The following is a 139072-nucleotide window of genomic DNA, read 5'->3' as shown; positions in this document are numbered from 1 at the left end:
ATAATAGATTTGATAGAAGAGTAGAAACTCTTCTGAGAATCAATCTATAAGCTCTCTTATTACAAGACAGAGATCTTGCAGATCTATGTGAAGAAGAATCTGAAGAATAACTTTATTCAATTTTCACAGACCTTTATCAGAGTCTCTGTGATGTTTATGAAGAAGAAGAATGAAGATCTTAGATTATGTATAGACTACTGTAATCTGAACTTTAAGATAATAAAGAGCTGCTACTCTCTATCTCTGATTGAGAATATAATCAACTGTCTCATAAGAGCTGTTATATTCATACAACTGAATGTGATTAATATATATACACAGCTGTGAATACAGTCTGAAAATGAATAAAAGACTGTCTTTAGAACTGCACTGAAATTGTTTAAATATCTAGTGATGTCTTTTAATCTGACTAATATCTCTACAGTATTTCAGTCTTTCATCAATAAAACACTTTATATATATCTGAATATCTTTATAATAATATATCTGAATAATATGATGATGTACTCTGTGAAGAAGAAAGAACACACTGAGTATATACAAAGTGTGTTAAAGATCTTAGATGAGACAGAACTGTATATTAAGCTTATAAAGTATAACTTCAGTATCTGCTGAATTAATTTCCTAGAATATGTAATCACTACAGATGATATTCAGATGAAATCTTCATAGATTGAGACTATTCTATTATAACTGAAGTTAACTAGTATTCATGAGATTCAGATCTTTCTGAGCTTTGTGAATTTCTATAGACAGTTTATCTTTACATTTATAAGAATCTTCTTGACTCTTACAGACATGCTGAAGAGTGAAAATAAGAAGAAGTTATTCTATGAATAGAGAATGAAAAGATTATTAAGAAGAGAGAACTGTAAGAACTTTCTTATCTCAGAAGCTTACAGAGTCTTTATAAGATTGAAATAGATATTCACAGACATAGTGATACTGTTTCACTTTGATTTCTTACTCTTAATTAGATTGAAGATAGATATCTTCTTCTTTACAATTGCAGAAATAGTCTTATAACTATAGTTAAATGAGAACTGAGTTTCAGTGATCTTTTTCTCATAGAAGATACAACCTGTAGAGATCAACTATAATATTTATAATCAGAAGCTTCTTATAATAGTGAAATTCTTCTATTACTAATATCACTACTTTGAAAACCTTGTAACAGTGATTACTGTTAGAACTGATTATAACAGCTTATAATAGTTTACTTCAATCAAGAAACTCTCACAGTAGCAGATTCACTGAGCTCAGAGACTGAGTGAGTTCTAGTTCAAGATAGAACATATTAAGAGAACTAAGAACTCAGTAGACAGACTCTCTTATAAGTCAGACTATATTAAGAAGACTAGACTGACAGATACAGAGAGACTAGAGAAGACAGAAAAGCTTTATAAGATGCTCAGACTGAGTGTTATAAAGAGATTGACTGAAGAGTCTCTTAATTCTCTGTGAGAGAAGAGAGAAAAGAAAGAAGAGAAGTCTGTGTAACTACTTTCTATAACACTGAGAGTTAACACTCTGAGAATCTCTGCAAGAATTCTTAGAGAGAATATCTATAATCTGAAGAGTTTACAGACTTTGAGAAGCACTGCAGAAGATCTGATGTAAGAGAAAACAGAGTATAAGTCTTTATAAGATCTTCTATTCAGATTGTCTGAACTGCAACTGAAGAATGAATATATTCAGTATATTTAAAAACTGCTTATAACAGAAATCAATTCTGCAGAAATAAAGAATTGAAGAGATTTAAATAGTCTCTTATAAAGAGAGAGCTGAATTTATATATTTATGAATATGTTTCTATATATAGAACTTATTAAAAGATATTATAACTCTTCTCTAGCAGGTCATTTTACAGATACTAGAACTCATGAGTTACTTACAAGAAAATACTTCTGATCAAAGATATAAGAACTTATGAAGAAGATAGTGAATTCTTATACTGTTTATCAGAGTTCATGAGTAGTACAGTTCAGATTATATAAAGAACTTACTTCTCTACTCATCTCACAGAAATCTTGAGAATAGCTAGAAATGAATTCTCTTATAAGTCTCTCTGAAAGTAAGAATATATATAATACCTGCTTTGACAGTGTGCTGATGATAGTGAATTACTTTATTAAGATAACATACTTTATACTTATCTATAAGAACTTAAAGTTAAAGAATTTAACTTATATCTTCATCTATAATATGATTCAGTTGTATAAATTATCTGTGAATATTATCTCAGATAGAGAATTAATCTTTGTAGAAGAGTTCTGATCTGACCTGATAATTATACTGAAGATCTCATAAGATCTAAGCACAGCTTTTTATCAATAGACAGATAATCAGATAGAATATCTGATAAGTATATTGAAACAGTATCTGCAGTGCTTTGTTAATTATAATCAGAATAACTGAATATATTGATTATTACTTACAGAGTTTGTATACAACAACTTAAAACATGTCAGTATAGATAAAACTCTTTTTGAGATACTTACTGAGACTTATCTACAGATAATCTTGATGAATCTGTGAGAGTATACTATAGAGTGTGATGATATCTGTAAATAGACTGAGAGAATTCAGAAGATCTGAGAGAAAGTCTGTGAATTCTTAAGAAAGACTTAAGAGTATCAGAAGAGATACTATAACTTCAAGCATATTATAAAGAGTTTTAAGAAAGATGATAGAGTCTAACTGAGTCTAAAAAATATTATTATATAAAGATCTAGTAAGAAGCTGAATCTCTTACAGACAGAGTCTTATAAGATTATAAAGAAAATTAGCTTATAATTTTATAGATTAAAACTGTTATCTAAATTGTAGATATATAATATTTTTTATATCTCTTTACTCTGTGAATATAAGAAATTCTTAGAAGAGAACTCTGTGACTCATCACTCTATCTGTAAAGTACTAGAGAGTAAAAGAGAATATCAGATTAAAGAAATTATTAACTCAGAGAAGTGAGATTATAAGCTCTGATTCAAGATTCAGTGATAAGAGTATTCTGATAAGATGAATAAGTTCACTTAAGAATTATTCAGCCAGATAAGATATCTGCAGAAGCTGAGATATGACTTTCATACTATAAATTCTGATAAGTCAGAATGACACAGTCTTTACTAAGAATCTGATTATAATAAAGATATTAACACTATCATTTGTAAGTTCTAGTCTATAAAATGATGAGTTTCTACTGAGATGAACAGTTCACAGTGTATACAAGAGAAGAAGAAATCATATTCTTATTAAAAGTTAAAAAACAGAAAACAACAGAACTGCAAACACAATTTAGAGACTAATAAAGAAAAAATAAAGAAAACTCATATTCACACTCTCAATATCTGTAACACTCAATCTTCTCACAACTATCAATTTTTCTCTTTAAAGAAGTAGAGAGTATTATATCTGCAGTACAGACAATTGTTGCATTTGATATAAAAACTGTCAGAAATACACAGACTTCAGAGAAGCTGAATATCAGAGTATATATAGTTGTAGCAGAGTCTTGAGAGCTGATTATCTATGCATGTGATCAGATATCTCTTACAAAGCTATGTCTGCTTTCTCAGCTATGCTGAAGTATTCAGCTCTGAAACAATTGAGATACAGAGAGAGAGCTCATCTATTCAGATTAACTCTCATTGTGAATTCATAGCATTTATATTATCTTGATTATTCAGATTCTGTGAATACCTGAGAACTCATCTCTCATTGACAATGAGATTGTGAAAATGTGCTGCAGTGTGAGGACTATTGATGAGAAACCTAGACATATTCACATATACCTGGTCAGAGATTGTACAGGCAGAGAGAGAGTGATTGTAGGCCTGTGAGACTGCAGAAGACACTGACAATATAGAGAGCTTTATAAGAACTGTCAGCTAGAATCTGTAAGAAATTACTTATAAGAAGACTTACAGCAAAGAAGAGAACTGCACTGCTTAGAGTCAAAAGCTGGCCTGAGAGAGACAGAGAGTTAATCACTGACCTGAAGATTGAGTGTGATGACAGAGCTGAGAGAGATGAAGATATGATTGTGAGTGACAGCATTTCTGCTTCATCAGTCAGTAAAAAGCAATCAGAGAAGTCACAGAGACATTTATAAGAAGCTCAGCAGTGATCAGACATTATTTATAAAGATATTAAAATCAAAAAAATTTTTATTCTTGAGAAGTTCTTGAATTAATATGTGAATATTGTTAGAAATACTCTCTCTCTGTTATCTGAGTGAAAACACTTTATAAATGAATAAGAATACTCACAGTTTATAAGAATGAGAGCTATTATAGAAAAAGAGAAAAGAAGATGAGATTCTGCAGACAGATCTGAAGTATTTATACTACTCTAGAGAGATTTACTTACACTGTGAGTGATTCTGCAGAACAGTCAGATCACTCTAGTAAATAAGAGTAATTATGAATCACAGACCTGAATCTTTCTATATGACTATAAAGAGTGATTGCAGACTGTAGACATCTTGATTCTACAATTCTACAGAGTTAATAAAAGAATGAAAAATTCCTCACAATTCTACAGTGTCAAAGAACAATGATTTATAAGAATAAGTGAAAGATCAACTCATAAATACTTCTCTTTGATGAGAAGTAATCTCACAGAGAGTGATTCATCTGTGAGATGAATCTGTGTGATGATTACACAAGAATCTTGTAAAAATAATTGAGAGTTAACTGAAACTCTTCTATATAAAAGATGTGATATAAATCTGTGTAATAGTCAGAGAAGAATCTGTAGATTACAAAGAATCTCACAGAATAAGAAACTGAGTAACAGACTCTTTTCTCTTCATAGGAATAAGAGATTTTTTCTCACTAAGGTTTTTTATAGATGCGAAGAATTTTTAGTGAGTATCACTGCAGTGCTGAGCTGATTCTATGAAGTTACTTAGTGAAAGGCTTCACAGACAAAGCCTTAGAGAGAGAGAAGTATGTAAGAAATCTCACTTCTTATAGATTCTTTATTTCTATTTCTATCTCTTGTGTAATCATTAGAGCTAGCAGCCCTTGACTACACACAACTATATAGACTGAAGTTTGTGAATACTATTCATAACACAGCTTGAATGCTATTATATATTTAATCTTTACATTTTATCTTTCTACTGTGAATACTTCTAGTAGTTAACAGTACATATCACACCAAGCTGCAAACACCCGAATAATCGCCTGTGAGCACTTATTCTTACATCTTCAGTTCTAGATTGACTTTGAGCTTCATCTTTTCTTCAGTTCTTTTGAGTTCTAGAAGTAAATATATATTCTTTTGAGCTAGATGCATGTTTTTCTTTGTAATTAGAGCACTTAAGCAGAGTATATTAATATATTTCATCTCTTTTTGAGCATGTTTCACATTTATGCTCACTAGTTTTGTGATCTCTGGCACAGAATGTACATTTTGAGTCTCTAAAACATGAGATTGCAAAGTATTCATATCTTTGACAGTTTAAACACTGTGTTTGAGCTTTGAGATTCATTCTTGAGTCTTTGTATTCATAAACTCTTATTTTCAAACCTGCTACTCTTACTTCAGAGATCTTTGACTGTTCAAGTGTTTTTATATATACTAGAACAGAGGCATTTCTTCTGTTTTATCTGAACTTAATTGAATTTAGTTATACAGACTTCTTTCTCAGTTGAATAGAGGTGTATTCTTTCAATTCATTTTTAAGAAGTAGCATTTCTTCTTCACAGTTCAAAATTTCAACTGAAATATCATGAAGAATGAATTTGTCTCACTTTTCATCTCTTTTAGATAGAATTATTATATTTAGTAAAGATTCTACTGCTGACTTTCAGAGATTCTCATTCTGAATAAGGAATTCAGCACTGAATTCAGACATTGTAGTCAGAATGATGAAGTTTTCAAAGAATGATGACTCAATTGAAGCTATAACTGATTTTTGAACTTCAATATCAGTCATCAACTGAGAAAAGAACTGCTGATTAATTTCATTTCTGATTCTGAAAATGATATTTAAGTTTAGCTTATTTCTTTGTAGAATATTCTGATTTGAGACTTTGAGAATAAGTCTTCTATTTCTAAAGATTTGAAAGTTTTTCTCTTTTTACATTTTCTTTTTCACTTTTCTATGAATAGAGATATAAGCAGTATTCTTCTCAGTTTTCTCAGGATTTTAAGCAGATTTTGAGATAGCAGATTTAGAGACAGCAGATTCAGCTGCTTGAGTATATGTTTTCTTCTAATTTAAAGAAGAAGAAGAAGTAGGAAAAAAAGAAGAAGAAGAGTAAGATGAAGAGTCAGTGATTATACTAGGAATTTTCAATGTTTTTTGAACTATATTTGAGATTTCAAGTTTGAACTTAATCATCTTCTATAGTTATCTAGTCTGAGTATGAAGAATTAACAGAACTTCTTTATTCATCTCACTCAGACACTGCTTTTCAAGAATCTTACTTACTTTTTCAAGTTTCTGTATTTCAAGAACTTGTTAATTCTCTATTTCTTCTTTCTTTCTTCTCTTCAGAATTTCAATCTCAGAAATAGCATTTGAGAAAGCATTTTTTTTCACATGAACTGAGTGTATTTTTGAACTTATTTTTCTCACTCAATGAAAAGTTGATCAGACTGTTTCAATTGAGATATTTCTAAGTCTGTTTTCAATTGAAAAGTTGATCAGATTGTTTCAAAAGAAGAATAAAAGACTTTTGTGTATAAAATACCTGATTTTTTTCACACTAGTTCAGTAACTAGATTAGATTTTTGAAGAGAATCTAATAAACTAAAATTGATTTTTAAGATAAATTAATAAAATCTTTATAATCTCTTTCTTGAAATACAGTGAGAAAGAGTATGATATCAATTGATAATAAATCAGATAATATGACAGTTTTTGAGAGAAAATCTGACAAAAAATAAATTAATGTTTTACAGAGAAATTGATTAAAACTATTCAATTTTATTCTAAATTATTCAATTCTCCTCATATAACAAGTGTGCAACTCAAATCAGTTAATAAAGAGTATAAAAAAGAATTAAGTATTAATAAAAGCTCTTCAGTCACTGAAAAAGTAATTCTTACTTAAAAGAATATGAAATTATGATAGAAAACAGCTCTGTTTTTTATTCTTTATAAGAATATTGTATAAAACTCAGAGAAAAACATCTTACTTTTTCAAGAGAAGTAAAAAACTATTTCTAAGATCTTTTTTTTACATTAACTGCCGCAGAAGAATGAGATAGAAACTGCTAAGATATACACTACTATATATCTTCTATCAAGACTTTTCCTCTTCAGAGTCTTGATATTATAGAGAATATAAGTCTGTTTCTATATAATAATATAAATATTATCAGTGAGATGTAGAGAAACTGATTATTTATATCTTAAACTAGAAGACTTTATCAATGATTATATTAATATAGAGTTAATTCTCAAATTCAATAGAAATCTAGTGTTGCTGTTCTCAATCTCTTACAGAATCTATTGAATATTGAGATATTAAAACTAGATTTAATATATCTTACTATACAGAGATCAAAGACTCAGTCAGATCTTGAGATATACTGATTTTATAGTTGTTGATGTACTGTTGACTTGTTATTCACTGATTATATATTAAATGCTGTTACTGAGGTATCTTTTTGTATTATTCTGTCAGAGATAAGTCAGATTAAGAGAGATAGTACAAGAGTGAGACTTGATGTTGAAGTTTAGATACACTGATAACAGACTGTGAAGATTGCACTTCAGAAGTGTCTGTTGATTATATACTTAATATTATTACTGAGATATCTTTTTGTATTTTTCTGCTGAGAATGAGTCAGATTGAGAAGAGTGGTACAAGAGTGAGACTTAATGTTGATGTTTTGAAATATCAAAGATGAACAGGATTTTTACAGAGATTGCTTCTCAGATATCTTCACAATTACAGATTAAGAATCTTTCAAAATCAAGAAGATTGATGTATATGACTATGTCTCTTCATCTTATAATTTGTATGACACTTTGGCCCGGAATTGTGATGTGATAGAGGTGAACAGGGGATAATCCCACATGGGAGTTTTGAACAACATCTAGTTCACATTTGGCTGGATATCTTCACCACCACACGGAGTATGCGGTCGGCGATGGGGTTCAAATGCTTGTATGATTGAGGGCTTTTCGATGGATCTATTGGCGGGTTCTTATTCGAAAAATCGAGTGAGTTTGTGATGAGGCGGTCTGTTAAGTCGCACGATCAAATGCATCTTTTATATCGGATATGAGCTCTTCAATCACTCTGTCATCACTGCAGTCTCTACACACCTACATCTATTATGAAGATAGAGAGATTAAGATTGAAGATTCTCTGAGATATAAGAAAAAAACACATTGTCTGAATTTGACAGCTTTACTCATACTCTTAAACAGAAATTTCATCTTAATCTAAGTCAGTATAATACTCATGAGATATAAGTAATATATATTATCAACTTTCTTAAAGACATCTCTGCAACTACTTGAGTTATTAAGAAGAGAGAGCTTGAGCATACTGATACTGTAATAACTTGAAAAGAATTCAAGAACTTTCTACTGAATTAAATCAAAGATTACTATAACTGTGACTTCACAGCAGTATAGCAGTTCAACTCATTATATTAATAAGTTAATAAGAATTCTTTCAATTTCAATATAAGATTTGAAGAATATTGAGAGAAATTGACTGATAATTTGAATCAATTAAAAACACAGCTTTATCTTGCAAAGCTAACTTGTAAGATACAGATAATAATATCACAGTATCAAAGTTTATTAATTCAACACAACCGCTTCACCACGAACTCGCTCGATTTTTCGAATAAGAACCCGTCAATAGATTCATTGAAAAGCCCTCGATCATATGAGCATTTTGACCCCATCACTGACTGCATACCCCGTGTGATGGTGAAGTTATTCAGTCAAATGTGTACCAGATATCATTCAGAACTCCTGCATGAGATTATTCCTCATTCTTTCCTATCACATCACAATTCTGGGCCAAATTGTCATACAAATTGTAAGATGTAGATACCTAGTCATATGCATCAATCTTCTTGATTTTGAAAGATTCTTAATCTGTAGTTGTGAAGATATCTGAGAAGTAATCTCTATGAAAACCCTGTTCATCTTTGATGTTTCAAAACACTAATGTCAAGTCTCACCCTTGTACTGCCCTTTCTAATCTGGCTCATTCTCAGCAGAAAAATACAAAAAGATATCTTGATGATAATATTAAGCATATAATCAACAGTCACTTCTAAAGTGCAATCTTCACAGTCTGTCTTCAGTGTATCTAGACATCAATGTCAAGTCTCACTCTCATATTATCTCTCTCAATCTGACTCATCTCTGATAGAAAAGTACAAAAAGATATCTCAGCAACTGTACTCAATACATAATTGACAGATATATTAACTATAAAATCAGTATATCTCAAGATCTGACTGAGTCTTTGATCTCTGCACAGTGAGATATATTAAATCTAGTTTTAATATCTCAATATTTAATAGATTCTGTAAGAGATTGAGAACAGCAATACTAGATTTCTATTGAATTTAAGAATTAACTCTATATTAATATAATCATTGACAAAGTCTTCTATTTTAAGATATAAATAATCAGTTCCTCTACATCTCACTGACAATATTTATATTATTATATAGAAACAGACTTATATTCTCTATAATATCAAGACTCTGAAGAGAGAAAGTCTTGATAGAGAGTATATAGTAGTGTATATCTTAGCAGTTTCTATCTCATTCTTCTGCAGCAGTTAATGCAAAAAAAAGATTTCAGAAATAGTTTTTTACTTCACTTGAAAAAGTAAGATGTTTTTCTCTGAATTTTATATAATATTCTTACAAAGAATTAAAAACAGAGTTGTTTTCTGTCATAATTTCATATTCTTTTAAGTAAGAATTACTTTTTCAGTGACTGAAGAGCTTTCATTAATACTTAATTCTTTTTTACACTCTTTATTAGCTGATTTGAGTTGTACACTTGTTATATGAGAAGAATTGAATAATTTAGAATAAAATTGAATAGTTTAATTAATTTCTCTGCAAAAAATTGATCTATTTTTTATCAGTTTTTCTCTTAAAAACTGTTATATTATCTGATTTACTATCAATTGATATTATACTTTTCCTCACTGTAGTTCAAGAAAGAGATTGTAAAGATTTTATTAATTTATCTTAAAAATCAATTTTAGTTTATTAGATTCTCTTCAAAAATCTAACCTAGTTACTGAACTAGTGTGAAAAAAATCAGGTGTTTTATACATAAAAGTCTGTTATTCTTCTTTTGAAATAGTCTGATCAATCTTTCAATTGAAAACAGACTTAGAAATCTCTTAATTGAAACAGTCTAATCAACTTTTCAATTCAAAAGAGTTTAATAAATATCTTAAGTGAATTAGTCTGATTAACTTTTCATTGAGTAAGAATAATGAGTTTGAAAGTACACTCAGTTGATGTGGAAAAAGATGCTTTCTCAAATGCTATTTCTGAGATTGAAATTCTGAAGAGAAGAAAGAAAGAAGAAATAGAGAAACAATAAGTTCTTGAAATACAGAAACTTGAAAAAGCAAGCAAGATTCTTGAAAAGCAGTATCTGAGTGAGATGAATGAAGAAGTTCTGTTAATTCTTCATACTCAGGCTAGACAACTACAGAAGATAATCAAGTTCAAACTTGGAATCTCAAACACAGTTTAAAAAACATTGAAAATTTCTAATATAATCACTGACTCTTCATCTTACTCTTCTTCTTTCTTTTTTTCTACTTCTTCTTCTTCTTTGAATCAGAAGAAAACATATACTCAAGCAGCTGAATCTGCTATCTTTAAATCTGCTGTCTCAAAATCTGCTCAAAATTCTGAGAAAGCTGAGAAGAATACTGCTCATGCCTCTATTCATAGAAAAGTGGAAAAGAAACTGCAAAAAGAGAAAAACTTTCAAATCTTCAGAAATAGAAGACTTATTTTCAAAGTCTCAAACTAGAACATTCTGCAAAGAAACAAGCTAAACTTAAATCTCATTTTCAGAATCAGAAATAAAATTAATCAGCAGTTGTTTTCTCAGTTGATGACTGATATTGAAGTTCAAAAATCAGTTATAGCTTCAATTGAGTCATCATTCTTTGAAAACTTCATCATTCTGACTACAATGCCTAAATTCAGTGCTGAATTACTCATTCAGAATGAGAATCTTTGGAAGTCAGTAGTAGAATCTAGACTGGCCGCTGAGATCATGAATTTCACGTTTGATTTCATTTGATCTGATCTCATACATTTCTTGAGGTGAATTCCGCTGGGACTGGCTATCAAAAAAACATATAAAGTGACTATATATCAGATCTTAAAATGAAACCATGACTTGAAAAAAATGAGAAAGTGGTCTCATTTGGTTCCATTTAGTCTCATTCTTGACATAAAGTTACTATTTTTAGACATTTTAAGGTTTTTTTTAGACTATTTTTAATTTTTTAAAAAGTAACGCTTTTTGGTAACACTCAAATGAGATTTAAAGTCATTTAAAGCAATAAAAATAATTTAAATTGAGAAGTGAAAATCATGATCTCATTTGAAAAATGTGACAAGAGTAGACAGTAAGTTTCACTGAGACAGTATAAGACTACTATCTAATGTTAAAACCGTGTAATGGGATCAGTCGAATTGGTAATGAGACTATCAAAAAATCTGGTCCTGGTTTCAGACACAGTCACACGGTCAGTCTAGTAGAATCTTTGCTAAACACAACAATTCTATCTGAAAGAGATAAAAAGTGGGGTAAATTCATTCTTCATGATATTTCAGTTGAAATTTTTGACTGTGAAGAAGGAATGCTACTTCTCAAAAATGAATTAGAAGAATACAACTCTATTCAACTGAGAAAGAAGCCTGTATGACTAAATTCAATTGAGTTCAGACAAAGCAGGAGAAATGCCTCTGTTCTAGTATATATAAAAACACTTGAACAGTCAAAGATCTCTGAAGTAAGAGTAGCAGGTTTGAAAATGAGAGTTCATGAATACAAAGACTCAAGAATGAATCTCAAAGCTCAAACACAGTGTTCAAACTGTCAAATATATGAACACTTTGCAATCTCATGTTTTAGAGACTTAAAATGTGCATTCTGTGCCAGAGATCATAAAACTAGTGAGCATAAATGTGAAACATGCTCAAAAAGAGATGAAATTTGTCAACATAATCTGCTTAAGTGCTCTAATTGCAAAGAAAAACATGCATCTAGCTCAAAAGAATGTATATTTACTTGTAGAACTCAAAAGAACTGAAGAAAAGATGAAGGTCAAAGTCAATCTAGAACTGAAGAGAAGAGTCAAGTCAGTAGACTTACAACTGCAAGCTTATAAAGAAGAAACTCTTAACTATCTAGATCTTCAAACTTCAATTCTTCAGCTAAATGTAAACAGAATTTGAATTCTCAAACTTCTGTTAAGATTAGAGAATTGAGAAATGACTCTGATGATAAACTAGATATAATGCAAGTAGTTGAGATTTCTACTTTTCAAAATAGTTATATTCTACTATCTGATAATAGTGATTAGATTCTACTCTATCTCTACTCTCTTTTACTATGAATATACAACAAAAATAATAAAAAAAGTTTAAAAAATTTTCAAAAATCACATTTATTCAAAATAATGTAAATAGAAACTCAAATTGTATTTATTCTTATCTTCAAATTGCATTTGAATAAAAAGTTGATTTTGTACTACTTCAGAAACTGAATTTTAATACTGAGTAAAATTACATCATTTCTCATTCAAGCTACTACTGCTTTCTATCTCAAATCTGAGATAAAGTTAAGAGTAGTGATCTATGAAAGAAAGAGATCAAGATATCAATTTAATCTAAGATTTAATATCATGTCTGACTCTGATATTCTGATGAATGATATTATAGATAAAGAAAATGAGTTTAATACTATACAGCTCATAAATATCTATAATGAAAAGTCATTGAAGAAAAATAATAATATCTGAATAATTGATAGAGAATTTCTGAACATAACTTCATTAAGAAACTCTATAATTGCAGGAGATTTCAATACACATCATCTCTGATGAAATTCAGAATGTAAGAGAGCAGTTAGAGCTGATAATCTAGTTGAATGAATCTTTAAGCATTCAATAGATTTAATTAATAAGTCTGATTAACAAACATTCTTTAGAAAAGGCATGAAACAGAAATCTAGTATAGATCTAATCTTTATGTTATAAAATCTAATAGAAAGAAGACTTATAAACTGATCTATTAATTCAAATGAGACATTAGAATCAGATCATGAGATTATTCAATTTAAGATTGAACTGAGTGAAAAACAAATGAGTGAAAATTCTCTTCTCTTTAATCAGTTTAACTTTGAAAAAGCTGATTGAAAAGCAGTTGAAGAAAGTATAAAACTGTTAAAATCTGAAAGACAGAATGAGCTATATTGAAATTCTGATCAAGATATCTCAAATGAAATGCTTGAGAATAGAGTGATGCTTATTACATCTATTATTCTAACAAGTGTTAGAGATAATATTTCAAAGAGAAAATCTTCTGAGTATTCAAAATCTTGATGAAATGAGAATATCTCATCTAAAAGAAAAGAATTAGCTACTGCTAGAAGAGATTGAAAGATTGATATAATATCTGATAAAGTGTGGCGGGCTGCGCCCGATCAATCATATAGACTATTCCATTACACTCCATAGATTCTTCCATTCCCGATCGCCGATCCGCGGCCGCTACGAACGCGTACACTCCGATTCTCGGCCATTCCCGATCGCCGATCCGCGGCCGCTACGAACGCGCGTATATTCTTCTGCCCCGAAGCTCCACCACATACACCACCACATACACGTATAAATATCCACCTCGATCGCTGATTCTCGCACTTTCTCTTTCTTTCCTTCTCTAACATTTTTATCTTTGTTATATAAGACCTATCTATTATACCGATCTATTCAGCGTAGGCCCCTTACACTATAAAAACATTCATCGTCTTCTTATTAGAAATGATTATCCATCAAGAGATATTCAAACACATGACAACACATAAGAAATAGAGAAACAGTCAAACAGTTAAGCAGACACCGAGTTCTCAGATAGTTCTCAGATAGAAGCTTACTCATCAGTCACCCTGGCCCTGCAACAAGATCTTATGAAGAGAGTAAGATCTTATAAAAGAGAATGTCAGTGAAAGACCTGAGAGTTCTGACACTCAGATATATGAGAATACAATTACACTTCTTCAGATTCCACAGATATCATATATTCAACAACTGATATAACCATGTCTAACAATAATATGAAACCCTCAAACATGAGCATAGATGCAGTGCCACAGTGACTCTGAGCAATGTTGAAACTACAATAATAATAAATAACTGATATGCATGCAACTCAACAACATCAACATGAAGAGATTCAACAATTATCACAATAAGAAACTTATGCAATCTCAACATCTACAGAATCAAATACAAAAGCACTGAAAGAACACTTAGATACTTTCACATATTTCAATGCTTTCAATCTCACTCTCTACTCATCATGAAGAATGGAAATGCTCATGAAACTGAGTATAGATGAAGATTTCATCAGTTCATTAATCAATCAAGATTGATATATCAATGAATAATTGAAGAATCATGTGAAACAGAAGTTTTATTCATGAATGAAAGCATGTGAATCAGTGTTGTAAACACCTGACAATATCATGAAACATCTTGATGTTCTGTTCTAAGACACTGTCATATAACAGAAAGTATTAGATTGATTACAGAGCATCTGACAGAGGAACACTTCTCTTACAACATTTATCTCTGACTTTAACATCAAGATTCTAGAAGCAGGTAATCAATCTTGAAAAGATCAAATGAAGATTAGCATGCTTAAGAAGATATTAACTTTTGAACTCTTACAGACTCTTGTAAGTGCAGATAAAGACCAGACTTATGAAGACTTCTGTACACAGCTCCGGACAATGAATGACCATCTTATCAAGCTCAAGAATATACAGAACAGTGATAGAAGATGTTACATCTCAGTGACTCATACACTCACACTGAAGAACAATGATGCAGATGTCATGAACTGAATAGATTCAAATGTCTATACATAAGCAAGAGTTTTCACTGTTCAAACAGGCTTTCAAGTCCCAGGAATCACTTCTGAAGAAATCACTGATCAATGTCAATGTAAAGTGTGTATCAACTGTAACTGATCAGAATACATTGCTTTCAACTACTAATCAATCTATATACCTTCTTGTTCAAAGAATGAATCAGCGCCTGTCCATGTCAATCACATTGCATTAGAGGAAGATTCAGAGAATAACTATGAGAATATCTCAGTGAAACAGAAAAAAGATTAGCTTCTGTTCAAATTCATAAACAGAAGCTTGAAGAGATCAGATGATAATAATTTGAAGAGAAGATGACAATGAATACAATTCTTGTATTCACTGTGATTAATAACATGTATAATATGAAGACTATGATAGACAGTGATCTATGCTACTATGCAATGATAAAATCTTCAGTTGTAAGATATCATAATCTTCAGTGTATCTCTCTATTAAAACTCTGACTTCTCACAGAATTTGATGATTCAAAAGACATTTGTACCTGTTACATGATGAAGCTGATCATAGATGTAGAAGAACATCAACATGAAGATGTCTATATATATGAAGTTGATAATCTCAATTATAATCTTATGTTAGAACTTGTCTGACTATCTGAACAAGGCATCTTATTGAATGCTTAAAATAGAAGCTTGATATTCTCTAACAATGATAGAGTTTACAAAGATGATATTCACAAGATCATGAATCTGATACAGATCTCTGTCAACACATATGAAATACTCTGAAAAAGAAGTCATCATCAAAATCACTGACAGAGTCACTGACAGTAAGATCATGTGTCAATCTATTCTGTCAGTCTGACTAATATCAAAAAGGCTCTAGAAAAGTTATCCCATATTATAACAACAGATTCTTGTATGAAACTCTCTTAATAATATCATGAATATCTAGATGTCTTCTGACAAGATAATATTACAAATATACTTCTCTTATAAGATTCTGAAGTGAATCACAGTATTAAGTTAGAGAAAAAGAATGATAAGAATTCTGAACTATTATGAGACTCTCTTTATAATATATTCTGAGATGAACTTCTTCTCCTTTGAAAGACACTCAATGATCTATTGAATAAAGAATTCATACATGTTAGCAACTCTTCTGCTGCAGCCTCTATTCTCTTTGTAAAGAAATCAGGTGAAGAACTCTGATTCTGTGTGAACTACTGAGGTCTGAACAGATTGATAAAGAAAGATTGATATCTCTTATCTCTCATCAATGAAACTCTAGCACAGATCAGATGAGCTCAATGATTTATAAAACTAGATGTCATCACTGTGTTTCATAAGATTTATATCACTGAAGAAGATGAATGACTTACAGCATTCTGAACACATTATGACCTCTTTGAATAAATAGTCATACTCTTTGAACTGGCTAATGCTCTCAGTACATTTCAGAAGTATATCAACTGAGCACTCTGAGATTTCCTTGATGAGTTTGCATCTGCTTATCTAGATGACATTCTCATCTTCACTAATGAATTCAGAAAAGAATATTAAGAACATGTGTAAAAGATATTACAACAGCTACAAGAAGCAGAACTACTGATAAATATTGATAAGTATGATTTTAAAGTCAAGAGTATCAAGTATCTGAGTTTTATTATAGAAGCTGACAAGAGGATTTGAATGAATTCTGAGAAAGTCTCTGCTATTCTTGAATGAGAAGCTTCATATACTGTGAAAGATGTATAAAGCTTCATTGAATTTACTAACTTCTATCAGTGATTTATATGAAACTTCTCAGATATCATGAGATCACTTACAGATCTCACTAAGAAAGACTTAGTATTTCAATAGTCAGTGAACACTGAAGCTGCATTTACACAGATGAAGAAGATATTCATTAATGTCTCTCTACTGATAATATTTGATTCTGATCATGAGATAGTTGTTGAAGCTGATTTCTCTGACTATGTGATAGAAGAAGTGATATTGCAATATGATGATGAAGATGTTCTATGATTATATATCTTCATGTCTAAGAAACTGAGTTCTGCTGAATGCAATTATGAGATCTATGACAAGGAACTTCTTGCAATTATATACTGTTTGAAAGAATGAGACTCTGAACTCTGAAGTATCTCTGAATTTGAGATAGTCACAGATTATAAAAACCTCAAATACTTCACAACTATCTGTAAACTTACTGAATAACAGATGTGATGATCTGAGTTTCTAAGCTGCTTTCATTTTATGATACACTACCATCCTGGCAGTCAGAACTCAATGGCAGATGCTCTCTTATGATAAGAGCAAGATATGCCATCTGATATAACAGATACTCACTGAATGAACTGAGAGCATCAGCTCTTGAATCTGAAGATATTAATTGATCAAGATAGAATGACTCACAGCATCATACATGCTTCTTCAATTAGAACTGACATCAATATCTTCACTTTCTCTACACTGAATGAACTATGGCATACAGCAGCTCAGGTGAATGAACTTCTTCAGACCCTCACTGAAGCAGTACATCAAAGAGCACTCTGATTTCCCTCAGAACTACATATCAGAACTGATATCTCAGAATGCTCAATTAATGACAATAACACTCTACAATTCTGTGAATGATGCTGAGTCTCTCACTCTGAACTCTTACACACTCAGATAATGCAAGAGATGCATGATTCATGTATAATCAGTTATTCAGGCCATGAACAACTGTATAGAATGATCTTCTGAGAATTCTACTGATCTGAGATATCAAACAGCATCAGATACTTCATCTGAAACTGCAATCACTGTTCTTCTGTTATCTCATAAAAGAACTGTAGAAAAGATCTACTAAAATCACTTAATGTCTCTGATAGAATCTAGTGAGATGTAGTGATTGACTTCACTGTCAATCTATCTGAGAGTAAGAGTTGTAGAAACATTCTGATTATCATGAATTGATTGAGCAAAGATGTAATATTGAAATCTTGTAACAAGATGAATGCTGAACAAGTCACTGAAGCCTTTCTATGAAGCTCATTCTATCAGATGCATGAATTGCTGAGATTCATAGTATCAGATCAGAGCTGTCAATTTGTGAGCACTCTATGAACTAGAATCTGTCAAGTTCTCAAGATTACATACTGTCTGTCAACTGTCTATCACTCTGAGACTGATAATGCATCAGAATGAACAATTCAGACTGTAAAGAATTATCTTCATAAGTTCTACAATCACTTATAAGATGATTAGCATGATCTTCTTCTACACACAGAGATCACTATCAACAGTTGAGATGCTGTTTCAACAGGTGTAAGCCTGTTCTTTCTTACACATGATTATCACATGAAAGTGTTGAATCTTCTAGAGATTACACAGTTCATATCAAACCTCTGCAGTTCAATTCAGATCACTGATAATATAGTAATAAAGCTCTGAGATGCCTGCAATTGAGCAGAGATCTCTATAACAACTGCAAAACAAGATTAAGAAGATTAAATCAATATTCAATGAGATTCTGCAGAGCAGTATAAGATAGAAGACCTTGTGTGATTGAATCTCAAGAACATATGAATCACATGTTCATCTTATACACTAGACTACTGCCATGCCAGGTATAAGGTGATAGAAGTCCTAGATAGTCACAACTATCATCTTGATACATCATCAGAGATTCATGATGTATTTCACACAAGCTTGCTCTGCTGCACTGTCACTGATCTGTTCTCTTCTCAGCTGACTTCTGACTGACAGTCACCAGGCATCATAGAAGAAGATAATGAGCTTAAGTGAGAGATTGAAGATATTCTCAATAAGAGATCCCACAGTCACAGCTGACAATATCTGATGAAATGAGTCAGCTATAATCAACTGACCTGAACTCTGAGTTCTGTGTTATCTGAAACAGCAGCTCTTGACCAATGGAAACTGCTTCTGAAAAGAGAGGACTAATGTGATGAGCTGCACCTGATCAATCATATAGACTATTTCATTACACTTCATAGATTCTTTCATTCCTAATCACTGTTCTGTGACCGCTATGAACATGTATGCTCTGATTCTCAGCCATTCCCAATCACTGATCCGCGGCTACTATGAACACGCGTATATTCTTCCGCCCTGAAGCTCCACCACATACACCACCACATACATGTATAAATATCCATCTCAATTACTGATTCTCATACTTTCTCTTTCTTTTCTTCTCTAACATTTTTATCTTTATTATATAAGATCTATCTATTATACTGATCTATTCAGTGTAGGCCTCTTACATAAAGAGTTCAAAGCTGTCAGAAATAAATATTTTTCAGATATTAAAAAAGCTAAAACAGACTGCTGAAATAAATTTCTTGAAGAAGCATAAGAGAAGAAAGTTTTTAAAGCTTTTAACTATACTAAAACAAGAAGTGTAGCCAAACTTTCAGTCTTAGAATATGAGTTTCAGAATAAATTATATACAGCAAACTCTTTTAAGAAAAAATGTCAAGCTTTTATAAGAATTCTCTTGCAGAACTCATCAGATTCAGATTCAGAGAAAGAGAAAGAGAATATATCACTTCTTAACTACGTTGATGAAAATGACTGAGAATGACCTGATCTTATATAAGATGAATTAGAGTCAGCTATCTTCTCAAGTTCTGTTAAAACTGCTGCAGAGCCTGATTCAATTAATCACTTAATTATTCAAAATATATATTCCTACTTAAAGAATGAATATTTTGAGCTTTTTTTCAATCTCTTGAAAAATGAATATCATTCTGAATGCTGAAGAGAAGTCACTGAAGTGATTCTTACAAAATCTAATAGAAAAACTTCAATTTCTAAGTTATATAGAGTAATATCTCTATTAATCTGTCTAGAAAAGATTTTGAAAAAGATAATAGCTACTCAACTATCTTTTATAAGCTCTATTAATAACTCTCTTTTATTCAGTGAATAAATAAGAGATAGAAAACAATATTCTATAATTAATACTATTCTCTCAGTTATTCATAATATTTAAATAGCAAAGAATGAAAATCTGATCTCAACTGCAGTTTTTATTGACATAAAAGAAGCATTTAATCATATTTCAAAGTCAAAGTTAATTCAGACTTTGAAGATATTAAAACTGTTACTTTCTCTAATAAAATGAGTTAACTGTTTTATATCTAAAAGAATCATATAACTTTTCTTTGATGAAATGAAATAAGATAAGACTGAGATAAAAATAGAAGTATTATAAGAATCTTCAATCTCATCTATTTTATTTACAATATACACTGTATATCTATTCAAAAATAGAAATATGAGAATAGTGTGATCTCTGAGTTATATGAATAATATTGATCTAGTCTACAGCTCAAAAACTATCAAAGAGAATTTAAAAGTGATTGAAGAAGCTGTAAAGAAAATCTTTGTTAAAGCAGATATTAATCAAATTCAATTTAATATAAATAAAACTGAGTTAATTCATTTCTTTTCTAGATTCAATAAGAAAGAACTATCTCTAACTCTTTTAAATAGAGAGATTAAACTCAGTGTAAATGTCAAATAATTGAAAGTATGATTAAACTTCAAGTTGAATTTTAAATATTACATTCAACAAAGAACTGTCAAGACAGAAAGACTATTGAACAATATAATCAGACTATCAAATACAGAGAGAGATCTATTCTTTCAGACTATGAGACAATTATATATAGTCTGTATTATATCAGTAGCTGATTATAAAGTTTAAGTTTAATGAAATAATCAAGAAAACTTCACTGAACTCTTTCAAAGTCTGTAAAACAGAGTCTTGAGAAGAATTCTAGAAGCATTCAAATTATCTTCTATTAAAGCAATGAAAATTGAAGCTTCAATTCTCTCTTCTACTATTAAATTTGAAAAGGCCTGTATGAACTATGCACTGAAAGTTATAAAGATGAGCTTAAATTATATAATCAGAGAAAGAGTCTCTTCTTCATTTTTATTAATTAACTCTGAAAATGAACTGGATTAAAATAGATTTCTTGATTGAAATGAAAATAATTCTTCAAAGAAAATGTCTTCTCAACTTTACAGACTATACTCTCTGATTAAAAATCAATTTTCTTCTTTAAATATTGAAAAAGTGAATCATGAGAAGTTATCTCTCTGAAGAGAAAAGCTTGAATCTCTTATAAACTTACAAATCAGTGATCTATTAAAAGAGAAAGAATATGAACAGTATTTGAAGAGAATTTCTACAATCAATATAAAAGACTCTATTCTGATTTATTCAGATGACTTAAAAAATGAGAATCTGAATAGATTAGATGCAGGCATTGCTTATACTGAAGATAATATCAATTTTATCTCAGATTTCTGAAATCTAGACTGTGAATCTGAAGTCTTTGATACTGAACTATTTGTAATAGTGAAAGCTTTCAAACTCATAGAAATAAAATCTTATAAAAGAGAAAATAGTTTAAAAGAGATATGAATATTCTCTGATAGTCAAGCTGCTTTAAAAAGACTTAGAAATAGTCAGATTTATAATGATTAAATGAATCTTGAACTGATTCTAAACTCTGTTTTGAAAATTTGAAAGAGAAGAATATCAAAGCTGATAATACATCTACACTGAGTTCCTGCTTATATGAATATTCATGGCAATGAATTGACTGATTCAGCTGTAAAAAAGAGTGCAGAATTAAGCAGATCTATTCAAAAAATTGTGTTCTAATCTTTTATAAAGAGAAAAATAAAAGAATCTTGCTTAGATAAGTGAAATGAAAGCTGGCAGAAACAAAAGAAGAGTATACATTATTCAAGATTTGAAATAAAACTCAAGTGAAAATCTTGTTTAATTAAATGTAAAAAGAAAATATTCTCATCTATAATACAGCTGAAACTAGAATATGACTATTTCAAATCTTATATACAAAGATTTGATAATAGATTTGACTCAATAGAATGCTCATTCTACAATATAAATGAGAATTCTGAGTATATTGTAATGCACTGTGTATTATACAATAGTCTCAGAGTCAGATTGAAAGAGAAGTATAATCTAAATCAATTAAATATGAGATTCTTATTCTCAACTGAGACAGGAATTAAATACTTAATAGGCTTTCTATCAGAAACTCAAGCAGCTACAAGAAAATGACTAAATTCAGAATTATCTGTATATGAAGAGAAGAAAATCAATCAGATATAGTCTGTTGAAACAGCTATATACTCTTTTTTAATAATTTGTTTTGTTATAGTCTCTCTTTACTTTATCTTTTTTTTTATCTTTTTCTTTCAATTTCTTTTTATCTATCTATTTAATGTGTCTATCTTTGAGACTGTGTTCTTTTTCTCTTTTCCTTTGTCATGATATTATCAAATGATTTCAAAGTATCAAAAGATGTTAAAACACTGCAATTTGTAAACAGTTTTTGTATTCTGAGCTGAAATTTTCTGATTTTGCATATCTGAAATTGATGAATGTATAATAGTTAACTTTACAGACATAGGAAAAACCCTGAGAACTAAAAGTTCTCAGGTAGATGTCATAGTCTCTGACTGCATATATCTATAATTGAAGAATAATAATAATAATAATAATGTGGCGGGCTGCGCCCGATCAATCATATAGACTATTTCATTACACTTCATAGATTCTTTCATTTCCAATTGCTGATTCACAGCTGCTACGAACACGCGTAGCATACACTTCAATTCTCAGCCATTTTCAATCACTGATCCTCAGCTGCTATGAACACATGTATATTCTTCCACTCTGAAGCTCCACCACATACACCATCACATACATGTATAAATATTCATCTCAATCACTGATTCTCACACTTCCTCTTTCTTTCCTTCTCTAACATTTTTATCTTTGTTATATAAGACCTATAATATTATACTGATCTATTCAGTGCAGGCCTCTTATACTATAAAAATATTCATCATCTTCTTATTAGAAATGATTATTCATTGAGAGATATCTGAACATGTAACAACACATAAGAAATAGAGAAACAGTTGAACAGTTAAGTGAACACTGAGTTTTCAGATAGTTTCTAGATAGAAGCTTGCTTACCAGTCACTCTGACCTTACAACAAGATCTTATGAAGAGAATAAGATCTTACAAGAGAATATCAGTGAAAGACTCAAGAGTTCTGATACTCAGATATATAAAAATATGATTACACTTCTTCAGATCTCACAGATATCATACATTCAATAATCAATATAATCATGTCTAATGATAATATGAAACTCTCAAACATGAGCATAGATGCAGTGTCACAGTGACTCTGAGCAATGTTGAAACTACAACAACAACAAATAGCTGATATACATGCAACTCAACAATGCTAATATGAAGAGATTCAATGATTATCATAACAAGAAACTCATGCAATCTCAACATCTACAGAATTGAATATAAAAGTGCTGAAAGAATGCTTAGATGTCTCTGTATATTTCAATGCTTCTGATCTCACTCTCTACTCATCATGAAGAATGAAAATGCTCACAAAACTGAGTATAGATGAAGATTTCATTGATTCATTAATCAATCAAGATTGATATATCAATGAATAATTGAAGAATCATATGAAACAGAAGTTTCATTCATGAATGAAAGTATGTGAATCAGCATTGTGAACACCTGACAATATTATAAAATATCTTGATATTCTGTTCTGAGACACTGTCATGCAACAGAAAGTATTAGATTGATTACAGAGTGTCTGACAGAGGAACACTTCTCTTACAATATTCATTTTCAACTTCAATATCAAGATTCTAGAAGCAGATGATCAGTCTTGAAAGAATTGAATAAAGATTAGCATGCTCAAGAAGACATTGACTTTCAAACTCTTACAGGCTCTTGTAAGTACAGATGAAGACTCAACTTATGAAGGCTTCTGCACATAGCTTCAGATAATGAATGATCATCTTATCAAGCTCAAGAATATACAGAACAGTGATAGAAGACATTACATCTCAGTAACTCATACACCTGCGCTGAGGAATAACAATAATGCAGATGTCATGAATTGAGTAGACTTGAATATCTACACATAAGCAAGGATCTTCACTGTCTGAACAGGCTTCTGAGTCCCTGAGATCACTCTCAAAGAAGTCACTGATCAATGTCAATATAGAGTATGCATTAACTGTAACTGATCAGAACACATTGCTTTCAACTGCTGATCAATCTTTGTGCCTTCTCATTCAAAGAATGGATCAGCACCTGTTCACATCAACCACATTACATTAGAGGAAGATTTAGAGAATAACTATGAGAATACTCTGATAAAACAGGAAAAAGATTAGCTTCTGTTCAAATTTGTAAACAGAAGCTTGAAGAGATTGAACAACAATGATTTGAAGAGAAGATGACAATGAATGCAATTCTTGTATTCACTGTGATTAATAACATATATAATATGAAGACCATGATAGACAGTGATCTATATCACTATACAATGATAAAATCTTCAGTCATAAGACATCATAATCTTCAGTGTATTCCTCTATCAAAACTCTGACTTCTCACAGAATTTGATGATTCAAAAGACATTTGTATCTGTTACATAGTGAAGCTGATCATAGATGTAGAAGAACATCAATGTGAAGATGTCTATGTATATAAAGTTGATAATCTTGATTATAATCTTATATTAGAACTTGTCTGACTATCTGAACAAGGCATCTTGTTGAATGCTTGAAATAGAAGCTTGATATTCTCTAACAATGATAGAGTTCACAAAGATGATATTCACAAGACTATGAATCTGACACAGATCTCTGTCAACACATATGAATTACTCTGAAAAAGAAGTCATCATCAAAATCACTGACAGAGTCACTGATAGCAAGATTATGTGTCAATCTATTTCATCAGTCTGACTGATATCAGAAAGACTCTAGAAAAGTTATTCTGTGTTACAATAACAGATTCTCATACAAAACTTTCTTAATAATATTATGAATATCTAGATGTCTTCTGATAAGATAATATTATGAATATACCTCTCTTATGAGATTCTGAAGTGAATCACAGTATCAAGTTAGAGAAAAAAGATGATAAGAACTCTGAACTGTTATAAGACTCTCTTTATAATATGTTCTGAGATGAACTTCTTCTTCTTCAAAAGACACTCAATGATCTATTGAATAAAGAATTCATACATGTTAGCAACTCTTTCACTGCAGTCTCTATTCTCTTTGTAAAGAAACCAGGTGAAGAACTCTGATTCTGCATGAACTACTGAGATCTGAACAGATTGACAAAGAAAGATCAATATTTCTTATCTCTCATCAATAAAACCCTAGCATAGATCAGGTGAGCTCCATGATTTATAAAACTAGATGTTATCACTGTGTTTTATAAGATTTATATCACTGAAGAAGATGAATGACTTACAGCATTCTGAACATATTATGACCTCTTTGAATGAATAGTCACACTCTTTGAACTGACTAATGCTCTCAGTATATTTCAGAAGTATATTAACTGAGTGCTCTGAGATTTTCTTGATAAGTTTGTATCTGCTTATCTAGATAATATTCTCATCTTCACTGATGAATTCAGAAAAGAATATCAAGAACATATGCAAAAGATATTACAACAGCTACAAGAAGCAGAACTATTAATAGATATTGATAAGTGTGATTTTGAAGTCAAGAGTATCAAGTATCTAAGTTTTATTATAGAAGCTGACAAGAAGATTTAAATGAATTCTGAGAAAGTCTTTATCATTCTTAAATGAGAAGCTCTGTGTACTGTGAAAGATGTATGAAGCTTCATCAGATTTGCTAACTTCTATCAGTGATTTATACAAAACTTCTCAGATATTATAAGATCACTTACAGATCTTACTAAGAAAGACTCAGTATTTCAATAGTCAGCAGACATCAAAGCTGTGTTTATACAGATGAAGAAGATGTTCATTAATACTTCTCTGCTGATAATCTTTGATTCTGATTGTAAGATAGTTATTGAAGCTGATTTCTCTGACTACATGACAGAAGAAGTGATATTGTAATATAATAATAAAGATGTTCTACAATCATGTGTCTTCATATCTAAGAAACTGAGTCCTGCTGAATGCAATTATAAGATCTATGATAAGAAACTTCTCACAATTATACACTGTTTAGAAGAATAAGACTCTGAACTCTGAAGTATCTCTGAGTTTGAGATAGTCACAGATCATAAGAATCTCAAATACTTCACAATTATCTGTAAACTTACTGAATGACAGATGTGATGATCTGAGTTCTTAAGCTGCTTTCATTTTACAATACACTACTGCTCTGACAGCCAGAACTCAATGACAGATGCTCTCTTGTGACAAGAGCAAGATATGTCATCTGATATAATAGATACTCACTGAATGAACTGAGAGCACTGACTCTTGAATTCAAAGATACTAGTTGATTAAGATGAAACAGCTCACAGCACTATACATGCTTCTCTGATTAGAACTGTCACTGATATCTTAACTTCTTCTGAACCTATATTAGATAAGCTATAGCATACAGCAGCTTAAACTAATGAACTTCTTCAAGCACTTACTGAAGTAGTATAACAAGAAGTACTCTGATTTCTCTCAGAATTATAAGTAAGAACTGACATCTCAGAATGTTCAATCAATGATAATAATACTCTACAATTCTGTGAATGATGCTGAGTCTCTCACTCTGAACTCTTACACACCTGAATAATGCAAGAGATGCATGATTCATGTATGACTGATCATTCAGACTGTGAACAACTGTATAAAATGATCTCTCAAGAATTCTATTGATCTGAGATATTAAACAGTATCAGACACTTTGTCTGAAACTGTAACTACTGTTCTTCTGTTATCTTATAAAAGAACTGTAGAAAAGATCTACTGAAATCACTTAATATTTCTAATAGAATCTGATGAGATGTGATAATTGACTTCACTGTCAATCTATCTGAGAGTAAGAATTGTAGGAACATTCTGATCATCATGAATCAATTAAGTAAAGATATAATATTGAAATCTTGTAATAAGATAAATACTGAATAAGTCACTAAAGTCTTTCTACAGAGCTCATTCTATCAGATGCATGAATTGCTGAGATTTATAGTATTGAATTAAGATTATTAATTCATGAGCACTCTATGAACTAGAATCTGTCAAGTTCTCAGAATTATACACTGTCTGTCAACTGTCTATCATCTCAAGACTGATGATGCATCAGAATAAATAATTCAGACTGTAAAGAATTATCTTTGTAAGTTCTGCAATTACTTATAAGATGATTGACATGACCTTCTTCTACATGCAGAGATTGTTATCAATGATTGAGATACTGTTTCAACAGATATAAGCCTGTTCTTTCTTACACATGAATATCACATGAAAGTGTTGAATCTTCTAGAGATTACACAGTTCACACTGAACTCTTACAGTTCAATTCAGATCACTGATAATATAGTAATAAAGCTCTGAGATGTCTGTAATTGAATAGAGGTCTTCATGATAACTGTGAAACAAGATCAAGAAGATTAAATTAATATCTGACAAGATTTCACAGAGCAGTATAAGATAGAAGACCTTGTGTGATTGAATCTCAAGAATATATAAATCACACATTCATCTTGTACACTAGACTACTGCTATGCCAGGTATAAAGTAATAGAAGTTCTAGATAGCTACAACTACTGTCTTGACACATCATCAGAGATTTATAATGTATTTCATACAAGCTTACTCTGCTGCACTGTCACTGATTCATTTTCTTCTCAGCTGACTTCTGACTGACAGCTGCCAGGCATCATAGAAGAAGATAATGACCTTGAGTGAGAGATTGAAGATATTCTTGATAAGAGATTCTACAGCTATGACTGACAATATCTGATGAAATGAGTCAGCTATGATCAATCAACCTGGACTCTGAGTTCCGCATTATTCAAAACAGTGGCTCTTGACTGATGAGAACTGCTTCTGGAAAGAGGGGGCTAATGTGGCGGGCTGCGCCTGATCAATCATATAGACTATTTCATTACACTCCATAGATTCTTCCATTCCTGATCACCGATTCGCGGCCGCTACAAACGCGCGTAGTGTACACTCTGATTCTCAGCCATTCCCGATCACTGATTCTCAGCTGCTACAAACGCGTGTATATTCTTCCGCTCTGAAGCTCCACCACATACACCATCACATACATGTATAAATATTCACCTCAATCACTGATTCTTGTACTTTCTCTTCCTTTCCTTCTCTAACATTTTTATCTTTGTTATATAAGACCTATAATCTTATACCGATCTATTCGGTGCAGGCCCCTTACAATAATAAGAGTTTATCAATTAATTATACTGAGCTTGTCAACCTGACTTTCTGAATCTATTTGAATAATTAATTCTTTAAGAAAAAGACTAATAAGATCTCTTCTAAGTAATTAATAATAGAATCTAAACAGTGCTGTGACAGCTCTAGTATGAAGAAAGTAAAGAAGAATTTCAAGTATTCTGATTCTTCACTCACTGTAAAGAAATATTTAAAAAGATTTGATAAAGATCTCTATTTTAACTGCAGAGCTGATGATCACTATACTAGTAATTATAAGAAGTTGAAGAAGAAAAGAAACTGAGAAGATATCTTCTTAAACTTAACTTCTCTTCTGATAAATGTATAAATGTATCTGTGAAAGAGAAAGAAATAAAGAATTGATAATTCTTATATCTTTAAGTTTATGTTACAATTACAATGAATATCTCAAATAAGAAGATATTAGTGAGATGCCTACTTAACTCTGAGATAAATATTAACTTTATATTCTATTTCTTTTCTTTGATGAAGAATTGAAAGAAGATAGACTTGTCAGATTATGTAAAATTTACTGATGAAATGAAATATCATTATTTTAACATAATTCAAGTAAAGTGTGTGATCACAGACTTAGAAGAAATCTTTAAGAAAAGTAGTCTGCTTCTTCACACTGTCAATATTATAGATAAGAACATTATTCTAGATCTCTCATAATTGAGAGAAAACAATTCTCTCATTGACTGAGTTACTTAGATGTGATGATATTATCTCACTAATGAAAAGATAGTAATAGAGAAATCTGAAGAGTTTCATCAGAAGAATCTTGAGAAAAAGATAGAGTTAATATACTGTATAGCAGATGACTGAGACTTGAAAACAGATGAAGAAGCTATCACTCTCACTGTAAGATTAGCAGCAGTATTCATTATTAAAGTTGAATGAACACAATATCTCTGTAACACTTCAGACATCTTTTATATCTATATAAATGAGATGCTGCAGGGCCTTGTCAATGTCTTCTGCATAGTATACTTAGACAACATTCTAATCTTCTCAAAAACAGAGAAAGAATATAATACTTATGTTTAAGAAGTGTTGAGTTGCTTGAGACAGTATCAACTCTATATAAACACTGAAAAATGCTCATTCTACATGCAGAAGATTGATTTCTTAGATTATATTATTAAAGTGAACAGTATTTCAATGAACAGAAGCTGAGTCTCCGTTATCAAGAACTGACTGATACTGTAGATATACTGTGAGATGCAGATGTTTTTAAAATTTATAAACTTCTACAGATGATTCATCTATATATATTCACAGATTACTGTCTCTCTTACAGATCTGTTAAAGAGAAGTGTGAAAGATAGAAAAACAGAATCATTTATTCTCACTCAAGACACTGTGCAGATATTTGTAGAATTGAAACAAGCTTTTACAGATATTATAATACTGAATCACTTTAACTCTAACTTATTCAGTCAGTGTGAGACTGATGCATCTAAGAATAAGATCTGTGAAATCTTTTCACAGTTCATATCAGAGATCTTTCAACATTAAAAGAATCAGAGAATAATTATCTCTAAGAATACAGACAATAAAATGTCTGTGAGAGAAGACTTTTTCACAGAGTCTATAGAATACTATGAATAAAGATCAGTGATCTTCTTCTTCAAGAAGTTATTACTCACACAGAGAAGATATAATATTTATAATTAAGAGATATTAGTAATTGTCAAATTCTTTAAGATTTAGCAACATTATCTTCAGAGTAGTAAGTATTCAGTATAAGTTCTTACTGATTATGTAAATCTGTGTTACTTCTTGACAATAAAGAGCTTGATAGAATATCAAGTCAGATGAGCAGAGCTGCTTTCAGAGTATGATTTCTATATTCAATATTATTCAGATCAGATTAATTCTGTTAATACACTGTCTAAATAATCTGATTATAATATTATTAATACAGAGAAGAATTCTATAAAAGAATCTCTGTCATTACTGTAGAAGAAGCTGACTGCAGAGAATTAAGATTCTCTGAAGCTTGAGAACAGCACTGATAAGACAGCTGTGTAACTCAGTATAGAAGGTGAAAGAAAACTCAGGTCTCTGTAGAGAACTAACACTGAAGATTATAAGCTTCTCATATTATATCTTACTATCATTGAATTGATAAAGAATAAAACAGTCTATAATCTTCTAACTTAACTACTTTTGAAATTTATTAATAAGTTACAGAAGAGAGATATCTCTACTACAGCTTAAATTTAGAAGTTAAAGAAGAAAGAATTCAGTTTAAACTTGAAAGAGACAGACTCTGAGCAGAGCAGTGTCACTAAGAAATTAAGTCACTGATAACTAGAAGAATATAAACTTCTACTGCTGAATAATTCAGTCTTTATTTCTTATAGTAGAATGATGTATCAGAAGTTATTAAGAATTCATTATAATAATCTTTATACAGAGTACTTCAGATTAGAGAAGACTGAGAAGCTTCTAAAATATAAATCTATTTAAGACAAGCTCTGAACAGATGTCAAAGAGTATATTAAGACTTATAATATCTATCAAAGAATAAAGATCTCACAGTATAAGTAATACAGTAAGTTGATATTACTGTCTGTCTTAAAGAGTTTATAACAGAATCTATCAATGAATTTCATAGTTAATCTGTCAAAGTTAACAAGAGTTAAAGAATATAACTCAATTTTAGTCATTATTAATCATTTCATAAAGATGATAAAATATATTTCTATTTATAAAAAGATTAAAGTCTCTGAATTGACTGATCTGTTTTTAAATATCATCATTTATAATCACAGTGCTCTGAAATCATTGATAACAGATCAAGAATTCCTCTTCATCAGTAAATACTGATCAGCTTTTTACTATTATTTTATAATAAGACATCTTCTCAGTATCATATTTTATTCACAGACAGATGATTAGACTGAATATCAGAATCAGATATTAGAACAGTATCTTTAAGTATTCTATTTATATTATCAGAATAATTAGCTTAAACATCTTCTAATCACTGAATTCATATATAATAATATAAAGAATGTAATCTTAAAAGTATCTTCTTTCTATGCTTATTATGAATATAATTCTTCATTACTCAGTGACATCACAGATGATGTTTCAAAGAGAGAGATAAATAGTCAGAATGTTAAATAGATATAGAGAATAAAGTATCTCTCAGTATTGAAAGTAAAAGTGAGATTGAAACTTTTGAATAAAATTTATAAGAAGATAGTAAAAAGTATTCATCATACTCAGAAGTGATAGATAGAATACTATAATTAAAAACATCTTTCAATGAAGTTCTTAATAGAGAATCAAGTACTACTTTCAGCAAAGAATATTAAGATAATAAGACTGTGTAAGAAGCTCAGTGAGTGATAACTAGAATCTTTTCTAATAATAAGAGTAATAAGTAAGCAGATATACAAGTTAAAATTATTTACAGAATTGAAATCAATTTATTCTATTTTTCATATTTTCTATTTAAAGCTCTATAAGTAATACTCTGAGACAGAGCTGCCTCAGCTGAATAATATTAAGATTAAGAATGATATTAAATATCTTATAAAAGAAATATTGAATAAGTAAACATATTATAGTGAGCTTTAATATCTTGTTAAATAAGAAGATTATTCATTATCAGAGAATTTATAAGAATCACTTGAGTATTTGAAAAATGCTGAGAAAGAGATTATAAGCTATGAGACAGTTAGTAGAGACTATCTCATGACATATCAGAGACATTGAATAAGAAATATTACTTAAAACTTCTCATTTTTTCTCAAAGAATTTTTTTAGAGATGATTTTATATAATAAGTCAGTATTTTATAAACTCTGTAACACTCTTCTTCTATTTTCTCTCAAAGAATTTTTTAGAAGTTTAATGAGACTATATAAGTGTAAAATTCCTGAAGCAATTAGAGAAAGGAAATATTTAAAATTAATAAAAAGAAATTGATATTATTAATCTACTGACTGCTGCTATTCTAATAAGATCACAGCTTATTAAAAAAGTAAAAAGAGAGAATCTCAGAGTCTACTCATTAATAATTACACTTTTATTAAACTTATTCTTCACTGTTAAAGTCTCTGATACTAGTATCTTTATCTGTTGAGAAGTTAGCACTGCAGTACTGCAGAAGAGTATACTGTGAAAGAGTATAAGAGATACTGAAAGTATTAACTTATTAACTTATAAAGTATCTCAGTCATCTGTTTCAACTGAAGTGAGATTCTCTTTAATTAGTAATTAATCTCTGTGATACTTTCAACAGTGATACTGATTAATCTCTTCTTAAAATCAGTCATTCTGAGATGTTTTTTCATCTCAGAGATTCACACTTTCATCTTCTTTTACAGATAGATAAGAAGAATCTCTTCAGTCTTGATAGAATTCATTAATACTTAAGGCTCTGAGACTCTTACTCTGTACTGCTTAGATATCTGAGCTTCTTATTAGAGCTGATATGATATCATTCTGTGAGATAATACTTACAGAAAGACAGAAGTTGTTATTACAGATATAACAGAAATAATGAGAGTAAGAGAAGAAGTAAATATATAAGATCTTCTCTTTCTTCAGCTGTTTAGTATAGTATAGATAAGTGACAGTACTGATCAGAGACTGCACTGAAGCCTTCTCACAGAGAGAAGATAAAGAAACTGTAAAACTCTATGAACTTAACTCAGTGATATCTTAAGCAGGACTCAGATATGCTGCAGAAGAGAAACTACAGATTAAGCTTCTCAGAGCTACTATTTCTGAAATCAAGCTCTTTCTGAGATTCTCTCTGAATGATCACACAGAGTCATATATTACTATGTTAACTGAGAGAGAAGATGATGTTGTAATGATAGTGAAGAGAGCAGAGAAAGAATCAGATACAGATGAACTGACTAGTAGAAGAAATGATATCTCACTGCAAGATATGACTGCTACTGCTATGACTGTAAGAGATATAGAAGAAGAAGAAGATGTGATAATAAGAGCAGTGCTCTCACAGCTCATTGATACTACTGTCTTCATCTTCAATTAAGCTTTCTTAACAGCTACAGAGGCTGCAGCTGCATCACAAAGACATTTATTATTTATTAGAAAATATCAGAATAAGTTTCTTATTATCTCTCAAGAATGATACTCTCATGCACTCACTATTACAGATAAGAGAGAGAGAAAGAAAAATATTTCACAGAGAGAGAGAATCTTTTTAAAAAATTCTATTACTACTGTTAACTTTGTTCTTAAAATACATTACTTTTGTAGAGAATTTTATACATAGAATGAAATATGATAAGAGATCTGTAAGTCACTTATTAACTACATTTTTCATATTTCAAATTAATATATAAGAAACTCACTTATCATGTGTTTAATTTGAACAGAGATGAGAAAGAAAGATCTACATAGTCAGCAGAAAAACTCACTCATTTCTTTATATCATATACAGTATATATACTGTTAAATCAATTAATAACTGTTACTATATAATAAAGATAATTTCTAATCTGATAATCTTGAGAATATCAGAACTATATTCTGAAAGAGAAGAGTATTATTACACTCTCAGCTGTATCAAGACTCTGTTGCAGTTTCACACAGCTTATTACTTTTATATGAATGATTTCATTCATCTCACAGACTGTTTGAACTGGTTTTCAATCACTCTATAACATTATTCAGATATATTATAGAAAGATTTAATTAATAAATATAAGAATTCTGCTTCTATACAAGATCAGTAGATTACTCTTTCTTAATAGTAAGATACTGCTGAGATATTACTTCAGCTATTCTCACTTATAAAATGAGAGAAAAGTATTCACTCATTGTTTATATAGAATAACTAGATACTGACTTCTTATTAAAGAAGTCAGTGATTTGTTTTTCTTCTACTAAAATATATACAAGAGTTACTGCAATTCTCATATAATCTTCTTAGTATACTAAGTATTATATCTGTGATATTCTTGTAATAACTCTGTAGTCTATAAGCTCACTATTTAAGTAAGATAGTTAAGCTTATTTATACAGCTTTTTAATAACTATCTCTACATGATGCTGCTGACTAGTCACTGCTTCAATTCTGTCACATTACACTTAATAAGAGATTTCACAGTTATAACTGATAATATCTTATAAAATGAGAAGGTTATAATTATTTAATCTGAATCTTAAGCTTTATAATATCTGAAACAGTGACTCATAATCAATGAGAACTATGCATAATCTCACTTCTGAAAAGAAGAGACTAATGTGATAAGCTATACTTAATTAATTATATAGACTATTTTATTACACTTCACAGATTTCTACTACTTCAATTCTCAGTTGCTAATTCTCAGCTGAAAATCTACAGAATTTCTATTCTTTCACTCTGAAGCTTCACTGCATATATCACTTACTATATATATATATAAATATTTATTCTAATTACTGATTTCTACACTTTCTCTCTTTTCTTTTCTTCTTTAACATTTTTTACTTATTATTATTATTATTATTCTTCAATTATAGATGTATGCAGTCAGAGACTATGACATCTACCTGAGAACTTTAGTTCTCAGGGTTTTTTCTATGTCTGTAAAGTTAACTATTATACATTCATCAATTTCAGATATGTAAAATCAGAAAATTCCAGCTCAGAATATAAAAACTGTTTACAAATTGCAGTGTTTTAACATCTTTTGATACTTTGAAATCATTTAACAATATCATGATAAAAGAAAAGAGAAAAAGAACACAGTCTCAAAGATAGACACATTAAATAGATAGATAGAAAGAAATTGAAAGAAAAAGATAAAGAAAAAGATAAAGTAAAGAGAGACTATAACAAAATAAATTATTAAAAGAGAGTGTATAGCTGTTTTAACAGACTATATCTGATTGATTTCCTTCTCTTCATATTCAGATAATTCTGAATTTAGTCATTTTCTTGTAGCTGCTTGAGTTTCTGATAGAAAGTCTATTAAGTATTTAATTCCTGTCTCAGTTGAGAATAAGAATCTCATATTTAATTGATTTAGATCATACTTCTCTTTCAATCTGGCTCTGAGACTATTGTATAATGCACAGTGCATTATAATATACTCAGAATTCTCATTTGTATTGCAGAATGAGCATTCTATTGAGTCAAATCTATCATTAAATCTTTGTATATAAGATTTGAAATAGTCATGTTCTAGTTTCAGCTGTATTATAGATGAGAATATTTTCTTTTTACATTTAATTGAACAAGATTTCCACTTGGGTTTTGTTTCAAATCTTGAATAATGTATACTCTTCTTTTATTTCTGCCAGCTTTCATTTCACTTATTTAAACAAGATTCTTTTATTTTTCTCTTTATAAAAGGTCAGGACATAATTTTTTGAATAGATCTGCTTAATTCTGCACTCTTTTTTACAGCTGAATCAGTCAATTCATTGTCATGAATATTCATATAAGCAGGAACTCAGTGCAGATGAATTCTCAGCTTTGATATTCTTCTCTTTTGAATTTTTAAAACAGAGTTTAAGATCAGTTTAAGATTCATTTGATCATTATAAATCTGACTATTTCTAAGTCTTTTTAAAGCAGCTTGACTATCAGAGAATATTCATATCTCTTTCAAACAATTTCCTCTTTTATGAGATTTTATTTCAATGAGTTTGAAAGCTTTCACTATTGTAAATAGTTCAGCATCAAAGACTTCACATTCAGAGTCTAGATTTCAGAAATCTGAGATAAAATTAATATTATCTTCAGTATAAGCAATGCCTGTGTCTAATCTATTCAAGTTCTCATTTTTTGAGTCATCTGAATAAATCAGAATAGAGTCTTTTATATTAATTGTAGAAATTCTCTTCAAATACTGTTCATATTCTTTCTCTTTTAATAGTTCATTTATTTGTAAGTCTATAAGAGATTCAAGCTTTTTTCTTCAGAGAGATAACTTCTCATAATCAACTTTTTCAATATTTAAAGAAGAAAATTGATTTTTAATCAGAGAGTATAGTCTGTACAGTTGAGAAGACATTTTCTTTGAAGAATTATTTTCATTTCAATTAAGAAATCTATTTCAATTCAGTTCATTTTCAGAGTTAATTGATGAAAATGAAGAAGAGACTCTTTCTCTGATTATATAATTTAAGCTTATCTTTACAACTCTCAGAGTATAGTTTATACAGGCCTTTTCAAATCTAATAGCAGAAGAAGGAATTGAAGCTTCAATTTCCATTGCTTTAATAGAAGATGATTTGAATACTTTCAGAATTCTTCTCAAGACTCTGTTTTACAGACTTTGAAAGAGTTCAGTGAAATTCTCTTGATTATTTCATCAAACTTGAACTTCATAATCAGCTACTGATGTAATACAGACTATATATAACTGTCTCATAGTCTGGAAGAATAGATCTCTCTCTGTATTTGATAGTCTGATTATATTGTTCAATAGTCTTTCTGCCTTGACAGTTCTTTATTGAATGTGATATTTAAAATTCAACTTGAAGTTTAATCATACTTCTAATTATTTGATATTTACACTGAGTTTAATCTCTCTATTTAAAAGAGTTAGAGATAGTTCTTTCTCATTGAATCTAGAAAAGAAATGAATTAACTCAGTTTTATTCATATTAAATTAAATTTGATTAATATCTGCTTTAACAAAGATTTTCTTTACAGCTTCTTCAATTACTTTTAAATTCTCTTTGATAGTTTTTAAGCTGTAGACTAGATCAATATCATTCATATAACTTGAAGATTATACTATTCTCATATTTCTATTTTTGAATAGATATGCAGTGTATATTACAAATAAAATGAGTGAGATTGAAGATTTCTGTGATACTTCTATTTTTATCTCAGTCTTGTCTTATTTCATTTCATCAAAGAAGAGTTGTATAATTCTTTTAGATATAAAACAGTTAACTCATTTTATTAGAGAAAGTGACAGTTTTAATATCTTTAATATCTGAATTAACTTTGACTTTGAAACATGATCAAATGCTTCTTTTATATCAATAAAAACTGCAGTTGAGACCAGACTCTCATGCTTTGCTATTTAAATATCATGAACAACTGAGAGAACAGTGTTAATTGTAGAACACTGTTTTCTATCTTTCATTTATTCACTGAATAAAAAAGAATTATCTATAGAGCTTATAAAAGATAGTTAAGTAGCTATTATCTTTTCTAAAACCTTTTCTAGACAGTTCAATAGAGATATTACTCTATATGACTTAGAAATAGAAGTTTTTCTATTAGATTTTATAAGAATCACTTCAGTGACTTCTCTTCAGTATTCAGAATAATATCTGTTTTTCAAGAGATTGAAAAAGAGCTCAAAATATTCATTCTTTAAGTAGAAATATGTATTTTGAATAATCAAGTGATTAATTGAATCAGGATCTGTAGCAGTTTTAACAGAACTTGAGAAGATAGCTGACTCTAATTCATCTTGTGTAAGATCAGGTCATTCTCAGTCATTTTCATCAATGTAGTTGAGAAGTGATATATTCTCTTTCTCTGAATCTGAATCTGAATCTGATGAGTTCTGAAAGAGAATTCTTATAAAAGCTTGATATTTTTTCTCAAAAGAGTTTGCTGTATATAATTCATTCTGAAACTCATATTCTAAGACTGAAAGTTTTGCTACACTTCTTGTTTTAGTATAGTTAAAAGCTTTAAAAACTTCTTTCTCTTGTACTTCTTTAAGAAATTTATTTCAGCAGTCTGTTTTAGCTCTTTTAATATCTGAAAAATATTCATTTCTGACAGCTTTGAACTCTTCATCAGATATTACATCATTCTTTTAATCTCTTCTAGCAGTAGCTAATTCTTTTCTTTTAGATGAGATATTCTCATTTCATCAAGATTTTGAATACTCAGAAGATTTTCTTTTTGAAATATTATCTTTAATACTTATTAGAATAATAGATATAATAAGCTTCACTCTATTCTCAAGCATTTCATTTGAGATATCTTGATCAGAATTTCAATATAGCTTATTCTATCTTTCAGATTTTAACAGTTTTATACTTTCTTTAACTGCTTTTCAATCAGCTTTTTCAAAGTTATACTGATTAGAGAGAAGAGGATTTTCACTCATTTATTTTTCACTCAGTTAAATATCAAATTGAATAATCTCATGATCTGATTTTAATATCTTATTTAAATCAATAAACTAGTTTACAAGTCTTCTTTTCATTAAATTTTGTGACATGAATGTTAGATCTATAATAGACTTCTATTTCATGCCTTTTCTAAAGAATGTTTGTTGATCAGACTTATTAATCAAATCTATTAAATACTCAAAGATTCATTCAATCAGATTATCAGCTCTCAGTACTCTCTTCCATTCTGAATTTCATCAGAGATAATGTTCATTGAAATCTCCTATAATTATAAAGTTTCTTGATGAAGTTATATTCAGAAATTCTCTATCAATTATTCAGATATTGTTATTTTTCTTCAATGACTTTTCATTATAGATATTTATGAGCTGTATAGTATTAAACTCATTTTCTTTATCTATAATATCACTCATCAGAATATCAGAGTCAGACATGATATTAAATCTTAGATTAAATTAATATCTTGATCTCTTTCTTTCATAGATTACTACTCTTGACTTTATCTCAGACTTTTGAGGTAAAAAGTAGTAGTAGCTTGAATGAGAAATGATATATTTTTACTCAGCATTAAAATTCAGCTCCTGAAGCAGTATAAAATCAACTTTTTACTTAAATATAATTTGAAGACAAGAATAAATACAATTTGAGTTTCTATTCACATTATTTTGAATAAATGTGATTTTTGAAGAGTTTTTAAACTTTTTTTATTATTTTTGTTGTATATTCATACTAAAAGAGAGTAGAGTAGAATCTAATCACTATTATCAGATAGCAGATTATAACTGTTCTGAAAAGTAGAAATCTCAACTGCTTATATTATATCTAGTTTATTATCAGAGTCATTTCTCAATTCTCTAATCTTAATAGAAGTTTGAGAATTCAAATTCTGTTTATATTTAGCTGAAGAATTGAAGTTTAAAGACTTAGATAGTTGAGAGTTTCTTCTTTTTAAGCTTGCAGTTATAAGTCTACTGACTTGACTCTTCTCTTCAGTTCTAGATTGACTTTGAGCTTCATCTTTTCTTCAGTTCTTTTGAGTTCTAGAAGTAAATATACATTCTTTTAAGCTAGATGCATGTTTTTCTTTACAATTAGAGTACTTAAGCAGAGTATATTGATAAATTTCATCTCTTTTTGAGCATGTTTCACATTTATACTCACTAGTTTTATGATCTCTAGCACAGAATGCACATTTTAAGTCTCTAAAATATGAGATTGCAAAGTGTTCATATCTTTGACAGTTTGAACACTGTGTTTGAGCTTTGAGATTCATTCTTGAGTCTTTGTATTCATGAACTCTCATTTTCAAACCTGCTACTCTTACTTCAGAGATCTTTGACTGTTCAAGTGTTTTTATATATACTAGAACAGAGGCATTTCTCCTGCTTTATTTAAACTTAATTGAATTTAGTCATACAGACTTCTTTCTCAGTTGAATGAAGTTATATTCTTTCAATTCATTTTTAAGAAGTAGTATTTCTTCTTCACAGTCAAAAATTTCAACTGAAATATTATAATGAATGAATTTGTCTCACTTTTCATCTCTTTCAGATAGAATTATTATGTTTAGCAAAGATTCTACTGCTAACTTTCAGAGATTCTCATTCTGAATAAGGAATTCAGCACTGAATTCAGGCATTGTAGTCAGAATGATGAAGTTTTCAAAGAATGATGACTCAATTAAAGCTATAACTGATTTTTGAACTTCAATATCAGTTATCAACTGAGAAAAGAACTGCTGATTAATTTTATTTCTAATTCTGAAAATAAGATTTGAGTTTAACTTGTTTCTTTACAGAATATTCTGATTTGAGACTTTGAGAATAAGTCTTCTATTTCTGAAGATTTGAAAGTTTTTCTCTTTTTACATTTTCTTTTTTACTTTTCTATGAATAGAGACATGAGCAGTATTCTTCTCAGTTTTCTCAGAATTTTGCGCAGGTTTTGAGATAGCAGATTTAGAGATAGCAGATTCAGCTGCTTAAGCATATATTTTCATCTGATTCAAAGAAGAAGAAGAAGTAGAAAAAAAGAAAGAAGAAGAGTAAGATAAAGAGTCAGTGATTATACTAGGAATTTTCAAGGTTTTTTGAACTGTGTTTGAGATTTCAAGTTTGAACTTGATTATCTTCTGTAGTTGTCTAGTCTGAGTATGAAGAATTAACAGAACTTCTTCATTCATCTCACTCAGACACTGCTTTTCAAGAATCTTGCTTACTTTTTCAAGTTTCTGTATTTCAAGAACTTGTTATTTCTCTATTTCTTCTTTCTTTCTTCTCTTCAGAATTTCAATCTCAGAAATAGTATTTGAGAAAGCATCTTTTTTCACATCAACTGAGTGTATTTTTGAACTCATTATTTTCACTCAATGAAAAGTTGATCAGACTGTTTCAATTGAGATATTTCTAAGTCTGTTTTCAATTGAAAAGTTGGTCAGACTATTTCAAAAGAAGAATAAAAGACTTTTATGTATAAAACACCTGATTTTTTTCACACTAGTTCAGTAACTAGATTAGATTTTTGAAGAGAATCTAATAAACTAAAATTAATTTTTAAGATAAATCAATAAAATCTTTACAATCTCTTTCTTAAGATACAGTGAGAAAAAGTATGATATCAATTGATAATAAATCAGATAATATGACAGTTTTTGAGAAAAAAACTGATAAAAAATAAATTAATTTTTTGCAGAGAAATTGATTAAAACTATTCAATTTTATTCTAAATTATTCAATTCTTCTCATATAACAAGTGTACAACTCAAATCAGTTAAAAAAGAGTGTAAAAAAGAATTAAGTATTAATAAAAGCTCTTCAGTCACTGAAAAAGTAATTCTTACTTAAAAGAATATAAAATTATAATAGAAAATAACTCTGTTTTTAATTCTTTGTAAGAATATTATATAAAATTTAGAGAAAAACATCTTACTTTTTCAAGAGAAGTAAAAAACTATTTCTAAGATTTTTTTTTTTACATTAACTGCTGCAGAAGAATGAGATAGAAACTGCTAAGATATATACTACTATATACTCTCTATCAAGACTTTTCCTCTTCAGAGTCTTGATATTATAGAGAATATAAGTCTGTTTCTATATAATAATATAAATATTATCAGTGAGATGTAGAGAAACTGGTTATTTATATCTCAAAATAGAAGACTTTATCAATGATTATATCAATATAGAGTTAATTCTCAAATTTAATAGAAATCTAGTATTACTATTCTCAATCTCTTACAGAATCTATTGAATATTGAGATATTAAAACTAGATTTAATATATCTCACTGTGCAGAGATCAAAGACTCAGTCAGATCTTGAGATATACTGATTTTATAGTTATTGTGTCTGCTGATTATGTATTGAGTACAGTTACTGAGGTATCTTTTTGTACTTTTCTGTTGAGAATGAGCCAGATTGAGAGAGGTGATATGAGAGTGAGACTTGGTATTGATGTCTAGATACACTGAAGACAGACTGTGAAGATTACACTTCAGAAGTGACTGTTGATTATATACTTGATATTATCACTGAGATATCTTTTTGTATTTTTCTGCTGGGGATGGGCCAGATTGAGAAGGGCGGTACGAGGTTGGGACTTGGTGTTGATGTTTTGAAACATCAAAGATGGACAGGGTTTTCGCGGAGATCACTCCTCAGATATCTCCACAACTACAGATTGAGGATCTTCCAAAATTGAGAAGATTGATGCATATGGCTAGGTCTCTTCATCTTACAATTTGTATGGCAATTTGGCCCGGGGTTGTGGTGTGGTAGGGGAGAATGAGGGATAATCTCATGCAGGAGTTCTGAACAACATCTGGTTCACATTTGGCTGGATAACTCCACCACCACGCGGGGTATGCGGTCAGCGATGGGGTCAAAATGCCTGTATGATCGAGGGCTTTTCAATGAATCTATCGGCGGGTTCTTATTCGAAAAATCGAGCGAGTTCGTGGTGGAGCGGTGACTTTTTGAACATTTTTTTACTTTATTATATAAGATCTATATATTATACTGATCTATTCAGTGTAGGTCTCTTTACACTATATATTTATTAATATACTCTATTTATTATAGAAAACTCAACTTTTTCATGTAAAAAACACTGTAATATGACATTATATATATTCTATTAAAAATATTTAAATGCTCTGACTTATACAGCTTAAATTAATCTTCAAATCTTTATTCTTTTTTTTTATTTTACTTCTTTTATATATTCTCTACAGTATTTACATTTCTTATACTTGATTTATAGCTGTGAATATGAATCTCATTATTCTATACTACTTACTTTCTCTCAAGTCTTTCAAGTCTTTTCTCATCAGACTCTCTATTTATAAATACTATCTTTCTCAGCTTACTTCTATACTCTCAGCACAATTTATTATCTCTGAATCACTATTTACTTATTTATCTCTTTGATCTTCTCTTTTCTTCTGTAGAGATACTCTCAGTAATCTTAATAGTCAGATCAGAGTTTGAGTATTGAACACTCTGTTGAATAAGTTTAATACTGAGCTGAAACATTTGAATATTGTGAAGATAATTAATATAAGTAGTCACAGTTTTACTAACTGTGATAATATAGAGTTGTTCAGTACTCATGTTATCAGTGTAATTCAAAATAGATACTCTTTATTCAAGTGAAGATCTGCTGAGAGATCTGCTGATTGAAGATATAATATTTTCTTCAGACTTAATTATGTCAGACATTATATCAGGTCTCACTGAGAAGTCTCAAGTGATAGATCTTCAGAGAAGGCTGATTAATCATTATCTTAGAAAATTACCTCTTCTCTCTCTGATAGCAATCACAATTCAGCACTGAATGAGTGTGAACTGAAAGTCTTGTACTCTCTGTCTGACTTGATAAGTTTCTCTGATCAACATCACATCTGTGCAGCTTTGTGAAGTTACTGAGGTCAGAAGATCATCAGAGTAAGTCAGCTCTCTCTTTCTTTTAATTTGTCTCTGAAGCTCTGCCTTCTGACTGTCTTCAGCAGAGCAACTGATCATCATGGCCTTGAAGAGTGATGGAGAGAATCCTCTGAACAATGATGAATTCAGAAGAACTATTGTTCTTGATGTGTACGCTGATGCCACAGGTGAAGGGATCATGGGTACATTTTCCAGCCCGGGAGCCAAACTGGAGCCTGGAACACCTGCCAGTCCTGGAAAATGCGCTGGGGAAGAGCACAGACTGATGGGGCAGCGATGCATGCGATGCACAGATATTCATGTTGAGATTCTTTCCCTGCCAGATGTTCTCCGGGAGAGGGAGGGTCGAGGTGACAGAAGCAATCCCAGCAACCTCAGTGACAACAGTGACTTCAATAACTCCGGCAACTGCAGCAGCAGTGGCAGTGATGATGAGGTGTATCAGGAAAGTGATGATGATGACCATGTCACTAGGCAGCCGCGCAAGCGGCGAAAACTCTGGACATGGCAGTCATCCAGGTCTGTTGTCACTTCTGACACTTGCACAGGAGATCCCTCTCCGACTGCTGTGGTAAACAATAAGCCAAGGAAATGGAATCCGACAATGAAGTATGATAAAAACCCAGTCAGTGATTCCTCCAGTGTGTCCACTGTCCCACTAGATGATGCAGTGATGAATCAATCAGGCGACAGCATACCGGTCTCCGGTTTTCTTTCAAGCTATGTGGCTAGGTCCAAAGTGTGCTACACTATAACATTCTATCACAAGGAGACCGGCCGGCTCCTGTCAGCAAATGCAAACAGTATGTCAAGCCCCGGCTGAGAAGGGCGGCCGTCTGTCATGACCGGTATATGTGTATGTACCATTTACGTCAGAGGACGACGCGCTGCTGAAAGAACTCAAGGAGGGAGGTGAGCCATGGGATGAGATCACCAAGCACTTCCCAGGCAGATCCAAGGCGACTCTGCAGGTGCAGTACTCCACCAAGCTGAAGCTTCGCACCCCGCTGCCAACTCGCAAGTTGAAGTCAAAGTTGAGGCTGAGAAAACATGGATGCCTTTGAGCGAGAATATCCCAACAGCTGCTACAAAGAAACTGCCACAGCGATGCACGTACCCTCTACTTACAGAAATCTCCATTTACCATGAATGAAGTGACCACTTCTGGCGTGTCCCACGCCAATGTCTCTCCATGGAGTAGGGAGTAGTGGTGGCTGGTTGAAAATGTACGGAGTAGTGGATCCCGGGATCCGCGCGCGAGGGGACAAGTCAATGGGAGATCGCACAGTGGGGGTGGACGCAGGATTGTAAAGCCGATTGGTTAGGGATCTTCATCTGTGTATGTATCGATATCAATTTACTATGCCTGTCTTGATTGTTTTCTTGTTTGCTTCTTTTCCCTTCATTTGATCTTATTTCACTTCTCATATTTCATTCCAGCTCAGGAGCCCTATTGATATTGCCTATCACATTCCCACCCAAGGTCTACCTTGCCTACACCCATGGTATGGTATTTTCTTTGTGTGTGTTCCTTTGTTTGTGTCTTTATTTGTTTTCTCTTCCCTTCCTTTTCTTTGTCTCTCACTTTGGTTTTTCTTTGAACCATTTCAGTTCGTCTATTTTGTCTAGCCCTGGAGAATATAAAAACCTCCCCGATTCTGGATATCCATTGTCTATATTCTTAAACCGCAATAAATAATCGACTGGAAATTTGTATCTCAACAGAAACCCCGTCGCTCTTCTCACTTGCAGTAGGATGTTTTAAAACATTCCCCTCCATGCCGAATGCCAACCCATGGCATGCGAAGACTTTTGTCAACCTCCTCAGACATAAGGGCGGCGACAATATATCTCAGCAAGACGAAATCATGGAGATCCATAGGCAGGTGCTCAAAATGATTGAAATACTTGGGCAAATGTCCGCGATACTCGAGACAATAGAAACACAGAGTAAAGAACAATATGATGCCGACCTGCAGGCCTCTGCGAAAGAAATCGGGAGGTAGCATGTAACATTTGAGTGCCGGTAAGGATTATTTCCATGTCCAGTGGGCTTTATTGCTGACCCGGAAGACAATGTGACTTTTCTGAAACTCAATTGTCATTGCTGGTTGATGTGTAATTCAGTACGAGTTGCTGTTACTGGATTCTAGACCTAAACATTCGGGTCTTTCCACGCTTGCTATGTAGCTTAGTTGTAAAAATTAAAAATATGTGATAGGAATATTGGAAGGGAAAAAGCTGTACGAATAAAGAACATATTGTATTATATTTATGTGGATTTAAAAAGGCCCACACCCTGGTGAGAAGTTCCAGAGTTATGCAAAGAAACTCCGATCATTATTATGGTATTCTCGTGACTATGATCAACCCAAGGGAGGCTGCCCTGGTGCAGGTTATGACTTCCCCGTGTGCATGACGAGCCCTATTTATCATCAGTTCGGGCATCTATCTAGTAGTCTTATTACCCGCTGTATTACCTTCAACAATGGAGCCAACTCTCGGCTTCTTGGCATGTCTACTAAGAATCTGAGACTCTCCTCCTTCTTCAGTTGTATTTGCGAAGCTCCATTGCGTGTCTTGATACTCCGTTTGGTCGGACAATGTCGATAGATCAGAGGTGTCCAAGGTGAGAGCTGCCTCGGAAGCTGTCTGGCACTGAGAGGTTGAATGAAGCTGAGATTGGGCCTTTGCATGCGTTTCATTTGCTGCCCTAATAAATTCATCCCTCTTTTTCTTTGCCCAGTCCCGAGCATTTCGGTATGCAGATGCTCCATGTCGAAAGGTTTCTGGGTCACTGGTCATTGACCAGCCTTTGAGCTGGGTCATAATATACTCAGGGTGACGGCCTAGGCCTTCGGGCTCAGTGAGATGAGTTGTGTATAGCTTGAGTTGACCGCCATGATAAGTTGATGTAAGAGTGTAAGCATTGTTGTCGTAAATTGATCTATCTTGTTGGTATGACTGGAGAGTGTGCATGCCACGAGCTCCTAGAGCGCCATCATAACAGGCTTGCCGTGTAGCTACAGCCAAGGATCCATCAGGCCCTTTTGCTTCCAAAAAGAAATTTGGTACCATCGGAAGATCATCCTGTGTTGATGGGATGATATAATTGCAGAGTTCATTGCGGATCTGGCGATTGAGCTGTTCAGGACGCGCACTGTAGAAGTGATCTGGCTTAGCCTGAGCCAGTGTGCCATCAGTTAAGGGGGCAAGATTTCCAAGTGAGTATCCCCCTCCAGCGCATTTGGGATCATCAATGTCACCTTCAATGATAGGAATCACTGATGTTGTGACTGGTTGTTCTTTAGATGCATGTGTATCTGCTCGTTTGAATTTCCGGAAATGTTCATCAGAGAAGTTTGATGGGGAAAGAGAGGATCGGGATTGAGCTAGTGTTTTATTGATCTCCTCCCAGTTTTTTGGCATTGCTGGTATTCGACCATCTGGATATTCCTATCCATCAGGGTAAACACCATGATCAATTAGATTCTGCTGGAAGTTACGATTATAGGGTGTGGTGCTTGTGGACTTGGTGGTACTCTTCATATCTGCACTAGGAGAACCTGCGCGTCGCTTTCTACCCCGGGACCTTGAGCTCATTGCTTTTTCAAGGAAGATTTCCTGTTTAGAATACTGGGCAATATTATCAGCAATGGTGTATTTGCATGGATTTGTAGTTACATACATTTCTAAGGTCAGTTAGGTCAGGTCCTCCCAATCTGGAAACCCTTTTTATCTGCTTTGAACAAGCAGGTGCACAATCACGGAGAAAGGCTGGAGCAAACTGAAACAGCTCAGTGTGAAATTGTTGAGTGAGAGGTTGATGATGGTTCTGGGGTGGTTTCAGGCAGCTGTTTCTTCGATCCAACTCCTCTAACGCATCTTTGGTCAACCAAATCTTTGACAGGTTATCCCAATATGCTGGTGCCGGTGCGTCGAGCTTCTTCCTTTTCCGATATTGTGACCTGTCGGATGGATGGGGCTTAGGATACTGATGCTTGAGAGACGGGTTGGACGCCACTGAACTAGGCATATGGTCATAATCATAAATTTTTGGCTCTTTTAACTTGCGAGTATGCATCGAGGTCAGAAGGGGGCAGAGGTTCTTATAATTAACTTTTGTGCAGGATCCCAGAATGCATTTCAGGTGCTTATCCGGAGATTATTGTTGAGTGCCGAATAAGGTGCTATACTATGGCAATCACGTGATACAGCATACTTTTTTTTAGCAGGCGGTGGGTTGTGACTAAAATTAGCAATGCGGACTGGAGTGGTCGCCTGTCCACTCAATATGCCATTAATATTATTATCCTTGTCTCCGTTAACTTCTTCTCACCCTTCACACTTCCGCATTTAACGGGATATATCAGAACGTTTACGTAAATCCATCCCACTCTCGCTGACCAACAACAGAGCAAAGCCCGGGAGGAGGGGGAAGTGTGTGTAGCCATCTAGTGGGTGTATACAGAAAACTTGACCTCGCTAATGATCTAGTGGTTAAAAGCAAGCAGCCAAGCGCCCGACAAGGTGAACGAAAACACTGCCAGCAGGTGTGCAGTGCAAGTACCCATGTCCCCTTGATACAGGGACGGAGAGCGAACTTGATTTGCTCAGCATTATCAAGGCATATTGCCAAGGTGCCAGGCAACAGCGCATGCTGCATGAAACTTATTATGCGCAGCGAACCAAGATCGAGTCAGGATTGAGCACCACGTAAAAGACGAGCGCGATTGAGATGGGAGGGCGTCGCAACGCTTGGGTAACAGCTTGGCGCAGAGTCATCGTCACATGGAACCTTCGGGCGGATTACCTAGTGCCAGATATGCCCCATCTTCTTTTAAAACGACTCGACGGAGAGAGAGGAAAAATGCATATTGGCTTCTAATGCTCTGCTGAGGCAGTTCACCATACATAATTACTTGCTTAGGCTATTTTGAGCGCTCTCTCGTAAGAGCAACTACTCTGGCTCAAAGTGTACGTTAAAAATGCCAAAAAGGAGGCCACAACCACCAACTCCCCACACCTCCCGCAGATTTATACTTCTGTCGCAGGGGTGGTATGCTTTGTTGTCTCTATCTATTTATCTACTGAGCTGATCTGGCAGCCAGAGAGAGCCAGTGGCGTACCAGTACAATTGATAATGAGACATCCAGCACCCAACTTCATATTGTATGTTTGTCCTATAAAAAGTTCAAATTATCGAATTACCAACAAGTGAAACTGCCAGGTAAAAGATGATGTAACTGGGCAGGCTGAGAACATCAATGCTGAGTATATTTGAGAAAGGCAATAGCTCAACATCACACAAGACCGGCCTGGTTCAGTGACTCCAAGACTCATTTCCACAACTTGTCATCAGCAACAAAGTTATTTCCATTTCATCATATTCCTTTGAGATCATGCTTTCAATATCAGCATGTCCATTCAGAAACTAGTGTCAATTTTTGTGATACTGTTAAGCCGACTATGTCTCGTAAAAGTCTTTCTGAAAAAGATGAACTACTCTTATCAAAATATTAATACAATATTTTAAAAAGCAAAACATGTCATTCAAATTATAATCTGTAGAATAGTTGAAGATTGTATTAATAGAGCTATTTACAAAGAGCTTAATATAGTGGTTGATCACATACCTTCCACATTATGTTCTGGAAGAAGCTAAGGGCCATGTAGCCATCCAATCCTTGGCTCTTGTTCTGAGATCGCCACGACAACGGCCGCAGCCGGCCAACACAAGCATTCAGCGATTAACTTATGTCAGTGGAGAAACGTCGCTGCCTGGAATTTTTTTTTTTTTTTTTTTTTTTTTTTTTTTTTTTTCTCGCAGAGCAGAACAGCAAGCCCGATGATGGTAGGTAACCGAGATAAGGACTGCGTTAGCCGTAGAACTCTGTGTGTGTTGTGTTGCGACGACGCCAAAGCCCAGGAAGCAAGAGGACGATCAGGCTCTAATATTTCTCTCATCAGCCTGCATACACGGTGGAAGGGCGGGGGAGGGGATTGGAGCTACCGTCGGGGACCAAAAATCTTTCTTGAGAATAGAAGTACATCCATAGAACTTTGTCATTTTATACGCGACACAGCCCGGGCGAAACCGCCCAAACAGCGAGAAAGGAAAGGGGATGAATGATACCAGACCAAGCTCAAATCAAGCGGTGAGAAACGTAGAGGGACAAATAAACCTTTCATACTAGGAATAAATCGCAGGAAGCCCCGTGCATATAAGTGAGAAGTAGTAGAAGACGAAGAGGAAGAATATAGGCATCGAGATAGATAATGGGTTTGTTCGCAAGGATTTCAAGTCAATAACGTAAATATTCGCAAAACATAATAACGAAGGTGAAGGGAAAGAGGAGGATGGGAATGAAGAAAGAAGGTAAACAGATTTCAAACAAAATAGATGTGTACTCCGTATATATGTATATAAATTACCGCTTGGGGGCCAGCTGAGCGGAAGCAGTTTTAAGTGAAAAAAATAAAATAAAAGGAGCTGCAGCTTAGCCCAGCAAGCGATCAGTATTAAAACCATCGCCTTCCCCCTCTCACACACATATCACCATCACCCACCCCTATACACCATGACTCAAAAGTACATATCCACTCCTCGATATGCCGGCCTTCCCTTCTCTTCTCCGCCCTTCCTGGTATATGTTCAAATTATCGAATTGCGTTGTCGTTCTTTAAACCTGCTCAGATCCCCACGTGCTATCCGCCTCGCGCATGGTAGGTGGGGGTTCTATCGACGGCACAAATTCCAAGGCAACGTATCCGAGGCCGACGACGCCAACGATGGTGCCGGCAATGATTCGTAGGACTTTCCCCTCGATAAGGATGCAGCCGACGAAAATGTAGACTGAGAAAAAGTTGACCCGGGTTAGATTATTGTGGTGTCTTTGGATACTAACGGTTACTTTACGAGATTTTTTTGGAAGTAATAACTTACAGATACCCCGTCCAATGAAGGAGAAAAGGAAGGATGCATGTCGCGAGAGATATGATGGGGGATGTGGGACGAATTCAAGGGCACCGACGGCTACATATGTGGAAAGTGGAGTTGAGGTCCGCCGTCAGCGATGCTTAATCCAAGTTTTAATCATGGAGAGATAAAAAGGTCTAAGAGAAACTCACCCAAACCGAACAGAATCACATAAACACCGACGACAACGCTGCTTCTATATCACCGAATAAAATTTGACAGGATCTCCATTAGCCAAACGTTTTCCGCGGTGCTCAATTCGCAATAGACCGCGAAGCCGCAAGCTCGCATATCAACTGCCTCCTCTTCTCCGAAACAACATCACCTCTCAATCCCAGATCCACAACGCGCAAAAGTACCAATTGCGAGAAATGGGAATTCATTTCCAATCATTCGGCCTGGGATAAGTGATAGGGATTGGGAGGAAGTAGCTCGTACTTACATGCTTGGTGGGAAGAACTGGCTGACGCCGCCCAGGACCATGATGGCCCCGATGCCCAGGTTGATCAAGCGGCTGTAACAAATGAAGTAGAAAGAACCGTCAGTGAAATTTGTCCAAGTTCTCATTACGCGTCTTATTTCCGCGACGGTCACCCCTACGTAGAGATTGCGGAAATATAACAGCGCAACAGGGGATAAGTTTTCTTTTAATTTTCTCCACAGAATCCGCATCCCCGGAATCGGAGGTGGAAAATTGAAGGCAATTAAAGACGGGAAATATCACATACAAGATATTGGAGAAGTCCATCCTTTCTTCGTATCAATCAATCAAAATTCCCTAATAATATAAAGAAGAGCTCCGGCGTTTGCGCTTTTTGTCCCCTTTCGCGATGGCTTCTTCCTTTTCAGGCGCGGACGGAGGTAGAGGAAGCAGTCCCGGCGCAAAAGCTTTTATTCAAGAAAAAGGTTTTACCGAAATGTCACAGCCTAAGAAGCTGTCGAGCTGTTTCTGCGGCTGGCGTAGGTAGCAGCGACAAAGTTTAAATCATCACTTTCATTCGAAACGTACGTAATATGTGGCTGGAGAAGGAGAGCGGAGCTTGGGTGTTTGCTTTTGGGTTTCTGTAACTATGTGGCGCGCACGGTAAGGAGTAACTTATAAGGGAGCCGAATGTCGTAAGGAGAGCAAAGGCGATGACGGTATGAGGACCCCGTTACAATATCGGTTGACAACTGCAATAATAACTAATGCGCCGAGTAAAAAATAACAGCATGTTCCCAGAGATCCTATACGGATGTTGTTGTTGTTGGGGATCAAAACAGGCTAAGGGCATCGCGCCTTGGCGCTTGTTCTTGGCGCGGGATCAGATAGATAATAGGGGATTTTTGTTTGATCAAACTGGGATAGTAATTATGTGAATAATATATTTTATAAAACTACATTTTTAAGCTTGGATTGCATGCTTTCAAAAGAGACACATATCTATATTTACGAAAATCGAAAAAGGAATCCTCGACGGCAGGGGGATCCACGGCACGAATATTTACGACCCTCATTCACATCTTGAACCCTCCCGTCCGATCACGGAATAAGCCTTGGGGATCATATATGTCCCTTATCCTCTTCGCATACTCCAACGTCTCAGGCCGCAGCCGACCAAAATAATCCTGCGCATGGTTTGCATCATTCATAAAAAGGGGCAGATACGCATCGGGCAGCGTCCCCTCTCTAATCCGATCTAGGGTATCCTTGCGGACAGCGTCCGTGATAGCCTTCAGCGCACGCTCGATCTGAGGCACATATGATGGGCAAGTATACGAATAGTTAAGCTCTATCAACAGCCTATCGACAGAGTCGTCGAGATCGAGTAGGTCGCCTCCATTCTCCTTGGCATGGCGGGCCAGACGCTTAGGGATTGGTTGTAGGGATAAAGTGCCCATTAGACCGGGGACTAGTTTATTCTTCTTTGTGACAGTTTCAAAGTGGTTGTTGATGGACTGCATGATTTCCGGGTTGGCGGCGCAAGGGAGTGGAGAGTGTTCGACTGCCATGTCGACTATCTTGCCGTTGATGACAAGTTCGTCTTGGGCACTCACTAAAGCTGAATATTTTTGGGTTTTGGCCGTGTTGAGGGTTGGACCAATGTCGGTGAAGTTGTCGAATGTTCCGGGAGGGGGAGTCTCGCCATCGTAGAAGAGTAGTATCAACCAGACATCCAACAGATCTGCGACACCGATGTTGTGGGTAGCAATTATGGCAGCCTTGTCATCTGGATAGTACTCTGTGAAATCTCGCACGGCAGCCAGGACTTCATTTGTCTTATCAAAACCGATTATCAGGTTCCCACCCCAAACCTATATGCGGTTTCTGTTAGTTACCGAAACCCTTTTTATACGGCAACTTCAACTTACTTTTCCAATTTTATGTGCTTTTAGGGTATATGTCGTGACAATTCCGTATGCATTTCCACCACCACGGAGGACGTTGAAAAGGTCAACATTCTCAGAGCTTGTTGCCTTGACAATTTCACCGTTTGCGAGAACAACATCGAACTCAACAACAGTGTTCATAGTCCAACCAGTTTGCGTGCTCAGGTAGCTCAATCCGCCTAAATAAGTAAATAGCCTCAGTTTCGAAATTCACTCAAATTCTGCGTTCAAACACACTAAGATATGAAAATACCTACCTCCCAAAATATACCCACCCACGCCGACATGTCCGACACGACCTCCGACGGCAGTTACACCATTGGGTTCAAGGACCTTGACAACATCAGTCCAGCGGTTACCAGCACCAACTCTCACCGTACCCGACGCTTCATCGTAGTTGATCTCGTTGAAACCCTTCAGGCTAATAAGAGGGCCGCCAACAACGCTCGAGAAGTTGCGATTAGGGTTGTGGCCGCCACTCTTTACAGCAAAGGTCTCATTATTCTCCCCGAGCGTTTTCACAATCATCGATAGCTCCTCTGGCGATTCAGGCACCAGTATGCACGAAGGTTTGAGTCTCCCGCACTCTGCCGACCTGGGAACAATTAGATTGGTTGTTAAGTCGTAGAGTACAAATACATGTGGAGCATCGAACAGCCAGGTTCACGTCAACCATACCAGTATTCCCGTTGTTCTTCTGCATACGGTATCGTCAATTTCTTCTTGATCTCGACATTTGATATCAGCGAAAGCTTCTCACACGTAGAGAGTGCGATTGAGGTACTGGCATAGTATGCCAGTACCGCGGCAAGGGAGAGAATGTGTATCATCGTTCAATTGAAAGGGGCATTGAACACAGTAATAAATAGAAAAGATCCAGGAAAACGAACATAAAAGGACCACCAACGCCCATATTTCCTTTCCCAGCGTTGCAGCTTTACCATAATATATAACAACCACTTATTAAACGGAGCATATCCTACCCCTATTGTCTCCAGTATAGGGCCGTAGAGCTAGGATGAAAAGCGCAATTAAATCCGCCGCCCAATGGCCAGCGGCTGCAGGCTCAGGGGATTTAGCTTGAACTGTCCCTCACATAGCATAGGCAGTAGCGCGCGCCGAAAAACCCGTAACCTCTCATTGCAGGAAGCTTAGTGCTGATTTTCACACATCTTCGTCTGTAGAGTAAAACTATGTATGGGCTGATTCGGGAACAATGGTATCAGCCAGCTCGAGCTCGGATGCTAACACTCAGCGGGCTTATAGGCTCAACGCAACGAGCCGAGGAAAAGTTCCTAAAGGGCGTTTGGCGCATGATATAATAATGCTACCATTCGGCTTTCATTGAGATCGTTGGTGAGCCGATGGTAATTCAGGATGAAGAGGTAACTTAGGACTTAGGATGAAGAGCGCACTGTGGTAACTATTTAGTAATGCGGGGACTAGCCTCAACCGGCATTTACCCCGAGCTCTGGGCAACCCGTAGAGCCTTTCTAGCACGGCTTTGTTATCGCATAAGTATACGAAGTAATAATTAAGTTGAAGGTAGAAGCAGTTTTGAACGTCTCTCATGTCTCGAGGTTTGAAGGAACGAGGTTGTTTTGCACCAAGGGGCCAAGCCAAACGGGTGGGAGCCTCGACTTCAGGCTCTCGCTGCTCAACAAAAGAATGGCTACTTGACACCCAATTGCCTAGGCGTTATATTTGCCTGGATCTGACTCAATGTATCAGATTCTTTGTTTCTATCACTACCAATTTTCGCTCCCTTGTCATATTTTGCTGAAACTGCTCATCCTCCACCTACGAGGTCCACGAATATGGGCTGTGAGTGGGTGCGAAATGACAACCTAGTATAGTACAAGAAAACAGAGTAGTAGATGCCGTTGCCTTCACATCTATAAAATATATCCCAAGAAGAACGGGTAACAGAGCGAGAAAGCAAGTATATATCATCCAAAAAACACATTCACCCAACTCAAACACAATAAATAAACCCTACAACTTCGCCCTCCCCATCCCCATCCCCATCCCCTTCTTCCCCAACGCCTCCCTAACCATCTCTACCGCTGCCGCCGAACAACCCCAGGAAGCCTGATACCCAAACCCACCATGCCCATAGTTATGGACAACAGTAACACCCCCAATCGTTTCCGTCTCCATCCTCACCCCTCCGTCCCGCAACGGCCGCAAACCAACGCCGTGCCGGATGATATCTAATCCTTCGATACCGCGATCCTTGCCGTTTTCGTCTTTACCAACAAGGTCCGGGCAGAGCTCCACGCATCTCTTCATGATGCGCACGGCTGTGGATGGGTCTGGTTGGGATTCCCAGTTGCCCTTTTGATAGGTGCCGCCGAGGATTGTGCCGCCGCCTGTAAGAAGAAAACGCAGGTAAGTCAAGGGTACGTAGATGTAGATATATATAGTTCAGGAAAAGATAAAAGAAGGGGAAGAATCCCAGATTAAGAAAGAAAAAACAAGGGGGGGGAAGGAAAGGAATCCACTAACCAGCAGCCCTCTTCATAATATAACAAACCTCATCATCACCATCATCCGACCCCGAAATCGACGTCATGATCCCCGGGTCATTCCTGACAACAACAATCTGGCCGCGGGCGGGCAGTAACTTCATATCCTCAACCCCGCCCAGGTTCCGCGACGCGAGGCCTGTGCAGTTCACGACAAGATCCGCCTTCTTGCCCGAGTGGTGCACGGATGCCGCATCGGCGATATGCTTGAAGACAGCGCGCTTGAACACGACGCCATTCTTGAGGCATTGGGAGACTAGCCAAGGGAGGTAGACGCCCGTGTTGATGCAGACAGAGGTGAATGAGGTAGCGTAGTCGACGCCGGGGCCTAGTTCTTCCTTAGGGAGGAGATAGAACTATTATATAGTTCAGTATTATTCTTCCTGTCAATATACATGTAAATGTATGTAATGTACAACCGCAAGCTTTCCAAGGATTTCACACAAAGGGGATTTACGAGGGTAACCTGGTCAGAAAGAAAAAGGAACTGGCTAGTACATACATCCGGGACGACGTCTTTGAACCACGGGTTTGATCTTGACAGTTCAGAGAACCACTGGCCGGTAGTGGACTTTGCGTCCTTATCACGAGTGTTTATTACCGTCCCTACATCGACCCGTTATTTCTAAAGAGTTAGTTTCTGTGAGCAGAAAGAAAATAACAACCTACCCAGTCACCAAAAAACAAACAATCATTCTCTACAAGAGGAATTCTAAAATAAAAAATAAAAATGAAAACCCACGTTGGAAATGAATGCCGGCACTCGGGTCATTTTTCGCCAAATCCGCCAAAACAGGCCATGTATTCTTCTCCCATTCGGCATGGGTAGTACCGGGCAGCCCGACCCTATATAGAGAGATATATATATATATATATCAATTAACGAAAATAAATCAAGAAGTGGTTCTCATTGGACACGACATTGAATGGAAAACAGGCCAAAAAGCATAAAAAATATATAAAACGTACGGGAGGTAGTTTGCGCCAGCCCATGGCGAACAGTACTCGATATCATAATCCCCCGGCATATGTTTTGCGGCAACGGTGATCTGATTGGAGGCATCTCGGGAGAGCAAGAGGGCGGTAGTAAGACCCGTCACGCCAGCCCTGGATGGAGGATATAAATAAAAAAAAGCAGAACAGATAGGTCAGCGGTTGTAATCAGGGCGTGCGTTTCGGGGGGAAGATGGAAGGGCGTGTTCAAACAACTAACCCAAGCACCACGATCTTGTGTGATGCCATGTCGCACTTGTATGTACCGTACACTAACCACTACGTACTGCTAGGTGAAAACTGTGAGGAAGTGAATGCTCAGTTGTCCTTAGGCCAATGGGAGGTTACAGGAACAGAATCGTAGAGTCGATGTAATAATAGTAATAAAATAATATATCGGATATGGCGTGGACTGGGCTGTTACGGAGAGCCGTGTTTCGGCCGTTCTACTGGCACCGAGTGGGGTCGCGCATATTCGCTGCAACGCTCGGCAATTCTTGAATTAATTCCAAAAATAAAATAAAAAAAGGGGTCCAAGGATATATTGAAGCAACTGGTCTTGCCAGTCTAGGAATAGGTTATTTAACCATGGAGCCGGTCTGGTTGCTAATTCTATATCCCCTGGTATTCATCCGAAGTAGTTACAGTAACTACAGCAGAGCCGAACTGCACAATCAGTAACTAACTCCCTGCGCTCTACGCTACGTAATTCGGCACTTCCTCACACAAGGAAGCTACATAACAGCTACCGCAATAGCTACATTTCTATCTAGATTGCAAATATTCGACCTTCGCTGGTCATATTTTATACATCCACTTCTCTTGAAGAAGGTGTCATGTTCCTTCATACCAGTACTTCTCAGGCCCACCCCTTAACCAACCCTAACCCGGCCCCAATTTCGCCCTATCGGGTGCTAATGTGCACTGACGAGACAGATTCGAAAGCTTTAGCAAGCTCATTTCCTCTTATAGTATATATGGGGAATGCATGTTTTTACTCTTGGACATTCTTTTACTCCTTGGACCACCAGAATTGGTCGTGGAACCCCATTTGTACTGTTCAATAGCATAAAAATCACATGGCCCTTCACCCTCCGGTGAAAATAGCTCCCTGTCGAACAAACGAAAGGGGAGCGGGGCAATTACCTGCATTTCAGATGCATGATGACGGGAGGCTGTTCGTCCTAACTCCTAGTGAGCTATCAGATCCCTCCGGCAAGGGGAAGCCAGACATTCATTCTATCAAACCCAATCATCCTTTGAAGCGGTCACTAATCGACATGGATGGGCTTATCAAGCTTTGGGCACACAAGCTAATGAATAGCCTAAAGGGGCCTTCAGAGGCCGAATGCTAGCTTGAACGGGCCCGGGCGAAACTCACGGGAAGTTATGTTAGATGAGACTGTTCTTCAACAGAAGGGCTTCTTCTAATCGAGGGCTGTTTGAGAAGGATATCTCGGGCAAAACTCGAATCAAACTCTTGAAGTAAGGAAGATAAAAGAGATGGGAATCATTCGAGTCATTGCTTCTTTGATGATTTTCTTCTGCTGAGGCTGCGATATGCCGATGCTTGAGTTAAAGTGTCAACGACGCATGGTATAGGTCGCTTTCTCTTGATGAGGTTCAACATTTGCCACGAAAATTTCACATAGGTATCAAGGCTTCAACTCTCACCAATGTCCAGTTTTGATTACGTTGGCCACAGCCGGACTCTATGCTACGGAGCAGCAGCACTGAATATAACCTTGTCATCAGAATTTGCCTGGCACAGCTCTCTTGAAGAGAGGATGTCACTAAACTTTTCAGACTTGTGAAGCACGGATGTGATGGAGCTACATGAAGAAGTCATGGTGTATGAACTTTCACAATAGCCCTTTGAGAGTCAAGATCTATGGTTATCACCTCATAAGCAATGTATTGCCACTCTTTTGTTCCACGAGTTTAGCTTCTTGGAGCTAGATGGTACGGAGAAAACGAACAACATACAAATCTGTGCTAGATGAATACATAGCCTTTTCGCTGCGAATCATCAAACCCTCATGGGGCTCATTCTAGGTTTTCTCTTGTTCCTCAGCAGAACTCAACCACCCACAAAACTTTATCTTGAGTGAAGTTTGCCAGGTGCTTTTGATGAGAAGCGTTGAGCTCGCCAACGGTGGGACCAGAAAGAGACAGGTATGGCAGGTATCAAGAAACTCTGTCATGGCTTAGAGCCTGTCAGGCTCCGGGCTCCTAACTACTGGGCCAAAAAAGACCATAAGACGGTTGGCTCCTTGCGCACCGTTACAAACTCAAAAATTTAATAGCTGGCCGGCCGGTTTGATCTGTATATCTGTATGGTAGTTTGCAGGCCTAAAATAATGCTCAATATCTTCATGCATTTCCTGCCTTCTTCCCGAAGCCTACCTTCTTCCTGAAGCAGGCGAATGATTTCAGCTTCTTGAGACATTCTAGATCCAGCGGGCAAACTCTACTAGGCGGGGTGGTTGAAGTGCCGTATCCGTTGCAACGCAGTTTTAGGGCGCATGGAGATGAAAGCTTGAAGCGAGCGGCAAGAGGCAAGAGTGCCTTTCTCGTGCATCATGTTGAAATTGTCTCTGTGCACGAGCTTTGCCAATCCGAGGGATCCGCCGTAGATAGCATTTGCAGTAATCGCCATCCTTATCCAGAGTAGTTTCAGTACTGGCAGCGTCTTGTGAGTTAGTTCAGGTGATACTTTCATGTTTAAGTTGGGCATGGTTAGAAAATGGGAAACGCAGGGCATTTTTGCCCCGTCATATATCGTTCTACAATAGCGTTAAGAGCGTTGAATGTATCTTTTCCCGACGAACTTGGAACTGCCGCAGTATATATGGTTTTCAGCAAGGTTTCAAGTCTCGACGTTAAGGTTCGGTACTCCGAAGCTTCATAGGCCAGCGCGTGTTGATTTAAAGTGTGCAGAGCAAACTCTGGATTGTGCCTGGATTGACGTCATAAAAATAGGAGAAATCCACGTGACTTGGCATCTTGGCGCCCCGAGCCCACGGCCGGCGATGATGTCGCGGCTTTAGATAGAGAGAAGCGAGGACTAACTCCATAGCTACATATCTATCACCACCACCTTTCGCTCGACATCTGCACCACTGATCTCGCTCTAACTCGCTATAAATCTCTATTGCCCTTGATTTGTTGCTCTTCTGCCTCCATTGAACTCCCGTGGTCTTTATCTGCGGGTTTTGAAGCGGTGGTGGGACTGTAACTTGACACCCCCGATCTCGTTAAGGAACTACTAAAGCTTCCGCTTCCACCATCACCTATATTATTCACGAGTCTTTATCTGCGTTGCCAACAACCCAACCACCACACTCAGCTCTACATATATGAAAACTCATTATTCACTTATCTCCACTATTCCTACTCTTGTCTATATCTCTACCCCCCACCAGCCACTTTGATCCTCCGAAATACTTCACTTCTTCTTGATACATATCTCTCCGCTTCACTCCAATCGCCCCGCCTGCCCGATCCCCCCGCAAACGGGCACAAAATCACAGAAACTTGAAGACAGAACCACTACCAGATGAAGAACCTAAAAACCAATATATTGCAACCATGGCTTACCTTAAACCACCCTCAAACCCCAGAGTCGTCCCGATTATGGCACGAAGCAAATCCGCCTCGGCTGGTCCCGCAAGTACCAGGAAGCGTTCTCCTGAAGACAGGGCCATGAAAAAGCATATAGAGATGGCTATGGCCGGGATGCCTACCAAGGACAGTCTCAAGTTGGAATGTCTTGATTACTTCAAGCTGTATGCTATGCCCGTCTTGGGCGATGGTGAGTTCTGCTTTTAACTTTTTTTTTTTTTTTTTTTTTTTTTGTTCTTCTTGTTCCGTTATCCCAGCTATATATAAGCCAGACAACATCGGATAGATGGCTAATGTATGTGGATTTACTCTTTAGGAAATTGCCTCTTCTACTCCCTCTCAGACCAGTTGTATGGAGATGTCGAGAGCCACATTAAAATCCGAGCACGTTTGGTCCAACATATGCGGGACAACGCCGACTACTTCGTACACTTTACCGCCGATGTAGGCGGAGAGCGTCGAGCTCCCAGAAGGAGCGCTGCTCAAGCTGCCCGCCTAGGTTATGCCAATGTAGACAGAGTTGCTACTGCAGAAGGGCAAGCAACTAAGTTTACACTCCAGCTTGACGAGATGGCGGAAAAGAATTCTTGGGGTGGCGCCCCTGAAATCCAAGCCTTTTGCCAAGCCTATGGCCTGGATGTGCTGCTATATTCAAAGGACGGAGTTCAGAGATTCCAAAGCTCCTTTGCTGAGGCAGATCCCAACCGGGAGGTTATACATCTAGCTTTTCATGTATGCCAACGCCCACATTCCCAGCTTCAGGTATATCATGTTTACTGACATTTCTCCAGGCGTTCCAACACTATTCCTCAGTACGGAATCTCGATGGACCCCATTTTGGTCATCCAAAGCTCTCAGCTCGACTTCGGGGGGCAGATATTATCTACAGAGAAGCCCAACGCAAACATCCGAAGATTGACGAAGAAATTAAGTCGGAGATTGCTCCGACAGAGTTCCCAAGTGCCCCCACCATTAATCCAGCTGATATGCACTGGATGATAGCCCTCATCGGACGAGATGAAGTCCCAGCAGAGGATGACGGGCCATTCACCACCATGATTGAAGAGCGTAACCCCAAACTCCCTGTCACTCTTAACAAATCAGTCGAGAACGAGAGCCGCTCCTCACCCAGATCACCAATCCCTTACACAACTACAAACCCTCCCCTTCCTGCTCGCAGTAGCGGCTACTACTCCAAATCATCGACAATGAGTCCATCCTCCGGAGTTGGCTGGGATTCTTCCTCGCGCTCCTCTTCTCGCCATAGCGTGAGAAGCAAACGGTCCGCAAACGACAGCGACCTAGACGACGAAGATGGCATTATCTTACCCCCTACCCGCCGTTGCCGTGGCAGGTGTCCAAAACGTCGTATGCTGGAGGATGTCACAGTTGATATCCTCGGGGATCTCGGTGAGGTCTTTGCAGTTGGAGTTAAGAATGACAATGACAATGATGACAATGAGCTCGAAAAATGCAACAACCCCAATCGAAGTGACGACCACCAGAATGATAAAACCCGAAATGACGATGTTAACACTGAGCGTGTTAATTTCCACGGCCATACTGGCACAAGCACACGCAATCTGAGTGCCGAACCTGTCGTGGGAAAACACCACATCAAGCAGAATCAGACCAACGTCACCGTGGTGAAATCGATCGAAAAGGATGATAATGATCGAGATGGCAACCTAAGTAGTGACGGGACCTTATCGCCTAGTGCCAGTCAAGGCTCGGAGGCTACGAACCCTAAAGACGATGATACCGATGATGAATATGATGATGAATATGATGATGAGGATGATAGTAGTGATGGTGACGATGACAATGACAGCGACTATCAAGACGACGACGACGAATGAGACCTACGGACCCGAGCAACTTACATAAAACAACGCTACACACATCCATACATACCAGCATCCATCCGTACATACATTACATACATACAACTAAGACCGCTTGAAATTTCATCAATAAACAACCTCCGGATATTACCTTCACGTGGCACATCTCACAGTGCCATCATACATTACCGCTTAAGCATTTATCGCCGTGGCTCCCTTTATCCTATCCTATCCTCCCATGTCGCAAGTCCACCTACTCCATTTATCTTCTCCCTCTCCCACCTCCCACCGTCTCCACCTTTCTTAATGACGGCGCTATATTGAACGATTTGTTATATCCCTTTCATCTTTCCCTTGCCACTTTCCGCTATCCCATCCCCCACCACCCCTTTCCGCCTCGTCACCTGCCTCCCATCTCATCCTATTCCATCTTATCTCTCAGCGCGGAGTTTTCATCATTGCGGTGATAATTTCTATTTTCCTGCATAATGGTCCCACGAAGTTTTTTCAATTTTTTCCTTGCGCTTTTTGTATCCCTCCATCCCTCTTATGCATACACACACTCCCACGCTCCGAGGTTTCCACTTTTTTTTATATGTCTTTCCATTTTACGCATTTGTTTGAACTACTAGCTCATCATCATCATCATCGCATTGGCGTCGCATTGTGTCTTTTCTTTTCTTTTCTTTGCCTTTTTTGGCGGATGGATACACAAAATCTCCGTCGCCCGCTTACACTCCCCGATACAAACCCATACACCATCATAAACAGACCATACACATACATGGAGAGCGGTTTTTTGTTTCCATACATTTTTTGTTCCTTTTTTTTTTTTTTTTTTTTTTTTTTTTTTTTTTTTTTTTTTTTTGATGATCGCTATGTTCATGTTTGGTTCCCCAGTCTGGTGTTTAAATCTCTTATAACATGTTTTGTTTTCACTTTTCTTTTTTAATACCCTCTGCCTACTGTCTCTTCCTCTTATCCCCCTTCTGTCCCTGTCCAAACCATGTCAAACTGCATCAATCATCACATTCCCCTTCTCCCCCCCTATTTTTTTTTTTTTTTTTTCTATACATATCTTCTGTACATTTCATCATCATTTTCAGGGTAATGCATGCATGTCTTGGGAAAGCTGTTCCATGTACCTCTTTGTGTTTTGTTTAGTTTAGCTTGTGATTTAGGTACTTCTCATCAATTTTTTTTTTCTTTTTTTTTTTTTTTTGTCTCTCTCTGTCTGTTCCAGGTGTGTGATGCAGTTCATAGAGATATAGTAAATGTAAAACCTAACTACTCAGAGAGTGATATTATATTCTTTTCTTTCTTTTCTCTTCTTTTTCTCATTTTTCCTTCATTCTACAGTCATTAGATGAAGTAAAGAGGGGTGAGTTTTACTCTTATACATTGGCTGTATAATAGTTAGTTATGATACACTGCTACATGACTAATATAGAATGCACTGTTGATCAGATTAGAATAACAATCAATCAAATCATTCATCTTCATCATCATCTTCATCAGAAAGTAGATAACATTGAAAGAAAAGAATAAAGTGAAAGTGTAAAATTCAAGTAATAACTTAATTTTCAAGTGCTCTTCATTCTTTTAATAGTTAATCTCAGTCTTCAATCTCATCAGCAATTCTTTAGTTAAAAAGAGTGAATCTAGAATACTCATATGATACAACACAGTAGTTATAGTATATAAGAAATCACTGTTTTAAATATGATTCACTCATTTCTTCCCTTTTCTGATTAATACAAATATCTATCATTCATATTCAAGATATTAAAATCAAATCACATCCTTGTTATTTTCTTCTGTCTCCGGTTTTTTTTTTTTTATATCATATGTAATTTACCACATTTCCCATTCCCAATCCCTCACCGGGAAACCATTCCATACTAAGTATACAAAAAAAAAAAAAAAAAAAAAAAAAAGGCAAAAAGCAGCCAAAACCAGAATATACCATTCAACCTCCCTCCTTTTTCCCCTCCACCCCCAAACACTCACACACTCACGACGAAACATGCTTATTAATGGCCGCCAGAATCGCCGCGGGCATCGCCCCGAGCACCTCATCCACCTTCTGGCCGTCCTTGAAGAAGATGAAGGTCGGCATGGCGCGCACGCCCAGCTCCTGCGCGATGTCCGGGCACTCGTCGACGTCGACCTTGTAGAAGCCAACGTTTGGGTATGTGTCGGAGAACTCGACGAGTTTGGGGGCGATGGCTTTGCAGGGGCCGCACCAGGTGGCGTAGCAGTCGACGACGATTAGCGGTTTGGGGGGCTGGCCGGTGCTGGCGGTGCTGGCGGGGGTGGTTGTTGCGACGGCGGAGTCGAAGGAGGCGCGGCTGTTTGGGGGGGTTAGTTGTATATTTCCTTGTATTTCCTTTTTTTTTTTTTTTTTTTTTTCGGTTGGGATGAGATGGAGTGATGGGATGATGGGATGATGGGATGGGGATGGGATGGGAGTGGATAACTATTAACCACAACCACAACCACAACCATAAATAAATAAATAAATAAAAACCACACTCACTCTTTCAGATTATGAACAACCATGGTGCCGGCGGTAGGTCTAAAGCTGGCACGGGCGGAAGAGGTGAAGGAGCGATTGGTACTCAGCGAGGAAGCAGAGGCTGATGCTGTGGAGGTAGATGTCGTGCGCAGGAAGAACGACAAGGGGCGGAGCGAGTTATATAGGCGTAGTGGGGCGGAAGGAGGAGGAGGAGTGGTGGTGGTGGTGGTGGTGGTGGTGGTGGTGAGAGTGGAAGTGGAAATGGAGGTGGAAATGGAAGTGGAAGTGGAAGTGGAAGTGGTGAAGAGGGGTTGGCGTGGTTGATGATGTTGAATTGTGTGCAGAAAGAGAGCCCGCGATGACGTCTTCGGGAGCATCCTGTTGCTGTTTGCTGGGTTAACCACTTATATGGAAATTGTAATATTTTTATTAATCTTTGGATTCACAGCCGCCCCCCTTGTCTTCTTGTTTTTTGGTTTTTTGGTTTTTTGGTTTTTAGTTTTAATTTTAATTTTAATTTTTTTCTTTATTTTTAATTTTAATTTTATTTTTTGTATTTTGTATTTTCTTTCTTTCTTCTTTATTTTATTTTTTTTATATATATTTTATTATTTTTATTATTTTTATTATATTTTATTATATTTTATTTTTAATTTTCCAAATTGTGAGCCAGGATGATTCCAAATCAATCGACTGGCTTCCCCATATTTATATTTATGATTCGGGATGTCGGAGAAGTGCGAGGAACCGGAGTATCTCGGGTGCTGCCGACCGATGCGAACGGGGGACGGAGAGAGAGACAGAGAGGATTTCGCAATTCTTTTAGTTAACTGCGTTCGTGGTGTTGCCGGTAGCAGGTGTGTGTGTAATCATAACAATGGTAGGTAGTTAGTTATAATAGCAGGGGCGTTGCGTTGTTTATACCGGAGTTGTCTCGGGTTCTTCGATTTGAAATCACAGTGATGATTTTGTTTAATTGATTTGATTGATTGAGCTTCGATCAAGAGGGAAAAGAGAAGAAAATAGAAAATACATTCTTGAAAATAAAAATAAATAATAATAGGTCGCGTTTGGTGGTAAACAGAACCGCGCGTGACATCGGAGATACATGCCAGGCTGGGTATGGTGTTATTACGCACCGTACTGTACTGTACTTGCGTGCGCCACACCTTAATGATTTGATGGTGATGAAGAGCCTTCGAGCAGACAGACTCTTTTATTATAAATACAACAATGAAGTAAATCAAATATCCTTGAGAGAGAATGCCCATTCTAGTCATTTTCTTCCGCTTCAGATCTAATCCATTTCCATTTCCATTCTCAGTTTCCCTAATATTCAAATATCCCTTCCCTATTCCAAATAACAAGCCACTACACTACTGCTACGGCTATTTCCCTTTCCCCCAATTTCTGAAAGAAGTAAATCAAGAAAGACACACACTGAAAGAACTTAACCCCTCCCCCCCCTCAAAAAAAAAAAAACAGGATGGGGAATAGTAGTGAAATCCGCACAGAAGTAAAGAACCAGAGTGAAAATGAGACAAGGGTGAGAACAGAAAGAATCAATAATCAAAGCAAAATACTTGAGAGCAGAATCAGAAAACAGACAGAATTGTAGAGAAAGTGTCAAACAAAGTCTAATTATGCAGACTTGATAGAAGAAGTGATAATGTATAAATGATGCAAGTGTAGCAAAAAGACATTTTCATGTGAAAGATGAATCATTTGTAAATTTCATGAAAAGCAAAGATAAATAGATGAAAAAGTGTGATTCTCCACCTGAATTATCATGACAAAGCCCAAAATAGTGTATGGAGTTGGAAGTGAAGAGATAACAAAAGAAAAAGTGGTTGAGGAATGAGAGATTCAAGGAAATAATAAATGAGTGTGGTCAGTCTGCTGTTAACCTTGGCATTGTTGACAAGTTGAGTTTTTTCCTCCTCGCCTTTTTTTCATAGGTTCTTTTTGTTTCTTCTTTTTCTTGCCTTTTTTCCATTTTCTTTTCATTTTCTTTTTACCATTCTTTTTTCATTTTTTCATTTTTTTCATTTTTTTTTTTTTTTTTTTTTCATTTTAGTGACAACACTATTGTGTATAATCCATTCTCCGAAAAATATCGCACCAAGGAAAAATATAAAACCAAAACTAAAGGAATGCGGGCGGGCTTGCCTGATAATTCAGTTCGAGAAGATCTTCTTCTTCTCCTCCTTCAATGCTTCTTCGTCGTTGTCATCAATCATCTCCACCATCAGCTCCTTCCATCCCACACTTCTCTCCTTCCACCACTGCTCACTCAACCCAACCACGGCGTTACGCGTCTTTGGGCAACGCACCACTCCCTGCAGAATCAACACTAAGCCGCTTAGCCTCCGACGGCCGCCGTGGAATCTCCAAAAGCTTTGCACTTCCGGAACTAATGTGGCGAGCATGTTGTCTCCCTAGATCCACACTAGTCGCGCGACCGAGTTCCGGGTCGGCTTCGAGCGGGCTATCTGGGCTAGGGGAGTTAGTGTCTGCTCAAACTCCTTCTGTTTCCATGTAAAGGTGCTTGTGGTTGTCGTCGACGATGATATTGTCCTTGTTGGAGAATTGCCGGTGGTCTGGGCGGACGAGAAGAGCGCGTTTTCCGACGCTGGCATGAAGCGTTTCGTTCTCATTGACGGCTTCCTCTAAAGGGATAGGTGGTTGAGGGTCATAATCGTTATCAACCCTATACTTGTATTCTTCATACTCGTCTAGAATCTCTTTAGTGGAATTCGCGCTGCTTGAATTCTTCGGGGGCTGAGAGAGGCGCCGGGAGGGTCTCCCGGAAAGCCACGAACCCTCAGAGTTTATAGAGGCGAGTGAGTGGGCGAGAAAGATGCTCTCAGCATTGGTTTCTGGGCTGCCGGCCCCAGATGAACGGTTGCAGTCACACTGTTCAAACGTAACAACGGCAGAATCCCTGTCCACGTTGTAATGCTCATTATTAGCAGTAATACCCGCAATGGGTAATCCAACAGCGGCAGACGAAAGCTGAGGGTCGCTTGACGATTGAAAATCGCGCCCGGGAGGAGGTGGGAATTTAGTAATTGGCTCGGTAAAATGTTCTGTAAATTTGGACTGGGATCGAGGAGGCATTTTGGGGCGCAAGTAGCTTCGGTCCGGAATCGGAATGGGTTGCGCTGATGCTGGCTGCTGGTTGATTCTTTGAAACGATTCTCTGGATGGGATTGAAAACTCTGATGGTGTCTTTGTCCGCTCCGCATTTGGCCGTCGAAATCGAGAACCCCCCCGTCGGAAGAAGGCAGTCCACGAGGTTGAAAGCTTTCCAGCGCTATCGGAATGACCCTTCTCGAGTTCAGAATTCTGTGTAGGCATATCTCCTGCCGATCCTCGTGCGGTCTCTGGGGCCTGAGAAGCACCTAGTTTGTCCGCGGCTTTGGCCCCGTGGCTTAGCTCAATAGAATGCTGACAACTCATCCCCGACATGCTAATATCGCGGCTGATGTTACTTGAACGCCCTCGCGGCGAGCAACATACAGCAGAACTTCCATTTACCCTTGACAAGGTTTGGTCCTTCGGACGAGAGGGTGTATCGTGTAGACTTTCCTTGGATGGGTCTCGTAGCCATGACTCTGAAGAAGCAGTGGCCTTCACGGCATTTGCAATACGGCTTGAAAGAGTCACACCAATCTTTTCGGTAGCACCATGTACACGACTAGCAGGGAGCCCAACGCCATCTCCTGAAGTTGCAAGTTGCGATGGTACTGGAGGATTGCGTCGTTCATGTTCACGCTGAAAGTCTGCTCTTCTTTGTAGTTTTCTCTGAAGCTTCTGTTGGTCAGCTAGCCGCTTCATTTCCTTTCGTCGGCGATCTCTTTCCATCAGCTCTTTCAAAGCACTAGCATCCATATCATCTGCTAGATCGTGGATGCGGGATATACGTGTAAGATCTTCCGCCGGGATAACCTGTCTCCAGTCTTTCTTTGTGGATGCTCGAGAATGACCCCTTGTCGCCAGTCCGTACCGCGGTTGTTCCGCATATCTCAGAATTGGCCGCGGTGTCAAAGCCGCGAAAGAGCTGATTTTGAATGCACATGACTCCATATCAAAGGGGGAGCTTCGACCCGAATCAACGTGTAGAGAGACTTGGGAAGATACCGGCCCATGAGCAGTTTTATGTTTCTCGTCCCTCGCTTGTGGGACTCCCACCACTCCAGGGGAGGGGACACAATAGAAGGTCGTCGTAGGACAGTCACGTGGCTGGTCATAATTTTAATTTCCAACTCCCTCGAATAATCATTCCGTCTGCATTTTGAAGGTTTCAGTTTGAATATGGTAGCTTCGGTGCTGGTCCGGCGACCCGTGTAGTGTTGGAGCAGCTTGTCCAAGGCTCGTCTGCGAGGCGGTGCTTGGGGAGTAGTGATAGTTGGAGGGCGATAAGGCAAAGTTCCTCGAGAGAGAAGAATCAACCGAAGCAGGTTGACGATGGAAGCGAGCGGAAGCGATGGACATGGCACCGGGAGGTAAATCAGTCAGACGGACAGTGTCGTTGTCGTTACGGTGGTGTAGATCATAAGCTGTTGTAGGGGGGATATTATTTCGTTTCCTCCGCTTGCTGCCTCTCCTGGTAGCTTTTCCAGAGCCCGAGATGGAACTATGGGAATTAGGTTGATGTTGATGGGAGCCATGGCCGCCAAAGCCACGAGAGAGTACATGTACCAGAGCATCACCGCCAGCAGGTGCTGCAGAACCCGAAAAAGCCTCGTTATCCGCAGCCTTTCGGGGCCGCTTCCTACGGCGGCCAAAGGGCCATATGGCCATGGCGATAGATTTTCAACGCGGAACACAGTACAGTACAACGGATAATATAAATCAAAGGGGCACACAGAGTGTGTCTTTTGAGGACCAACTACACCAGGTTCAGTGTGAGGTCAGAATGAAGGATGGCGGCAACACCGCGACGGTATTCCCAGAGAGGGTACATTCGGGCATTGTTGGGTACCCAGGGTGGGAAGAGTGGAAGAGTGGGAGAGCGGGAGAGTGGGAGAGGGTTAAGTTAGGATAATAAAATAAGACAACGCGTTATCAGGGGTCAAAGCGAGACTTGGAACCGTTGAAAGCAAGCCGTTTAGATGAAGAGGTGTTACGTGGCGGTGGGCGTGTAGAGTGGATAGACATGGAGAGGAGGTGAAGTTAAAGTTAAAGTTGAAGATGAGGTTTGGATGCGATGGAAAAGAGAGACAGACTAGCCCGGCCAGGCAGGAGGGGAGGAGCCTCGCCCACAGACTCGCCGCAGGCACACACAGGGGAACCGCGAGACGGGGCGCTGCGAAACAGGAAGGGGCAGCCGGCGTAGGTCTCACTCGCTACTACCACAAACACTCTCACCACCTCCGGCCCTAGCCGTGTTGGGCCTAGTTGCCCCGCGTCCCTAAGGTACCAGGCACCGTGGAGCCTCCGGCAATGATATGTCATGTTGTTTGGACCGCTGGTTGTCTCGGCCTGGATTATCTTGTGTCCGGATATGGTTGCAAACTGCCAAATTGCCAGCTTGCCAGCTTGCCCAGCCGCCAACCGCCAACCGCCAACCGCCAACAAAAGATACCTATACATCAACGCTCGCCTCATTTCAGCCTCTTCTCGACACTCCCTGAAATTATCTACCTAGGCTGGGCATGCTGGGGTAGTAGATAGCAGGGGACACCTCCCCGCAAATTCTACCACACTCTAAACCTGACTACTATGATACTTTATTTTGACTTTTGCTGGACACGGTTATAGGGCTGACTGATTCTTGCAATACAAATTTCTGAACGGACTTCAGTCGAGAGAAAATTCTTTCGTTTTTTCCGCTGATCTGATTTTATCTGACATGGTTCCAACTGCCAAGTATCATTGTCTTCACAACCATTATTCTTCTTCCCCTCTCGACTCGTGGCTCGTATTTCGAAACAAAATCTCGGGAAATGGGCTACGGCTCTCAGGGCAAAGGCCCAGTCTCCTCCTGCCCTGCCAACACGATCCTCTGGTTGGGGATATATATAACTGGCCATTCCTGTTCCTGCTTCTTGAGCCCTGTTCCGGAAACTTGTTCGTTGGCGCGCCTGGCGAAGGGGTTGGTTGGATGGAGAGATCCGATCTACAGCGGTGTCAGAAGCAATCAACGACCCCGCTATCAAGCTGGGTGACACAGTCACGGAAAAGAAACGAGCAAAAAGAAAAAAGAAAGAAAAAGACTTGAGACAAAGAAAGCGGGAGAACCTGTCTACTTGCTTTTCCATAAACATTCTCTTTTTTCGTTAACATTCCACCCAATAACTAGTTATCATTAACTCAAACAAGCATACTGGATGGCGCCGTACTGAAAATAATATTGCCTCTACGTATAATATCATAAAAAAAATGTCCTAAATATGTCAGCATATTTGGTTTTTCACCATCTGGCAGGCCGGATCCGGCGAGGAACCATGTCTCTCTGCTTTCTCACAGTTCGTTCGAAATGTCGATTCCCATCGCGCGGTGGATGAACAGTGGCGTCGCAATGAGACTGGCTGCAGTGTCTTTTTGTCCAGCAAAATAGTGCGTTAATTCGCTTGACATCGTGTCGTAATCTCGTCTGCGGTTGCTTGTCCTGTTCCAGTGATAACCAACTAACTAACTGGTGAGTTTGATATTAGTTTTCCATGTTTCCTGGTTTTCAGCAGCAGAACTCTTTAAGAACAGGGACCGACGGTTGTCAATCCATCCAATCCATCCCATCTGGTTTAGAAAAACTTAGTTGGAATGAAAAGGGTTCATTAGGCATTAGGCAAATCAAATCACCCTCGTCTTGGAAGTTCTACATCGTCGGCTTGCCCCTGACAGCGTTCGATCCTTTTACGTCCTGAGATATTACCCGGCTGTAGGTGATTGATCCTGCGGACGTTGTAGATGGTTTTTAAATATATTTTCCTCTCCTCATTAGCCTTTCCACGGGGTATGTTTTCAAGGAGCCCATTGAAGATACATGTTCTGCGGAAAGTGTCCAAGATGATGATGTCCAAGATGATGATGTCCAAGATGATGATGATCATCATCATCATCACGTAAGCTGATTTTGGAGGGGCAGAGCTTTTTTACGGCCATGCTTCTGCGGATAGAGATTGTGACAAATCACCGAAATATCGTCATAATCCAAGAGACAAAAGTTTGAGGATGGCTTCCAAAGTCCGCAGATAGGTTCTGCATTCCCATGGGTTCACCAGTAGATCCAATTTTTTGCATTGGTCTGGATTCTCCTGCCTGGACAATCATTGGCCTGCAACAAACGTCCTTCCTGGGTGTATATCCATGGATCCGTCAGGAAGATAGATGCCAGCCTCAACTAAATCCAGGAATGCATAGTTAAGATGACGCACAAGTAAAACAACACGCGAAACCCATCCGCGTTGTCTTGTATCAGCATTTTCCAGACATGTAATTCCTAGAGAATGGAATATCGACAAACACATAGAAGTTACACAAGTTGGTATTAATATTCAAAATAGAGTGGGGTTCCAAAAACGGAACAGTTATGTTATGGCGTAGGGTGCGTCACAACATTACCAATCGATACGAGACTTAAATAGCCTAACTGCGCAAAATTTCGTATTGTTATTACCCCACCAGGCAGCGGGGTTTCCAGCTGTTGCACCCGCCGCCTTCAGCAATCATAACAAGATGGAAGGGAAACACCGCACATCCTGTGTATAGTTTCGGAGCGTACCATTCAAAGCGCTCTATGCGAGCTTTTTCCCGTCCCCCCACATACCGAAATTAACTTACTTCTAGAATGTCTGGTCAAATCGATCCCGCAACGGGCAAAGAGCTCCCGAACGATGCTATCCAACGAGTCCTTTTCATCTGCCATCCCGTCCACGTCTATGCAATTCCACCTTTGACCTCTATGAAGGGCTACGCCGCTGCCGATTGGACCGTTCCAGATCCGAAGAATAACAACCAGACCCGCCAGATCTTCACTGCCCGACTTCGCATTATTGAGACCGCAATTACCCTCCCTGCTCCCCCGCAACCGCACACATGGACACAGATACCACCCCGTCCAGGCATCCCAGCAGCAACTACCATAGCGGCGGCGGTAGCTAGTCCGCAAGAAAAAGTCAAAGTAGACATTGTCCTGGAGGACCCAAGCACCGGAAACCTCTTCGCGGCAGCCCCGTACACCGATCCAGGCGCCGTCGAGCATGCCATCGATTCTTCTCGGTTCTTCGCGATAAGAGTTATGAATGACGGGCGAAAAGCAATATTAGGCATTGGATTCGAAGATAGAAGCGAAGCCTTCGATTTCGGCGTCACGCTGCAAGAGGCGCGGAAGGTGTTGGGGTTTGCCCAGGGTGGGCAGACAGGTACAGGAAGGGCCGCCGCTACCACAACAGCCAAAACGGGTAGGGTATTACCAGGATCAGGCCCACAACAGAAACCGGCACCGGGAAGCCCAGCGCAGCAGCCGCCAAGAGATTACAGCCTGAAACCCGGGCAGACGATCAGTATCAATATTGGTGGGAAGAAACCCAACACCGCGGATAAGTTGGTCAGCCCCGCTATGGCTGCCCAGGAGGAACAGACGGCGTTATTTTCCCTCCCTCCGCCGCCAGCGCCGGCTTCGAGAGGGGATGGAGATGGCGATTCCTCCTCTACGGCATTTCCAATGATCGCGCCCCCGCCATCCGGCGGGCGGAGCGATCGACGGCGAAGGCCGCAGTCTATGTTGAACACGGAAGAGAATAAGGTGGTCCTGGGCTTCGGTGATAATGACGATGATGGCGGTGGGGAGTTTGGGGAATTTCAGTCATGATGGAGTTGTGTGTATGTGCTCGTTTTTAAACTCGCGATTAATGATGTTTTGTTTTTCTATGATTATGACATCTCTTTGTTTCTAAGTAGTTCTTAGGTTTATTCTATTTTACTTTTACTTTTAGATAGACATCCCTTTTATAAATAGTTTAACTATTAAGATAGATAGATAACCAATGTCGGTGGTTATTGCAGGCTACCGTTTCCAAGTGCTCTGATGTGATTAATTCGAGTAGGAGCTCACTATGGCTAGTTAGTACTCCGTACGGAGTAACTATACTATGGTTCATCCAAACCTACGATGCCTCACTAGCTATATTCGGGGCCGTCAACAGACCTTTCCACTTCAGTCGAACTATATACACGTGCCGTTCAAGCAATCCTACAAAATATCTAACTTTGCATATCCTCAACCTTCCCATCCTCCAGTTTTGACGCTGGTGGTTTGGCGGCTAAAATAAGCTTCTCCCGACAAAGCTTAAAAAAATAGAGTTTTCTCGCCAGCCGCGTTGCCCTGCTAAATCCGCCTATTTTTAGGTTCACCCCAGCTTACGCTGCGTTTAACGTTTCAACTATTCTCGTCGACATACAAATCCTCGTTAACGACCTGATATATACACACACACCTTGCTTTTCTCCAGCAAGCTGACAAAATGTAACTTGAAAGTTATTCTGAATAGCTCTACAACTACAAGGAAATGTCTTCTACTGTTCGTCATACCTAGGCGATACATGGCCTGAGACCTCGAGAGAGGTCGAGGTTAGCTCTACAGATGTAGAGATCAGTTACATTGCATTCATCTACTGTTTTTCTTGCTCACGACATGAAACACCATTTCTACTTTACCTTTTTGAGCCTAATATCTGTCAAAACTGTGTTCAACCCGTTTTTAGTTCTCCAGATGCATGATGAACTCTTTCGGCGCTCGCATACTTTGTGGCCATTACGGACATGTCTATATTATAGTTTTGGTCTCTACTTATTACGGCTGCCTCCATCCTTTAAGGAATAAGTTCATCTAATCTTGCTTTCTGAGGTGTATCTTCGAAAACTCAAAAGAATGTCGTCAGAAGGAAACAGTATCTATCTCTTCCTCCGATTTATTCTATTTCTTATATTTCCTTTTCATTCCCATACCCTCTTTCCCATGCACGTCTACTCTCATGCTTCTCACAAGTGATAAAATTAACTACATATCTCTATGCTTGACTATATACATATATCTACTCCAGGACGTCATCTGCATATCGCTGAACAGATCTACATACACATCCACTCCAGAAAAGGTTGAAGCGTGACCATGTATGCCATCAGCAAATTCATCCAGACAGTTCAAATCTTCTCCCTGCGCACCAACGCCATTTTGGAATACTTTCGCAATGCCCTTCTACTGTCATGCATGATTGTCCTCTTCGTAGAAGGGATTGCGAGAAGGAATACACGGCCAAGGATGCCTGACAGGATTCCCATTCCTCGTACTGGGGCTCAGATGTATAGGGAAGTTTTGGGCACGCATGCGAGATACGAGATTGATATTCTTCCTCCTATCCCTGAGGAAGAGGGGGAGGAATGAATAGGTAGACTCTGGGGGAAGGACAGATGGGCCCTCCTGGAGATAAACAGCATTTTCCGTCGCTACTCCATGTTCCGATGATAACTCTACACCTCTATGGATGAATGACCTCTCGCGAGGAAATTCAGCTGATATACAATCCGACATATGTGGCCATGTATGTACGAAAGAAGTTAACAACCGCGACACACCATATCTGCAATGCGAGACAGAACGCTCACGCAACTCTTATTACCTTTGAATTTGGCTATATTTCACCCTCAGACATATACAGGTAGCATGATTGGCGGTACCTGGTATCACTCCATGAAACACGATTTTTTTGAAAACACTCATTCTACACGTCCACACCAGGAACGAAGAATCATCATTCGCTTTACCAAATTCAACCAGACGCAGAGCCGGACCACCCCGATAACGGTCCATCGTTCATTGCTAAGATGTGCGCCCCTTCGCGAGCTTGCGCCACCAAATAATAACCCAAGGAGAAGAACAGCAAGTAACATCATGTTCCGAACACTCCATACCCTATCACCTCACCTTTATCATCAATGTGCCTGATGGGGGGAGGGGGTGATAGCCACGGACATACAAAGTCATCCCCCTTCAGCCAGAAGGTATAGCACCAGGCCCGCCCCAGGATGAAATTTAAAAGTGAAAAAACACATGGCAAAAACTCCGGCGCAGGAGACTAGGAAAGTTCCTGTGAGAGACATGATTTTCTTGGCCTAAAGGGATATATACATGCTTGGTTTGTTTTTATTGTTATTTTGTTTTATTTTGTTTATTTATTCATAGCTTATTTTCATGTGGTTTCCTTTTCTAATTTTGGTGTAATATATATTTTTCAGTAAAAATTGGGGTGGGCGTTTTGGGTTAAATTATGATACCTATTAAATACTAATAGTGAATGTACTGATGTATATTAAGTTAAGATGACTTTATTATTTCCTATCTTTTATGCCACCCGTGTCTGGCTCTGCTTTTGAATGAAGGATTATATAGTTGGCTAATAAGGAGCTTACGAAGCTACTGTCAGCAACCGTTGGGAAGCAGCCAGAACGGCCCGGATATTTTTCACGAAACATCGAGGCGGAAAAGGCTATTAACGATTCCATATCATCTTTCGATTGATGCATAACTTCTCAACCAGCGACAGACGAAAGAAAAGAAGTATTTAAAGAGTCTGAGGCAAAGGGTTGTAAATTCAAAACCATATCTTGATCAACTCCTCACTAACGGCACTAGGTGTAAGCACGCCGCTTTCTGTAATCAGAGCGGAGATGAGATGAGGAGGTGTGAAATCAACGGCATCCTGTTTTATGGATATCTTTTCCTCGGTAGGTGTCGGCGTTTGCTCGCTAGGTGGCGTGTTGAGGTGATTCCTTGGTTCTTTCGTTGCATGTTCGTGGTTTTGGCTTCCTGTTTGGTCGCTGGAGGTTGTCCTGGCCGACTCGCTGCTTTGGTCCATTTTGAAATCGACAACATTCTGTTTGATCGGCAGGTCGTACTGGCCGAGTGGGTACAGCCTGACGAACTTGTGGCTCTCTGCAACGACATAGAATGGCTTGCCCTCCGCTTTGGCCAGAAGACCAATTTGATACGTCCCCAGGCGCGATATGATACCGCCGTTCTCAACCACGCCCTCCGCGCCCACAATAACCATATCCACCATCCCCAGTGCATATGCCACTGCCGACTCCGGGATTGTAGCTACCGGAACGCCTCTAGATCTAAGTGCGGTGACCGTATCCATACCTTCCAGGTCCGACCCAGACGAACTACCATCGCCATTGCCATCCTTAGTGTGAACGTTCGACAACACGTAAATAACCCGAAATCTAGCCGCGGGGGCTCCAGATTCCTTCAGCTCATCCGCAGCCTTCCGCAATAAGGCCCCTACCACCCTAGAATCGCCGTTCGTTAACACCGTGCTTCCATCCCGTACAAAGCCTCTTCCGAATGCAGCAATCCGATCCCTGCTTTCCTTCGCGCGCTTGATGAATAACCGGCCGTTGGTCAGTAGATGCGACCTGATTGCATTGAAATCTCCCGCGGGCCCTAGCTGGCCTGGTCTTTGTAGTGTTGTTATGAGGTACCGTTGGAAAAGATCAGTACCTGCTGAAAGACCAATTGGGTTCGCTATTGAGCGTTTTAAGTGTGCCGTGTGTCTTTCTAGTAGATCCAAGGTTTCGGATATTGTGGAGGAGGGGGAGTGAGTTAGGAGGAGAACCAATGCTTCGATGGCCGCGATTGGCATTGTAAGGTCGGGGTCGGAAAGGAGGAGGTCATTGTATGTGGCAACGATGCTGTAAGCGGAGTATCAGTGCCCATGTTCAACTCAGTAGAATTTATCCGGTGGAGTGTAGTGCATGCATACTCAAAAGGCTTGGAACTGTCTGCGGACGACATGGTTGTTGCCATTGGGCGCGAAAACGTCCGCCCACTGGCAGATAGTAATTGCGCTAGCTGGTGTTAATATTCGGCACGCAGGTAGATGGCCAGGTATAAGTGCGAGTCGTTTATTGCACCAAGAAATGAGCGCAAAGAAGCTATCAGCGGGGAGGTATTATGCCCCTACTTGGGGAAGTGAGTCAGAGGTTCGATATTTGGGATGGCTGAAGTCTTTCTACGGGCAGAAAGGTTTTAATATTTTAAAAACTAAGCTGCACCATGGAGCCAATCACATATCAGTGAGATCCGTGACAAGAGAATAATATTTGACGCTTGAAAGACACGCAGCAGTCGGAGAATGATTGAAATCGCGGATGAGATGATGCCAAGACATTCTCCCACCAAAAAACAAGCCGCCCTGTTTGTACTGTTTCTATTGTTTGTACTATTTGCAACAACCCCTCGTTCACGTCCGCTAAACCCCTTTTGGATGCATGCTGTCATCGTCCCTGCGTAAACAAAACAAATTCCTTCCGTCCAACGGCCGCAATAGAAGAAGAAATATATTCAATCGTGAGCGAAATCTATATATAAAACTTTGTCGCTTTAGCGCCACGAAGATTATAACTGCCCGATGCGCATTTTCTTTTATGTATCTGCAATATGGCATTCAATTCCCGAATGAACCAGCACGGGCATGGGGGCCATCAACAGCAGGGTGGTGGTCGGAGCAAGAAGAAGGAAGACGATAGTGATGCGCTGATGCGACTTGTAAGCAGATATAGTTTTATTGTATTGTATCCATAAGTGCAACCCGGTGTTTGCTAATAATAATTATTTTTGCAGCCAGACAGGGAAATCGCAGGGTGTATAAACGATATTGGTGTCCCGTTCTCCGTCGCCGACCTGGTTAAGCCGAATCCGCAACAGATCCAATTAGTCTTCGAATCGTTCGCCGAGCTACTAATGAATGCGACCCGAGAGACTGTCGAGCCGGCTATGCGCGCAGCTGCGGAGGATATATGTCCAGACCATGTCGATCTCATCCCGCCCGACACTCGCAATCTGATGGGGTTCTTCATGTCCCTGCGGAAGCTGATGGTTGAGGTATGCTGGATATATGTCCTCTTATGTATACTTATAATGCGCAATTTCTAACTGATATATATAGTGCGGTGTCAACGACTTTGCCTTTACCGATCTTACAAAACCTACACACGACCGTCTTGTCAAAATATTCTCTTACCTTATTAATTTTGTCCGGTTTCGCGAAACGCAAACGAGCGTGATTGACAAGCATTTTAGTAAATCCGAAACGACCAAGGCACGCATTGAGGCTTTATATGCGGAGAACCAGGAAATGCAACAGCGACTAGCGGAGATGAGCAGGCAGCAAAAAGCGATGGAAGGACCCGTGAACGAAAAGATTAAAAGGAATGATGAATTAAAAATCAGATTGTTGGAGTTGAGGCGGAGTCAAGAGCGTGTTGCTGAAACCCTCGAGCGAGTTAAGATGGAGAAGGCCCGAAAACAAACCTATCTCGAGGAGATGACTGAGAAAATCTTGAAGAGCAAACAGGAGAGTGAGAAGTTACGGCCATACGTATTACAAAGCCCAGCATCGCTTCAGGCGTCTCTAACCGAGTTGTCGGACAGTCTAACGAGGGACAAACTGCAGATTGATAATATGGAAAGGAGGATGCGTGCGTTACAGACATCAATGGACACATTTAATGTTGTTTCCAATGATGTCCAAAGTTGTGTAAAAGTTTTAGAAGACATTGCGTTAGAACTCCAGAAGGAGGAGGAAGAAGATGCTCGAGCCATTCGGAACAGAGACGCGCTCACAGAGCGGGGAAATACAGTCCGGGAAGTGGCCCAAACGGAGAAACTTCTACAAAGACAACTAGCTCGTTGGCACGAACGGACGGAAGCGCTAAGGAGAAGTAGCCGAGAGAAACAGGAATCAGCACAGGCGCGGATGGAGGAGCTGAGGGAAATTCAGAAGCAGCTTCGCGAGGAACGTGCCGAGAAGCAGCGCGACATGGAAAGGCGGAGGATTCGGATCGAGCAAACAGAGAAGAAGGTGACACACCAAACAGTTTCAAATACTTGTGGCTTGGAATTTCACCCAACTAACCTCTACTGCAGATGGTCGACCTCAAAGAAAATATCGAGAATGAAATTCACAACGCCCACGACGAGTACTTGAAGTTAGAGTCCCACATCAAGCTTTACATCACGGAAATGGAAAAATGTCTTTGAGAATTGATTGTCGGTTCAAATTGGGCTCGGGTTTTAGGAGTTAGGACTTGGGTGTTCGATCGAGCGGTTAGGCGTGCCTTTTTTTTTTTTTTTTTTCTTTTTCCAGGATACCCTTATGGTTTCAAGGTTGATTTGGTATTGTTTTCCCGGTTCTGGTTTGGGGGCTTTCTTGCATAAACTTGGGGAACTTGGGGCAGGTTCCATAATTCAAGGAGGATTCCTTCTCGTCTTTGTAAATACTTTGTTCACTCAAACAAAATAAAACCATCTTCTCGCAACTTGATTCACTTTCACAGTCCGCCCTGTATGAGCACTTTCAGTTCCCGCCACGAGTGTCTGTCCGCTTAGCAGAGGCACTTCAGCATCCCACAGGCGACCACCACTGGCATTTTCACGACCAACAACAACGCACTCGCACAAGGTCAAATTAAACCCCTCCCTAGCAGCAATCTCAACAGTGAGTGCGAGATTTTTCGCAATGCCCTGGGCAGAAAACTCCTTCGTATCGTAATGAAGTGCAATCAGACCAAGGACAGCCAGTACAGGCCTACTTCTGTATGAGAGACGACCGTGCTCTTGTTGAGGTGACGGCAGCCGCCGACGTCGGAAAACAGATATGTAAGCACGAAAATGCTCAAGGCTTGGGCAAAACGCCAATGTGACCTTTTTAGACTGAGCAATCAACCCTATGGTATTGTAAAACCGACAATTTGAGGATATATGGTAGTCCATGCCGTGGTCATCTTGTGGTGAGGGCGGCTGTTCAGTTCCCTGTTCAGTTGACGTCACTGCAGCGCACAGTTGCTGTAAAAAGGCATCTCTGGTAGAGCATACAATCAGTGTGGTTGCAGGCGCGTCTCTTGCAAGTAGATGTTCCACTAAGTCTCCTGTGGAGTCTAGAGATAGGATAATTGGGCTGCGATTGGAGACCATATCGAGGGGCATTCGCCAAGGGGAGAGAGATCTTGCTCTGTTCCGCAAGATAGATGTTTGGGTGAGACTATAAATGTCATAGTAATAGTTTCACTCGTCTATATCTCAGTGCAGATATTGCAAAGCACAACAGGCGTGTATCCATCGATATATCACAGTTGATGTCTTGGGTGTGTCGTCGTTGTCGTACTTGGCGAGGGACAAGACAACAACGCCACCAAAGCTCCATCACTCGGCAACTTCAACCACAGCGTCATCCTGCGCACTACCAACACCAACTCACCCCCGCCCACCGCCTTGTTTGTTCCACCATTCCGTTTCTATTCCATGAGCTGCTCGACTACACCAGATTAGCTGCGGGCGCGCGCAGCTGCTGGGGCCAAATTGAAAAATGGAGTCGATCTCGCGCATTTCCTCCATGCTGGAAACAGGTAATTAACCCGCTGCCCGTTTTAAGATTCCCCGGTCATATGGAGCATCAGCATATACTTATATGGTATCTACAGCTCGGGAGCTCACAATCGAAGCCGCTCAAAGCGCCAGCAGTTCCCGGGGCGCTTTCAAATCAAACTCACCATACCGCCATATCTCGTTTTCGCAGATCAAGAAGCTCCTCGACAGCAGGAGTGATCGGGATATACTGGACGGGTTGCGGAAAGTCATAGCTGTATGATCGATGCTCTCTAATATGGTTAATGAAAGGCGCTGACAGAGTATCCAGTTAATGTATAGAGGCGAACCATGTCTACCCTTTTTCTCCTCAGTTGTGAAGAACGTCGCGAACCCAAATATCGAGGTGAAGAAACTAGTCTACATCTACCTACTTCACCATGCCGAGTCCGAACCGGATCTCGCACTCCTCTCTATCAACGCCATTCAAAAATCATTGACGGATCAGAATCCTCAAGTGCGCGCCATGGCTTTGCGGACAATGTCGGGGATCAGGGTTCCCGTTATTAACCAGATCGTGTCGTTGGCCATTAAACGTGGTTGTGGAGATATGAGTCCTCATGTGCGCAAAGCTGCAGCACTAGCCATTCCAAAATGCTATAGACTAGATCCATCCACGTTGCCTCAGCTTTTGGAATATCTATCTACACTCCTAGGCGACAGTCAGTACTTCGTCGTGGGACCTGCAGTATCGTCCTTTCTCGAGGTGTGCCCTGACAGGATTGATTTGATACACAAACATTATCGCAGCCTGGTGAGGAAGCTGGTGGATATGGATGAATGGGGCCAGCTTGCGACCCTACGGCTGATGACAGTATATGCCAGAAAATGCTTTCCTAGGAGGACAGAAAGAATAAGGGTATCCAACCCCAAGGGTTTTTATGGAGATGAAGATGAAGGGAATGCGGAACCCGAGGAGTTCGGCAAGGAGATTCAGGTAGTCGACCCAGATCTTGATCTCCTGCTAAAAGCGTGCAAACCTCTGCTTCAAAGTCGGAATTCCGCCGTCATCGTGAGCGTCGTCCGCCTCTTTCTATACGTAGGAACGCCCACATACCTCAATACTGCAGTTGGGCCATTAATTGCCCTATTGCGGGGTCCGCAGGATACTCAACATGTGGCGCTATACAACATCATATGCATTGCACTCGTCGACCCCAAGCCTTTCTTGAAATACGCTTCGCATTTTCTAATTCGCTCGTCCGATGTTCCGCATATATGGAGGTTAAAGCTAGAGATCTTGACCTTACTATTCCCACACTGTGGGCTGCACCTTAAAGGCATCATTGTTAGTGAATTGGAGCATTTTTCACATGGATCCCAACCTGACCTCGTTCGAGAAAGTGTAAGGGCAATCGGGAGATGTGCTCAAAGTGACGCGACCACGTCAGCGCGGTGCCTTCGAGTTCTCCTGGGCCAGATATCCAGCGCAGACGATAATCTTGTGTCAGAGGCCTTAACCGTCATTAGGCATCTTATCCAGCAGGATCCTGCATCACATAAAAACACAGTCGTCATGCTAGCTAAACACCTAGACACAACAACTAGCCCTGATGCACGGGCCAGCATCATATGGTTAGTGGGAGAGTTTGCGGGCATTGACGTGGGCAATAATATTGCTCCGGATGTCCTGCGGATTCTCGCCAAAGGGTTCGCAGATGAATCCGAAGCGTCAAAGCAGCAAATTGTCCTTCTAGGCGCGAAGGTTTACCTCCATCACCTCCTAAATATCGCCGAAACAGCTAAAAATACGGCCGATGATAATAATGATGTAAACCACGGCTATGACCATGATGGCCCCTCACACCCTCCTTTCCAAGAAGGACAAAAAGAAGAAGACCCCATGGTAGTCTTATGGCAGTATATCCTCCTCCTAGCCCGCTATGATACCTCCTACGACCTCCGCGATCGCGCCCGCCTCTACAAATCTTTACTCGCAGTTCCGAGCTCCACACAACTCGCTAGCCTCCTCCTCCTTGCCCCGAAACCAGTCCCCTTTACTCCTTCCCCATCCGAAACGCGCAAGGGCCTGCTCCTCGGCACATCTACGCTGGTCATAGGGCCGGATGCCGGTATCCATGGTTTGCGTGGCTATGAACCTCTTCCGGACTGGGTCGAGGCTGGAAAAGAGCCTGATCCCAAACTACGCGACGATAGTGCCAGCAGCAGAGCTGGGTTTGTTGAGAAGGTGAATTTGACGGCTGGCGAGAGGTTGGATCATGCACTCAGGGAGCATGATGTTGATACGGGGAGGGTTAGGCAGAATGGGACTGCAATGGGGAATGGGAAGAAGACGTTGGATGATTGGCTTGCGGAAGAGGAGAGTGAGGAGAGCGAGGAAGATGAGGAGGACGAAGAAGGAAGTACGGAATATGAGAGCGAGGAGAGTGAAGAATCGGAGGAGGAATCAGAGGAGGAGAGCCAAAAGGGAGAGGACGAGCTAGGGGATGAGTATGAAGAAGATGACGAGCATACGGGTTCGGATGATGAAAAAGCCGCTCTGGTACGATGAATGGTTTAACTTTGGCTCTATTGATTGAATTGGACGTATCATCTTTTTCATGCCACTTAGACAAGACAAGGCTATGTGTTAATATCTATAAGCACATATCAACACACCTTTGTTTCAATTTCAATTGTTGGGATTTTCTGAAGCATGACACAACAACACCTGGGCATGTATGTGCTCAGGGGATCTGAGGTTGAAACAGGGCCATCACTGCTCAGCAGGTCAGTTATCATTCATTTGCATATTATGATTGCTGACGAATTGATATGAAATATCAATTCCAAACACAGCCGCCACGCAAACAATCCAACATCTTGTTTCGAAGGATTCACGAAGACACCAAGAACTTTGAGCTGGGTGGGGTTGCTCAGACCATGATGCAATGCCATATGACAAAGGAAGAAAAGACTTGGGCGGCAATATAGTGAGAATTCCCATTTTAATCCAGCCTAGGGGAAATGGCACGGATTAGAATGGACAACTTTGAGGTGAAAGGTGAGTCTGCAAACTGGTCGGTTTCATGCTTCGCTTCATATCATTCTCCCCCCTGACTATGTTTGGAACAACTATACGCAAAAGAAAACCCTCTAACAAAGATCATAAGATTAGATTTGCCTACTATACCTACCTCCCTAGGTACCTTACCTGGGGAGGCAAATATGCAACAGCTCATTGCCCTGTCAAGTATAAAATGCCTTGCTTGCACGCTTCCGGTCTTAATCAGGAATCGAAAGAGATCTCAATAGCAAGATAGCAAGATAGCAAGATAGCAAGATAAAACCTTTTCTTTCTGCGAAAGAACTCACGGTATGAACTCACGGTATGACAACACACAGCATCTCTTCACTCATAACCGTAGCTAATGTTCAAGACAGGAAGTCGTCATGCAAGATCCCCGCCGCAGGCTCAACAGAGCCAGGCAAGGAAACCCTCCCTCTAGCCAGACAACCAACAATCAGCCTCAGCAGAATCAGCATGAAGAGATTAGTCGCTTTAGCCCGTACTCGTCGAGCCCAGATTCTGACAATCAGTCTGGGCATAATCAGCCTCAACTGATGAGTGCCTTTAGCATGGACTCCTCGATCCAGGCAGCAAGCACTACTAAAGACTCTACATATGAACAAAGAGTTGATAACGTTGCTACCACTCACGATCCTGCTGAAAGCAATACAACGGGCGATACTACGGTTCCCGAACACGTCAAAAGGGACAGAGAGCTAACATTACAAGCCTTGACGGGTAGGGCACTACCTACGGCAGCATCAGAAAGGACAGGAGAGAATTTCAGCGCAGGGGTAGCCCAGAATCCCCAAGCAGCCCAAATCGTGAGCAAAAGTGGTCATGACGCTCTTGCACGACGCCATAGGGGAAATTAGAAGTTTGTAGAACCGTTCCATTATGTGGGAGCAAGTAACAAAACCATGGCTATGTGGGGGAGAATCGAGGATGCCCACTCTTTGCACTATCATCGAAAATATCCCGAACCTCTTGTTTGTACTGGCCCAGTTCTTTCATCTTCACTTCCACAAATGAAGCCATTCCAGGTGTCCAGAATGAAGATACAGTCTCCGCGAGACATTTGTATTCGTTAGTGAGTCCATAGAATGGTATTAGATGTTGTCTGAAAACGTTGAACAGACCCTTTGGGCTTCGGAGTGCGGCCAAGTACCAGAATCGACCATCTTCTAGGGCACTTTTCAAGCTCGTGGCCCGAGACAGGTGGTGTCCATTGTGGTGTAGTTGTCCTGCCCTGTCTTCTTCCTCTTCAAATATCTCCGCAAACTTTTCGTAACATGTCTTGAAAGGTCCATACTCTGGGCCTTCGAGTTGATCAATGCCCTTACCTGTCAACCAATACGGAGGCAACAGGTTTTGAAGTGGCAAAGAGCATGTCCATTCAAGATCAATGACATGCTTGAGATTCCAGTCCTTATCCACGAAGATATTTCCAAGATACAGATCAGTCAGCTGCATGACAAACGGGCCATTCCGGGAGTGTTGTCTGGTAAATTCATGAAGAAGTGCTCTCATCATCACTAGATCTCGGGCTTGTTCACGTGTATCCTTTTCGCTACCGGCAGAATTTTTTTGATATCGAAGTCGGCTGTCATGGCAAGAAAGTAAATCAAGATAGAAACTATCAGCAGTTGAGTAGGTGATGTTTCGCGGGATAGTTGGAATAGCCCAATTTTCCAGTTGATGGAATTGAAGGAATAGAGGACGATTGGACAAACTTAGTCGGCCGTCGTTATCGATGGTCCAAGAGCCAATTCGGGGTTGTGGGATCCTAGCAAGAGAAATCATAACTTTTGAAATGCCCCTGTATAGATTCTCAGTCTGTTTGTCTGTATGAGGCTGCTGCCATGTATACGCGAGGATCTGCGAGTCGTCACTTTCGATCCAGTCAATCAGGATATAACTATATTCAAAGAATGTAGTCCTCTTTTGTGGGATGTATTTGCAAAAAGACGCATAGCTCCCGTCTGAACTTCGAAACAGACTATAGAAAAAGCGCCAGATATGGGTCCTGATCCTCTGCCAGAGTGGAACGAAGCTAGGCTGGAAGAACTGTCATCTCGCCAAATGTTAGCAGACTATGTAGCGGCAACCGAAATGGCGATTATACACTCACACTAAGGCCACCAGGGACGCCAAATCCACGCAGATTTGGAATTGGTATATCCGGGCAGTTCTCATGGATCCAGATGTAGGTTGCAGCCTCGGACCGCACTTTCTCTTCAGCATTACCAGGGAACGCCTCTTCACCAATCTTATGTAGCAAAGGCACCCTGAATGCCATTTTTGCAGGTAGGTGTGATCCAGTGTTGATGCGCACTGGGATGCACACGTTGAAGCTTCCATACAACCACGTCAGGTGGTTATTTGAGTCAATCATATCCGGCACTTGAACCATATCAGGACTGGCTAACCCGCAATGAGAAGCAACAAGCTTTCGGATCTGCTCTTTTTCGATTGATAAATTTGTAAGTAGGTCTGCCATTTTTGTCAAATATTGCAACTCCATTCTCATGTCTTCCTCTTGGTCCAGAGCACTTGAGAGGGTGATGGTGCGTTGGTTGTCAAGGGTCTTGTGAAGCTTGGGCTCGTTTGCATCGTGAGTTGTTGTCTGGTTGTTGGATTCATGGTGATTCTGGCCCTCGGAAGGGATGTCTTGGGAAGGGTTATGGACGGTATCCATCGCACTTTGGAGCCACCTATCGTGACAATATTGGGATGGGTATGGTTGCTGCTTTTGACGATACTGGCAACGGGATGGATGACTTTAAAGCCACCGCGTCCTGGTCGTGTCGAAAACAGATATACCCCTGAATCACGTGCCTCTGCTTCATTTTAACCAACAGTTACACGGCATTCAATCCTATTTAAATTGCCAGTTGGTTCCAATCCCTGGGTGTGAGCTCATGCATGAGTTGTGGCAGAAAAGAGCTGTAACGTTTGAGATGTTCTAGGATCCCCAAGTTCTGACTTTTGAAGGGGAGAGAAACTGGGCAGGGACCCGCTGAATGAACAGCGGGCGGTCTGCACCGTCCCAGTTGTTCAGAATGCCAGTCCATTCCATTATTATCGAGGACATATAATCAGTAATTTAAGTATGTAGAAATGAGAGATGGTAAGATAGCTACATAGCTTACTTACTGAGTTGCTTCCGCAAAACTGTATAACTTTATCTCGTGATCAAATGCCTGGCCCAAAAATATGGAAGTGGGGTTGGGTCTGCCAATAACTCGCGGTTGTATAGTGTAGCGGTCAGCACGCCAGATTCTGATTCTGGAAACCTGGGTTCGATTCCCAGTACGACCTAATGTGTAAATGTGGAAGTTTGTTTTTAAAAAGAATTTCTCTGTTATTTTTCTTTCTTTTTTTCATTTTTCACACCGAGGAGTAAAATGTAAATGAGACGTAATCCATGCCGCCGGCAACCAATCAAGTTACGGTTGTATAGTGTAGCGGTTAGCACGCCAGATTCTGATTCTGGAAACCCGGGTTCGAGTCCCAGTACGACCTAAAAAAGTCCTTCTTATTCTTCTTTTTCTGTTTCTTTCTTTTCTTTTCTTTTCTTTTACCCTTGTTTAATTAACACCTACTTTTTGTGAGATTTGTTTTAACCACTGTATTTTAAGCTGGGATAGCATTTTCACGATTGGTCGTCGCATTGTCATCGCATCTTTCCAACCTCACAACTCCCTTCTAAAGCCTCCATCTTATGCTGTGTCGGTCAGCCTCTGTTGAAGCCTCAAATACAAGGGAGCGCAAGTTGCAACGTAGAGCAAAGAAAGAAACATTTCTTGAATTACTATGGCCAGTGCCAGGACTCGATGATGGCTCGTGTTAGTTCTGTAGATTATTTGTTTTCAATTGCTCCTGCTTGGACTGCTTGGAAGGGCTCGCCAAAATTTGAATCCAACTTCAAACTAACCCAACATGTACTGTAGGTTCTATCCAGCACATCGCATTACAAGTGGGGAAAAATGTAAAATGTGTATGAAAGGGCCCTGGCCAAATGGCAGTTTTATTTTTTATTTTTTATCTGAACCTTAATTACGTGCCCGCATGGGCGACTAAATATCATAAGATTGCAAAGATGGCCAAAAAGCCCATGGTGTACCGGCAGGATATAAATAACATAATATCGACAAACATAACATGAACAACAACCAAAGGGTTTTTTGGTTCTTCTGGCCCTTTGTATGGCGGCGGCAACCCTGGTTCTCAACTCAATTCAGCTCGTTCGCTGGCCTGGATGTTTGTGTTGGTTGGTAATCAAGGCTACTATCTATCGTTTTGCCAACGCAAGGCACTTCCTGATCTCGTGGGAGAGGACTGGGAATATCACGGCCCACCTCGTTGAAGGTAGTTTTCCCCCTTGACCTAACGGACGGATAGCAGTAGTTGGTCATACAGCGTCCTAAATCCCGCAGAAACCGGGATACAAATAACATTTATCACCTGAGGCTTGGTAGCCTACGCGCATGCATTCAACTTCGTCCCATCCATAAACAACGAGATAGCGGTGTATTAGTTGGATAGGTCGACATTACTGTCGGTTATCGGTAGGGTATCCAATCTGGCCAGCTTTCGGTTCCTTGGATATTCCTCAGTTGTCAAAGGAAAGGAGGGGAATAACGTAGAAATGAAAAGAAAACCTATAGTAGGATTTCCCGTATGGCTACTGGGAATATATAGGAAAAATAAAAAGGCGCCTGTGGGCTTACTCCGCTGAGCCGAATGATGAGTAGGAAAATATCCGAAAGCAGTGATATTGAGCCTCCCTTGTCCGGATGGCCTGTGCAAGCCGAAACCAGATGATCCCTGGTGAATATTCGCCAAAGGGAAAATCGCTTCTATCGTTTTACAAAAAAGCGGGCAATTTGCAAGCGTAGTGTCCTGTTTTCTTTTACTTGTGAAACCCGCTTCGAAAAGGAAGGAGAGGGTTTGTCCGTAGGACTAGGCTGCGGCAGTAGAAGCAGGAGTAGCCCATAAAGTAAAATATTTCCTGTGAGGTTGGATATAGGCGCATATACCAGGCCTTTTTGAGGAATAAAGTATGATGCCGTGCCAAACTCGGAATGAGCACAAAATAGTAGGATCAGCAAAAAGAAAATAGCACCACAACTAACTGACGTGAGGATAAAAATAGGCCTTAAAACATTGCCCGAACGCAATCCCGTTTCTGGTACAAAAAAGCCTCCCGCTGTTGCCTACGCAAACGGGGAAAAATATGCACATTCGGGGGAGTAAAAACTTCCTTTCCCGGGTGCAAGGATTAAATAGCCAGGTTTCACACGGGACACAAAGTTATAATCCAAAAAGAAAATTTGGATACAGCAAGACTGTCCCAAACGCAAAACAATCCCACTTGTTTTATATATATAGATATATAGATATATTAAATATAGGTCCAAAAGGCCCTTGGCCTGAAAAAGGAAAAAGAGTGAAGTGAAGTTTTATTGACGGGTATGGGTTATCATGTGAGAAAAGGGAATAAAATGCCAAGAAGAGACATATCATAGGGCGGAATTGTGTTCACCATCGACGGCTAGGGATAAATTAGCTTAAATTGAAGACAGTTGTTACGTTGAAAATTGCCATACCTGTAGGCCTCAGCGACGTGAGGTTGCCGTCGCTTTAGTTTTGGAGTGATGTCATCTTCCTGGCGTCTGGGTTCTTCAGGTCTTGTGGGCGACTCATCATGCCTGCTCCTCTTGCGGCCAGTATCTTCGCCACCAACTTGACCATGGCGGCTATGCTGATCGAATGGCTTCATCTGTTGAATTTCAGCGTGGTCCTTGGAGCGTTGATGCTCCTGCGGATTATTAGTGTGGTCGGGGCCGGTGTTGCCGTCCATTCCAAATTGGCTATCACGGTTCTTGCTGTTACGGACCCCAGAATCACCCTGGTTTGATGGGTGTCCACGGTTATTAGGTCCTTTCTTGGTCTTTGGTTTATTTGTCCCTTTAAAGTGTTGCGGCTTTGGCTTTCGTCGATCCTGGGAATTAAAGTGGCTACCACGGCCTCCTCGACGATCAAAAGGAGCATTACGCCTGCCTTCTTGCTGGGAGGCTTTGCGGTTTGGAACCTCCATCTGCTTCGTCCGATCTCTCGGGGTTCTTTGATTCCCACGTCGTTTGTCATTCGACCGCCCCCTACCAGGGTTTATTCTTAACGTTTCAATTAGAAGTCAACCCAAGGAGAAAGAACAATCCATGTGCACAGCTACTAAAAATGAGCCAAAACTTACGAATTTGTTTGTCTGGAGCTCTCATGATCATGAGAGTCGTGGTGGCCGTAGTACGTCCTCGGACTAGGGGAGGCTGGATGGTCTGCCACCTCCGGAGAAGGTTCCCTCAATGACTCCCTGTCATCCGCTGGGTATGATCTCGGAGAAGACATACCGTCTCCATGGTCTGCCTGTGAAGTGTGAGATGGGGTGCGAGACCACTCGCCGGAGTGGCTCCTATTCGTAGCTCGTTCGTGGCTCTCTTCATTAGAATTAACAATGGAAACTTCTCTCTCCTGGTATTCATTTGCCTCTTTGTCATCATCGGATTCATCTGCCTCATTATATCCGTTATCTTCGTTAGTATCACTGGCTTCCTCAACGACAGGAGGCGGCTCGACGCGATGGGTCTTAAATATCAGTTTGCGACGGGCGATGAGCTCGTCTAGTGGTATAAGTTCACATTCCATCGAAATCTCCAGGAAAATAGGATCTGACATCACAAAGGGCCAATCTTCGGTGTTCCTAATGTTGGAAACAAACTCTTCAGGTCCCTTGTCTAAGATGTATTTCGAAACAGACATGCCAGGTGGCAGGGATGTGAATGGCGGAAGCATTCCCACATCATCACGTTCATCAAAGGTTGAAGGAAGTGGGCGGGCAACTTGGACGGCTGGCCTCCAGACTATAATAAACCTTTAGCAAAGATCATTTAGAAGCGACCAAAGAAATATCGTTCGTTTTTAAAACGCACCAATTTCTACTTGATTTGCACCGCTGTCTGGGATGTCAAGGGACTGCAATTCCTCCATCCAAGGTTCGATTGGAGCTGCTATTGCGGACACGTTGTCTAAACGACGCCACTTTTTTCTTGATTGGCGATTGCTCCCGGCCTGTGGTAGAATCTGTTGACGATGATCGAAGGATTTTCGATGATATTCAGCCTTTCCATACTGAGGTGAATAATGAGGCGGGAAATGGCCTTGATGGGGTGGCATAGAAGTAGATGGACTTGCAAACTGTGATCCATAGCCGCCCATGGGAGTGGGTAATCCGTACGATTGGGGTGAATTATAATGCGGGGGTGGGTGTTCCTGGGACCAGGGACCAGCCGAATGAGGGTGCACAGATATGGGTGTTGGGGGGCCATATGGTGAAGTTGACATTGGTGCGGGCTGGTATCCCGAATGCGCCACGGGAGGATGAGTATAGCCTCTTTGGGGGGGCCGATGCGAGTGGTTGTAATGCGGGTCGCCTGCATTTGAGGAGATGTGAGAACCTGTGGTTTTCTGTCTTTTGGGCGGGCGACCAGGCCTCATACTACCACTGGAGAAAGCTCCGTTAGCCTTGGATGGCATTATATATATGGACCACCTCGAACTTACGCGGGAAATTCGCGCCGAGGTTCTGGGCATTGCTGGGCCCAATGCTCCAGGGAGCCACAATTAAAACAGGATTGGGCTTGCGAGTTTTTGGGTGGGCCATCGGTGCTACCAGCATATGGGTGGTGCTGGCGATTTTTCCCCCTTCGAGGGTGCTTTTGGCCCCGTTGTTTGTGATTGAGGGCAGGAACTGGTTGAGCGTGGAAAGGCTGCCCGCCATCGCCGGGCATGGCAGACGAGGCCATTTTGGCTTAATTGACAGGCAAAGGGACAACCCAAGCCAGTTTTCAACGAGCACGAGATACAAATGCAGAAAACAATCAAAGCCCAGACCTAGAGTCTTCTCCCATTGCAAGTATCAGAGATAGATAAACGGACCCTGCAAACTGAGGGAAGGAGACAACAATGTGGCCACAAGATCACCGAAAGCGCCGAAGCAAAACAAAACTGTCCAGAAAATGTCTGGAAAAATTAACAATGATAAGAACAAACGGGCAATATCCAAAAATAAAATAAAAATACGACTGGCGATTCCCAATTCCTAGAGAACAGGTGCGAGACAAGGAAATTGGGCAAAAGGGGAGGTCTGCCAGTGACGAACTCCTTGGGTCCGGCGTTCCGGAAGTTAAGGGATTAACCAAAAACCTAAAGGAAGTCAATATATAAATACATAGAAGATAAAGATAGGCCAGTGCCCCGGTCTCAGCAAGGCGATGAGGTTGATGAGACGTTGAAAGAACCGACGTCGTCGTTGCACAGAAAGACAGTTGGAAGATGGAGATGGTAAATATGTCACGTGACTACTCGGGCTGCGGCTGCCAAGAATTGCCCGGATTGGAATGGCGGAAGCTTGGCAGCTTGGCAGCGCTATGTTTATCGGGGTTCGGAGGAGTTTTCTAAGAATAATCATCCTTGCGGGCGATACCGAACTAAATAATATATGCCGTGGTATGCTGAGATTTCGTGGGTGATGCCGCCGATGTATATACCTATTCACCGAATTTTTTTAAACAGTTATTCGCAAAAGCATTCGGCGAGGCATCCATGGGAATCTACCATTCAAAGTCCCCGCTGGTCTCCAGAAATACCGTTGTAAATGGAAACGGAAAACAACGAGCTTATATAATCACAGAGCTTAGTCATCATCCAACTGACTTGCACCGCCACCGGCGGACGCTCGAGTTACGATAAACAAGTCAAGACGGAGTTTGACAACAGCGCAACGGGTTGCGGATTATTCTTAGCCAGACACCCAGCTGCATTTGCCGTCCATATGGCATAGTGCATATCGAACAACCTTCGATCCCCTGCGCGTTGTCTTCTTGCCTCGCAGATGCTGCGCTCCGCCGTTTCCTGGACCATCATGAAAGCTGAATCGCCCGGCTATCTGACCTCCCTCCTCCTCTCCTGAACCTTTGTCTGCTTTCTTTTCTTTTCAGATACCCCACTGTCACTCGTTTCTTTCGATATATACAAAGATACCCGAGATCCGATAACTTCTGTTTGGTGTTCTCTTCTTTTCTTTTTTCTTTTTTCTTTTTTCTTTTTTTTTTTTTTTTCGGTTCCGCTCTCGGATAGCAGCAATGCCAGGTCTACCATGTAGGTTCCAAATCTCAAGTGGTTAGAAGTCTAAGAAATTCGCGCATGTATTGAGAACAAAGCGAAAAAAGAATAAAGACGGAAACTAATGAATGAATCCTCTTTCGTCTAAACAATTTAGCCAGCATCGATCTGGATGAGTGCATTGAACGACTATACCGGAAGGAATTATTAGCAGATTCCGTCATCGAGGCAATATGCGCCAAGGCGAAAGAACTGCTCATGAAGGAGAGCAATGTCGTTCACATCGCAGCCCCCGTTACCGTCGTCGGAGACATCCACGGCCAATTCTACGATATGATTGAGATCTTCAAAATCGGCGGCTTCTGTCCGAATACAAATTACCTATTTCTCGGTATGGGACCTCTTCTTCTGCTCCTGAGCTCGCTGCGTGGATAATCTATTTCTTCTATCCCTGTGAAGTTCTAACGCCTTGTCATCGCCGTTGCAGGCGACTACGTCGACCGCGGCCTCTTCAGCGTCGAAACAATCTCCCTCCTCGTCTGCCTCAAACTCCGCTACCCAGCCCGTGTCCACCTAATCCGCGGCAACCACGAGTCCCGCGGCGTCACCCAGTCCTACGGCTTCTACACCGAATGCGCCCGGAAATACGGCAACGCAAACGTCTGGCACTACTTCACAGACATGTTCGACTTCCTCACCCTCAGCGTCGTCATCAACGATCAGATCTTCTGCGTGCACGGCGGCCTGTCCCCGTCCATCCACTCGATCGACCAGATCAAAATCATCGACCGGTTCCGCGAGATTCCGCACGAGGGCCCCATGGCGGATCTGGTCTGGTCCGATCCCGATACGGAGCGGGATGAGTTTTCCCTCTCGCCTCGGGGTGCGGGATATACCTTTGGCGCGCAGGTGGTGAAGAAGTTCCTCGAGGTGAATAATATGAATCACATCCTCCGTGCACATCAGCTGTGTCAGGAAGGGTATCAGGTTCTCTACGATGATCGGTTAAGCACTGTGTGGAGCGCGCCGAATTATTGCTACCGATGTGGGAACCTGGCGAGTGTGCTTGAGGTCAGCGATACTGGGGAGCGGTATTTTAATATCTTCGATGCAGCGCCTGAGAATAACGATGTACGTGGGGAGCAGCAGGCGCAGCAGCAGGGTAAGGATGGACATAATCCTGTAATTGAATATTTTCTATGATACCCTTTGGGTGTATTTTCCTTTTTTTTTTCGTCATGTTTTATTTCATTGATTTTTTTTTCCCCTTTCGTTCTTCTTATCCCTCCACTTCTCTTATAAAATAAATCTTCCGAGCTATTTTTTAAGCATAAGTTGGGCGTTTTGGTTTTGTAACTGATATAGAAAGAGATGGATGGGCTGCGAAAAGAGGGAGTCACAGGCAGGAAAGCAAGAGAGGAGAAAGTTATCACCACCTCTAATATGGCATTCATGCAGAACGGGCACGGATTTATGTTTATATTAACTTACGTCCTGCCCTGGGAACCACCAGAGCAGAAACGGGGAACAAAAAAAGAAAAAAACCAAAACCAAAATAGTATAAAAAGGAAATTCGTTCTGAGCATTAGAGCAAAAAGAGAAGAAGGAAAAAGGAACAACACAAGGAAGAGCAAATTGGGAACGGAGAAAAAAAATGCAGATTCGAATTTTGTTTTGTTCGGGGGGATTCTTGTCAATCTATCTACCAATCCTTGGCGATGTTGAAAGACCACTCGAACTTGAGATGGGTGGTGTCATCGTCGTCTACGAATCTCGAGAGTGCGGTATAATGTCCTCGAGCAACAAAGTTGCTCGGAGCCTCTTCGGGATGGACTGCGAAAAACGAACGAAACAAGGGGTGTCAGACAGACAGACGGTTCGTTTACTCGAGAGGGGGTGGGGTATGGTGCACAACTTGACTCACAAGGCCAGTTCTGGGAAAATAAAGGAACTGGCTTAGGGGCCACGAATCATAAAGAAGAAACTTACATTTCTTTTCATACAGCGGTTTATCGGTGGTGTTTGGTGGGTAGCTCCCCTGGTACACCAGACACAAGGAAAGAAGAAGAGATATATCAGCAGCCATTCCGGCATCAACGGTATCCGATAAAGGAACAAGGGGGATAGAGAGATATATATATAAGGAAGAAGAAAAACTCACCAGCATCTCCTCATCCTTACTAATCCGTACCCCCCTCCGCTTCACAACCTGAATATACTTCAACCCGCTAAGCACCTCATGCTGCACGACGAACGTGGCTTTCATCCGGAAGCGGCAACCTTCTTTTATGGTGAAGGGTTTGTCCTTGAGCTTATCAACGGAGCCCTCGGCGGAGAGATCGATGGTGATGTCGTCGCGGCCCTCGACTTCGAGCGCGAGGGATTTGATGATGCATTTGCGGGGGTCGTTGGGGTCGGATATCGAGGTACCTGTACCCAGGCCTAGAGACGCTTTCCAGCGGTTGAGGGATTCGTCGTTTGCGTCTGGTTTGTGGATTCATCCAAGCAAGGGAGTGGGAGGTGTGTTGTTAGCGATATTGGAATCCCTTTTGCTTTTGCTTTTTTTTCTTTTTCCGTCTTATTCTGTGGGCTGCGGCTGGGGGGAAATGTATTTATGTTTCCCAACTCTGCCATGTTCAAGCTGGGACATGTAATATAGTATGCTTGCATATAAATAAATCTCACAGAAAGCGCGGTGGGATAGAAGGAAAAAAAGGCTGAACATCATTTTCGCTGCAAGAAGGACGAGAGCAAGTTGAAAAGACAGCAGGTGCATAACAAAACATGCCCCGTTTATATCAATTACTTTTCCTCTACCTCCATCCAAAACAAAACAACATATCCACAAACTTTTGCATGATAATGATAGCAAATGCTTGCAAAACAAATGGACCGAGGTGTATATAAATTAATGAACAAGCATATCAGATACATTACATACCTAGCTGCTGGTACTCCTCGAGAGTCTTCTTCTCACCAACCTTGAAGCCGGCAGTTTTGCTTGCTGCCAAATCCTCATCGTGTTCGTTGGACATTTTCGTTCGACTGCTTGTGTTTATTTTCGAGGTGCGGGGGGGAGTTTTGGTGAGCGGGGTTGATGAGTGTCTGTGCGTATGGATTGCGTCTCTGGTGTGGAGGAACTTTGAGATATTGGTATCTTGAGCCAGAAGTATGAGGAGAACTGGAGAAGAGAAGAGACAGGGAAAGAAAGAGAGGAAGAGAGAAGAGGAAGAGGAAATGGAGAAAGAGAAGAGAAGAAGAGAGAGGAGAGAGACGAGACAGAGCTGGCGGCGGATGGATGAGGCTAACAGTTGGACGTTTGTTTTGGTGGGGGTAAGTTAACTAACTAGTTACGCTGGGAGCGAACTGAACTGATCTTTTCAGCTGTCACCCACAGATAGTAAGTAAGTAGCTCTCATTGAAGATTCTGGTCCGCTCACATCCCCTCATAGTAGATGAAGTATTTTTATGCTGCTCAATCGGGCGGGGTTCCTCACCCTAGAAATAACATTATTTTTGGTGTAACTACTTGATAGACATCCATTTCTGAAACAGATGCTGCATGGTCCAGACCAGCCTCTTATGGCCTGTCTGCCATCCTGCCACCCAGCCAAATAGCCAAATAGCTAAATAGTTCGTTCATCGGATTCATAACATGTTCCAAATTACATGTACATGTACATACATACCACTGCCACGGAGTTCTGACTTGACAAGGAAAAAAAAAAAAAAAACCCCGCAAATCATTCTGCACACATGATCTCCGTGCTCCCTCCGAGTCCCTCGTCCCCGCCAGCCCTCCCTTCCCCCCGCCCCCGCCGTGATGTTCCATAATCGTAAGTACAGAGTAATATGGAGCTGAGATCATAGCGTCAGGGATAGCCGCCTGCCCGCCCGCATGCATGGATGCATTCATGCACATCAAATGGTGACGTGGAGCAAAGAGGGAGAAGCGATCAACCGGGCCCGTTTGGAATTTTTGATTGCTAGATAACGGGTCCGGGGAAATCGACTTGGCTCTTTTTCTGCACTGCTGTTGGGGGGGAGGGGGGGAGGGGAGGGAGGGGAGATATTGTATGAGTATAAGAGGATCTGGCTGTTTTCCCCGCCTGGCTTCTCTCCTTGACAACGAGGCAGCTAGATTTAATGTTGATTCTCAATGCGTTTTAGGGTTCTGGAAATAAAGTATTCTTTCTATATTTGCGATGAAGGGTCGGTTACCTGAAGGATACTGATATTCCGAAGCTTGTGAAGGTTGTGCTGTTTATTTAGGGCAGTAACATCTTCCGAAACCAGTACAAATGCTTTGGTCCTTACCTTTCTCATTCTATAAAATGAGTGTTGTTCCGAATCGGTATATTTCCCCCCCCCTGGCGTTGCAAGCTGTATTTTCGCCCAGGACTGGACGGGCTGGGCCGAAGCCAGCGTCCTGGGTTAGGGTTAGCCTGCTTAAGTGGAGGAGGAGTTCAAGGGGACAGGAACGGATTTGGCTTTTTAGAGTTACCTAAAATATAAGTTAATTATCTTGTTGAGAGGAAATGATAAACAACGAGGATAGAGCTCTATGATTTCATGGGGTGGGTGGACTGCCTACAATCCCGACCAATTTATTATTATATTGCTCCAAAGGAACTGAAGAATTCCATGGGATATTTAGAATCACTAGAAAAATTAAAGCACCACCGCACTCATCAGCGGGAGAGAATATAGCATGGTCTGTACAACAGACAACGATCGATGATGTCTCTCCAGGTTTGGAGGCGCTAGCTAGTTAAGTTACATAAGCAAGCTCCAGGTCAGGTCACGGGGTCCTCTCCCCAACTGCTCCCGGTGCTGCAACCTCTTCTTAGTCTAAACCCCCCCAGCCATCCCTTTTTCTTGTTCGTTTTCTTTTTTTTCTTTTTTTTTTTTTTTTCTTGGGTTCCTGACCAAGGCCGTTATTCCATTCAATCCCGCGTACTCCGTATTCCCGCTGTCAATTGCGTTGTGATTATCGTCGCCAGCAGCCAGACAACCGCGCCCAACCCCCCCCCCCGTCGCCTCGTTGGGTTGTGTTGGTCTGATCTTGACCTGATTAATCGAGGAAAGCGAGAGACAGACAGACAGAGAGACAGAACGCGCTGCAACGTGGCACCCGTCGTCTCTCGGCCTGGCGCATCACCGACCCAACTCCGCCAACACCGCCACGCCAACTCCTCTCTCGTCTCTATCTCAACAACCATCGCCCCTTGTCTTGCATCCCATCTCTTCTCGCGCCTCTTGACTTAAAAGCAACATTCTATTAATCTATAATCTTCTTCTCTCCTCCACACTGCCCGGCCGCCAGTCACCATGCGCTCCCTTCCAAAGAGAATCAACCCTCTCATCCTGCCAGAAGTTTCACCACCATGTAAGTCCTCGACATTTATCTGTAACCATGCCCAATGCCCTCCCAAATCCTCATTCAATTTGCACCTTGTCTTGTCGAAACCTACTTCCTTGTTCCATTGGCGCAAACGCGACCTTAATTATCCCATCCGCTTCCCCCACCCAGCCCCTGATCCCTACCACTCCAACGCTCTTCGCTAATGTGCCTTTTGCGCTCTCTTGCTTTGTTTTCGCGATATTAGATGAAGATCTTCTATCGCGCCGTCGACTGGGTAAGACAAATCTATCAGTCAAACCCGGCCAGATAGGTACATCTAGCGCGACCAAGCCCGAGAACCTGGGAATGTTCGAGTATGCACACTTGAGAGCGCCGTTGCCCAAGGATCTAAAGGGCTCGGAAATCTTCTCTTCCCAAGCGCCACAGCAAAATCCAGAGGCTTATTTTCTGATGGTGAGCCTGGCCATTCTTGCTTTCTTAATCCTCGTATTTATTCATGTCGATCCCCCCGGATTTTCTCTTGCATGCGCGCGCGCAATTCGCAAATAATGGAAAAACAGACCACTAACTCTTTGGCGATTTTTCTTCTTTTTGGTGATAGCGACGAAGCAAGGATGGTTATGTTAGCGCCACGGGCATGTTCAAAATTGCATTCCCCTGGGCGAAGCACTCTGATGAGAAAACTGAACGGGAGTACTTGAAGAGTAGAACAGAGACCAGTGAAGATGAGGTCGCTGGGAATGTGTGGATCTCTCCTGATCTAGGTATGCACCATGGAGACATTCCAACCCCCTCCGTTCAACAAGTTTTCCAAGGTTCTAGTGTCAGCTGACCATATCCCTGCAATCTAGCACTCGAAATCGCAAAGGACTACGGCATGTTTGACTGGGTTCGAGCTCTTCTGGATCCAACGGAAATCGTACAGAACGGAACGAGCCCGGAGAAACACATCTCCCCTCCACCAAAATTCGAGCTGCCACCAATTGATTCCTCTGCATTTGCGCCACCCCAGCCCATCGCCCGCAGAACCCGCAGATCCGTGTCTCCCTCGAAAATGGCTTCGCCAAAGAAGAGTACTGCTGGTCGCAAACTTCGACAAACCCGTGCGCAAAAGGAGGCTGCCAGCGCCGCAAGCTCAACCGCTGCCAATGCCTCCCTCCAAAGCACCTTGGATGCCGCCGCGTCGACGGTGTCAACGACATCGTCAGCCTCCGAGGATAAATTACAGCAGACAAACGGCGCTGAAGAACCCACTTCCAGAGTCCACGGGGAGGAGGAAGAAGACCAAGAGTCAAAATACGAGATACCAGTCAAGAAATCCAAAGATCGTGCCCATCATATTGTTAACAAATCCGTCAAAGCGATGGAAGCTACAGTTGAATATGCAGTCGGAGGTAAAGAAGACCGCGTGGAAACTCGACGTGTGGATCTTGCGCCCCGTATCCTCCCAGAGGTAAATCCGGCGGAAGATTCGGAACGGATGCTCGCTGAGGCGAAGAAGATGGTGGCTGACGCTGCGAACCTTGAGAACAATAAGAATGGGGAGGAAGAGGAGGAGCAAAAAGCTGAGCCCTCATCGTCACCGTCGTCACCTTCGAAGAAACGGGGTATGGCTATTCGGAAGCGGAAGGCCGAGGAAGAAGCTTCCTCTGCAGAAGAGGAGGGTGCAGAAGACTCGAGTGATGCTGCTGCGGCTTCGGAACAGGATGCTACACCTGCTCAGCCAGCTAAGCGGGCCAGACTACTAGAAGATAAACTACGGCGGGAGAGAGTGCGGAATCGCGCACTTGTTGGGGTTACAGCTACATTGGCACTCGCGTAAGTTCTCCCACCTTTTACACTCTCTTCACTCTAACACGCTACCAATAAAGCCAAAAACAATGAACACTTCTTTTCTAACCCAGAGTGTGATGTTTTCTTGACAGTGCGGCAATACCATACTTCTTCTAATATATTGTAAATAACTTTTCCTTTGTTATGTTTTCTTTTTACGTTACTTGTTTTGGTTTCCTATGTTTTTATTCCCCTTTCTTTTCTTTCTCAAGTTTTCAGACTTTACTTTCCACTGTCTCCCTGTTGAAGCAAGGAGAAGGAAAAGAGAAGTGGGTAAGATATACCACTTCTTACGTTCACACTGCATACATATATACATCCGACCGTTCGCTCTCCCCCACCCGCCACAGCACGCCACAGCCGGCTCTCCTACCAAGGCGGCAGGCCACATTTCATTCTTTCGTCTTTTTTTGAAACCTAATATCCCCATTCCCATTCCCAATCCCCTTGTTATATTACTGAGAAAATAGCGTAGCCTTTGCTCCTTTTCTTATCTCTTGGTATTATCAATCCCCACAACCACACCCACACCCGCTTCCACACCACCGCTCCCACCCCCTCCCCGTTGCGCTTACCATCTCCTTCATCCACACCTCCCCAAATTTCTCTGTTACACCATTCCGCCCCGTTCCTATTATAAAATTATTAAATTTGGCTACTGTTTACCAATTAACCCAAGAAATTCTTTTGCTTCTTTTTTTTTAAATCCCAATCATTTCGTTTGTTTTTTTTAAAGGATAAGGTCTATTATTGAAATCCTTTTATCCTTTTCAAATTCAGGTTTATTCTTCTTTTTATATCTTTCGATTCTTCTCTTTTTAGGTACTATTTTATTTTACAACATATATTTCTCTTCTTCTACTTTTGCGGCATCATCCCGTCCAATCTGGCTTTGTTTGGCTTTCTCTAGGCGCTATCAAATTTTTGTTGTCTTCCATCACTGAACACTAAAAACTGCCACACATTCATTACCACGTCATTATTACATCCCAACTTGAAGTTCAACTTTTGTCCCATTCTGCTCATGCCAAAATTCCACTTGATAATTTTCCCCAGATATATACAACCCACTCCTTTCCTTTCTATAAAAAAAAGATGGTGTAAAAAATTGGTTTTTGTGAGTCTGTTTGGAACCTCGTGGCTTCCCCCCCCCCTGTTTTTACCCCGTATCATACTTTGGACCCGATTTTGCGTCCTGCACAATCACTTCGACTACCAGGCTTTTTGCGTCCTGAGTGGAAGAAATTGGGATACTGAACTTCTTTGAGAATAACCCTTCTCTCTCTTTTCTGTTTACATCATGGATGGTGGACGGGGCCTTTGCTCGCCTTCATTTTTATCTGTCCTGAACTGAGAATTGATTGGATTGATTGAATGCGCATGATTAGGCATGGCAATGGCAATGGCAATGGCAATGGCATGGCTATCCCATCCCCCCATATGCGCAGGATCTAAGCTTTGAATATTATTGTGCTGTGTGTACGGAAGTAAATCTATAAGCTTCTTAGACTTTTGCCGGGTTCATCTTTGGCTGGTTGGATCGTACGGAGTATATGGGCGGGAAAGGGGTTACGGTCTTCTTGTAAATTGTTGGTTAGCTCATAGGTGTGTGCTGCTGTCAGCAATTCTCAGTTGCTCACTTTTGCTCCTGCGTTTCGCTTTTTCGTAAGTATTGGGCTGGTTAGAGGTTGTAACAGGTGTACTTTGGTATGTATGCAGAGCGCGCGGACCAGATTAGATTGATAAGATAGGTTATCCAGCTGTTGGACGAACCAAACAGGGCAAACATGACAAACACCGGCAGATATCTCAGAATAAATATGTAGTTTCGAGAGCTTTGGGGGTTTTTTTTTTCCCGTTACACGAAGCAATCAATCCCTTTAAAAGTATGCCCACACTATATTGTCTCTAACCGCATAGCCATACCGTATAACAATGTCCCTCCCCGGCCTGGAGCTCACGCAAACTCCCACCGGAGGTCGCAGCGCCCCTGCTCCACCAGTCCAGCATAGTCTACCGAGGGGATCGGAGTGGAGATTTGAAGTCGCATTTGGGCGAACAGTGAGGGTAAAAGTACGTAACTTAATTCCACAGAGCATCCTAATTATTTTATTTTCATATCTTCAAAAACCCTGACAAGAACGCCCCACCCCCCCCCAAAAAAAAACTACATTTAGCTCCTAGCAGGCACCGCAGAACTCTTCGGCACCGAACTGGCAGCCTCCCAAACATATACCTTCTCCGGAACAAAAGCCGCAATCTACACATGGCACGGCTGCACGCTGGAAGTGAGCGCGGGCGACCCCATCGCCATTGGCGGATTGGGCAGCGCACCCCCGCCGCCCGGCACCGGTAGCGGGGGCTGCCAGGTCGAATACGTGGCGGAGGAGACGCCCATGGCCGAGTATGTCAACATCCACGGCGCGCTGGAGACGATGCGCGAAGAGGCGAAGGCTAGCGGCCGCGAAGGGCCGCGCGTGCTCATCCTGGGACCGGAGGATGCGGGCAAGACGAGCCTCACGAAGATACTGACGGGCTACGCGACGAAGCGGGAGCGGCAGCCTGTTGTGGTCAACCTGGACCCGTCGGAGGGCATGCTGAGTGTCCCCGGTAGCTTGACGGCGACGGCGTTTCGATCTATGGTGGATGTGGAGGAAGGGTGGGGGAGTAGCCCCATGTCTGGCCCCAGTCCTATACCGGTGAAACTGCCGCTGGTGTATTTTTATGGGTTGCCGAGTCCGTTGGATGCGGAGGGGCAGGTGTATAAGCCCATTGTGTCGAGGTTGGCGTTGGCGGTTGCCGGGCGGTTGGCGGAGGATAGGGATGCGGGGGAGGCGGGGATTGTTATTGATACGCCTGGGGTTCTTAGCCAGGGGGGGAAGGGGGAGGATGTTATTCACCATATCGTTACTGAGTTTTCGAGTACGAGAAGTCCCGGCCTATTTTTCAACGTGTGGGGAATATATATATATATATATATATATACTAACAGATTGCAAATAGTCACAACAATCCTCGTACTAGGCTCTGAACGCCTCTACAGCTCCATGGTAAAACATTACGACAACAAACCCATCTCAACATCCACATCCACCACCTCCGCCGCTGCGGGAACAGCCACCCCGTCCACCCTCGATCGTATATCCGTCGTCAAAGTGACAAAATCCGGCGGCAGCGTTGACCGCGATGCCTCCTTCATGAAGTGCGTCCGCGACTCGCAAATCCGCTCTTACTTCTTCGGCAACCCCATCCCTTCCACCGCCTCTTCCGCCCTCTCCCTCTCTGCGACCTCCTCAGGAACAACAATCACCCTCTCCCCGCACGCGCAACAGCTCGACTTCGACGCTCTCTCCATATACACCATCACCGCCACGCTCGAGGACGATGACGACTACGACCCTTCCACCTTCGGTATGAATGACTCCTTCCTACCCGGCGGCATCAACGACCGTGACGACGATGAGAATCTACAAACACAGCAACAGCAACAGCAGCAACAACAACAACACCAGTACCAGGAAATCACAGACCACACAACAACCACCTCCCCCTTCCTCTCCTCCCCCACCACCGCCACCACCGCCACCACCACCACCACCACATCAACGACAGCGACATCACCATTCACTCACCCGTCCTCCATCCCTCTAAAAAAGCTGCCCCCCTCCACAACCTCCCCCGTCCCACTAGCGCTAGAAAACACCTTGCTAGCAGTAACACACGCAGCCCCCAACGCCCCGCTCCATGAGATCCGCGACGCGAGCGTCATGGGCTTTGTTTATGTGGCCGGCGTAGATGAGAAGAAGGCGAAGATTAGAGTGCTGGCGCCCGTTGGGGGGAGGGTGCCTAGTCGAGCTATGATATGGGGGAAGAGGTGGCCGGGGGAGTTGGTGGGGTTGGTTGGGTGATTTGGGGAGGGGGGTTTGGGTGAAGCGTGGGTTAAGGAAGTGGAGTGGAGATTTTAGCCATAGATACATAATGAATAAATGACAGTGGAGCTAGCTCTTCCTACCTCCCTGGTTACTCCCTCTACCGTTGCTAGACAGTAGATAATAGCATGCAAGTATTTAAGTACTAATGAACTTTCAAGCAGATACTCCGTAGTCCGTATATTTGGGTGGGGTGGAGGCGGGAGAAGACAAACTATGTTTCCTTCTTTTCCATTATTTAACTATTATTTTCTTCCTTTCTTTCTAAGTCAATAGATCGTGTCATCCTACGGATATCATGTCTTTTACTTATGAGTGGTGCTATTGATTCAGCAGCAACCTACTATGTCCTCTGCTACATATGCGTCACATATTTGAATAACGACTAAGACCGATGCTATCTCAGGACTGAATCCCATGGAGCGCAAGAATTCTACATAAACAATTTCAGGCACAGTAATTGAACATTGCAGTAATTTATACATTTCTTCTTCTTCTTCTTCTTCTTCTTCTTCTTCTCCTGTTGTACTATAATATACAGAATTCTTGGTCAACCGGCTCAGAAGGTCCTAGACAGATAGATAGAGAGGTAGTAGGGGGACTGATGAAAGGCCAAGAATCGATGAGGATAACATATTGCTGGGACGAATACAAATTGATAATGGATGCCGTGGTTACTTTGGTGTCAATATCAATATGGGGAAAACGCACAAAAAAAATAAAAAAAATAAAAAAGGGAGGCATCGAACGAATGGTTGATGTAGATGTACAGCGGGGGAAAAGTGCGATGAATGAACGGGAGTAGTTCACAATGTACAGGGTAAGGAAATGCGGGAATGACTGAGGCAAGGATGATACAGGTGTTGATGGGGGAAAAAAGAAAAAGGAAAAAAGGAAAAAAGGAAAAAAGCCCGGGCATCAGGAAATGTAGAAGAGGTATGAAATGACAAAACTTGAAAATGCTAGATGATAAATGAAGAATAGAGCGGTAGAGCGCGCGTGATGTATGAAACAGAGGTGCATATGGGGAAACGAAGGAAACAGTGGAAGCTATCCATCCAAAACCAAAGACGTCATAAGGAAAAGGAACAGAAACGAAAAAGCAATAGAGAAATCCAGATATCGAAGGAGAAAAGAAAAGTTATTCACTCCTCCTCCAATCTTCTGCATTCCACCTCAACTCTGCGTCCCTATCGTAACCCCTAGCCACATCATGTAGTAGCGCCTTCTTCCGTTCTCGGAACGTGATCTCCGCCTCATGCCTGCGCAGCGCAGCTGTGGCTAAGTATTTGAAGTCCCCATCCTGTACGGCCTCGCGGAACACGGTCCTCATACGCGGGCTGTACAGCTGACATGTATATTGCTGATCCCGGGGTCCAGGGACCATCTGCGGCGTTCGTGAAACCATCTTGCCAATGCCCGTGTGGGATCGATCGTAGACAACGTCATCATAGCAGTCCTCGCAGATGGTAAACTCGGGCAGGTTGGGGATATAATGCCATGGCCCTGCAGAAAAGTGGTCGCGGGGACAGTCGCGGATGCTGCTCTTGCGTCGAGCGTACCTGACAAATTCGCGCATGTCCAGTTGGCCGCGCGGAGCGGAGTAGCTGCGCGTTGCGGCTTCGTCTAGCAGATCGAGGTAGCGGACGAAGCGGGGGCTGTCGATGCGGAGGTCGCAAATGCGCTCTTGGACGAGTGGGCCGGAGCGGAATGCGTCGCGGAGTGAGGGCATGAGGATTTGCAGGTTACGGAAGCAGGCGGAGCACGCGCTGAAGTCGGTGATGTTGCGGCCTGTTTCGGGGTCCGCAAGGCGGTACCAAGACTGCACTGAGGGGTTACGGCCGCTGCATGGACGGCTTCCCGGTGGGGGAAGGGTAATGCGCTGGAGCAGCTCGAGGTGGTTGAGTTTCAGCTTCATTGTTTGGACCCAGGCGAGCCGTGCCCATGGTTGGCTAAGGGAGCAGCGGACTTTCGCATTGCGGTCTCTGGGAAGGCTGGGGATGAAAAGATGCCGGAACCGGGAGGCGCCAATCTGGCTCATGCAACAAGGGCAGATGTCCAAGTGTGTCATGCCCTTGATGGTGTACCAGTCCTGATGGCCAGCCATGGGAATGGATCGAGGGCAAGGGGCAAGGGCAACGACAGGGGGAGCGGCCGCGGGGCCTTGATGACGGCGCACTACTACGACCTGCGAGGGAACTGTTGAGCTTCGTGATCTGGACAGAAGATGCGATGGAGTCATGGCTGGAACGCTGTTGCGTTTTGACTGCTTGTCGCCACCCCTTCTAATAATCACCTCGTAACCTGAAGGCAACAAAGGCGGGGATAAGAAAGGCCCTCTTCGTCGGACCGGGGAGGAGTTCGTGGAAGCTCGAGAGTCATTATTCGTGGTTGGCAGTGCTGTCTTGGTTTTATCCAAGGCAGCGCGAGCGATTGGGCTGAGGCGGGAACCAGAAGGGCTAGGGGTATGTCGTCTTGGAGATTGAGATGGGCTTCTTGAGGTCAGTTTTAGTGGTGAGGTGACAGGAGATCCGGAATCAGAAGCTCTGCTGCGTGGTCCACCGTAGTTGCAGTTGATTTTGAGTGGCTGAGGATGGGCAAGATATGTGTAATCCTGTCTATAAGTAATGAAAGTGGGATCGTAGTTATCCATTGGCGTTTCATCTTCATAATATAGACTTGAACGGCGGGAAGTATGGATGTCTTCTGAATGTCCAAGGGAAGGCTCAAACTCATGCTTCAAGGCAGGTTCGGTGTCATGTTGTGGCAGTCTCCCATCGTCGGGAAGCTGAAAGTTCACCTTCTTCTTTTTCTTAACCGGTGAGGTGTTTTGGGGCGTTTCTGGGCCGTCTGAGCCACGGTGGGATGGACGTGTTTCATCATCACTGCAACATTCTGCTCGCCTGACGGGTGCGTTGTGGAGACCAAGCTTTTCGTCTCCCTCAGAGAAATGTCTGCTTAGGCCGGGCTTTTCTTGGAGTGAGTCTTGCGGGTGGCTGACTGGCCATCCATGAGGCTCAGGAACCTCCGGAATTCCAGAAAACCCATTGGGGTTGGACGCTTCATGGAGGAAGTAAGACGGGGCAGTGGCATTCGACCCCTGCTGTGTATCTGAAGCAGAACCATTGCTGGGAGGAGACTGAGCAGTTGTAAGGCCAATATTTCCGTTGGATGATTTGCTTCCGGCGTTTGGATTGATGGGGCTTCCACATGCGTCCGGGGGTGTTGAGCATGGAGTGACGATGTTGGACGGGAGTATAAGGGGATACTGATCTACAGTTCCCTTCGGAATCATTGTATCATTATTCAACATTGTGTCTAAGACAGACAAGCCTAGGAGTTCGCGGGATAGGGATTCGCATTCATCCTCAACGCTGGGTGAGGGAGGCCAGCGTCGGCCTAGGGAAACCGTGGAGGACATTATAGTTATATATCTTTGCAGAAAAGATGAAGAAAAGAAAGCAAGATCAGGTAGATGATATATAAGAAATAAAGATTATATATCAAATGTAATAATTGTCAGGGTGCATCCATTAATGGCGATGGTAAAATCCAAGGGGCTGGTTTGTTTCCTATAACTGGGCCTTCAGATCAGACAATGTCCATGGGAAATCCGGTGGCTCACGTAACTCACACGCAAAGGTAACAGCAACACAAAAAGAAAATTCACGACAGGATTTAAATATCCAGATGGTGGTAAGGTCCGAGCAGAAAGGGAATTTCGGAATATCCAGCATGGAGAACCAACCGTGGAATAGGGATAATGGCTATATCGAGGCAGGTTTAAGGATGAAGGGCATTTAGTGTCAAAGCTGCTTGTATCACATCTGATATTCCAGAAGCCGTACCGGGGATGGCCATATATAAGATTTATAGATCCAGAAATACTGATCCTGACCATGACAGTCGGGCATTGCTTAGAAGAGGAAAACAAGAAAAAAAGAAAAAGAAAAAGAGAAAAAAAATCTAAATTTGATACCGACTCTCGTTGGGCTTCAATAATGTTGATGAATCCGACCCTGTTATTTCTTCCCCTGGCCAGTAGAATACCGTAAAGGCTGCATAAGAGGCGGGCGGAGAGATGGGCAATCAATGCAGCGCATCACCAAGGACCGGACCCAGTAGGGGGCAACCATCCCTAGACAGATGATAGTCTCCGCACGTTCCAGTAGAATAAACGGGCGTTTCCCCAGACTCCATTCCCAAAGCGGCTGCGGAAAGGAGGCGAGCAACAGGCTTGCTGAATGGCATCGCCAAGTGCGTAGAATCGATACGATAGGGCCCCTGATCATGGCCTTGTTTCGAATCGCCTCTATCGTGCAGCAGAGATGACATCGTTGTGCTTACCATTAGGGTGTTTGACAGGTAATCACCAGCCGGGCGTCGCGTTGGAGAGTCCAGCGAAACAGCAGCGAAACAGCAGGATACGCTGCGCTGCGTACATGATTCCTGCAGTTGTCATTTGTGACTGGTCTGGGTGCTGTCGATTTGAGCGAATGAACGCAGTCAGTGCCTGGGAAAACCTTTTTTCCACGTTGAATATGTAACTATGGCAAGCAATCAACTATCAACTGGGTTTGAGGCATCGCCTCCTCGCCCACGATAGAGAATACGACTGGGCGGGTCCGAGGCGGCGTGCAGGACCTGTGCTGCAACAAAACATCATATTATTATTTAGCAAACGACAAGCTGCCGCCGTCAGTCCCTGGAATTGCCGTAGCGCTGAATGGTTGGACGCCCGGGCGAGGCGGTGTCTGAGAAGCTCGATGCTGGTGATGGCCACACACACCCGGATGCCCCCTGTAGTTAAATATTTATTGTTGTATTATTATTATTATTGTGCGGTGAATAACAATGGGGCAAAGGCATGCAATATTAATGCAGAATGCAGGGTTTGGTGAAAGCTCCAGTCGAGTTTTAGGGCGTTGATTGCGGCCTGACCTGATATTGTAAATATTTATGATATTTAATTAATTGATTAACATCTCGATTATCCCGCTGAAATATTTAGTTAAATAAATAGTTTAACTACAGATTGATGAAAATTGTGAAGGAAAAAAGCTGAATAAATAGCCGCGCTACAGCCTACAGAACATGGCAAGTTCTTGGGGCTCAATTGCAAGTATTTATCAATTCGCCAGATATTATTTAATAGTGAGGTAAATTCATATCATTAATATATCGACGTCTATAATAAAAATATTTAGCTGGGAAATCATCGGGCTGCCACCATCCCTCTCTTCTGCTCAGCCATCCCAATCACATAAATAAATACGGTGACAATCTCCAAGCAACCAAGCAAACAACACTCCCACCCCGCCCGCCATCCCGTGCCGCCGGCATGGAAGTCGTGTTTCGGTTCGTAGGTACGTGATAAATGTCCGAATGCCTGTGTCACTCACTCACAACTAACGACGTTCTCTGCAAGGGCTTTTTGTGTCAACTTCGCTTTATCTCCTGCAAAAGGTGGATTGGGTAGCAAACAACGGTCCAACGTTGCCCGACCGGCGGGGTCACCAATGAGATCTCCCCTATTATTGACATGAATTGCGGACTTGCATTGACGCCTTACAGAGATACCTTACAGCCTGGCGCACAGAAAAAGGAAAAGAGAAAAGAAAAGAAAATGAAAGCTGAACGGCACATGGGAATTGCGCTTGTGTTCCATGGCCTCACGCTCTTCCAACTACGTATATTGGCATTTTATATGGATTTTATATGGACAACATATTCACCGCCGTTAACTAACTTACACGATCAGAAGTCAATCTACACGGAATAACGAGAAATCTCAAGTACGACAATCAAACTTCCTGTCCTAGACCTACATGTCAACATGTCGCAACTTTGCCAAATTCTGTTTTCCCATATTTATGTTGAAAACACTGTTCATTATTGAATGAATACATCCTCTCTAGACTATACGGGAACAGCTCTACGAAAGGGCCTTCTCTATCTTTGAGAGTGCATGTTTGGTGGCCTTCGATTTCAAAGGTCGGGTCGGCTTTATGTTTGGTTTGTGCCATATTTCTTTCTTTTCGGTTTTACCATCTCATCTCGTCCCTTCAACCTTGATCTTGATATGTGAACAGTACATCAGGTCATCCAAAACGGATGTCGTGCAGCTCTGTTTATGATGATGCTTATTTCTTTTGAATAATGTGTAATACCTAGCGTGCATGTGTCGCCTCATTCTCACCTCACGGACCCCGCGCCTATTTTACCAGAAGCATAGCTAACTACCATTCAGCCCAAGAACTATTTCATATCGATCCTCTTCCAAAATCTGAACTACTGAGTATCACTTCTATGAGAACTCTCCTCACTTTCGGGAACGTTACACATGAACCATGATATGATATGCCCTACCTCGACGTCAAATGTCTCCTGCATGAACTGGACTTGCGGCTACTGACTGGTAACTATTCCGCTCTGATGCACCCTTGGCTTTGAACCGTGCATCCAATTATTTGCGACGCAAAAACAACTTCATAGCTTCTGGACCGCAAATAAAAGATAATAAAGAATAAGGCATCAGAAAGGGCGGTGAGCCACAAGGAGGACTGACCGAGAATAGAAAAAACCTCCCTTTTGAGATGAACGCTGGCTGCTGACAGATTCATCACTCTCAGGCCATCATCATCATCTTCAATCTGAAGATCCCCCCTTTGGAGGGTGGTTTGTTTCCAAACCACCCTTTCCAACAGGACCAGACCAACTGTTGTAACCCACTCATTACATAGCAGGCCTTCTACAACAACCGCTACAGTTTGCTGAGCCCCGGCCTTCGCGAGCCTGGAGGCCTGTTTTTCAGGACACCCGAGATTCTTCCATCATGAACCTTTTCTCAGAACAGCCATGCCGCTCAAGGAGCTTTTCACATGCCCGTCTCTATCTTACTTTTTAGTCCTTTATGCAATCTAACCTTTACGTGCGTGTTCAGGCCTAGCTATACCCCCTATCAGCCAACGGCTTCTGTGCTGTGCATGTTTCGAAGCGTTGGCCCCGACGCGCGGCAAGCGGGTATAGAAGGATAGATTTGGAAATCGCGGTTTACGAGGGTCTTCTAGGAAGGTCTAGAGGAGACGGAACGGCAGGACATTTCTGTTTAACAAAGGGACTCGGGCATGTGGGTTGGGTTGTATCTATATCCTCCGCCAACGGGAAGCGTGGAGACAATCTCTATGTCCTGTGTGTGGGCGGGAAGTTTCAATCCTTTTGACTTAATATATAGCTCTGTACATTCTTTACGAACTTTCTTATAGTAGTTAATTATTATTATGAGAAGCTAGTTGCTACATGGCTTTTTATAGGGAGCTTCCATACCGGAAAAACGTAGTGACACCGTTGCTGAATCATAAATCTTAATATAATAATGAATAAGCTGTGGAATCATTGTAAACAAGTTATGAACAGAAAAAAATCATCATTATATTGACAATATCACCAATTTCTATCTATATAATCACTATTTCTAAAAAACATCTCATTTACTGATATCATTTTCTATTGAAAATCTGTCATATCTCTCTGTAATTTCTTCTGAATTTTTCAAATCATCTCTCTTTTACTGTTATTATTTCTCATCATTTTCACATCAGTATTTATTTCAGAAATTTTATAACTCAGAATTGAATCTTTTGAAGTTTGCTGAGAGATATTATTAACTGTTATACATTATTTAAAAGAGAGAATTTAAAAGTGATCAGAAGTTATATATTTACTTATTTATATTATTATTAATTTCTATATAAATCAGAAAATCATTTCACTGATCTTAATTTATATTTTCACTGAGAATGTTAAGAGTTTTAAAGCTGCTTATAGTCAGAGAATCAACTAAAGTTAGAATATTAAAGAAGAAAAAGAGAAAATCAGTTATAGTTAAATTAACTAACAGAATTATGAATTTCATATTTAATTTTATTTTATCTGATTTCATATATTTTTTGATATGAATCTCACTGAAACTAATTATTAAAAAAATATGTAAAGTAACTATTAATCAGATCTTAAAATAAGACTATAACTTAAAAAAGTTAAAAAAGTTATTTTATTTTATTTTATTTAATTTCATTCTTAGTATAAAGTTACTATTTTTAGAGATTTTAAAGTTTTTTTGAACTATTTTTAATTATACTTAAATAAGATTTAAAGTTATTTAAAGTAATAAAATAAATTTAAAATTAAGAAGTGAAAATTATAGTATATATTATCTACAGTATATACTAATTATTATATATATAATGTAAGAAATTCTGCGTCTTATGAATTCTTTACCTTTATTTCTATCTCTTATATATAGTTCAGAAGAATGTTGTAAGAAATCCCGCTTCTTATGAATTATTTACCTCTATTTCTATCTCTTATATAATTAATAGAGTTAGTGACTCTTGACTATATACAACTATATAGACTGAAGTTCACAACTACTATTTATAACTCAGTTTAAATACTATTATATATTTAACTTCTATATTTATCTTTCTATTATGAATACTTCTAGTAGCTATCAGTATATATTATATCAAGCTGTAAATATCTGAATAATTATCTGTAAGTACTTATTCTTATATTTCAAGCTCTGTCAGTCAGCAACTGTCTATTATAACTAGTTACTAGACTGACTACTGAGATTATGAATTTCATATTTAATTTCATTGATCTTATACATTTCTTGATATGTGTAAGAGGCTTACACTGAATAGATCAGTATAATATATAGATTTTATAATACAAAGTGAAAAATGTTAAAGAAGAAAAAGAAAGAGAAAGTATAAAAATTAGTGATTAAAGTGAATATTTATATATATACATAATAATGTATATAATGAAGCTTCAAGACAGAAGAATAGAAATTCTATGAGTTTTTATATACACAGTGAAGCTTCAGAGTAAAAGAGTAGAAATTTTATAAGATTTTCAGCTGAGAATCAGCAATTGAGAATGACTGAGAATTGAAGCTTTTAACAGAATCTATGAAGTGTAATGAAATAGTCTATATAATTAATCAGATATAGTTTATTATATTAACTCTCTCTTTTCAGAAGTAATATAGAGTTATGAGTGTATAGTTCTCATCAGTCAAGAACTGCTGTCTTGAATAACACAGAGCTCAGAGTTCAGATCAGATGATCTTAGCTAACTTATATCACAAGATATTATCAGCTGCAGCTATGAGATCTCTTATTAAGAATATCTTCAATCTCTCATTCAAGTTTATTATCTTCTTCTATGATCTCTGATGACTGTTAGTTAAAAGTCAGTTGAGAAGAGAATGAATTGATGACAGTACAGTGAAGTAAGCTTGTATAAAAGTTATTATAAATCTCTGATAATATATTAAGATAGTAGTTATAACTGTTTAGAACTTCTATCACTTTATACTTAATATAGTGATAATTCAGTGTATGAGATGAGTGTGTAATCTATATATTCTTAAGATTCAATTATATCATATCTTCTATCTTATATTACTCAGCAGAGTCTCAGTGAATATTAATTCAGTTCTCTTAATCTTATTTAGTACTTGTTATAGAGATCTCTGCTTAGTTATAAGTATCTTGAAACTTTGTTACTATATTATCAGTGATCTGAATCAGACTGTGAGAGTTCAGTGTAAACTGTGTAATTTCTAGAAGATCTAATACTTTTATATAATAACTATGTATAAGAAAGAACAGACTTACATCTATTAAAATAGCATCTTAGCTATTAATAATAACTTCAGTATTTAGAAGAAGATCATGTCAGTCATTTTATAAATAGTTGTAGAACTTATGAAAATAATTCTTTACTATCTGAATTATTCATTCTGATGTATTATTAGTCTTAGAGTAATAAGTAGTTAATAAACAGTATATAATCTTGAGAACTTAACAGATTCTTATTTAGAGAGTACTCATGAATTAATAATCTTAATCTGATACTATAGATCTCAGTAATTCATATATTCAGTAGAATGAGCTCTGTAGAAAGACTTCAGTAACTTATTTAATATCAATCTTATTATAAGATTCTAATATAAGATGTTTACTTAATTAGTTAATAATAATCAGAATATTCTTGTAATTCTTACTCTCAGAGAGATTAATAGTGAAGTTAATTACTATATCTCACTAGATTCTATCAGAGATATTAAGTGATTTCAGCAGATCTTTTCTATGATTCTTTTATAAGATAATAGAAGAATAATAGTTACAGTTTCAGATAAAGTATCTGATGCTATTTAATATCTCAGATCAGTAGAATTCTTAAGAGATTATTTAATTCAGTTATTCATAACTCAGATCATCAGTTATACATGAATTATACATCTTTTATATTATTCAGATATAGAGAGATTCAGAATGAGAAACTCAGCATCATTTACAGAATTATAGAGTGTTATTATTATTAATTAAGTATTCTGAGATATCAGTTCTTATATATAGTTCTGATGAGAATCAGAGCGCTTCTTAACATACTGCTTCAGTAAGCATTTGAAGAAGTTTATCAGTTTGAGCTGTTATATATTACAATTCATCTAGTGTAGGTTCAGAAGAAGTTGAGATATCAGCATCAGTATCAGTTTGAAAAGAAGATGTTCTAATCAGAGTAGTATATATAATGTCATGAATAGTCTTATTATAATCAACTAGTATTTTCAGATCTAAGAGCTGATGCTCTTAGTTTATTCAGTGAGTGTCTGTTATATTAAATAGTATATCTTACTCTTATTATAAGAAAGTATCTGTCATTGAGTTCTGACTGCTGAGATGATAGTGTATTATGAATTGAAAACAGCTTAATAACTCAGATTATCACATCTGTTATTCAGTAAGCTTACAGATAATAGTAAAGTGTTTAAAATTCTTATAATCTGTAATTATCTTAAATTTAAAGACACTTCAGAGCTCAGAGTCTTATTCTTCTAGATAGTATACTATTATAAGAAGTTTCTTATCATAGATCTCATAGTTGTATTCAGTGAGACTTAACTTCTTAGATATGAAGATGTATAATTATAAGATAACTTTATTATCATATTATAATATAGCTTCTTCTGTGATATAGTCAGAGAAATCAGCTTCAATAACTATCTTATAATCAGAATTAAATATTATTAGTAGAAAGATATTAATGAATATCTTTTTCATCTGTGTAAATACAGCTTCAGTATTCACTAATCATTGAAATACTGAGTTCTTTTTAATAAGTTCTATAAGTGATCTCATAATATCTGAGAAGTTTTGTATAAATCACTGATAGAAGTTAGCAAATCTGATAAAGCTTTATATACTCTTCACAGTATATGAAGCTTCTCATTCAAGAATAACAGAGATCTTCTCAGAATTTATTTAAATACTATTATCAGCTTCTATGATAAAATCTAGATAATTTATACTTTTAACTTTGAAATCACACTTATTAATATCTATTGATAGCTCTGTTTCTTGTAATTATTATAATATTTTTCACATATATTTTTCATATTTCTTTCTGAATTCATCAGTGAAGATGATAATGTTATTCAGATATACAGATACAAACTTATTAAGAAAATCTCAGAGTGCTCAGTTAATATACTTCTGAAATATACTAGAGATGTTAGTCAGTTCAAAGAATGTAACTACTTATTCAAAGAGATTATAATATATTTAGAATACTGTAAGTCATTTATCTTCTTCAGTAATACAAATCTTATAAAATTCAGTGATAATATCTAGTTTTATAAATTATTAAACTTATCTGATACATGCTAGAGTTTCATTAATAAGAGATAAGAGATAATGATCTTTCTTTATCAATCTGTTCAGATCTTGATAGTTTACACAGAATTGAAGTTCTTTATCTGATTTCTTTATAAAGAGAATAGAAGCTGCAGTGAAAGAGTTACTAATATATGTGAATTTCTTATTCAACAGATTATTAAGTGTCTTCTGAAGAAGAAGAAGTTCATCTTAAGATATATTATAAAGAGAGTCTTATAATGATTCAGAGTTCTTATCATTCTTCTTTTCTAACTTAATACTATGATTCACTTCTGAGTCTTGTAAGAGAGGTATATTTGTAATATTATTTTATTAAAAGATATCTAGGTATTTGTAATATTATTGAGAGAGTTTTGTATGAGAATCTGTTATTGTAATACAGAATAACTTCTCTAGAGCTTTCTTAATATTGATCAGACTGATGAAATAGATTGCTATATAATTCTGCTATCAGTGACTTTGTCAGCAGTCTTATTAATAACTTCTTTTTCAGAGTATTTTATAAGTGTTGACAGAGATCTGTGTAAGATTCATAGTCTTGTGAATATCATCTTCATGAATTCTATTATTATTAGAGAATATTAAGCTTCTGTTTTAAGCATTTAATAAGATGTCTTATTCACATAGTCAGACAAGTTCTAGCATAAGATTATAGTCAAGATTATCAACTTTGTATGTATAAGCATCTTTATATTGATATTCTCTGATATCTATGTTTAGTTTCATCATGTAACAGGTGTGAATGTCTTTTAAATCATCAAATTCTGTGAGAAGTCAGAGTTTTGATAAGAGAATATGCTGGAGATTATAACATCTTATAACTGAAGATTTAATCATTGTATAATAGCATAGATCACTGTCTATTATAGCTTTTATATTATATATATTATCAATTACAGTAGATACAAGAATTAGATTTATTATCATTTTCTCTTCAAATTATTGTTGTTCAATCTCTTCAAGCTTCTGTTTACAAATTTGAACAGAAGTTAATCTTTTCTCTATTTCATCAGAGTGTTCTTATAGTTATCTTTCAAATCTTTCTCTAATGTAATGTGATTGATGTGAACTGCTAACATTGATCTTTCTTTTAAATGAGAAGGCACATAGACTGATCAGTAGTTAAAAGTAATATATTTTGATTAGTTACAATTGATGCATATTTCTTATTAACATTGATCAGTGACTTCTTTAGAAGTAATCTCGGAAACTCAGAAGTCTGTTCAGACAGCAGAGACTCTTGCTTATATATAAATATTTAAGTCTACTCAGTTCATAGTATCTGCATCATTGTTGTTATTCTTCAGTGCAGATGTATAAGTGACTGAGATGTAATATTTTCTATCACTATTCTGTATACTCTTAAGCTTGATAAAAAAGTCATTCAGTATTCAGAGTTATATACAGAAGTCTTCATAAGTTAAGTCTTTATTAACACTTATAAGAGTCTGTCAGAGTTTAAAAGTTAATATCTTCTTAAGCATACTAATCTTTATTCAATTCTCTCAAGATTAATCACCTGCTTCTAGAATCTTGATGTTGAAGTCAGAAATAAATATTATAAGAGAAGTGTTTATCTGTCAGATACTCTGTAATCAATCTAATACTTTCTGTTGCATAGCAGTGTCTCAGAACAGAATATCAAGATATTTAATAATATTATCAGATGTCTATAACTAGACTGACCACTGAAATCATGAATTTCACATTTGATTTCATTTGATCTGATTCGATACATTTCTTGACGTGAATCCCGCTGGGACTGGCTATCAAAAAAACATGTAAAGTGACTATATATCAGATCTTAAAATGAAACCATGACTTGAAAAAAATGAGAAAGTGATTTCATTTGATTTCATTTAGTCTTATTCTTGACTTAAAGTGACTATTTTTAGACATTTTAAGGTTTTTTTTAGACTATTTTTAATTTTTTAAAAAGTAACACTTTTTGATAATACTCAAATGAGATTTAAAGTCATTTAAAGCAATAAAAATAATTTAAATTGAGAAGTAGAAATCATGATCTCATTTGAAAAATGTGATAAGAGTAGACAGTAAGTCTCACTGAGACAGTATGAGACTACTATCTAATGTTAAAACTGTGTAATGAGATCAGTTGAATTGATAATGAGACTATTAAAAAATCTGGTTCTGGTCTCAGACACAGTCACACGGTCAGTCTATCTATAACACTGATTTACAAGCTTTCATTCATGAATAAAACTTCTATCTCATGCAATTCTTTAATTATCTGTTAATATACTAATCTTGATTAATTAAGAAACTGATGACATCTTCATCTACACTTAGTTTCACAAGCATTTTCAATCTTTATAATAAATAGAGAGTGAGATCAGAAGTATTGAAATATATAAGAGTATCTAAGTATTTCTTCAGTGTTCATATTGTATTTATATTCAATTCTATCAGTGTTGAAATTGTCTGTGCAGAGATTTCTTATTGAGATAATCATTGAATCTTCTTATATTGATATTATTAAGTCATATACATATCATCTATTTATTATTATTGTAATTTCAACATTGCTCAGAGTCACTGTGATACTATATCTATACTTATATTCAAGAGTTCTCTCATGTTATCATTAGATATCATTATATTATTTATTAAATGTGTGATAACTATGAAATCAGAAGAAGTGTAATTATATAAATATCTTATACATCTAGAGTGTCAGAACTCTCAGATCTTTTACTGATATTCTTTTATAAAATCTTATTACAGAGTCAGAGTAACTGATGAGTAAGCTTCTATTTAAAGACTCAGTATTCACTTAACTGATTGATTATTTCTCTATTTTATATATATTATTATATGTTCAGATATCTTCTCAATGAATAATTATTTCTAATAAGAAGATAATAAACATTTTTCAAGTGTAAGAGATCTACACTAAATAGATCAGTATAATATATAGATCTTATAATACAAAGTGAAAAATGTTAAAGAAGGAAAAGAAAGAGAAAGTGTGATAATCAGTAATTAAAGTGAATATTTATATATATATATAATGATATATGCAGTGAAGCTTTGAGGTGAAAGAATAGAAATTTCATGAGTTTTTATATACACAGTGAAGCTTCGGGGTGAAAGAGTAGAAATTTCATGAGTTTTTCAGCTGAGAATTGATGATTGAGAATGACTGAGAATCGGAGCTTTCATTGAAATTGTCACGCTTCCGGCCGCGCCAAGGCCCCGCTGCGGTTTCACACGGCTCATTGCTTTCATGTGAATGATTTCATTCTATCTGAACCAGTTTCCAACCACTCTATGACATCATTCAGATATATTATAGAAAGATTTAATTAATAAATATAAGAATCTCACTTCTATACAAGATCAGTAGATTACTCTTTCTTAACAGTGAGACACTGCTGAGATATCACTTCAGCTATTCTCACTTATGAAATAAGAGAAGAATATTTACTTATTATCTATATAAAATAGCTAGATGCTGATTTCTTATTAAAGAAGTCAGTGATTTATCTTTCTTCTATTAAAATATATATAAGAGTTACTGTATATCTCATACAATCTTCTTAGTATACTAAGTATTATATCTGTGATATTCTTATAATAACTCTGTAGTCTATAAGCTTGCTATTTAAGTAAGATAATCAAGCTTACTTATATAGCTTCTTAAATAACTACTTCTATATAATATTACTAACTAGTCACTACTTCAATTCTATTATATTATAATTTAAATTACTTAATCTGATTATAAGTTTGAATCAGTTAAGCTTTAACAGACTGATATAATTTTATATATCTATACTGAGACTAATCTAACTTTATTCTCTGAGAAAAACTCTATATTATTCTTTAGAGTGTGTACATCTCTACTCTGATAAAAATCTGAGATTTCTGAACTCACTGTATATTTTAATATAAGCTCTTCAACTGTTTTATCATTATCACAGTTTCTACACATCTACATCTAGCCCCGGTGGCCGAATGGTTAATGCGGCTACCCGGTAGCGCCTTGGCGTGGGAAACCAAGGCGTGTGAGTTCGAAACCCGCAGGGGATACATTAAATCCGGAACTCAAGCACCTCAGGTTCCTAATAAATACAGAGGTGTACAAATCGCTTCAATAAAATCGCTCTATGTTCCTGGGCTGGGAAGTTATTATCGCATGTATCTAATTGTCACTTCTTTGTATTTTCTATGTTCTTGTTATCTTGACATGGTCTCAACACCTGTATTTCCTCCTGTATAATCAACACTTGACCTGTATTTAACATCACGCAAGAACTCATCATAAGCTCCGCTTGTATATGAGTATAATGAAAGAATAATAATAATAATAATAATAACATCTACATCTATTATAAAGATAGAGAGATTAAGATAAGAGATTCTCTAAGATATAAGAGAAATATCTTATCTAAATTTCACAGCTTTATCTATACTCTTGAACAGAAATTTCACCTTAATCTGAGTTAGTATAATACTTATGAGATATAAGTAATATACATTATTAACCTTCTTGAAGATATCTCTGTAACTACTTGAGTCATTAAGAAGAGAGAGCTTGAGTGTATTAATACTATTATAACTTGAGAAGAATTCAAGAACTTTCTACTGAATTAAATTAAAGATTACTATAACTACAGCTTCATAGTAGCACAGCAGTTTAACTCATTATATTAATAAGATAATAAGAATTCTTTCAATTTCAATATAAGATTTAAAGAATATTGAGAGAAATTAACTGATGATTTGAATTAATTAAAAATACAGCTTTATCTTATAAAGCTGACTTATAAGATATGAATAATAATATTATAATATCAAAGTTCATCAATTAATTACACTGAGCTTATCAATCTGACTTCTCAGATTTATTTAAATAATCAATTCTCTGAGAAAAAGATTAATAAGATCTCTTTTAAATAATTAATAATAGAATCTAAACAGCACTGTGACAGCTTTAATATAGAGAAAGTAAAGAAGAATTTTAAGTATTCTGATTCTTTACTCACTGTAAAGAAATACTAAAAAGATTTAATAAAGATCTCTATTTTAACTGTGAAGCTGATGAATACTATATCAGTAATTATAAGAAGCTGAAGAAGAAAAGAAACTGAGAAGATATCTTCTTAAAGTTAACTTCTCTTCTAATAAATATATTTATAAAAGATAAAGAGAAGAAAGAAATGAAGAATTGATAATTCTCATATCTTTAAGTTTATATTATAATTATAATATATACTCTGAATAAGAAGATATTAGTGAGATACCTACTTGACTTTAGAGTAGATATTAACTTCATATTCTATTTCTTTTCTTTAATAAAGAATTGAAAGAAGATAGATCTGTCAGATTATATGAAATTTACTGATGAAATAAAATATTACTATTTTAACATAATTCAAGTGAAGTGTGTAATCACAGACTTAGAAGAAATCTTCAAGAAGAGCAGTCTGCTTCTTTATACAGTTAATATTATAGATAAGAATATCATTCTAGATCTTCTATAATTAAGAGAAAATAATTCTCTTATTAACTGAGTCACTCAGATATAATAATACTATCTCATTAATAAAGAGACAGTAATAGAGAAATCTGAAGAGTTTTATCAGAAGAATCTTGAGAAAAAGATAGAGTTGATATACTGTGTAGCAGATAATTAAGACTTGAGAATAGATAAGGAAGTTATTATTCTTACTACAAGATTAGCAGCAGTATCTGTCATTGAAGATGAATATATATAATATCTCTTTACAGATTATAAGAATATCTTTTTGAAAAGAAAAGCAGTGAAGTTTTCTGATATCAAGATATAATATAAGATTTATTGTAAGAATAAGTGCTCGCAGGCGATTATTCGGGTGTTTGCAGCTTGGCGTGATATGTACTGTTAACTACTAGAAGTATTCACAGTAGAAAGATAAAATGTAGAGATTAAATGTATAATAGTATTCAAGCTGAGTTATGAATAGGATTCACAAACTCCAGTCTATATAGTTATGTGTAGTCAAGGGCTGCTAGCTCTATTGATTATATGAGAGATAGAAATAGAGATAAAGAATCTGTGAGAAGCAGAATTTCTTACATACTTCTCTCTCTCTAAGACTTCATCTGTGAAGCCTTTCACTAAGTGACTTCATAGAATCAGCTCAGCACTGCAGTGATACTCACTAAAAACTCATTATATCTATAAAAATCTCAGTGAGGAAAAATCCCTTATTACTGTAAAGAGAAAAGAGTCTGTCACTCAGTTTCTTATTCTGTGAGATTCTTTGTGATCTACAAATTCTTCTCTGACTATCACACAGATTCATCTTACATCTTTCATACAGAAGAGTTTCAGTTGACTCTCAATCATTTTCATGAGATTCTTATATAATTATCACACAGATTTATCTCATAGATGAATCACTCTCTATGAGATTATTCTTATTAAAGAGAAACATTCATGAGTTAATCTTTCACTTATTCTTGTAAATCATTGTTCTTTGACACTGTAGAATTATGAGAAATTTTCCATTCTTTCATCAACTCTGTAGAATTGTAGAATCAAGATATTCACAGTCTGTAATCACTCTTTATAGTTATATAGAAAGATTCAGGTCTGTAATTCATAATTACTCTTATTTACTAGAGTGATCTGACTGTTCTGCAGAATCACTCACAGTGTAAGCAAATCTCTCTAGAGTAGTATAAATATCTCAGATCTGTCTGTGAAATCTCATCTTCTTTTCTCTTTTTCTGTAACAGCTTTCATTCTTATAAACTGTGAGTATTCTCATTCATCTGTGAAGTGTTTTTACTCAGATGATAGAGAGAGAGTGTTTCTGACAATGTCTGTATATTGATTCAAGAACTTCTCAAGAATAAAAATTTTTTAATTTCAATATCTTTACAATAATGTCTGACTGCTGCTAAGCTTCTTATAAATATCTCTGCAACTTCTCTGATTACTTTTTATCAGCTGATGAAGCAGGAGTGCTGCTGCTCATGACTGTGTCTTTATCTTCTTCAGCTCTGTCATCACATCTGATCTTCAGGCCAGCAGTCAACTCTCTGTCTTTCTCAGATCAGTCTCTGACTCTAAGTAGCACAGTCTCTCTCTTTACTGTAAGTCTTCTTATAAGTAATTTCTTATAAATTCTAGCTGACAGTTCTTGTAAAGCTTTCTGTATTATCAGTGTCTTCTGCAACTCTGTAAGCCTATGACTATCTCTCCCCTGTCTGTACAATCTCTGACCAGATATATGCAAATATGCTTAGATTCTCTATCAATAATTCTCACACTGCAGTGCATTTCTACAATCTCATTGTCAATGAGAGATGAGTTTCTGAGTATCTGTAAAATCTGAGTAATCAAGACAATGCAAATGTTATGAATTCATGATAAGAGTTAATCTAAGCAGATGAGCTCTCTCTCTGCATTCTTATTATTTTCAGACTGAATACTTCAGTATAACTGAGAGAGTGAACACAGCTTCATAAGAGATATCTGATCATATATACAGATGATCAGTCTTCAAGACTCTGCTACAACTGTACACACTCTGATGTTCAGCTCTTCTGAAGTCTGTGTATTTCTGACAGTTTTCATATCAAATGCAATAATTATCTGTACTGCAGATATAATACTCTCTGCTTCTTTGAAGAAAGAAATTGATAGTTGTAAGAGAATTGAGTGTCACAGATATTAAGAGTATGAGTATGAGTTTTCTTTGTTTTTTCTTTATTAATCTCTAAATTATATTCATAGCTCTGTTTATTTTCTGTTTTTTAGTTTTAATGAGAATATAATTTCTTCTTCTCTTGTATATACTGCAGACTGTTTATCTCAGTAGAAACTCATTATCTTGTAAACTAAGATTTATAAATGACAGTGTTAATGTCTTTGTTACAATCAGATTCTTAGTAAAGACTGTGTCATTCTGACTTATCAGAATTTATAGTATGAAAGTCATATCTCAGCTTCTGCAGATATCTTATCTATCTGAATGATTCTCAAGTGAACTCATTTATCTTATCAGAATACTCTTATCACTGAATCTTGAATCAGAGCTTATGATCTCACTTCTCTGAATTAATAATTTCTTTAATCTGATATTCTCTTTCACTCTCTAATGCTTTATAGACAGAGTAATAAGTCACAGAATTCTCTTCTGAGAATTTCTTATATTTATAGAGTAAAGAGATATGAAAAATATTATATATCTACAATTCAGATGACAGTTTCAATCTATAGAACTGTGAGCTAACTTTCTTCATAATCTTACAAGACTCTGTCTGTAAGAGATTTAACTTCTTACTAGATCTTTATATAATGATATTTTCTAGACTTAGTCAGACTCTATTATCTTTCTTGAAACTCTTTATAATATGCTTAAAGTCATAGTATCTCTTCTGATACTCTTGAGTCTTTCTTAAGAATTTATGAGCTTTCTCTCAGATCTTCTGAATTCTCTCAGTCTGTTCATAAGTATATCATACTCTATAGTATACTCTCGCGGGTTCATCAAGATCATTCATGAATGAGTCTCAGTGAGCATCTCAAAGAAGGTTTTATCTGTGCTGATATGCTTTGAGTTATTGTATACAAACTCTGTGAGTGATAATCAATGTATTCAGTTATTCTGATTATAATTGACAAAGTACTGTAGATACTGTTTTAATATACTTATCAGATATTCTATCTGATCATCTGTCTATTGATGAAAAGCTGTGCTTAGATCTTACAAGATCTTCAGTATAGTTATCAGATCAGATCAGAACTCTTCTATGAAGATTGATTCTCTGTCTGAGACAATGTTTACAGACAACTCATATAATCAGATTATATCATGAATAAAGATGTGAGTTAAATTCTTTGACTTCAAGTTCTTGCAGATGAGTATAAAGTGTGTTATCTTAATAAAGTAATTCACTATTATCAGCACACTGTTAAAGCAGGTATTATATATATTCTTACTTTCAGAGAGACTTATAAGAATATTCATTTCTAGCTGTTCTCAAGATTTCTGTAGAATGAGTAGAGAAGTAAGTTCTTTATATAATCTGAATCACACTATCTGTGAACTCTGATAAACAGTATAAGAATTTACTATCTTCTTTACAAGTTCTTACATCTTCAGTCAGAAGTATTTTCTTATAAGTAACTCATAAGTTCTAGTATTTATAAAATAATCTGCTAGAGAAGAGTCATGATATCTTTTAATAAGTTCTATACATAGAAACTTATTCACAGGTATATAAATTCAGCTCTCTCTTTATAAGAGATTATTTAAGTCACTTCAATTCTTTATTTCTGCAGGATTGATTTCTGTCATAAGCAGTTTCTGAATATACTGAGTATATTCATTCTTCAGTTGTAGTTCAGACAATCTGAATAGAAGATCTTATGAAGACTTATACTCTATTTTCTCTTATATCAGGTCTTTCACAGTGCTTCTCAAAGTCTGCAAACTCTTCAGATTATAGATACTCTCTTCAAGAATTCTTACAGAGATTCTCAGAGTGTTGACTCTCAGTGTTATAGAGAGTAGTTGTACAGACTTCTTCTCTTTCTCTTCCTTCTTCTCTTACAGAGAATTGAGAGACTCTTCAGTCAATCTCTTTATAACACTCAGTCTGAGTATTTTATGAAGCTTTTCTATCTTCTCTAGTCTCTCTGTGTTTGTTGTTCTAGTCTTCTTAACATAGTCTGATCTGTAAGAGAGTCTGTTCACTGAGTTCTTAGTTCTCTTGATATATTCTATCTTGAATCAGAATTCACTCAGTCTCTGAGCTCAGTGAATCTGTCACTGTGAGAGTTTCTTAATTAAAGTAAACTATCACAAGCTATCATGATCAGTTCTAACAGTAATCACTATTATAAGACTCTCAAAGTAGTGATATCAGTGATGAAAGAATTTCACTATTGTAAGAAGCTTCTGATTATGAATATCATAGTTGATCTTTGCAGATTGTATCTTCTGTGAGAAAAAGGTCACTGAAACTCAGTTCTTATTTAACTGTAGTTATGAGACTATTTCTGAAATTATAAAGAAGAAGACATCTATCTTTAATCTGATTAAGAGTAAGAAATCAAAGTGAAATAGTATCACTGTATCTGTGAATGTCTGTTTCAATCTTATAAAGACCTCATGAGTTTCTGAAGTAAGAAAGTTCTCACAGTTCTCTCTTCTTAACAATCTTTTTATTCTCTGTTTATGAAATAACTTCTTCTTATTTTCACTCTTCAGTATGTCTGTAAGAGTCAAGAAGATTCTTATGAATACAAAGATAAACTGTCTATAGAAATTCACAAAGCTCAGAAAGATCTGAATCTCATGAATATTAGTTAGCTTCAATTATAATAGAATAGTCTCAATCTGTGAAGATTTCATCTGAATATCATCTGCAGTGATTACATATTCTAGGAAATTAATTCAGTGAGTACTGAAGTTATACTTTATAAGCTTAATATACAGTTCTGTCTCATCTAAGGCCTTCAACATACTTCATATATACTCAGTGTGTTCTTTCTTCTTTATAAAGTATATCATCACATTATTCAGATATATTATCATGAAGACATTCAGATATATATGAAGTGTTTTATTAATAAAAGACTGAAATGCTGTAGAGATATTAGTCAGATTAAAAGACACTACTAGATATTCAAACAATCTCAGTGCAGTTTTAAAGACAGTCTTTCATTCATTCTCTAACTGTATTTATAGTCATGCATATACATTGATCATATTCAGTTGTATGAATATGACAGCTTCTATAAGACAGTTGATTACATTCTTAATCAGAGACAGAGAGTAGCAGCTCTTTATTATCTTGAAATTCAGGTCACAGTAATCTATATATAATCTGAGATCTTTATTCTTCTTCTTTATAAATATCACAGAGGCTTTCACAGAGAACTGTGAAGATTGAATAAAGTCATTCTTCAGATTCTTCTTCATATAGATCTGCAAGATCTCTGTCTCATGATAAGAGAGCTTATAGATTGATTCTCAGAAGAGTTTCTATTCTTCTATCAAATTTATTATCAGATTCTTCTCACAGTGAGAAGAAAGCTTAGCTGCCTTTACTGAGCTGAATATCTCTGTAAGATCTTGATATTTCTCTGATATCTGAAGCTCAGTTTTCATGACTGTGAGATTCTCAGACACTTATAAAGTCATTATATAGATGAGCTTGTCTTCTCTAATTAACTCTGCAGCATTAACTGATTTTATCTTCATAAGTAAGTCTATTAACACTGATTGAAAGTATAAACCTGACTCACAGACAGCTATGTGCAGATTGTGTCTCTGAAGTCATGTAAGTTCTAAGTACATGTTATCTGTGATGTCTGTGATAATCATAGTTTCTACAAATCTTCTTCAGATTTCAGAGAGATCTTGTAATTCAAAGATAACTCTTACAAGTTTCTCAGCTCTCAGATCTGAATTCTTATACTCTGCTTATTATAAGAGTAGATTCTCAGTCTTCATCTTTCAGTCTATTCACTTTATAAGCTTCAGAGACATCACAGTGATCTGAGATTCTGAGTTCATTAATACTTTTCATGCTTACAGAGCAGCAGTATCATAATGCAGTCTCTTCTCATAAGCAAGTATTTTCATTGAGAGAGTAACAGATTCAGATATCAGCTTCAAGACTCTTAAGAAGACTATTACTAACTCTGTCTGTGACTTCTCAAATTTCTATTTTAATTTATCTGAACAGTTTGTATGAAGATGTTCTAATTTAGAATAGATAAAGCAGAGTCTCTTTTTCATAATCTCTCTATTATATACTCTGTTTATAAGAGCTTGTAAAACTCTCTCTCTCTGCTCAGCAGTCAGATATAAATCTCTCTGTGTCTTGTTATCTTTTTCTGATAAATCTGTTCTCTGTTGTTCTGACTCTTACAGAGCTGATCAGTGATTCACTCTCTGCAGATCTGTGATTCTTACAGTAATCTGTAAGTAATGAATGAGAGTCATCAGTTTCTTCAGAGTCAAGAGCTTAGAGTCTTACTCAATGAGCTTGTTCTACATATCTTTATTCAGTCTCTTTATAAATATCATTATTCAGGTCTTGTTTCAGAGTCCTGTTTTCACAGATCTCAATTTATACTATAATTTCATGAAGTGCTGTGAGTAGTCTTTATCAGATTTCTCACCTCTTTTTCTAATATTAATGATCACAGCTCAGATGTTCTCTGTTCAGCTCATGAAGTTTCTTAACTTATTCTCTAGATAGATTTTGAGAACAGATTAGTGAGATCTCTTATAATCATTCTCTAGATAATTCAGTCAGTTCTTGACTTTAGTGTAATAGAGATCTGTTATTATATAGATAACAGCTTCTTCATCTTTCATATCACACAGCTGAGCTTATGAGTCAATTTTAAATACAAACTTACAAAAGCTTTTATAGATTGTGATTTGATAAGTGATCTTAAGTAATCATGACTTAAGAAAGTTTCTTTTCAGTTTGCAGGTGTCTCTGAAGATTATATCTAGAGACTCAGTTTAAAAGTGTTTACAGACAGTAAGCATTTCTTATAGAAAAATAGCTTAATCTTATAGAAGATGCTCAAGAATATTCTTCACTGAGATTAGTTCATTCATGAGTTTGAAGAGTTTCTCTGTCACAGATATAGAGAATAATATCTTATAAGTGATTAATAAGTTCTCTGAGACTTCTTTTACAGAGATTATTCATGATTCAGATGACTGCTTCTGAGTGTCTGCAGTAGAGTTCACAGGAATTAAAGTATGTGAGTTTCTAGTTCTTTCAGTCATAATGAGTAATTACTGACTGACTGAGCTTGAAATGTAAGAATAAGTACTTACAGACAATTATTCAGATATTTGCAGCTTGATGTGATATGTACTGTTAACTACTAGAAGTATTCATGATAGAAAGATAAAATATAGAGATCAAATGTATAATAGCATTCAAGCTGAGTTGTGAATAGTATTCGCAAACTCCAGTCTATATAGTTGTGTGTAGTCAAGAGCCGCTAGCTCTATTGATTACGCGAGAGATAGAAATAGAGGTAAAGAATCCGCGAGAAGCGGGATTTCTTACATTTATCTTGAAAATAGTGTAACAGTACTGTACAGATCTCTTTATAACTTGTCTGTAAAGAAATTGAATATTCTATGTAAATATCTTGAGAAAGTATAATCAAAGAACTGAATATACTTATTAAAGAGTTAAGCAGAAGTATCTATACTCTTTATACTTAAGAAGAATAATAGACTATATCTATATATAGACTACAGAGATCTTAATAAGATAACAGTTAAAAATCACTATTTATAATTATTAATTAATAAGATGATTAATCAATTATCTGAAGCAAAGATATTCTCAAAGATTGATATATAAAATATCTATTATAGAATCAGAGTTAATAAAGATAATATTTAAAAAATGACTTTTTATACTAAGTATAGTAATTTTGAATATCTTGTTTTATCTTTTAATCTTTGTAATACTTCAGTCATCTTTCAGATCTATATAAATGAGACACTGTGAGACCTTGTTAATATCTTCTGTATAGTATATCTGAATAACATTTTAATCTTCTTAAAATCAGAGAAAGAACATGATACTTATATTCAAGAAGTGTTAAGTTACTTGAGACAGTATCAACTCTATATAAACACTGAAAAATGCTCATTCTACATGCAGAAGATTGATTTCTTAGATTATATTATTAAGATAAACAGTATTTCAATGAACAGAAGCTGAGTCTCTGTTATTAAGAACTGACTGATGCTGCAGATATACTGTGAGATGCAGATATTTCTAGAATTTATAAATTTCTACAGATAATTTATCTATATATATTTATAAATTACTGTTTCTCTTATAGATCTGTTAAAGAGAAGTGTGAAAGACAGAAAAATAAGATTATTTACTCTTACTTAAGACACTGTACAGATATTTGTAAAATTGAAACAAGCTTTTACAGATATTATAATACTGAATCACTTTAACTCTGACTTACTCAGTCAGTGTAAGACTGATATATTCAGAAATGAAGTCTATAAAATCTTTTCACAGTTAACACTGAAGATCTTTCAATATTGAAAGAATTAGAGAATAATTATCTCTAAGAATATAGATAATGAATTATCTATAAGAGAAGACTTTTTCATGAAGTTTATAAGATACTGTGAATAAAGATCAGTGATCTTCTTCTTCAAGAAGTTATCACTTACACAGAGAAGATATGATACTCATGATTAGAAGATGTTAGTAATTATTAAATTCTTTAAGATCTGATAATATTATCTTTAGAGTAGTAATTACTCAGTGTAAGTTCTCACTAATCATGTAAATCTGTATTACTTCTTGATAATAAAGAGCTTGATAGAATATTAAGCTAGATAAGCAGAGCTACTTTCAGAGTATGATTTCTATATTTAATACTGTTTAGATCAGCTTAATCTCACTGACACACTGTCTAGATAATCTGATTATAATATTATTAATGTTGAGAAGAATTCTATAAAAGAATCTCTGTCATTACTACAGAAGAAGCTGACTGCAGAAGATTAAGATTCTCTGAAGCTCAGAAACAGTGCTGATAAAACAGCTATATAACTTAGTATAGAAGATGAAAGAAAACTCAGATCTCTGCAGAGAATTGATACTGAAGATTATAAGCTTCTTATATTATATTTTACTGTTATTGAATTAGCAAAGAATAAAACAGTTTATAATCTTTTAATCTGACTACTGTTGAAATTCATTAATAAATTATAGAAGAGGAATATCTCTACTGCAGCTTGAATTCAGAAGTTGAAGAAGAAAGAATCTGATTTAAACTTAAAAGAGACAGACTCTGAGTGAGATGATATTGCTAAGAAATCAAGTCACTGATAACTAGAAGAATATGAACTTCTACTGCTGAATAATTCAGTCTTCATCTCTTATAGTAGAGTGATGTATTAGAAGTTATTAAGAATTTATCATAATAATTCTCATACAGAGCACTTCAGATTAGAGAAGACTAAGAAGCTTCTAAAATATAAATATATTTAAGACAAGCTCTGAGCAGATATCAAAGAGTATATTAAGACTTATAATATCTGTTAAAGAATAAAGATTCTGTAGTATAAGTAATACAGTGAGTTAATATCACTGTCTATTTTAAAGAGTCTATAATAGAATTTATCAATGAATTTCATAGTTGATCTGCTGAAGTTGATAAGAGTTAAAGAATATGACTTAATTTTAATCATTATTAACTGCTTCACAAAGATGACTAGATATATTTCTATTTATAAAAAGATTAAAGTCTCTGAATTAACTAATCTGTTTTTAGATATCATTATTTATAATTACAGTGCTCTGAAATTATTAATAATAGATCAAGAATTTCTTTTTATTAGTAAATACTGATCAGCTTTTTACTATTATCTTATAATAAGACATCTTCTCAGTACTGCATTTCATCTGCAGACAGATGATCAGACTGAATATTAGAATCAGACACTAAAACAGTATCTTTGAGTGTTCTATTTATATTATTAGAATGATTGACTCAAACATCTTCTAATTACTGAATTTATATATAATAATACAAAGAATGTAATCTTAAAGATATCTTCTTTCTATACTTATTATGAATATAATTCTTCATTATTCAGTGATGTCACAGATAACATTTTAAAGAAGAGAATAAATAGTTAGAATATTGAATAAATACAGAGAATAGAGTATCTCTCAGTATCAGAAGTAAAAGTGAGATTGAAACTTTTGAATAAAATTTATAAGAAGATGATAAAAAGCATTCACTGTACTCAGAAGTAATAGATAAAATACTATAATTAAAAACATCTTTTAATAAAGTTCTTAATAGAGAATTAAGTGCTACTTTCAGTAAAGAATATCAAGATAATGAGATTATATAAGAAGCTTAGTAAGTGATGACTAGAATCTTTCTCAGTAACAAGAGTAATGAGTAAGCAGATATATGAGTTGAAATTACTCTCAGAATTGAAATTAATTTATTCTGTTTTTTACATTTTCTATTTAAAGCTCTATAAATAATACTCTGAGATAGAGCTATCTTGACTGAATAAAATTGAGATTGAGAGTGATACTGAATATCTTATGAAGAAAATATTGAATAAGTAAATATATTATAATAAACTTCAATATCTTATTAAATGAAAAGATTATTTATTGTCAGAGAATTTATAAAAACTGCTTAAGTATTTGAAAAATACTGAGAAAGAGATTGTAAGTTATAAGACAGCTAGTAGAGACTGCTCTATTACATACTGAAGATATTGAATAAGAAATACTACTTAAGACTTCTTATTTTTTCTGAAAGAGTTTTTTTTAAAGATAATCTTACAGTAATGAGCTAGTATCTTGTAAGCTCTGTAGCACTCTTCTTCTATTTTCTCTTAAAGAGTTTTTTAGAAGTTTAATGAGACTATATAAGTGTAAAATTCCTGAAGTAATTAAAGAAAAGAAATATTTGAAATTAATAAAAAGATTAATATTATTGATCTGCAGACTGCTGCTATTCTAATAGAGTTATAGTCTGCTGAAAAAGTAAAAAGAGAGAATCAGAGTCTACTTATTAATAATCACATTCTTATCAAACTCATTCTTCACTGTTAAAGTCTTCAGCACTGATATTTTTATCTGCTGAGAAGTTAGTACTGCAGCACTGCAGAAGAGCATGAGAAATGCATAAAATATTAATTTATTAACTTATAAAGTATCTCAGTTATCTGCTTTAATTGAAGTGAGATTCTCTTCAATCAGTAATTAATCTCTGCAGTGCTTTCAACAGTAGTACTAACTAACTTCTTCTTGAGATCAGTCATTCTGAGATGTTTTTTCATCTCAGAGATTCATGCTTTCATCTTCTTTTACAGATGAGTAAGAGAGATCTCTTCAGTCTTAATAAAATTCATTAATACTTGAAGCTCTGAGACTCTCACTCTGTACTGCTTAAGCATCTGAGCTTCTTATCAGAGCTGATATAATGTCTTTCTGTGAGATAATACTTACAGAGACAGAAGTCATTGTTACAGATATAATAGAAATAACAGAAGTGAAAGAAGAATCAGATGTATAAAATCTCTCTCTTCTTCAGCTGCTTAGCACAGTGTAGATAAGTAATAATACTGATTAGAGACTGCACTGAAGTCTCTTTATAGAGAGAAGATGAAGAAACTGCAGAACTCTGCAGACTTAACTTAGCAGTATTCTAAGCAGAGCTCAGACATGCTGTAAGAGAGAAACTACAGATTAAACTTCTTAAAGTTACTGTTTTCAGAATCAAGCTCTTCTCAGATTCCTCTTCAAATAATCACACAGAGTTATATATCACTGTGTTGACTGAAGAAGAGAGCAGTGTTACAACTAGACTGACCATGTGACTGTGTCTGAGACCAGGACCAGAATTTTTGATAGTTTCATTGTCAATTCAACAGATCTCATTACACAGTTCTAATATTAGATAGTAGTCTCATACTGTTTTAGTGAGACTTACTGTCTACTCTTGTCACATTTTCCAAATGAGACCATGATTTCCACTTCTCAATTTAAATTATTTTTATTAATTTAAATGGCTTTAAATCTCATTTAAGTGTTACCAAAAAGCGTTACTTTTTAAAAAATTAAAAATAGTCTAAAAAAAACCTTAAAATGTCTAAAAATAGTAACTTTATGCCAAGAATGGGACTAAATGAGACCAAATGAGATCACTTTCTCATTTTTTTCAAGTCATGATTTCATTTTGAGATCTGATATATAGTCACTTTACATGTTTATTTAATGATTAGTCCCAGCGGGATTCACACCAAGAAATGTATGAGATCAGATCAAATGAGATTAAAAATGAAATTCATGATCTCAGCAGTCAGTCTAGTTACAACAGTGACAGAGAGAGCAGAAAAAGAACTGAACACAGATAAATTAACTGATAGAAGAGATGATATCTCACTGCAAGATACAGTGACTATCACTGCAGCTGTAAGAGAAGCAGAAGAAGAAGAAGAAGAAGAAGATATGATAATGAAAGTAATACTCTTATAATTCATCAACACTGCTGTCTCTGCCTTTAACTGAGCTTTCTTAACAGTCACAGAGACTGCAGCTGCATCATGAAGATGTTTACTCACTAGAAAATGTGTGATTCAAAGGTTGCTTAAGCCAGCGTATGATTACAGGCGTACGCCGGCTTCTTATATATTGTAATATTGTACGCTAATTTAATTAGCAGCTGCTATGGCCCCTTTACATTTGTACGTGTACACTAGTAGTTCAGAAGCGGCCGCGTTATTATTCAACAGTTGTACATTCTTTCAAACCACATTCTCCCTCACCAGATTCAGTCACACTCATGTGATTATATCATATGCCCTAGCTTCATGTGGATTAGCTCATCACTAGTGTTTCACAGTTATGTGATCTATTTCTGATTCAGCTAGCATTCTGTATACACTCTCACAAAGAAACTTTCACTATATTATATCACTCATTCACTAACTTTTCTTATTCTTCAACTATCTTCTTCATCATTATCATCATCAAACATTACTATCTTATTCAAGATTTCTATCTCTTCTTCTGTTCAACTCTTTTCATCTGTTTATCTATCACATTGTATATGTTTCTGACAATGACTCTCTGTTCTCATAACAAGTATCATTGTAGTGCTCATATCAGACAGTTTGTTAGTAGTAAGTGTAACACATTATGAAATGTATATGATCAGGACTTGTTTATCTTCTAATAATTGTCAGAATGTATTATCATGAATGACACATCTTCTTCATCTTCTTATATACTCTCTTCACCTTCTTGTATACTCTTGATCATTTCTCTTCTCAGCAGATTTCTGATCATGTTTTCTAGCATGATTTTGTATGAACACAGATGCTGATATATTTGTTTTTATTTATATAGAATCTTCATGTGTTGACAGATCTGTATCTGCTGATAATAGTGAACTCAATGTTGAATCATTGATTAAGAACTTGAAGAATGTGATAATGAAGAAATTGTCTGTATTATGTATAATCAGATCTTCTGCATTTCTTTCTGCTCTCTCTGTTTATTTCTCTGCCACTCTCTCTCAATCTTCTACACCTGTCTCTGTGTCTGATTCTTCTGCTTCTGCTATCTCTGTTCCTGTGATTCTCACTTCTGCCACTTCTGGTTTTATTGTCTCTGCTTTTGTTATCAGCTCTCCCTGTTTCAAGAAGATGTTGTATAGACTTAATGAACTATGTCTCTCAGTGTGTACACTCTCACTCTTCTTACTGACTCTCAGAATGATTTATTGTATAAAGACTGTATATAACATGACTATCTGAAGCTCAGTCATAAATACTGATTATTACATTCATTTTAAATATTTGTGATGAGATAATTATTTATTTATATCAGAGAATCACCTCTCTCTTCAACAGTGTTGAGATTGTAAGTCTTTTTCTTTTCATCTTTTCAATCAGACACTGATTTTCCTGTTCTTAGAGAAAATCATTATGAGTTTTGCTGTGTATGAAGTCATGATATTCACAGATATTAAGAAGCTTTTTATAACTATAAAGTTCAATATTGTGAGAACATTCACTCTGATAAATTTCTTTAGAATAATAGATCTGTATCAGTCTATTCTCTGATATCTGTTATCTGACTTTATAATGCAGATGAAAGATATCTGTGTTTTCAGAAATAAGAATGTGAATGTTGTACTCTTTTACACTCATAGATATGAGACTCATATGCCTTGTCTGAGATGTCATTGTGAGAATGAGCTGTTCACATGCTATGTTCTGCTTTCTGCATTTTCCTGTGTTTCTCTCTCTCTTTCTGAGAAGCCTCATGCATGTTGTAATTACACATACAATTCTAAGATCAGTGAGTGTTCATTTGATGATTGTTATCTCTGCTTTTGCAGTTTTATATACTAACAATAGTTCTTAGTTACTTCAGTGCCAGAGGTCATTTTAATCAAAGATGATAATATTACTGAGACTACTCTCTTCTGTTCTCAAGCTTCTTCTATCACTTTCTCTTCCTTTTCTGCAGGAAAGGTTGTGTGCATATCAGATTATAAGTGTTCAGCTCTGAGTGACTTCTGCTGTTTATTCAGTTCTGTGTCTCTCTCTTTCATTTTCTCTGCCTCTGTCTTTCCTTTCTTGGCTTCTGATTCTGTGAGTCTCATGCTCTTCTTCAATTTCTCTACACATATGCATGCGCATTTCTATATTGGCATTTCAGTCAATCTTGTAATAAATGACATTTATGTTGTACACAGAGCAGTAGAGGAATCAGAGATGTGTATAGTATTATTATAAGAGCAGCTTGCAGCTCTTGAATCTCTTACAGATCTTGAGTTTTGAGATTTTCTTTATTTTTGATGTTTTTCAGATGATGTGGTGTTGAAAATAGATTAAACATATGATGTATGAAAATGAATGAGATGTGTATGATAATATTTATCTTTTACAGCTGACTCTTATGATTGATGATCAATTCATTATCTCTTTTCTTACACTTTTTCTTTATTTACTAGTCACTACTCTTATATGATCTCTATATGATACAGTATTCAGTGACTAGATTCAGCAGCTTTTATCTTTTATAATTCTGTCTTATGTATTATACTGTCTCTCTTCATCTACTCAGATCACTACAGTAAACAGCTCATCAAAACTAATCTCATTCAATCTCTGAGTGTTCTCAGAGATTGAGATGACTTGGTCTCATATATCTGTAGATGTTTTAGATAGTTCATTCTCTGTGATCTTCATGATTGAACTGATATAAACAGTTGAATTCAACTCTGAATTTCTTTTTGTTCTGTGACCTGATTCATGTGCAAGTCTGCTGCTTTGAGACTGCTCTTTACTGTGTTGTGTCTGCTGTCTGCAGCATGTTATTATACAACTGGCTACAGTCTCATCACTTATTAAAGTGTGATGTTCATCTGATTTCTTCATTTCTTCTCATTCTTTCCTTATAATTGTGAAAAGATTGAAATAAGTGAGATCATCTGATTTGTAAGCATCTATGATTTCTCTTACTTTGTAAGGCTTTTCAATTATAAGCTTCTTCTTTTTCAACACTGATGATAGTGCTGTGAATAATTATAATTCACTCAGGTCTTGCATCTTTGCTTTTATAAGTCATGAATCATTGATTAAGTTGCATAAGACTCATCCCTCTGATTCTTTCAATGTGTACATTCTCAGAGAATGTGATTTGAGTATCTTATATAACTCAAATCATCTAGATTGAAACTTCTCAGAACTCTCATTATGTACAAGAACTCACATTCTTATCTTGAGACTTGATTTCTTAATAAGTGAGTCTTGTATTCTTTTCAATTGAATTGCTTGATTCAGAAGTAACTCATTAGCTTTTATGTGTGTGTGGCTGATCTCTTTCAATCTTGATTCTGTGTCTGTGACTGTTGCATCTGCAACTGCTACTGCTGTGTTTATAACTGCTGTTTCTGCTGTGTCTGCAACTGCTGTTTCTGCTGTATTTACAACTGCTTTCTTCCTCACCTTTTCTGAAGCATTCTCTGAGATGCGCGGATGCAATTCATACAACAGGTAGAATGATGAATGCTTGAAGACTGCATGCTGTTGAATCTGTGTGACCAGTAGTGCCTGTCTGAGATATTCATCTCATAGTCTTGTAGACTTGTTCACTAGATATTTCATCAGCATGTTACTCAAGATTCTATTCAAGTGTTTCATCTTTCTGTTTGTCTGCGGGTGATATGACATTGTTCTACAATGTCTTGTCTGTAACTGGCTCATGAAATGCCTCACTGCTTCTTCTACAAGGTTCACATCATTATCAGTTAGAATCTCATGTAGCATTCTATAGTTGACATAGATCTCATCATATAGAAACTTCATCATCACCTTCTCTATTGTCTCTGAAACTGCTTTCATGACTGGCCAGTCAGTAGTGTAATCAATAGCAGTGATTATTCATTGATTTTCATTTAGCATTTGCAGTAATATGTCTATGAGGTTCATCTCTCATTGTTTGAATGATTGTACTGTATATTTCACCTGATGTTGCACTTTCTTGCATTTCAACCCTTTCTTAGATTCTTTCACAACCTGGTAATTCAGACACTTGTGAGTGTACACCTGAATGTCCTCAGCCATGCTTGGTCAGTATACTCTTGATTTGAGTACTGTAAGAATAAGTGCTCGCAGGCGATTATTCGGGTGTTTGCAGCTTGGCGTGATATGTACTGTTAACTACTAGAAGTATTCGCGGTAGGAAGATAAAATGTAGAGATCAAATGTATAATAGTATTCAAGCTGAGTTGTAAATAGTATTTACAAACTTCAGTCTATATAGTTATATGTAGCCAAGGGCCGCTAGCTCTATTGATTACATGAGAGATAGAAATAGAAATAAAGAATCTGTGAAAAGTGAGATTTCTTACATATTTCTCTCTCTCTAAGACTTTGTTCATGAAGTCTTTCACTGAGTGACTTCATAGAATCAGCTCAGCACTGCAGTGATACTCACTAAAAACTCTTCATATCTATAAAAAATCTCAGTGAGGAAAAATCTCTTGTTATTATAAAGAGAAAAGAGTCTGTCACTCAGTTTCTTATTTCATGAGATTCTTTGTAATCTACAGATTCTTCTCTGACTATCACACAGATTCATCTCACATCTTTCATACAGAAGAATTTCAGTTAACTCTCAATTATTTTCACAAGATTCTTGTGTGATCATTACATAGATTCATCTCACAGATGAATCACTCTCTATGAGATCACTCTTATCAAAGAGAAACATTTATGAGTTGATCTTTCACTCATTCTTATAAATCATTGTTCTTTAACACTGTAAAATTGTGAGAAATTTTCCATTCTTTTACTAACTCTATAGAATTGTAGAATCAAGATATTCATAGTCTGTAATCACTCTTTGTAGTTATATAGAAAGATTCAGGCCTGTAATTCACAATCACTCTTATTTACTAGAGTGATTTAACTGTTTCATGAGATCACTTACAGTGTAAGTAAACCTCTCTAGAGTAGTATAAATATCTCAGATCTGTCTGCAGAATCTTATCTTCTTTTCTCTTTTTCTATAACAGCTTTCATTCTCATATAAACTGTGAGTATTCTTATTTATTCATAAAGTGTTTTCACTCAGATGATAGAGAGAGAGTGTTTCTGACAATGTCTGTATATTAATTCAAGAACTTCTTAAGAATAAAAATTTTTCAATTTTAATATCTTTGC

At 38.1% G+C, this 139072-nt stretch overlaps 26 protein-coding genes and 2 non-coding genes across 29 annotated transcripts; 13 read left to right on the top strand and 15 right to left on the bottom strand.

The window, feature by feature from the left end:
• Window positions 1-43531: 43531 nt before the first annotated feature.
• On the top strand, window positions 43532-44516 carry BDCG_04067 (uncharacterized protein; the record flags this gene model as incomplete). Its single annotated transcript, XM_045419741.1, has 2 exons — window positions 43532-44255; window positions 44329-44516. 2 exons carry the CDS (start codon window positions 43532-43534, stop codon window positions 44514-44516), a joined length of 912 nt encoding a protein of 303 aa, XP_045275974.1.
• A 714-nt stretch (window positions 44517-45230) lies between these two features.
• On the top strand, window positions 45231-45458 carry BDCG_16837 (uncharacterized protein; the record flags this gene model as incomplete). The annotated part of the gene is made up of 1 exon (XM_045426029.1): window positions 45231-45458. The coding sequence occupies one exon, from the start codon at window positions 45231-45233 to the stop codon at window positions 45456-45458; it is 228 nt and encodes a 75-aa protein (XP_045280731.1).
• Window positions 45459-45900: 442 nt separating this feature from the next.
• BDCG_16836 (uncharacterized protein) lies at window positions 45901-47536 on the bottom strand (the record flags this gene model as incomplete). The annotated part of the gene is made up of 3 exons (XM_045426028.1): window positions 45901-46898; window positions 46959-47088; window positions 47141-47536. The coding sequence occupies 3 exons, from the start codon at window positions 47534-47536 to the stop codon at window positions 45901-45903; spliced, it is 1524 nt and encodes a 507-aa protein (XP_045280730.1).
• A 1343-nt stretch (window positions 47537-48879) lies between these two features.
• On the bottom strand, window positions 48880-51660 carry BDCG_04066 (COPI-coated vesicle protein). The gene is made up of 6 exons (XM_045419740.1): window positions 51160-51660; window positions 50874-50945; window positions 50584-50627; window positions 50399-50488; window positions 49466-50308; window positions 48880-49403 (listed from the first exon to the last, which is right to left on the bottom strand). The coding sequence occupies exons 1-5, from the start codon at window positions 51177-51179 to the stop codon at window positions 50136-50138; spliced, it is 399 nt and encodes a 132-aa protein (XP_045275973.1). The 5' UTR covers window positions 51180-51660; the 3' UTR covers window positions 48880-49403; window positions 49466-50135.
• Window positions 51661-51770: 110 nt separating this feature from the next.
• BDCG_04065 (FAD dependent oxidoreductase) lies at window positions 51771-54222 on the bottom strand. Its single transcript, XM_045419739.1, has 5 exons — window positions 53692-54222; window positions 53480-53523; window positions 53059-53396; window positions 52784-52980; window positions 51771-52726 (listed from the first exon to the last, which is right to left on the bottom strand). Exons 1-5 carry the CDS (start codon window positions 53743-53745, stop codon window positions 51929-51931), a joined length of 1431 nt encoding a protein of 476 aa, XP_045275972.1. The 5' UTR covers window positions 53746-54222; the 3' UTR covers window positions 51771-51928.
• Window positions 54116-57116, bottom strand: BDCG_04064 (D-amino-acid oxidase). The gene is made up of 7 exons (XM_045419738.1): window positions 56543-57116; window positions 56299-56436; window positions 56072-56175; window positions 55832-55935; window positions 55310-55685; window positions 54217-55173; window positions 54116-54139 (listed from the first exon to the last, which is right to left on the bottom strand). The coding sequence occupies exons 1-6, from the start codon at window positions 56569-56571 to the stop codon at window positions 54797-54799; spliced, it is 1128 nt and encodes a 375-aa protein (XP_045275971.1). The 5' UTR covers window positions 56572-57116; the 3' UTR covers window positions 54116-54139; window positions 54217-54796.
• A 1625-nt stretch (window positions 57117-58741) lies between these two features.
• Window positions 58742-59119, bottom strand: BDCG_16835 (uncharacterized protein). Its single transcript, XM_045426027.1, has one exon. It carries the CDS (start codon window positions 59084-59086, stop codon window positions 58796-58798), a length of 291 nt encoding a protein of 96 aa, XP_045280729.1. The 5' UTR covers window positions 59087-59119; the 3' UTR covers window positions 58742-58795.
• Window positions 59120-59400: 281 nt separating this feature from the next.
• On the top strand, window positions 59401-62846 carry BDCG_04063 (uncharacterized protein). The gene is made up of 3 exons (XM_045419737.1): window positions 59401-60136; window positions 60263-60678; window positions 60738-62846. Exons 1-3 carry the CDS (start codon window positions 59914-59916, stop codon window positions 61803-61805), a joined length of 1707 nt encoding a protein of 568 aa, XP_045275970.1. The 5' UTR covers window positions 59401-59913; the 3' UTR covers window positions 61806-62846.
• A 537-nt stretch (window positions 62847-63383) lies between these two features.
• Window positions 63384-65771, bottom strand: BDCG_04062 (thioredoxin). Its single transcript, XM_045419736.1, has 2 exons — window positions 64330-65771; window positions 63384-64141 (listed from the first exon to the last, which is right to left on the bottom strand). The coding sequence occupies exons 1-2, from the start codon at window positions 64683-64685 to the stop codon at window positions 63805-63807; spliced, it is 693 nt and encodes a 230-aa protein (XP_045275969.1). The 5' UTR covers window positions 64686-65771; the 3' UTR covers window positions 63384-63804.
• Window positions 65772-66485: 714 nt separating this feature from the next.
• BDCG_16834 (uncharacterized protein) lies at window positions 66486-69114 on the bottom strand (the record flags this gene model as incomplete). Its single annotated transcript, XM_045426026.1, has 4 exons — window positions 66486-66746; window positions 66832-68371; window positions 68452-68598; window positions 68654-69114. 4 exons carry the CDS (start codon window positions 69112-69114, stop codon window positions 66486-66488), a joined length of 2409 nt encoding a protein of 802 aa, XP_045280728.1.
• A 378-nt stretch (window positions 69115-69492) lies between these two features.
• BDCG_16833 (uncharacterized protein) lies at window positions 69493-70590 on the bottom strand (the record flags this gene model as incomplete). The annotated part of the gene is made up of 3 exons (XM_045426025.1): window positions 70567-70590; window positions 70113-70432; window positions 69493-69957 (listed from the first exon to the last, which is right to left on the bottom strand). The coding sequence occupies exons 2-3, from the start codon at window positions 70344-70346 to the stop codon at window positions 69493-69495; spliced, it is 699 nt and encodes a 232-aa protein (XP_045280727.1). The 5' UTR covers window positions 70347-70432; window positions 70567-70590.
• Window positions 70591-71499: 909 nt separating this feature from the next.
• BDCG_04060 (uncharacterized protein) lies at window positions 71500-73503 on the top strand. Its single transcript, XM_045419735.1, has one exon. It carries the CDS (start codon window positions 72104-72106, stop codon window positions 73124-73126), a length of 1023 nt encoding a protein of 340 aa, XP_045275968.1. The 5' UTR covers window positions 71500-72103; the 3' UTR covers window positions 73127-73503.
• Window positions 73504-74426: 923 nt separating this feature from the next.
• Window positions 74427-74699, top strand: BDCG_04059 (uncharacterized protein; the record flags this gene model as incomplete). Its single annotated transcript, XM_045419734.1, has 1 exon — window positions 74427-74699. One exon carries the CDS (start codon window positions 74427-74429, stop codon window positions 74697-74699), a length of 273 nt encoding a protein of 90 aa, XP_045275967.1.
• Window positions 74700-75544: 845 nt separating this feature from the next.
• On the bottom strand, window positions 75545-77688 carry BDCG_04058 (translation initiation factor eIF-2B subunit alpha). Its single transcript, XM_045419733.1, has 2 exons — window positions 77080-77688; window positions 75545-77008 (listed from the first exon to the last, which is right to left on the bottom strand). Exons 1-2 carry the CDS (start codon window positions 77121-77123, stop codon window positions 75907-75909), a joined length of 1146 nt encoding a protein of 381 aa, XP_045275966.1. The 5' UTR covers window positions 77124-77688; the 3' UTR covers window positions 75545-75906.
• Window positions 77632-79658, top strand: BDCG_04057 (kinetochore protein nuf2). Its single transcript, XM_045419732.1, has 4 exons — window positions 77632-77864; window positions 77940-78200; window positions 78265-79179; window positions 79245-79658. Exons 1-4 carry the CDS (start codon window positions 77757-77759, stop codon window positions 79356-79358), a joined length of 1398 nt encoding a protein of 465 aa, XP_045275965.1. The 5' UTR covers window positions 77632-77756; the 3' UTR covers window positions 79359-79658.
• BDCG_04056 lies at window positions 79431-81844 on the bottom strand. 2 transcript variants are annotated; one of them, XM_045419731.1, is made up of 2 exons: window positions 80193-81844; window positions 79431-80117 (listed from the first exon to the last, which is right to left on the bottom strand). In XM_045419731.1, exons 1-2 carry the CDS (start codon window positions 80301-80303, stop codon window positions 79608-79610), a joined length of 621 nt encoding a protein of 206 aa, XP_045280726.1. In that variant the 5' UTR covers window positions 80304-81844; the 3' UTR covers window positions 79431-79607. The 2 variants fall into 2 exon arrangements, with proteins under 2 accessions (XP_045280726.1, XP_045280725.1); XM_045419730.1 differs by having other exon boundaries at window positions 79431-81064.
• BDCG_04055 (AP-3 adaptor complex subunit beta) lies at window positions 80683-83253 on the top strand (the record flags this gene model as incomplete). Its single annotated transcript, XM_045419729.1, has 3 exons — window positions 80683-80722; window positions 80798-80958; window positions 81013-83253. 3 exons carry the CDS (start codon window positions 80683-80685, stop codon window positions 83251-83253), a joined length of 2442 nt encoding a protein of 813 aa, XP_045275964.1.
• On the bottom strand, window positions 82595-86889 carry BDCG_04053 (uncharacterized protein). The gene is made up of 2 exons (XM_045419727.1): window positions 85883-86889; window positions 82595-85818 (listed from the first exon to the last, which is right to left on the bottom strand). The coding sequence occupies exons 1-2, from the start codon at window positions 86447-86449 to the stop codon at window positions 84676-84678; spliced, it is 1710 nt and encodes a 569-aa protein (XP_045275962.1). The 5' UTR covers window positions 86450-86889; the 3' UTR covers window positions 82595-84675.
• BDCG_04054 (uncharacterized protein) lies at window positions 83709-84626 on the top strand (the record flags this gene model as incomplete). The annotated part of the gene is made up of 3 exons (XM_045419728.1): window positions 83709-83745; window positions 84050-84057; window positions 84126-84626. The coding sequence occupies 3 exons, from the start codon at window positions 83709-83711 to the stop codon at window positions 84624-84626; spliced, it is 546 nt and encodes a 181-aa protein (XP_045275963.1).
• Window positions 86890-87000: 111 nt separating the features above from the next.
• Window positions 87001-87072, top strand: BDCG_16832. The gene has a single exon. It is a non-coding gene; the product is annotated as a tRNA-Gln (tRNA).
• Window positions 87073-87204: 132 nt separating this feature from the next.
• On the top strand, window positions 87205-87276 carry BDCG_16831. The gene has a single exon. It is a non-coding gene; the product is annotated as a tRNA-Gln (tRNA).
• Window positions 87277-87578: 302 nt separating this feature from the next.
• On the bottom strand, window positions 87579-92428 carry BDCG_04052 (uncharacterized protein). The gene is made up of 5 exons (XM_045419726.1): window positions 91375-92428; window positions 90744-91315; window positions 90011-90674; window positions 89364-89930; window positions 87579-89308 (listed from the first exon to the last, which is right to left on the bottom strand). The coding sequence occupies exons 1-5, from the start codon at window positions 91614-91616 to the stop codon at window positions 89296-89298; spliced, it is 2058 nt and encodes a 685-aa protein (XP_045275961.1). The 5' UTR covers window positions 91617-92428; the 3' UTR covers window positions 87579-89295.
• BDCG_04051 (serine/threonine-protein phosphatase) lies at window positions 92288-96865 on the top strand. The gene is made up of 4 exons (XM_045419725.1): window positions 92288-92970; window positions 93092-93325; window positions 93422-96567; window positions 96652-96865. The coding sequence occupies exons 1-3, from the start codon at window positions 92955-92957 to the stop codon at window positions 94135-94137; spliced, it is 966 nt and encodes a 321-aa protein (XP_045275960.1). The 5' UTR covers window positions 92288-92954; the 3' UTR covers window positions 94138-96567; window positions 96652-96865.
• BDCG_04050 (rho-gdp dissociation inhibitor) lies at window positions 94017-100084 on the bottom strand. Its single transcript, XM_045419724.1, has 5 exons — window positions 97529-100084; window positions 95876-97438; window positions 95096-95418; window positions 94924-94972; window positions 94017-94767 (listed from the first exon to the last, which is right to left on the bottom strand). Exons 2-5 carry the CDS (start codon window positions 95967-95969, stop codon window positions 94637-94639), a joined length of 597 nt encoding a protein of 198 aa, XP_045275959.1. The 5' UTR covers window positions 95970-97438; window positions 97529-100084; the 3' UTR covers window positions 94017-94636.
• Window positions 97504-101924, top strand: BDCG_04049 (APSES transcription factor). The gene is made up of 5 exons (XM_045419723.1): window positions 97504-98323; window positions 98544-98752; window positions 98901-99063; window positions 99151-100117; window positions 100225-101924. The coding sequence occupies exons 1-5, from the start codon at window positions 98266-98268 to the stop codon at window positions 100247-100249; spliced, it is 1422 nt and encodes a 473-aa protein (XP_045275958.1). The 5' UTR covers window positions 97504-98265; the 3' UTR covers window positions 100250-101924.
• Window positions 101925-101929: 5 nt separating this feature from the next.
• BDCG_04048 (mRNA cleavage factor complex II protein Clp1) lies at window positions 101930-104545 on the top strand. Its single transcript, XM_045419722.1, has 3 exons — window positions 101930-102205; window positions 102310-103054; window positions 103136-104545. The coding sequence occupies exons 1-3, from the start codon at window positions 102068-102070 to the stop codon at window positions 104038-104040; spliced, it is 1788 nt and encodes a 595-aa protein (XP_045275957.1). The 5' UTR covers window positions 101930-102067; the 3' UTR covers window positions 104041-104545.
• Window positions 104546-105202: 657 nt separating this feature from the next.
• BDCG_04047 (uncharacterized protein) lies at window positions 105203-107482 on the bottom strand (the record flags this gene model as incomplete). The annotated part of the gene is made up of 1 exon (XM_045419721.1): window positions 105203-107482. One exon carries the CDS (start codon window positions 107480-107482, stop codon window positions 105203-105205), a length of 2280 nt encoding a protein of 759 aa, XP_045275956.1.
• Window positions 107483-108150: 668 nt separating this feature from the next.
• On the bottom strand, window positions 108151-108396 carry BDCG_04046 (uncharacterized protein; the record flags this gene model as incomplete). Its single annotated transcript, XM_045419720.1, has 1 exon — window positions 108151-108396. One exon carries the CDS (start codon window positions 108394-108396, stop codon window positions 108151-108153), a length of 246 nt encoding a protein of 81 aa, XP_045275955.1.
• Window positions 108397-139072: the final 30676 nt, after the last annotated feature.

The sequence above is a fragment of the Blastomyces dermatitidis genome (genome assembly GCF_000003525.1).
Source record: "Blastomyces dermatitidis ER-3 genomic scaffold supercont1.4, whole genome shotgun sequence".
Taxonomy (NCBI): domain Eukaryota; kingdom Fungi; phylum Ascomycota; class Eurotiomycetes; order Onygenales; family Ajellomycetaceae; genus Blastomyces; species Blastomyces dermatitidis.
The sequence above is the reverse complement of the archived record's forward strand: the minus strand, read 5'-3'. Positions and strand labels throughout refer to the sequence as shown.

Coding starts and splice junctions, on each gene's coding strand:
- BDCG_04050 (XM_045419724.1), bottom strand. CDS start 95,969: ATGTCCAACGAACACGATGAGGATTTGGCAGCAAGCAAAACTGCCGGC. Junction 94,973..95,095: donor GTAAGGATGAGGAGATGCTG/GTGAGTTTTTCT, acceptor CTGGTGTACCAG/GGGAGCTACCCACCAAACAC. Junction 94,768..94,923: donor ACCGCTGTATGAAAAGAAAT/GTAAGTTTCTTC, acceptor CGTTTTTCGCAG/TCCATCCCGAAGAGGCTCCG.
- BDCG_04060 (XM_045419735.1), top strand. CDS start 72,104: ATGTCTGGTCAAATCGATCCCGCAACGGGCAAAGAGCTCCCGAACGAT.
- BDCG_04051 (XM_045419725.1), top strand. Junction 93,326..93,421: donor TACAAATTACCTATTTCTCG/GTATGGGACCTC, acceptor TCGCCGTTGCAG/GCGACTACGTCGACCGCGGC.
- BDCG_04056 (XM_045419730.1), bottom strand. CDS start 80,303: ATGCCCCTCGATATGGTCTCCAATCGCAGCCCAATTATCCTATCTCTA.
- BDCG_16835 (XM_045426027.1), bottom strand. CDS start 59,086: ATGCCCTGCGTTTCCCATTTTCTAACCATGCCCAACTTAAACATGAAA.
- BDCG_04064 (XM_045419738.1), bottom strand. CDS start 56,571: ATGGCATCACACAAGATCGTGGTGCTTGG. Junction 55,936..56,071: donor TGCCGGCATTCATTTCCAAC/GTGGGTTTTCAT, acceptor GGGTCGATGTAG/GGACGGTAATAAACACTCGT. Junction 55,174..55,309: donor TATTATGAAGAGGGCTGCTG/GTTAGTGGATTC, acceptor TTCTTCTTACAG/GCGGCGGCACAATCCTCGGC.
- BDCG_04057 (XM_045419732.1), top strand. CDS start 77,757: ATGGCATTCAATTCCCGAATGAACCAGCACGGGCATGGGGGCCATCAA. Junction 77,865..77,939: donor GTGATGCGCTGATGCGACTT/GTAAGCAGATAT, acceptor TTATTTTTGCAG/CCAGACAGGGAAATCGCAGG. Junction 79,180..79,244: donor TCGAGCAAACAGAGAAGAAG/GTGACACACCAA, acceptor CCTCTACTGCAG/ATGGTCGACCTCAAAGAAAA.
- BDCG_04049 (XM_045419723.1), top strand. CDS start 98,266: ATGCGCTCCCTTCCAAAGAGAATCAACCCTCTCATCCTGCCAGAAGTT. Junction 98,753..98,900: donor CAGAGGCTTATTTTCTGATG/GTGAGCCTGGCC, acceptor TTTTGGTGATAG/CGACGAAGCAAGGATGGTTA. Junction 99,064..99,150: donor GTGGATCTCTCCTGATCTAG/GTATGCACCATG, acceptor CCTGCAATCTAG/CACTCGAAATCGCAAAGGAC.
- BDCG_04048 (XM_045419722.1), top strand. CDS start 102,068: ATGTCCCTCCCCGGCCTGGAGCTCACGCAAACTCCCACCGGAGGTCGC. Junction 102,206..102,309: donor GGCGAACAGTGAGGGTAAAA/GTACGTAACTTA, acceptor AACTACATTTAG/CTCCTAGCAGGCACCGCAGA. Junction 103,055..103,135: donor TATCGTTACTGAGTTTTCGA/GTACGAGAAGTC, acceptor GATTGCAAATAG/TCACAACAATCCTCGTACTA.
- BDCG_04063 (XM_045419737.1), top strand. CDS start 59,914: ATGGCTTACCTTAAACCACCCTCAAACCCCAGAGTCGTCCCGATTATG. Junction 60,137..60,262: donor TATGCCCGTCTTGGGCGATG/GTGAGTTCTGCT, acceptor TTTACTCTTTAG/GAAATTGCCTCTTCTACTCC. Junction 60,679..60,737: donor TTATACATCTAGCTTTTCAT/GTATGCCAACGC, acceptor ACATTTCTCCAG/GCGTTCCAACACTATTCCTC.
- BDCG_04053 (XM_045419727.1), bottom strand. CDS start 86,449: ATGGATACCGTCCATAACCCTTCCCAAGACATCCCTTCCGAGGGCCAG. Junction 85,819..85,882: donor GCGTCCCTGGTGGCCTTAGT/GTGAGTGTATAA, acceptor GCGAGATGACAG/TTCTTCCAGCCTAGCTTCGT.
- BDCG_04058 (XM_045419733.1), bottom strand. CDS start 77,123: ATGGCAACAACCATGTCGTCCGCAGACAGTTCCAAGCCTTTTGA. Junction 77,009..77,079: donor GACAGTTCCAAGCCTTTTGA/GTATGCATGCAC, acceptor CTCCGCTTACAG/CATCGTTGCCACATACAATG.
- BDCG_04062 (XM_045419736.1), bottom strand. CDS start 64,685: ATGCTCCCGAAGACGTCATCGCGGGCTCTCTTTCTGCACACAATTCAA. Junction 64,142..64,329: donor GTTGTTCATAATCTGAAAGA/GTGAGTGTGGTT, acceptor CCCCCCAAACAG/CCGCGCCTCCTTCGACTCCG.
- BDCG_04066 (XM_045419740.1), bottom strand. CDS start 51,179: ATGGACTTCTCCAATATCTT. Junction 50,946..51,159: donor ATGGACTTCTCCAATATCTT/GTATGTGATATT, acceptor CATTTGTTACAG/CCGCTTGATCAACCTGGGCA. Junction 50,628..50,873: donor CAGTTCTTCCCACCAAGCAT/GTAAGTACGAGC, acceptor TCGGTGATATAG/AAGCAGCGTTGTCGTCGGTG.
- BDCG_04052 (XM_045419726.1), bottom strand. CDS start 91,616: ATGGCCTCGTCTGCCATGCCCGGCGATGGCGGGCAGCCTTTCCACGCT. Junction 90,675..90,743: donor TGCAAATCAAGTAGAAATTG/GTGCGTTTTAAA, acceptor GGTTTATTATAG/TCTGGAGGCCAGCCGTCCAA. Junction 89,931..90,010: donor AGCTCCAGACAAACAAATTC/GTAAGTTTTGGC, acceptor TGAAACGTTAAG/AATAAACCCTGGTAGGGGGC.
- BDCG_04065 (XM_045419739.1), bottom strand. CDS start 53,745: ATGGTAAAGCTGCAACGCTGGGAAAGGAAATATGGGCGTTGGTGGTCC. Junction 52,981..53,058: donor GGGTGGGTATATTTTGGGAG/GTAGGTATTTTC, acceptor TTACTTATTTAG/GCGGATTGAGCTACCTGAGC. Junction 52,727..52,783: donor AAGCACATAAAATTGGAAAA/GTAAGTTGAAGT, acceptor AACCGCATATAG/GTTTGGGGTGGGAACCTGAT.